Here is a 144,179-nt window from a genome sequence, read left to right as displayed (position 1 = left end):
CCACCATTGACCAGACGTTTTCAGTTGGAGAGAGATCTGGAGAATGTGCTGGCCAGGGCAGCAGTCGAACATTTTCTGTATGCAGAAAGGCCCGTACAGGACCTGCAACACGCGGTCTTGCATTATCCTGCTGAAATGTAGGGTTTCGCAGGGATCAAATGAAGGGTAGAGCCACGAGTCGTAACACATCTGAAATGTAACGTCCACTGTTCAAAGTGTCGTCAATGCGAATAGGAGGTAACGGAGACGTGTTACCAATGGCACCCCATACCATCATGCCGGGTGATACGCCAGTCTAGCGATGACGAATACACGCGTCCAGTGTGCGTTCACGGCAATGTCGCCAAACACGGATGCGACCATCATAATCCTGTAAACAGATCCTGGATTCATCCGAAAAAATGACGTTTTGCCATTCGTGCACCCAGGTTCGTCGTTGAGTATCCATCGCAGGCGCCCCTGTCTGTGATGTAGCGTCAAGGGTAACCGCAGCCATGGGTCTCCGAGCTGATAGTCCATGCTGCTGCAAACGTCGTGAAACTGTTCGTGCAGATGGTTGTTGTCTTGCAAACGTCCCCATCTGTTGACTCAGGGACCAAGACGTGGCTGCACGATCCGTTACAGCCATGCGGATAAGATGCCTGTCATCTCGACTGCTAGTGATATGAGGCCGTTGGGATCCAGCACGGCTTTCCGTATTACCCTCCTGAACCCAAAGATTCCGTATTCTGTTAACAGTCATTGGATCTCGACCAACGCGAGCAGCGATGTCGAGATAAACCGCAATCGCGATAGGCTACAATACCACCTTTATCAAAGTCGGAAACGTGATAGTGCGCATTTCTCTTCCTTACACGAGTCATCACAACAACGTTTCACCAGGAAACGCCGGTCAACTGCTGTTTGTGTATGAGAAATCGTTGGGAAACTATCCTCATGTCAGCACGTTGTAGGTGTCGCCACCAGCACCAACCTTGTGTGAATGCTCTGAAAAGGTAATCATTTGCATATCACAGCATCTTCTCCCTGATGGTTAAATTTCGCGTCTATAGCACGTGATCTACGTGGTGTAGCAATTTTAACGGCCAGTAGTGTATTTAAGGCTCCAGTGGTGTAACGACAAATTGTCTCTTGTGGAGAATTGCTTCATATGTTCTCACATAGATGATTACGTCTATGTAGTAGATGTAGAAAAAACTGTAAATTTTGCTTTCTTTGTCGATGTAAATCTGAGGGTCGAAACATTTGGAAGGTCTCTTATGTGACGCTTCCTGCGCCATCGCCGAGTATCTTGGTTGTATGTTCTAGGAATATTGTCATACAATGCTGATACGGATTTGTTGACCCCAATCCGCTATTGATTAGGTGACTGGTTCAGAAAAGGCAATCTGAACAAACTGAAGCTCCAGGCATGCCGCAGCAGAAAATACTTGCCTAGAATGTTAATCAGGTGCAGGTAAAACTGCCGCAACCTCCTTGAGCTAGGATAGTACATAAGCACTGATGTAGTAACTCAAGTGCATTCTGTCGATACTTCTAAGATTTTGGCTTCTTAATGACTTTTAGACTGATTACATCTTCTGGAAGTTTAGATGTGTCAAGTGCGTGGGCTTCTCTGTGGTGATCATTCATAAATAGTGATTTTAGTCAACTGTGGGTAAGTATGGCCGTAGCCGGTATAGAGACTGGCTCCCACGTCAATACAAACTGGCCTACCAGTGTTGATTCTGGCTCCGCTGTATGATTTCCATTAAGTATGTTAGCTGCGTTGATCGCAACCTGCTCGCCGTTCAAGATTAGTCTGAGATCACCTACGTACGCGTTTATATGTCCTTCAACCATATATACAGCACCCGGTCAATGTGATCAGTGATCTTCGGAGAACAGGTTATGTTGCTATGGCATAGAGCGAAGCAGGTAAAGGATAACCCGAAGGAGGACCCTCCACAATTTAGTATGTTCCGAAAGACAGTCAATCTTGATTCGGGTGCGTGCACTTAGTAATCCTACATTGATAATTTCAATGAAATCCCTGTCAAATCATATATGATCTATGAATTTTTCAAGAGACTCGAATTGTGCTCTGTTGTACAGATTTTGGAAAAACAAAATCCGCTTTACGAGTAAGATGGACAATGAAGATATATCTTAATTTTGGTGTTGTTATATTTGTTTTTCGACTGTCCTCTCATTTTAACTTACATGGAATCTGTTTGGAAACCATTGTCTGACGGAGTTCTTTGAACGTTCCGGATAAACTAACACCTACGTTATCTTCACTGGTTCATTGCTTGTTGATCATTCACAAAAGGGGGTCAGCTCGCTACATCTGCTTGATGAGATAATTATTCAAATATTAAATGGAACAATTTTTGCACAACGGATAACTCAAGGAGGGACACAAGCAACGGAAGAAGCTGGCCAATTGAAAATACAAGCACCACAGTCAGATACGATCCACACTTCAGGGGTCTTACTTTTATTTACACACTGCATTACAATCATAATCTTGGCTAATTTCATGCAGTATTCGATTAGCAGATGGGATCAGGTGGTTAAAATCATCGGTCGAAACAATTGTTGATGCTCATTTAGATATACAGTTTATTCCGACATTTCTACAGTATCTCATTGGGGAACAAACAATAGTAAAGGTATTACACGAGCTGATGGCGCTCAATATACGCTAGTCGGTCTTGTAAATTATGCACGGGAGTGGGAGGAATATTATGTTGCTAATGAAATTCTTATCCACGCATAACATTCAGTCTCATGCCACCCACACACGGGATAATGACTACGAATTTTAATGATTAATTACACAAAATAGCTACTGGAGTATGCACGGTTTTGTCGGTAAAAAACAGTACGTGGCGTCTGTAATATAATGCAAATTGGGACAAAAAAGAGCCAAACAGAGAAAAGTACACATTATAACCTACATTGAAACATTAATACATCCTAAAATATTCGTCACACGCTTTTCCCATCATGAAATTCCACAAGAACGGTTATTATGCAAAGACCATGCGGCCAACACCATTCAGGATGCACGACCTATTTTGAATTTCCACCAGAACGTAGGAAGCCAGCTCCACGTGGGAAGTTGGAAAACAATGTCTCAAACATGTACCCACCAAATGGATCGTTCTTGGATTAATTGAATTAATAGCAAAATTTCACACGCTACGCCCGCAAGTCCTGTTTTTAACTGACTAAGGATGCAGCTAGTCCCTACTCCATACAAAACTACACACGTGGCGTTAAGGAGACAAAGACCAAATAAGAAATAAAATCAAATAATCTTACACGCAAGATTATTTAAATATTTCACACGTCACTCGGGAAAGCCTAAACTCAAAACGCTGGAGAGATCCCTGTTCTTTGTGAAGACGGTTGCTTCCATGTGGCTGAACTGAAATGAGCATCATGCTCTCATTACAAATCTAAGTCCCGACCGGTGATTTTACTTGTAAAAACTCATGATTTCAGCGTAACCCTGACTGCGAGGGTGCTGAAAAAGAACTGATTAATAATTTTGACTGTAATATGCCTCATCCTTTTGACGGAGATCTGCACTAAGCCCGTTCATCCTATCAGCCATCCGGAAGACGAATGACGCCGCTAACAGTCACTCGGCTCATCACTGAAGGAGAGGGGAGGACATCCTGCCATTTTCTCCCCCCCCCCCCCGCCTGCCCTCCCCCTTCCCCCCCCCCCCCCCAAAGCTTCCGAAGCTATAGGTGGAACTTTGACTGAATTCAGTACAAGTTATGTTTGCACCGAAACGTCTGAGAGGCATGTGTCTCTGAACTTCAGCCCATCTATTCACGAAATCACAAAAGAAACAATAATTCGCTCCATAAGTGATGGTACACAATAGGAATGAGAAAAGGATGCATAGGCTAATAAAGTAGGTAAATAAACACGTTAGTGTCCGTTGCCTTGCAAGAGACCCTCGGAATAACAACAAAATATGAATATGACCAATGTGTTAGGGTTAACAAGGAACACGGTATGCCTGGAGGTAAAGTAATCTGGCGGGACAGGCAGTTCCGCGTCTACAAGTCCTCGAGAGTCTGCCAATATAACGGCCATTCTACGTTCTGAGACCGAGAATTTTTCGTTGTGTCCGAAATCTGTGGGATTTTTTTTTTTTTTTTTTTTTTTTTGTCGACTGTTAATGGCCCTCGCATCGCCAATACTTCGTAACCAGCGTTGGATAAGCAAACTGTCACATGTTATCGGCTGCAAGAATTTCAATTTTCCTTAGGATTAACAGCGTTATAGCATCCACGAATTCCGCCAGTTATATTACACCTCTTAGGATTTCACTGCAGAATTTTTCTAATGTGGCCCATTGGTAAACGCCAGAATTTACTATAAAATTAAACAGTTGGTACCGACCGATTTATGTCTTGGGCAATCACAAACCTCACCTGCCGAAAATGGATTTAGCAGATTCCCAATCCGCTCTTCGCTAATATTAGACAAAGATCCAACGTTGTTCAACCAACCTTTCAGAATGCAAGTGTCGTACTCTCTGTATAATATAAGGAGGAGAAGTATGCCGCAATAGTCTATTTGGAGCTCTTTTGTGTCTCTTCTTCATTTGTCAGAAAACTATCTTTAAGATGCCAAAGAGCGGTTTCAAGCTCTTGAGCCTGACGGAGTGTGGTTGTAAATTGTTAGCGTGTATCATCACTTCCGTCCCTGGCGTTGAAGCGACAACCTGTCTACGACATTTTGTCAGCCAATAATGGTAGCCTTGACACTTTTTATAGGAAGCAAGTTATGTTGCTTCGGAGTATTACGCTCGCGTAACTTTTCGTTTGCGTAAGATTTCACACAGTTGATAAACGCAGGCTTAGCTTTCATTATCTACCACTGGATCTCAGATATGCCAACGACCTTGCCGCAGCAGTAACACCAGTAACACAGATCACTGAAGTTATGCGCTGTCGGGCTGGGCTAGCACTTGGATGGGTGACCATACGGTCTGCCGAGCGCTGTTGGCAAGCGGGGTGCCCTCAACCCTTGTGAGGCAAATTGAGGAGCTACGTGATTGAGAAGCAGCGGTTCCGGTCTAGTAAACTGACAAACGACCGGGAGGGCGATGTGCTGACCACATGCCCCTCCATATCCGCATCCAGTGACGCCTGTGGGCTGAGGATGACACGGATGCCGGTCGGTACCGTTGGACCTTCCAAGGCCTGTTCGGACGGAGGAGAGGATCTCACGTATGCTTCTCTCTGTCCATAGTATCAGTCTGAAACAGGTCGATAATTTCGTACTCTTAATTTGAATCATGAAGTAAAATGCAATTCGACTGCCATAATTTTCAGTACCCGTGGTCGAGGGGTAGTAGTTCCGCTTCGATCACCGACCGGGAAGGTTCTTGTTTATTTCATTTGCCGCAGCGTCGCTTGTGTGGGGTTTTCTTCGCTAGTGTTGTTCTGTCTGCCGAGTGAGTCGTAGCACCTGAGCTCCGCCTTTACTGTCTGTTTGTATTCGTCTACTTGCAGCGTAGCCATGTATGGATGTGAAACATGGACGATAACTAGTTTGGACAAGAAGAGAATAGAAGCTTTCGAAATGTGGTGCTACAGAAGAGTGCTGAAGATTAGGTGGGTAGATCATATAACTAATGAGGAGGTATTGAATAGGATTGGGGAGAAGAGACGTTTGTGGCACAACATGACTAGAAGAAGGGGTCGGTTGGTAGGACATGTTCTGAGGCATCGAGGGATCACCAATTTAGTACTGGAGGGCAGCGTGGAGGGTAAAAATCGTAGAGGGAGACCAAGAGATGAATACACTAAACAGATTCAGAAGTATGTTGGTTGCAGTAGGTACTGGAAGATGAAGAAGGTTGCACAGGATAGAGTAGCATGGAGAGCTGCATCAAACCAGTCTCAGGACTGAAGACCACAACCACAACAACTTGCGCGGCGTCGGCCGCTCCGCTATAGCTACCATGGTTTCTACCTGTGTTCCACGAAAAGGTACTTTGAGCTTTACTTTCGATAAAACAACGCGACACGTGCTGCCCGGGTATCTAGAAATCCACGATTGGCATGTCGATAAAATTCATGCGAACTCTGATCAGGTCCATACCGCTTATTTTGATGCAGCCGAGTATGTGTTTTACGTGAAGTTTATGGATCCCCTTCACGTTGAAAGATTACGATCGCGACGTGGTACTCAAGTACCGTTCAGGCATCGCAATAATTCCGTTAGTACGGTGTCCCTCGCAGATGCTGAAATCGAATATACCACTTTTCGAGTGCTCAACCTCCCGCCGAAAGTTGATGACAATTTTCTAAAGGACATATTGACTCCTTATGGTAACTTAAAAACGTTCGTCGTGAACGATGGTCTATTCAACACAGGTTACAGTGTTGTAGTGGGATACGTTCCTTGGCAATGCGTGTCAAACGCAATATTCCATCACATTTACAGGTGTGTGGTTAACGCGTCCGTGTCATGTGTACTGGTCAAGAGGGAACATGCTTCCTATCTAATGAAAGTGGACACGTTCGGTCTAATTGTCCGCGGAGAGTTTTTGTATTAAAGCCGTCATTAGTGCAGCGTCGCAAATTGACGGTTGCTAATCTTGTCCCCTCCATCACGTTTTGCATTGGCAGTTCCACAGAATGCTTCTACCTTAGTGACTGGAACTGCATTACATGTCCCTCGTTCAGGAAGCTGAGCCTATGACCCCTCCCACACCTCCGTCTGCAGAGGCCGCCATCCTACGTAGCCGACAGAAACAGCGTATACAACCTGACGGTGCGGTGGCACGTAAGAAGTCTAACAAAAAAGGTTGCGATGACGGGGGTTCTGATCCTCCGATGTCTGATTCCTCTGTGGATTCCGCAATGGACCTTGACTCTCAGCTGTGTACCTGATTCTACTCGGAGGTTCCGTACATCCGTGTCCAGGTGTAATCAATGACCCAAGCCTACACGTTCCGTTCCTTAAACGTTAATGAGCCGTGGCGACTTGCGCTAGGATGTGCAACTTGCGTCGCTGATATCGATATTCCGCTGTCCTGCTATCTCTGACTGCTCCCCAGGCGGGTTTTCCAGGAGAACGTGTGATGAGTGAGTCTCCGGTCGGTATTCAGCGATCCAAATGGTGTTGAAAATAAACTCGTGTCCCTAACCGTGGTGCATGGGCCCCACCGTGCTCGCCGCTCTTGTCTTTTGGCGCTCGCCGGATGTACTGTGCCGGTCATTGGGCGCCTTGACGTGCAAGATTGTGGTGGGTTCGTCGTCTCACAATGAACAGCTTCCCAGCTCGTAATTTGAAAGCTCCAAGTTACGTATGACCTTTATTCTGTATTTAACTCAGAAGATTGTTGGAACTTATTGTGGCATGGGTGGCTGCCGGAGACGATTGCGAACTTGGTTCCACAGTGGTATTTTAAGGAGGCTGATGTTCCTCATTAAATTTTTTATTATCCGTGTAGCGTGTGTTTTAAGTGGTTTTCATACAAATTTTAACTTGTTTTAGGACATATTGTCCGCCATGGGACTGGCTGCGGTTGTGTACATTCCCGGAAGCCATAGAATTAATGGTTTACTCATTTGTCACTGCAGCATTTGGTATGTTTATTTAATGTTGAAAGTGCCTTAAGGCATCTGGAAGTAATCTCTAAGATTCCTGCTAATGTACTAGGAGACGGGTAATGTTTGTGTATTGCCCCTTTAGAATGTGGAGGTGTACTTATTATATATTCCAGTGTGGCTGTGATTTGACTTTTTTTCATGGCAATCTCTTTGTGCTGCAGGTCATTTGTTATCAACTGAATTAGGAAGAAATGAAATTTATAGATAATTTGATTAAAAGAAGGGATCGGTTAATAGGACATATTCTGAAACAACAGCGAATAATCAGCTTGGTAATGGAAGGAAGTGAGATCAAGGCTTGGATACAGTAAACAGATTCATACGGATGTAGGGTGCAGTAAGCATGAAGAGAAGAAGAGGGCTTCAGAGGATAGACTAATGTGGAGAACTGTATCAAATTAATCTTCGGGCTGAAGAGCACATCAACACCAGAAGCGAACTCTATATTATATTTCATCTGGAATCTGTCATATCGTGTGAGGTCCATTTTATCATCAAAGAAATCTTTATTCAATATCATACCACCATTACTGATAGCAGCTTTCATAACCTGAGTGGCCATCCTTTCCTTTTTCGAAGTAAGCACCATATTTATGATCGGATTGTTACTGGACTAAGTTTTCTCTGCTTTCCGTGTTCCATATCATCTTGTTCATGTGGCGTATCCAGATTTGCAGAACACTCACTACCATACGTGGCCGGATCAACTACATTGATGATTTATCAGAACGTTTTAAAAATGAAGGTTTGGCTTAAAGTGAGTTAATCCATGAGATCATGCTTAGCGTCAGCGTAGAAAACTCTATGGAAGGCAATCAGTTAACCTAAATAAGAACTTTCCGGTGATACATAACAAGTGAATTTCCATCAAGATAAGCTCCATAATGTGTGTTCTGGATCCCGTTCTGGGCGCTCGCTTGGAATGGAAATCTTGAGAAACGTCTAAAGATTCGTCACGAATGCTTCACCAACATCGTCGATCGTTTTTCACATAAACTACGATCTATAGAGTAGAGTAAGTTTCCTGTATCAAATTGTTCGTCTCGATTACCCATACACCACTGTGGTAGGAGGCCCAGCAGTTAGAAGTTACAACTACGTTTCCTAATTTACGTTGTCAGAATACTACAGAGGTAAACTGGTCCCTAATTTTTATTTCTGTTACCTTAAGAATTCACTGAATATTTACCACGAGGGATCGTTCACCAGCATATGATTTTTCCTATATTTCTTCCTCTAAATTTTAGTGAGGTTTACCAAAGAAAGTTGAGAAACGAGACAAGTTGACGAACGTTGGAGGATGATTAATCATTTTGTTCAAGTTCATATTTCTAGAAAGCACCACTAACGTATACCCACTATGACGGACTAAAACATTCGCAGTGAATCCGCTGCGGACAATTCAGTGTTCGTTAGACAACTGTCGTGCAAATTTCCTAACATGTTCGAGACATTCAACATACGCTTTTGTGGTCTAACAGGTAAGATACTCCTTTATTCTTTCCTGTACATGACTGTCTTAGACAACGACTAGTATTTATTAGCTTCTTCTTAACCATAGTCTATAAATCGTAGTTGACGACCTTCGTATCCTTTGAACACAGCCTATTTCAAAGCACCTACAGAGAATATGATATCTAAGATTATGGCCGCCTTGTGTTTAACGAGCATGATTTTGACGGTACGGAAACCACAGTCCGAGTTTGTGTTACGAACCTTGTCAAAATTCTCTTGTGCAGGTAGCAGCACCTAAAACGCTAACCCACAGTAATTCCTGATGGATCTCCTGACGAACATCAGGCAGAGAAAAGTGAGGAACGAGGACCTTTATCAAATGGTCCGACGTTTAATCCACAATGAAGCTGCCGAAGTATTTTAGGTTTAAACCAACGCGAAAAAGATGGAAAAGTCACAGTACTCAAAGTGGAAGTGTTCAATAAGCTCAACTATACAGCAGATGTTGCTCTGTAAGGAAACACACAAGATGAAGCAATGACGTTTATATCACCAAACAAAAAGTATCAAAGAAAGTGCAGTGCAGTGTACTGTATGTGTCAAGGTCTACGCTGACTTTCCCCTTCAAATCTGAGACGAGGGTAATTTGTGTGTGAATTTTGCAAGAGAAAAACACTAATTTTGAGTAATGCTAAGTTTACCACGATAATCTTTCTACTGAAAGAGAAATAAATAGCAATGTTTTAATTGGTTTAAGAATCGTTGAAACCTGGTAGTCAAGGGAAGGCAGGATTCGGTCACTATTGTGGACGGGTCCGTAATCGGTTACTATAGGTTGCCTTTTACAGTTACACACAATTTATTTTAAACCAGTAATTCAAGACTCAATAATAACAAAAATACTACACGTTATTAATGAAGGAATAAACAACTGTGTAAATAATAGTGTTTTCAATTAGTTACAATTTGGCAAATCACCATTAAATAGAGATGCAGCAGACAATGTTTTAAAAGCAAGCCACTGCGATCTGGGCAGAAGGCCTTACACGATAGGAATGTCAATAAATTAAAAATTGTTTAAAACTCGCTGCAACTTACAAATTACAAGTACTGAAATATTAAAGGCAAGTCACCACAAACACAGCAGAAGGCATCAGACGCCAGGAATGGCAGTAAATAAGCTTGTAAATACAAATACCAAATTAGAATTTTAAAGCAAGTGACCACAATTACGGCTATAGGCCTTACACGCCAGGAACGACAATAATATAAAAAATTTAGAAATCTGCTGTAAAACAGCAAATACAATAGCAAAGGTTAGTTAAAAAACAAGCAACTGATCACCAAACGGGTGAAATAACATGATGGTAAACTTTGTACACAACCCTTAATATCCACTGAACACTACACTGCTAGATTTATTCCAGAAGGCGACCAGAAGTATTAACTAGACAAATACAACCTTTAATGTATGCACTACAAGGTATTGTAATCAGTACTACAATAATAAAACACAAGGACTAGTACATAAGTTCTTCAAAGGTTACTGAGGCAGATTATAACCACAGAAGGCCTGGGCTGAGGGAGCGTTACACTGAACTACTGGCCATCAAGCCTCCTTTTAGAACACACATCTCTTACAAGAACCATGGGGCCACAGACGGTGCTCCAGGAATCGACCTCTGAGAAGGTACGGCAACAAACACTTTCGCAAGCGATGAGATAGGCATTCACTCCACAAGACGGTAACTCAGACTTGTGGCGGTCTAACTGATTGTCTTCCATAGAGTTTTCTACGCTGACGCTAAGCATGACCTCATGGATTAACTCACTTTAAGCCAAACCTTCATTTTTAAGACGTTCTGATAAATCATCAGTGTTGTTGATCCTGTCACGTATGGTAGTGAGTGTTCTGCAAATCTGGATACGCCACATGAACAAGATGATATGGAACACGGAAAGCAGAGAAAACTTAGTCCAGTAACAACCCTTTCATAAATATGGTGCTTACTTCCAAAAAGGAAAGGATGGCCACTCAGGTTATGAAAGCTGCTATCAATAATGGTGGTATGATATTGAATAAAAAATTTCTTTGATGATAAAATGGACCTCACACGATATGACAGATCCCAGATGAAATAGAATATAGAGTCCGCTTCTGGTGTTGATGTGCTCTTCAGCCTGAAGATTAATTTGATACAGTTCTCCACATTAGTCTATCCTGTGAAACCCTCTTCTTCTCTTCATGCTTACTGCACCCTATATCGTTATGAATCTGTTTACTGTATTCAAGTCTTGGTCTCTCTTCCTTCCAGTACCAAGCTGATCATTCGTTATTGTTTCAGAATATGTCCTATTAATCAAACTATCTATACATTTCATTTCTTCCTAATTCAATTGAGTACCTCTTCCCTAGTTATTAGTTCTACCTCCCTAATGTTCAGCATTGTTTTATAGCGCCACATTCCAAAAACTTCTTCTGTCTTTTTGTCTGAACTGCTTGTCGTTGTGTTTCACTTGCGTACAAGACTGTTCTACAGACAAATATCTTCAGAAAAGACTCTCAAACATTTAAATTTATATTTTGTGCTCACAAATACCTTTTTTCGGAAAAGTTTTCCTTGCTATTGACAAACTACACTTTAGATCTTCCATACTTCGGCCATCATCAGTTAGTTTGCTGCCGAAAAAGCAAAACTCATCTACTAGTTTTAGTGTCTCATTCCCCAATGTAACTTCCTCAACATCGCCTGATTTAATTCGTTTACATTTCATAACCACTGTTTTGCTTTTATTCATTTTCATATTACAACTTCTTCACAAAATACTATCCATTCTGTTCAACTGTTTTTCTAGGCCCTTAGCCTCTTCTGTTGGAATTACAATGTTAACGGCAAACCGCAGAGTTTTTATTTCTTCTCCCTGAATACTAACTCCTTTGTCTAATTTCCCTTTGGTTTTCTTCGCAGATCCCTCAATGCGTAGAATGAATAACATTGCGGATATGCTATAATCACATCTCACTCTCTTTTCAACTACTGCTTCCCTTTATGTGGTTGGACTGCTATAACTGCAGTCTTGGTACTTTAAAAGCTGTAAATAACTTTTCGCTCTCTATTTTTTATCTCTGATACCTTCAGAATTTCAAAATGTCTATTCCAGCCAACATTGTCAAAAACTTTCTCTAAATCCACAAATGCTATAAACATAAGTTTTCCTTTCTTCAACGTAGCTTCTTAACTTGTAAATCACAGGTAGTGCTGCGTGCTGTTCCTACATTTGTTCGGAACCCTAACTGATCTTCCTTTAATTCGGCTTCTACCAGTTTTTCCGTTTATCTGTAATGTATTTGGGAACCGTGATGTCTTAAATTGATAGTTTGGTAATGTTCACACATGTCAAGGCGTATCTCCAACTGAAGTGGGGTTATACTACTATATTTGAATGTGAAGAGAATGGAATAAGATTTTGTGGAATTCGTTGTGTGTATGTGAGGAGGAATGCATTGGACGAATCAAGGAAGATTTGCAAATTGTTTAACGTAATTTCATGTAAGTTCAGGCGAAACAAATTTTTCGTTTGCCATAATATTTCGACATTCTTTAATTGGTTCCTCGTATTTTTTGATAATTTGGTTATTTGTTGTTTAAATTTTGACCGATTTTAGTAAAACTACACAATACAATAGCTACTTAGGAAGTTTATTTTTTGTAAGGACACTAAATGTATTTCGGTCATGAAACACACAGCGATGGTAGACAATGAAAACCTTGTAATACCATTCAGTTTTTATAGGAGCAGAAAAAACGCTTTCTTAAAAAATTAATAAAACGATGCAGATAACGTTACTGCATGTCTAACTTATACTAGGAGCCTATTTATTGACAGATTAGAGAAATACATGCACTTTCAAATCTCTCTTTGATAATAAAATTACATGGTACTGGAGTTATAAAGATTTCAGGGACAGATGGAATTACGAGGTTTTCATCGATTATCATCTATGTATGCATTGTCCCCATGTAATTTCATAACCGTCTAAAGTGCGAGGAAAAATATACTAGTAAAAAAATTATTGCTACTGTGATATGTGGTGAATTCCCGTTTTTTAATGTGAAAAATACATTTTGTAATTAAAGGCTTAATAAGAAGGTGTGGTCAGAGACTTTTGCCTAACAGGCTAGACGGAAACGAACACTGAATATCTTTTGCTGTAAAACAAACGGTATGACGTTTCATTTATTCTCACCATTCTGTGGCGTCCTTTTTTTGTCTGGCTGTTACAGAGTAAACACACATGATTTGTGAATCGTAATTACAGATAAACTATGTTTCTTGGAAATGTGTAAGTGGAATTGAATTGCAGTATCAGACCTAAATCATATCCCATGATAATAACCATAAATTTGTATAAATATCTGCAACTCTTTTTTGAGAGACCATAAAGAAAGGATTAGTGACGAATTGTTCGAAGGTACAATGACAGAACACATTACCTGTTCTCTCGTTTCTGTCCGATATTGGTAAGCGGAAACACCCTGACATCGAGTTGCCGATGATTTCGTTTCATTCCTTACATATATTTTTTACGTATGAAGCATGCTAGACAGATCAGTCAATTACCTTTGATCAATGACGTCGGCAGTCGCTTCAATGCCTGGATTAATAACGTGGAGCATAATATTAAGAGGCGCTAACCCGATAATTACATAATACGTAATTTATATCTATTGATAGTAATCATTATTTTTATTAGTGTTTTATCCATAATGGATGCAACTGATCTCCGTGTCTGTTCCTTTATAGGATGTAGAATAATATCCGCTACCAGTGACATTATAGGGTGATTTTATTTAACACAAAACCGCTTTCAGGCTTGTGCCCGTCTTCAGGTGGTTTCCATTCAGGTACATGCGTCCATACTCAGTGTTGTTTAAACAGTGATCTCCAACACTGAGTATAGGAACGTGGGCCTGAATGTAAACCAGCTGAAGACGGGCACAAACCTGAAACCAGTTTTGTGTTAAGTAAAATCATCTTCTATTGTGACTGGTATACCCTAATCAATTTCATTTATCTATATGTTTTGCTTAAGTGTGCCGTCTTTGAACGTTTCTCTCTCCCATCATAGAATTTCCTAATAACCACAATGTCTATTTCCCGTGACGTACTGGGAGAAGTTTTTCATAATAATAATATCCCAGACCTTTCTCTTGTACTGCAAAATTCGAGAGGGAAACGTTTTCTAAGATCTATTGGCTATATTATCGTTGTATACTTTTATTATGGGACAAATATAGGCATTTGGAAGATAAACATTTATACAGTTGTTATGTAGTGATTAATGATTAGATATTTTTTCCTTACTAGCAAAAACCAGAAGCATATTTTAACACAAAAATATTTCAAATGATCATTAAATAAAGTAGGAAAAATAGATGAAAGTTGACACTGCTTAATTACCATTAATGGCTTAAATTAAGCAGAAAAGGATGAAATTGTGCATTCTAAAAGGACCGTTGAATATCGTCAGGAAAAGCATATTTCAGTTAAAACGTAATCCGCCGTTCATAAGCAAAGGAAGGTCGGATGGTGCTGGCAGCAGCCTGTATCGGACAAGAACTGTTTGTGGACTCTTAGTGCTAGTGGAAGTGTCTCCAGTGCCGACACTTACAGTATGAACTACGGAGTAACAACATCGCTCATTGATTCTGAATGAAACAACCGTGCACTTTTGAATAGCAACAAGTTATATGTTCGTAATGAGGCTATCGGTGTATGACATTAACTTGAAGAGTTGTGTTTTGTTTCTAAGTATTATTACATTTTAATGTATCTTTAGATACAACTGATTGATTTTGTATATTGTGATTGTACAGCAATTAACCCAAGTGATAGTAATGTGAATATTAAACTACCAAAGCAGAACGTTCTGGTTGTGACTGACAAGAAATAAAAATTTTTCCTTTTTTTCTGTAACAGGCAAAAATGGAGACGCCAGAATATAAATGAGAGGAAAATAAGTGTGGTGTCACCGCCAGACACCACACTTGCTAGGTGGTAGCCTTTAAATCGGCCGCGGTCCATTAGTATACACCGGACCCGCGTGTCGCCACTGTCAGTGATAGCAGACCGAGCGCCATCACATGGCAGGTCTAGAGAGACTTACTAGCACTCGCCCCAGTTGTACAGCCGACGTTCATAGCAATGGTTCACTGACAAATACGCTCTCATTTGCCGAGACGATAGTTAGCATAGCCTTCAGCTACATTTGCTACGACCTAGCAAGGCGCCGTATTCAATTGATAATTAATATTATGAAGCATTTACCGTAACGAGAGATGTTCTGCAATTGTGGATTAAAGTTAAGTATTCTACCAGTTACCTCCTGTTTTGCTAGTCTTATTTCTCTGACCTGTTCCAGACCTCACGCCAGTCAGCGTGTAATTAAAGGCGTGCATTTCGGCCTCCTCTAGCAACCCAGCGTTGGCGCTTCTGCCAACACTACAATAAGATGATGGAGTGCGTAAAAGTAGTCAGACGTCTTGTAATTGCAATCATGGAAGCGACTGAGAAATACTCAGTTCAAGCAATTAAGCACATTAGTTAATATACCTAAACTTTGCGGGAAAACGAAGAGGTGACCATGAAATCTATGTTAACAAATAATATTTCCAATATCATTCATTGATGAACAGGAAACAATATTGTATGATGATTTTACAAATTTAGCTACAAATGGTTCAAATGGCTCTGAGCACTATGGGACTCAACTGCTGAGGTCATTAGTCCCCTAGAACTTAGAACTAGTTAAACCTAACTAACCTAAGGACATCACAAACATCCATGCCCGAGGGAGGATTCGAACCTGCGACCGTAGCGGTCTTGCGGTTCCAGACTGCAGCGCCTTTAACCGCACGGCCACTTCGGCCGGCCCTTTAGCTAACCTCACAGTAAAGATGAGTTTTTAAACATGTAGTGCTGATACGCAGAGAAGGTGAAAATAAAGCATCGGCTCAAAGAAACGAAAACGAAAATCGGCAAAAAATTTTAAAATGATTTTATGAAAAGATATGGAAATGGAAATAAGCGTTTGGCGTCATTGGCCGGGAGGACACTTGTGGGGCAGGTCCGGCCGCCTTGGTGCAGGTCTTGTTACATTCGACGCCACATTGGGTGACCTACGCGCAGGATGGGGATGAAATGATGATGAAGACAGCACAATACCCAGTCCCCGAGCGGAGAAAATCCCCGACCCAACCGGGAATTGAACCCGCGCCCGTAGGACGGCAATCCGTCACGCTGACCACATTCTTTTCTATCTTTTTTTTTTAAATCTCATTTTGTTCGTTTTTGTTCGTCGCAACTGCTCGTGACGGACGTCGCAAGACACCCGTTTCAGTTCGTCGTTGCCGGTCGGGGTGGCCGAGCGGTTCTAGGTGCTACAATCTGGAACAGCGCGACCGCTACGGTCGTAGGTTCGAATCCTGCCTCGGGCACGGATGTGTGTGATGTCCTTAGGTTAGTTAGGTTTAAGTAGTTCTAAGTTATAGGGGACTGATGACCTCAGAAGTTAAGTCCCATATTGCTCAGAGCCATTTGAACCATTTTTGTTCAGTTCGCCGTTGATCCATTAACTCACTTTTCTTTTTTTTTATTACAGAGGACAGCTAACCCTCTGACCGAACACGCTGAGTTACGGTGCCGCCACTCACCTATCGGGGCGGGCATTAAAAGATATGAATACCTATGAGAGAAGAAATCAGATTCCACCAGTTTGTAGCCAGTGGCAACTTTCAGCATGGGAAAAGATAACTGATTCTTTGAGAAATTAGGTGAACTGATGAACAAGTTCAACTTTATAGCAATTTGCGATCCTATTAAAACATTTTTGGCAACAAAGAGGACTTTTTCACACATCAAAATTTCATGTCCGATGCATCTTAGAACCGGCCGGCGCGGCCAAGCCGTTCTAGGCGCTTCAGTCTGGAACCGCGCGACTGCTACGGTCGCAGGTTCGAATCCTGCCTCGGGCGTGGATGTGTGTGATGTCCTTAGGTTAGGTAGATTTCAGTAGTTCTAAGTTCTAAGGGACTGATGACCTCAGATGTTAAGTCACATAGTGCTCAGAGCCGTTTGAACCATTTTTTTTTTTTTTTTTTTTTTGCATCTTAGCCAAAACGTAAACGACTGAAATGAGAAAGGAGGAAAGAAATATTTTTAAAAATAAAAGAAGGTGTATTTTTATGAGATCTAGAGTTAGTAGTGTTGTACGCTTTTGTTTAGTGTGAAAAATATTCCAGTACAAGCTTCAGAGATTATTATAACTGTGAAGAAGATTGCACGTGTCTCATAGTACCCGCCCTTCTGCTAAGCTTTATGGGAAACGGCACAGTGACAAGTCGTCGTGCAGTGGTGCGGTGGCTGCAGCTGCCGCTGCTGAGACGGGAAAGGCGGCCGCGGCCGATCAGTGTGCGGCGGGCCGCGCTGCCGCTGGCGCCGAGCATCCGAGTCCGGCGGCGGCGAGTTATACGGCGTGCCGGGACGTGCAGGTGTTGAGACAATATTGCCGCTGATGGCGGCTGTGTATCGGCCGGCCGGCGGCGCCTGCGGGCCACTAAATCAGAGGAGCACCTGCGCCGGCGACCGCAGGAAACAGCCCGTCCGTCACCGGCGGTCGCCTCCATCACCGGCGCCGACAGCAACCCCCACCGCCCCCGCCAGCCCCGCCGCCCCCGCTGCACGCCGCCCGACCGCCCACGCTGTTTGGCGGGCTGCCGCTCGCCGCGCTACGCCAGATATCGCCATAGGGGCGAAACCGCGAGACTTGTAACGTCGCTAGTAAACCAACTGTGCTTTTCTTCTGCACACATGTTACTGCTACTGCACGGTAACCTGTTTTGAGCAAACCTATTTTTGACACAAATAAAAAGCGAAACACATGCATAATCTTCTTCTTCTATCACTTAACCCTAGGACGCCTAAGGGGGGTGGGGGGGTGTTCGTTGAACAATTTTTTTATGTCCCCTGTGTTTTGCCCAAGTAACTTTCATACTACACATTCCCTTTGAGTTATTTTTTGTTGGCTATTTTATGAAACGTTAGTGTCAATATATTTTATAGAAAATTCCTGCTTTGAAAGAAAAAATAAACAAACTTATTATGGGTCCAACAACCCCCCCCCCCCCCCCCTCTTAGGCTTCCATGCTATAGCATATTTCCCGTAGTAGGATTTCGTATTTCTTATCTCCACAACAATGCAAGTTAGTTTCTTGTTGGTTGGTACTCTTGATATTCACAACAATCGGTTTACTTTCAGAGGAAGTGATTGTTGGTGTCAGTCAACTGTTATTCATCTTGTAAACTTGCAGTGAGTTAGTGCAGTTCCCAACACTTAGGCCTCCAGTAACTTTGGTGTCCTACATAACAAAAACGAAACCAAGTAAGAACTTACTGATGTTGTCAACACTGCACCAACATAAAGGCACTGTTGGAGGAGAGAAGAATAAAACCGAGATAAATGCATATTATAATTTCACTAAAGGTGGAATTGATACCATTGATCAAATGGCGCGTATGAACACCAACAAAGAGACGACGTCTATCCGTATTTTACTCTCTCATCGACATTTGTGCTATCAATGCAACCACCATATTCATCCAGCAACATCCAAGATTGAATGAAGAGAAATACAACAAACGGAAACTTTATCTTCTGCTAGCTGGAATGGAACTAGTGAAATTGCAGGTAGACGAAAGAAGTGCCAACGCATGAGGGTTATCTAACCAAATTGTTCAATCAATGGAGACTATTCTACAAAAGAAAATCAAAGAAGTGACTACAGAAGCATGTCAGGCTCCTGCAGGGAAATGTCGGTGCCATGTTTGTGTAAGAAAAGCTAAAACAAAGAAACAGAAGTACAACAATCTAAGTAAACCAAAACAGTATTGTGGACAGTGTCAAAAACATGTGTGTAACACACATTCACAAAAAATTGTGAAGTGTGTCTCTTGCCTTGAAGTTGAGGACTCAGAGTAGTCTATTGTATATGAACACATCTGTATTTTGTATTGTAATATGTCAATATTTTATTCACTAAATCCAATATTTATAAAAATTAACAACATTTATAAACCGATGCCTTAGTCAAAATACATAAACCATTTTGGAAGTTGTAATTTTTCGTCAGTAAACTTATTTAATACCCGTGGGCACGACGACCCCCCCCCCCCCCCCTTAGACATCCAAGTTAGAAAAAAAGGCTTGGGCGTCCTAGGGTTAAGACAAAAAAGTACGACGCACCACCGAAGAACTATGTGAATGGGACGGAAATCGGTACATGTGATTCTAACATTCTGCGTGGTGTCTGTGTATTCTATGTCGTGTCTCCCTACCACTTTCGCGCAACGACCTCTGAGCGTGTTTTTTATGGAATTGACTAGTTTGAACCTCGAACCTTTTGCTGGTAAGGAGACGCCAGACCACAAATGACATGTAGAATTCAGAAGAATTCTGCGAGACTAGCGATGATATAATCAAATACTTAATGATTTCAGCGTCAGCTCCAATGCACCCCCTGTAAAAGAATCTTAATAATAACTAAATTTAGTGCAAGGGGTTCAAGGCTTTCCTACTTTTAGTTAGCTGGTAAAATAACGTCTAAAACGCAGTTAAGTTTACCACTGGAATTTTTATTCTACTCACAAAACGAGGATAATGGAATGTAGTCGAATTAAGTCGGGTGATGCTGAGGGAATTGGATTAGGAAATGAGACACTTAAAGTAGTAAAGGAGTTTTGCTATTTGGGGAGCAAAATAACTGATGACGATCGAAGTAGAGAAGATATAAAATGTAGACTGGAAATGGCAAGGAAAGTGTTTCTGAAGAAGAGAAATTTGTTAACATCGAGTATAGATTTAAGTGTAAGGAAGTCGTTTTGAAAGTATTTATATGGAGTGTAGCCATGTATGGAAGTGAAACATGGCCGATAAATAGTTTGGACAGGAAGAGAATAGAAGCTTTTGAAATGAGGTGCTACAGAAGAATGCTGAAGATTAGGTGGGTAGATCACATAACTAATGAGGAGGTATTGAATAGAATTGGGGAGAAGAGGAGTTTGTGGGACAACTTGACCAGAAGAAGGGATCAATTGGTAGGACATGTTCTGAGGCATCAAGGGATCACCAATTTAGTACTGGAGGGCAGCGTGGAGGGTAAAAATCGTAGAGGGAGACCAAGAGCAGAATACACTAAGCAGATTCAGAAAGATGAAGGTTTCAGTAGTTACTGGGAGATGAAGAAGCTTGGACAGGATAGAGTAGCATGGAGAGCTGCATCAAACCAGTCTCAGGACTGAAGACCACAACAACAACTCACAAAACATTGTTTATAAATTGCAGTATTGATAAAAGGAAATATTTTAATACAGGATGATAAAAACCAACTGTGTTCAACAAAAATGTGAACGAATATTTCCTGAATGGGTTTCCAAGTTCTAAAATGGGTCTAAGGATGACCTATACCATATCACATCTATAATCTAGGTTTAAATTAAGTTTCATAAAAGAGAAAACTATCAAAAATGGTCTACAGTGACCCTCAGTTATCTTTAATTGCTTATTTAACTTGTCGTAAATTACAGTGGTTGATTCGGCTTCTCAATAATTATGTAACAGGAAAATCATCGCGTTTCAGATATTTACTTCAAGTAGCAAATGTGAACACCACGAAGTTTAATTGACGATCGACATTAGTATTACGTAAAGAGGGATGTAACAGATGAGACTTCTGCAGTTCTGAGTGAAGCCTTATGCGCTCTTATGCGGCATCGTGTGCGTTCATTACCTTGTCGGTGATTAGGCAGCGTCAGGGGCGACGGGCGGCGCAGCTCCACGCACCTTGCCATCTCGGTAGCAACTCTCTCGAACTTCTCCTTACTACTGTTTACGGAAGTTGGTTTAAGAAAAAGGTATCTGGCTGTGTTTTCAACTGACCAATCAGCGCCTCAATGTTAATCTTAAGCTTCGCCTACAAAAATTCTGTCTATCCAATGGGAAACGTTATACTTTTCGTGGTGGGGCAATGTTTTTAATGTTTGCTACGTAACAGAGATGCGTATAGTCTCACGCTAAAACTTGTAGCTGGTGTGGCCCTTTTAGTGTTATAGTAAGATCAATACTGTTCTTCTGGAGGGCTCTATCTTTTAACATGGGCTGGGGGTGGACCTCCCAGCGGTCGGCCGGCGATGTGGGTGTCCCTTATCGTAGGGCCTTCTAGCCTACACGGCTCTGCTCTCGGCTTCTATTCTCGTTTCTCCCATCGGAAGAGTGTCTGTTTCACGGTGGGAAAGTATGACATGCATTTAGGCGTTCTTGTGATAGTCTGTGGTATTCCATTTGCTCACCTGTTGATCATATTACTTTGGTTAATTTAATGTCATGATTTATTCGGAGCTATGTGACATATTGCCGGATTTGCTATCATGTCAGGGTTTTCATGGAAGGTGTTGGATTTGCCTGACACCTTACATGATGTTTATGTACAGACAACCAAATGATTACAATTTAAGAAAAATTTGCTGATTTATTCAAGGGAAAGAGCACCTCAAACTTAGCACATCAATAACGCCTTCGTCCATCTCTGGCCCACATGCAAGCAGCTGTTCGGTGGGATTGGCATTCGCTGATTGAGTTGTTGGATGTCCTTCTGACGGATGTCGTGCCAAATTCTGTGCAATTGGCCACGTTAGATTGACAAAGCCCCGAGCCGGTAGCAGGGCTTCAAACATTCTCAATTTGGAAATATGATCGACCGCACTACAGCTGTCTTCAGTGATGAGACCCGCTTCGAATAGAGCCTCGATGTCCAGCGAAGAAGACAGCGCTGGGATACCAACCTGTCTGTCGCCTGCCATGCTAGGAGTGATGGTCAGGGGAGCCATTGGTTTCCATAGGAGAACCCCTTTGATTGTCGTACGCAGCAGACTTATTCCACAGTGGTATGTCGATGATATTCTACGCGCCATTCTGTTCCCCTACATGACAATTCATCCTGGGCTTATACTGTATGTCAGCAAGATAATGTCAGCCTGCAGACGGTGAGAGTTTGCACTGTTTATCTTCGTGCTTGCCGATGATTTTTTTTGTCATCAGTCTTCTAACTGGTTTGATGCGCCCCCTCCACGGATTCCTCTCCTGTGATAACCTCTTCATCTCAAAGTAGCACGTGCAACCTACGTCCTCAATTATTTGCTGGACGTATTTCAATCTCTGTCTTCCTCTACAGTCTTTTCCCTCAACAACTCCCTCTAGTACCATGGAAGTCATTCCCTCATGTCTTAAAAGATGTCCTATCGTCCTGCCCCTTCTCGTTATTAGTGTTTTCCACATGTTTCTTTCTGATTCTCCGAAGAACCTCCTCATTCCTTATCTTATCAGCCCACCTAATTTTCTACATTCGTGCTTGGGGTTATGACACATATATAATTGGATCAGAACTGTATGTATGGATGTTGCACAGGTTGAGCAAGGCAGTGGGAACAGGTGCAATTACAGAGCGACACTGGTCAGAGTCGTTGGAGACACTATTCCTGAGGTCAGATGTGAGTAAAGAGTCAGGTGCTGTGCCAGAAAGACGAAATTGTAGCAGTGTTGTCCAGAGGTGGCTGACTATGGAGGAGGAGAGGAATGGTGGATGGGGTCATCTGGCGTCATGAAGATGCTGGACAGGGAAGGACGCACCTGGAGATAGGTGATCCTGAAGGTGTGTCTGGAGTGGTGGCTGAGAATCTTTCAACTCATGTCTCTACGTCTGATGCATGATGGACAGTAAAGATTGGATTTGATGCGTTTCTTTCATTTTGTTTGTAAACTATGGGTGGCTGGCTAGATATGTTGGACGAGAAAGTCATGACCAATGCCGTCACGACATAAGAGTTCCATGAACACAGATGCTGTGTACCAGAAGTGTAGAACATGCATGAAAGTATTGATTCTCAGAAGAATTCCTCATCGCTAACCAATATAGAACGAAACATTGAAATGTTACTGGTGCTGCTGGGGGACCAGAAAACCCTTGTCGCCACTTGGTATGAGATGAAACATAGAGGTGGCACTGGAGTCGAAAGTGGTGCTGTGGGAAGAACAATCTACTCTTCACTTGGTATGGAATGAAATGTGAAGGTAGCACTGGAGCCTAAGGTGGTACTGGGGCCCAAAAAAGTGCCATATGATAAATATTGGACTGGTTGAGGTGCAATAAGAATGCAGCTGAAGTAAACAATGTAGAACAGCGTTGTTATGCAATTTATAAATCAAAAAATTATTCTCAGAAGAAAGTTAATGACAACTTTTTGTGAAAGTTTGTAATACACACTGAAGTTACGTAATTTTGAACTTGAGCTGATGGACCCAATGCAGAATATGTGAAGATGAGACTCACTTGACAGCAGAACAGCATAATGTGAGGTAAGGTCGATGTCCAGTACGAAAATACCATTCAGCCCCTGTGTACTGGCCACGTCCTAGTGATGGCCGTGACAAACAACGGCAGCTCACTTGGTTGACTAGCACATGACACTGAGTCACAGGTTGCTAGGTTTCCAATGACACTCTGGTTGAAGAACGGTAGGTGCAGTGGGTTCCTGACCGAGGCAGAGCTGTACTGTTAGAGGAATTATTTTTGATCATGTGGCGAGTGGAAGCAAACAAGTCTGCAGGACCAGTTGCCTGTACCAGCGACCACACTGCCACCTGCTGGTTTCGTCGCCATGCTTGATCATGGCTTTGTCCTGTATCCCATTTTGGGTTGGGATGCTTGCATACCACTGGTTTGAGAAGGGATGCAGGTTGGCCAGGCGAACTCAGCCAGTGGTCTGTGTGTTGTGCCATACATCATTTCGAACTTATTTCATTTATTAGTGGCACTCGTTACACATTCACAGCAACTGTGACGTAGTTGAAAATGTGAGACCTGTTTTATTGATTGTTTCCTAGTGCTACTTTGGAGCGTGCTGGAGATTTTTCTTCAAATTTATACACTGTGTGATAAAAAGTTGGTTCAAATGGCACTAAGCAATATGGGAATTAAGATCAAAAGTATTCGGACACCCCCATAAACCTACTTTTTTCTTATTCGGTGCATTTTGCTGCCACCTACTGCCAGGTACTCCACATCAGCGACATCAGTAGTCATTAGACATCGTGAGAGAGCAGAATGGGGCGCTCCGCTGAACTCACGGACTTCGAACGTGGTCAAGTGGGTGGGTGTCACTTCTGTCATATGTCTGTACGCGAGATTTCCACACTCCTAAACATCTCTAGATATGCTGTTTCCGATATGATAGTGAAGTGGAAACATGAAGGGATACGTACAGCACAGAAGCATACCGGCCGACCTCGTCTGTTGACTGACAGAGACCACCGACAATTCAATGTGTAATAGGCATTCATCTATCCAGACCATCACACAGGAATTCCAGAATTTATCAGCATCCACTGCAAGTACTACACTCCTGGAAATTGAAATAAGAACACCGTGAATTCATTGTCCCAGGAAGGGGAAACTTTATTGACACATTCCTGGGGTCAGATACATCACATGATCACACTGACAGAACCACAGGCACATAGACACAGGCAACAGAGCATGCACAATGGCGGCACTAGTACAGTGTATATCCACCTTTCGCAGCAATGCAGGCTGCTATTCTCCCATGGAGACGATCGTAGAGATGCTGGATGTAGTCCTGTGGAACGGCTTGCCATGCCATTTCCACCTGGCGCCTCAGTTGGACCAGCGTTCGTGCTGGACGTGCAGATCGCGTGAGACGACGCTTCATCCAGTCCCAAACATGCTCAATGGGGGACAGATCCGGAGATCTTGCTGGCCAGGGTAGTTGACTTACACCTTCTAGAGCACGTTGGGTGGCACGGGATACATGCGGACGTGCATTGTCCTGTTGGAATAGCAAGTTCCCTTGCCGGTCCAGGAATGGTAGAACGATGGGTTCGATGACGGTTTGGATGTACCGTGCACTATTCAGTGTCCCCTCGACGATCACCAGTGGTGTACGGCCAGTGTAGGAGATCGCTCCCCACACCATGATGCCGGGTGTTGGCCCTGTGTGCCTCGGTCGTATGCAGTCCTGATTGTGGCGCTCACCTGCACGGCGCCAAACACGCATACGACCATCATTGGCACCAAGGCAGAAGCGACTCTCATCGCTGAAGACGACACGTCTCCATTCGTCCCTCCATTCACGCCTGTCGCGACACCACTGGAGGCGGGCTGCACGATGTTGGGGCGTGAGCGGAAGACGGCCCAACGGTGTGCGGGACCGTAGCCCAGCTTCATGGAGACGGTTGCGAATGGTCCTCGCCGATACCCCAGGAGCAACAGTGTCCCTAATTTGCTGGGAAGTGGCGGTGCGGTCCCCTACGGCACTGCGTAGGATCCTACGGTCTTGGCGTGCATCCGTGCGTCGCTGCGGTCCGGTCCCAGGTCGACGGGCACGTGCACCTTCCGCCGACCACTGGCGACAACATCGATGTACTGTGGAGACCTCACGCCCCACGTGTTGAGCAATTCGGCGGTACGTCCACCCGGCCTCCCGCATGCCCACTATACGCCCTCGCTCAAAGTCCGTCAACTGCACATACGGTTCACGTCCACGCTGTCGCGGCATGCTACCAGTGTTAAAGACTGCGATGGAGCTCCGTATGCCACGGCAAACTGGCTGACACTGACGGCGGCGGTGCACAAATGCTGCGCAGCTAGCGCCATTCGACGGCCAACACCGCGGTTCCTGGTGTGTCCGCTGTGCCGTGCGTGTGATCATTGCTTGTACAGCCCTCTCGCAGTGTCCGGAGCAAGTATGGTGGGTCTGACACACCGGTGTCAATGTGTTCTTTTTTCCATTTCCAGGAGTGTATGATAGTTAGGCGGGAGGCCGATAAATGCCAAACGACGCGTCGCTTGGTGTAAGGAGCGCAAACATTGGACGAATGAACAGTGTAAAAACGTGTGGAGTGAGGAATCACGGTACAATGTGGCGATCCGATGGCACGGTGTGGGTATGGCGAATGCCCAGTGAATGGCATCTTCCAGCGTGTGTAGTGCCAACAGTAAATTTCGGAGGTGGTGGTGTTATGGTGTGGTGGTGTTTTTCATGGAGGAGGCTTGCACCCCTTGATGTTTAAAGCACCTTCTTGTTTCCCAATGTTGAAGAGCAATTCGGGGATGGCGATTGCACCTTTCAACACTGTCGAGCACGTGTTCAAAATGCACGGCCTGTGGCGGAGTGGTTACAGGACAATAACATCAGTGTAATGGACAGGCCTGCGTAGAGTCCTGACCTGAGCCCTATAGAACACTTTTTTTTAACGCCTACTGCGTGCCAGGCCTCACCGACCGACATCGATGCCTCTCCGCAGTGCAGCACTCTGTGAAGAATGGACAGCCATTTCCCAAAATACCTTCCAGCATCTGATTGAAAGTATGCCTGCGAGATTGGAGATTGGAAGCTGTCATCAAGGCTAAGGATACCCCAATACCATATTAAGTTCCAGCATTACCGATGGAGGGCACCACGAACTTTAAGTCATTTTCAGCCAGGTGTCCGGATACTTTTGATCACGTAGTGTAGATATTAGTTCACACATATTTAATAATGGCAATATATTGCAAGCTGGAAGTCTTTCCCTTCTTTTAAATAATTATTTGGTCATCGTTAAAGAGCAGACCATTTGTAAGTGGGCGTCCTGGTATTAATCTCACAACGTGTTTTAGTTTTCACTACCTAACAGTATACAGGGTGTAACGGCCATCAATGCAGATGTTTTTGTATGTTATATTTTGATACGTATGCTCATATCAGGGTGTTGGTTGTTTTTCTCTCGGTGCCGAACAGTCTTCCAGCAAACACATCAACACATCACAAACCTTATGACATGATGTCTTCTGCATGGCCATTAACTGTACCACTAAGTGAACCCTGTCAGTACAGATTAATCATTTTGCGTCCATATCATTACACGACCTGATCTTCTGTCCAGGGGAAAATAAGCACTAATGGCCTGCTCTTATTACGTGTACTTGGAGGTACTAACCAACCCAAAAACATACTACTCATAACATCTGTAATTGTTAGTCTGCCAATAAAATAAAGCCGGCGGGAGCGGCCGAGCGGTTCTAGGCGCTGGCTGCCGATGTGGCCGAGCGGTTCTAGGCGCTACAGTCTGGAACCGCGTGACCGCTACGGTCGCAGGTTCGAATCCTGCCTCGGGCATGGAGGTGTGTGGTGTCCTTAGGTTAGCTAGGTTTAACTAGTTCTAAGTTCTAGGGGACTGATGACCTCAGAAGTTAAGTCCCATAGTGCTCAGAGCCAATAAAATAAATACTGATGTAATGTTGTTGAGTGCACCATCCTCAGTCGCCAATAAAAGTATCTGCACTTTTCCATGTTACGCGCAGTACATACACTGAGCACAGTAGGTGAAAGGCTGCCCAGCAGCCTTGCCGCAGTGGTATCAGCGATGCCCTTCAGGTCATCGAAGTTAAGCTCTATCGGGCTTGGCTAGCACTTGGATGGATCTGCCGAGCGCTGTTGGCAAGTGGGGTGCACTCTTGTGAGGCCAACTGAGGAACTACTTGAGTGAGAAGTAGCGGCTCCGGTTATAAAAACTGACGGGAGAGCGGTGTGCTGATCACGCACCCCTCCAGATCTGTATCCAGTGACACCTATCGACAGAGGATGACAAGGCGGCCAGCCGGTACCGTTGGGCCTTGTAAGGCCTGTTCGTACGGAGTCAGTTAGTTAGGTGGAAGGCTACATCCATGTCACACTTCTGTGTTGATCTTTATTGATCCTGTCTCCTCTTTCCCTGTATTTATTAAAATTTCTGTGTGATGATACACACTCGCTAATACTTTTATTGAACGTCTCGGGTGATCTCGTTATTATTTGATGTTCCAAAATTTGTTTCTGTTCTCATTGTCGAAAATCTTTTCATAATTAATGAATGCGATATGAGTCTCATGGCTATATTTCCGTCGTTTGTCAATTAATTAATGTGTCACTACAAGGCCGCACCTTTCTAAGGCCATTTCTTTCCTCCATTAGTGGGGCGTCAGCTATCCTTATTCTCACGCTGATTGAAGGTTATATAGTGTGTAGTGGCTAGACTTCGATACGGTTCAGGCCTCATATTAGCCGCCAGTTCTGAAGTGATGGATTTTATTTACATTTTCCAGTCACAGTGTGATGAAGACTTTCACAGCCGTTGTCTTACTTGCTGGCGAATCTTACAGGCTGTACGATCGTAGTTCACGAAACTTCTTCGTTCATGAAGTTTTGTTTATAGCTGAATTGAACTTCTTCAGAGGTTCTCGTGGTTCCGCCGAGTATTGTCGACTGACAACTCAGACGTAGGAGGACGACATAAAAAGGAGGCGTATTGGCACAGATGATTCTTCTCAAAGTTAAAAAACTTAGCGGAGGATAAGCACCTATGAAAATGTCCAACACAGCTATGAAGAAAAATCCTTGCGAATATCTTTAGCGGTAAACTTTAGAACTAGATTAGATTAATTATTCATTCCATAGACCCATAAAAGAGGGAATCGTCCTGGGTGTGGAACATGTCAGATAAACACATTACAAAAATGTAATTAGAAAAACTTGAGTTTCATTAATTTTAATGACCCTCAGTCAATAAACAATTAAATTATGTGCATGAATTAAATATAAACTTCTAATATTTACAGGTTTAATACTTACATCTGCTTTCATTACGTCCATCATTCAGACATTTGCTAGTTTCTTGGCTATTACAACCAAGTATTGTCAAAAATTAAAGTAAATTATTCATTTCAGTGATCCTCAGTTAAGAACAGTCAGATTATGTACAAGATTTGAAATTAAACTTCCACTATTTACAGACTTAAGACTTGCCTCTGCTTTCTATACATCCATCATTCACAAAGTAGGTAGTTACTTGGGTGTTACAACCAAGTATTGTCAAAAATTAAAGTATAATAAATTTTCCTTAAAATGGTCTATAGCACTTGTTGAGAAACTCATGGATGGAATAGAAGGAGTTGGCCACCAAAAATTCTTTTAAATTATGTTTAAATTGTGCCTTGTCCGAAACTCAACTCTTAATGGTTGCTGGTAACTTATTGAAAATACTCGTTGCTGAATACTGGCCTCTTTTCTGGGGAAGAGTAAGTGATTTTAAATCTTTATGTATATTGTTCTTATTCCTAGTATTGACACTGTGTACTAAGCAGTTAGTTGGAATAAGAGAGAACTCGTTTTCAAAGCAGACCATGCGGTAGGTGTGTCGTCTCCACCCTATACAATACGTATGGGTCATAAGAATAAGTCAAAAGACAGTCATTTTTCTTGCGAATCATAAATGATAATAAAGCAGAGGAAATGTGTTTCCATAAGAATAATTAAAGTGGACCTATGTATGTTCTATATCTCCTGCTAAACTACCGAGCCGATCTTAACCAAACTTGATTTGCATACCATTCACTGTCTGAAAAGAATCACAGTAGCGGTAAGAACCATCCACCTATAAAAGGGGTGGGAGTCTGGCTGAATAAGCAATGTAGGAACGACGCGAGAAGACCCATACTCTAGGTATCCAGTACTGAGGAATGAGAGCACTTAGGGGCTTGCAACTATCTTCGCACATTCTTTCCAACCTTTACGAAACTTATTCTCACTGACTATCCACAAAAGGAAAAAAGTTCGTCGTTTGCAATATTTTCACTGTTCGTGCAGTAAAACTGCCACATGATTCATGACTTTTATTTTATTAGTTCTTTGCTACTACTAACTGTATTCATGACACATTTTGCTGACAGTATTCACACATACGACTGAATGTACTACAAAAATTACACCAATGTACGACCCTTAGTTCAGGCCACAGAGTGCGTGAAAAACCACCGTAGCATGCAAGACGTATAAATTTATTACTTCGTTGCTACTAACTCTATTCGCAACACTTTTCGCGTACGGTATCCACATTTGCCGTTGAATGGACCTACAAAAATATATGATTTTACGACACATAGTTCGGGAGATATAACGTCATGAACACTGATACGCCTTCTAATAATTTCTGGGTATGCAGCCTGATCTCGTCGACATTCTGCCACGATATTTCGGCACAGAGACGTCCGGCCACCATCAGGTGAGTACACTACTACTGAAGAGCCCAGGTCAAGTCGCGGTATTTATGCCGAATCTCGCGCATGCGAAATTCACTGGCATCCTATAGCGCATGCGTCAGGTGTTGACATGCGCGGCATAGCCGAGTTGTACGTGCTGCCCTCGGTGGTGATTGTAAAAGACCATCTAGTCATTGAGTATCGAATGACGCCGTCGATTCCGCTGTGACTGTATGATTTTAATAACACGATTCCAATTTTTATCCAGCTGAAAGCCGTTGTCACGATTTATAAGATTATCGGCAAGACGTATTTCCACTGCTTCTTTGATTACGGAATCCCAAAATCCGGAAACCGGAACTAAAATTTTTGTTCCATTGTATTCCATTGAATGTCCCAAAGAAATACAGTGCTCTGCTACTGCCGATTTTGACGGTTGCCGCAGACGGGTGTATCTTTCATGTTCTGTACATCGTTAATGGACAGTTCTTGTCGTCTGGCCAATATATGCAGAGCCTCATTCACAGGGAATTTTGTAGACGCCTGCTTTCTTCAGGTGTAAATCGTCTTTAACGGATCCAACCAGGGTGCGGTTCGTTGCTGGTGGACGGAAGATAACATTGATTTTATTTTTCTTCAATAATCTGCCTATTTTCGACGACACATTCCTGGCGTATGGAAGGAACACAGTTGATTTAAAGTCGTTATGTGCGTCCTCAGAGCGTAGCTTCTTGTTATAACAATTGCGCATGGCCCTCCTTATTTGGCGTGCAGTGTAGTCATTCTCTTTAAGAACCTTCTCCAAGTGTTCTAATTTTGCGTGGAGGTTTTCATCACCCGATATTACAATCGCTCGATGTATTAAGGTACTGAGAACACCGGCTGTTTGTGCTGGGTGATGGCAGCTTGACGCCTGGAGATACAGATCTGTGTGAGTCGGTTTCCTGGATAAAAATTGGAATTCTGTTATTAAAATTATACAGTCACAGCGGAATCGACGGCGTCATTCGATACTCAGTGACTAGATGATCTTTTACAATCACCACCGAGGGCAACACGTACAACTCGGCTATGCCACGCATGTCAACACCTGACGCATGCGCTATAGGATGCCAGTACATTTCGCATGCGCGAGATTCGGCATAAATACCGCGACTTGACCTGGGCTCTTCTGTAGTTGTGTACTCACCTGATGATGTCCGGACGTCTCTGGGCCAAAACATTGTGGCAGAATGTCGACGGGATCCGGCTGCATACCCGGAAATTATTAGAAGAAGAAATACTCCGGGAAAATTTCAGAAGTCACACTGATATGCCTAAAAAACCGACGGATTGGTTACTCTTTGCTATAAACTCTATTCATACTTCGAAGACAGTTCAAAAATATACCACTGAATCCACCTGCAAAATTTTATCATTATACCGCTTATAGTTCAGGAGATACGATTCACAAATATTAAGCTATTTGAATTTGAAAGGCAGGGTGAGATTCTCTAGACACACAGGTGAAATATGTGCAAAAATACTGGTGAAATATGTTGAATATGTATGAAATATATTTGAAATGAGCGTATGCAATGAGAGACACAGGTAAAACATCCTAAGCTCGTGTAAGGATCAAATTTGGTGCCCATATTAGATACAATCTGGAGAGAAATACTGTAGATGTATGAACCACTACCCTCGTATTCTGAGTGAGATGAGGAGATGGACAGAGAAAGGAAAAAGGAGGAGATGGAGAGATATAGGGGGAGGAAGAGACAGAGAGATGGGGTAGGAGGAGATGAACAGAGAGAGGGGGAAGTGGAAATGGACAGAGAGAGGAGAGAGGAGGCGATGGCCTAAACAAATATCCGGACCACGCCGGCTTTCTCAACTAGTTATAATACCTTATGCCATCCTCTAACAATGGCGTGTATATTATATGCCTGTATGTAGTACAGTAAGTATTCCGGAACAGCTTGCCACGCCAAGCTGTTCGTGTTATGCCATGTGTTCACCCGTCCGAAAATTTGAATCAGCGAGTTTATGCACTGTGGCCCCGTTTCGCTGGTGTCTCTCTCGCACGACAACCTTCTGTGTTGTCACGTGACGGATCCTGGCTGGGCAATCGCGCTCGCTGGGCGTGGAGTCTCTCTTCGTTGCGAGGTGCGATAGAGTGTGCAACTTCTGCAGGACATCGACAGATGCTGTAGCGATTGCCAGAGGCGGCTTCGTTGGACCAGCAGATCTTTACACTTTGAATGTCGCACATCCTGCTCGATTCTTGTGGTTTTAGAAAAAGGTGGACAATGGATTCCGCGAAGTAATCTTAAGTAAATGTAACTCATCTACGAAGAAAGTGATTAGAAGATGGCTGTTTGACTTGAATATTGTTCAACAATCTGGGACGCTTAGCGGTAGGATTGGTGGAAGAAGTAGAGAAGATCCAACGAAGAGCGGCATCTTTCGTCACGAGATAGGTTAGTTGGCATCAGAGGGCTACAGATATGCTCAGCAAACTCCAGTCGCAGATGTGACAAGTGAGGCGTTGTGAGTCGCGGAGAGGTTTACTATTGAAACTTCGAAAGAGAACTTTGTGGGAAGAGTCGGACAATATATTGCTTCGTCCCACATATATCTTGCGAAGTGGCAACGACATGAAAATTTGAGAAATTAGAGCTAATACAGAGGCTTACCTACCATAATTCTTCCCAAGCGTCATTCTGGAGTGGAACAGAGAAGATTGGATCACTTAGTGGCACCAGGAGCACCCTCGGCCACACACCGTCAGATGGCTCGCAGAGTGTGATGCTGATGTAGATGTAGACGAGAGGGTTTCTTGCAGGGATTTCATTGATGAACAGAGAGAGTAGCCAACGGGAATGGTGAGTGTTGTATTACACAGCTTGTCTTTCATCTTGGCTGTTACCAGTGAAGGTTGCTACTGTCCTTATCACATCGGTGGATTGTATCAGACTCGATGCTGTGGTTGTGAGGTTTACACTCGCTCAGGTGTGTTCGGCTAAAATTGTGGATGTCGTGCTGAGGAGGATTCTGCATTAGACAATTGTTCATTTAACTAAGTTACTTCCTGTGTGAGAGTGTTACTGTACTTTCCTGCTACAAGATCGCATTGTATTGTGGAGAACGATGACTGTCTTAACCTGCTGTGTTGACGTTTGAAGATTGAAGATAGGCTTGCTTGTCTGTAACTGAAATTTGTTAAGATATCTGAGAGCCGAACATCGTACTGTCCTTTACTGTGGAGAGGCTACCCACTGTGAGTGCCCGAGCATTGGTTCACGTTTTCAGTACTGGCAACTGCGAAAGGCGTTAATAGCTGCACAACCTGTTTATGACTTGGTTACAGGCAATAAAGCGCCGTATTTCTGGTTCCGTAGTGTAAGCTACGAATAATATGGCAACATTCAAACACGTTGAGTGAGACACAAATAAATACATCAGTTGGTTGCATGTGGGCATTCATATAAATCAATGGGGAAAGCTGAAAATTTGTACCGGACCAGAATTTGAACCTGGGTCCCAGCCTAATGGCAGATGCTCTGACCACTAAGCCATCCGGACACAGTAATCGTCGGAACTGCACTTTCTACCCTAGCACGGCTCCCGTCAACCCACATTCTCAACTTATCAACACACTACTGACGCAATGCGCCTTGCCCATTACCCTCATTACTTGCGGCATTTCGATGATTCCCTCAAGAGTTCGAGGCTGGTTTGTATCCGCACTTTCACTTAGTCATATATACGTGTTGACCGTTCTTTCAGACATGTCAGAAGGAACAGACACCACATACATACGTTGAGTGAGTTCTGTAGTTCTAGGTTAACGTTAGTTATTAGATGGGACTAGCCCCTGATTACTAAAAGAGGGATTATATATTGCGTTTTTTCCGTATAAGGCTGGGCCTGTTGTTATCTGCTGAAGTATTATTACAAAGGCTAGGGCCGAAAACCTATGGCTACCTCATACTAAGTTATTCGTAAGACGCGCTAGTCAGTGTAAGTAGTGTTTTGACGTCGTGGTTAAGTATACTACCAGCTCAGATTGGTATATGTATTGGCTAGACGCTGGGTGTCGTTTGAGGAGCTGGTGTGATTGGTTCTTTGTGTATCTGTGTAGTCAATTGTGCATTACGTCTTTGTGGCATTATGTATGTTTCCATGTGGTCGAGATTGATAAGCAATTTATATATTCATTTTAAGTGTGCTCATTTGTAAATTAACATTGATTTTCAAATTTCAACGCTTAAGAAATTTAAAGTTATTAAAATCGTTGGAGATGTTATTATGAAATGCTTCATAGCCGTAGAATTCCTTTTTAAATTTCTGAGATACGTTAAGACTTTCAGTCCATTTTTAAGCAATAAATTTTTCACTTACAAAAATTCAGTTCTAAAAATCGCAATCAGTTTAGATTTTTGAAGTTGCATAATTGTAATAATGAACTATTTTAAGCTGCAGGGGAAATCGGTCCCAAATAATCTGGACTTGGTAAATCACATTGTTTTGGTAAATGACTCTAGCCTGCCTCCGTCCTTCAGTAGCAAAAGATAGTAAATAAATTGTTGTTGGCGCTGACAGTTTTGGACCTGCGAAGTATACGAATCTCCGTTTCAAAATACAGAAGAGTCTATTACAGCTGACTTCGTGTGGTGCCGTTGCATCCTTGTTGCAAGGTGGAAGAAACATCTTAAGCTCCTCGTGGATTCTACTGCTTCTGTCAAATCTGAATAAAGTGCGTTCAGCTCAACCGTGACAGTCAAATAAACTCCTTGACCATAAAACGCTACTTTCTACTTCATCGGTTTTTCACAGTTGCTGTCTACCGAATCTTATATTCTACGTGGTGTTATCCGACCTGGTTCGTTTAGCTGTCATGCTCTGTACATTTTTAGAAGCATCATTTGGGTGTTATCAATTTTACTGTGACAACCCACCAATGTGGTTTGACTTTGAACGTGGATAACTTCACGGAAGTTGTGACTCCGTTGTTGTCTGTCTAATTTATGGAAATATAACCATTATAAACCTGAAGATGTGTCTATACTGACGTAAAACCGGTAGTTGCGAATAAAGCATCTTCATAGAGTCATGTGGCTTTTGTAAACACCTCATCATTCTTTTCTTTTTGATTGTTGTAATATTTATGATGATTTGAATGGTCATTGAGCGTTGAGTGTTATTACTGTTATTTATAATGTTTCCTAGCTGTGGCTGCCCTCCCGAGAAAGTTGTTCGCAACTTATTGTCGATAAGTTCTAATAAAAAATAAAAAAAATAATTGAAACTTGAGATTTTGAGTCAGTTTCATGAATGTCACCCCTTAAAGGGTACTAACCGCCAAGGAGAGAAGGCGAGTGTCGCGCCCTGTTATGACAATGGGGTTTCACACCTGTTAGGAAGTGCTAATGTCATTGAATGCAGGTTCAGTTCAACCAGCTTCCGAGTGAACACTGCGAAGGGACCTGCCTGTAAACGACATTTGGAGTCGGGTGCCTCACCAAAGGCCATTGCTACAGAGGTACATGAAGCAGCACGGCTGCAGTAGCCCAAACAACACAGAAACTGATCAGAAGCTGATTAGAATCGTGTGCTGTAGTCTGACGAGTCGCGATTCAAACTATTTTCAAACGATGTAACGAGTCGAGTGCACCGATGGCCCGATGGGGAGATTGATCAGCAGTGTGTGGAGGATGTAGTTTAGGCCGGAGGTCGTTCTGTGATGTTTTGTGGTGTTTTTCGTTGCATTACTTGGGCCATTCGTTCATATTACCATGAACATGAACCAACGTGTTTATTACCACATTCTCGATGATTAAGAGTTGCATTGTGCTCTACGCGTTTATGCAGAGTAAGCTGTTTACACTCCCATCTTCCAGGACAACAACCGTGATCACAGAGTTGTAAACATACGTTCCTGGGCTGATGAGCACCCAGGAACCCTAATACACCTTGAATGGCTCTCTAAATGACACGGCCTTAACCTCGTGGAAATTGTCTGGGACTGTTGGGAAACGTAGCAATCAGCATCCTCGCAATTTTTTAACTCTGCTGGATTAAATCTTCAGTGACTGACTTCAGCTATGTTTCATACACCTGAAAAAGATTACATACTTTCTGCTTCGCCGAATTGTGCCAATTTACAGTGCTAAACAAAGTTTTTCACTGGTTAGCCTGATTTCTCCCGGGCGTGACAAGCTTGTTTTTCAAGTGTGCTTGTGTTTGTCTGTCTATGAACTTACGTTGTGTACCCATTCATTGACATGTCAGTATTTAACACAAGATTGAAACAACAGAAAACAAAAGCTTAATTTTATATCGTTATATAAGTTTAATGATGAATCCAAGAACAAGGTCTTAGGAAATGATATAAAAAGGAAAAGAGTAGGATATAATGGAAAAAGGGAGAAGAGAAAAAGGGAAAGAGTTTGGTTAACACAACTACAATCAGATTTGAAAACAAAAGTATGTATCAGAACCAATCAACGAAAGAAAAGGAAATCCCCTTAAATAAAAGTGTTACGCCAGAGAATGAATAGTAAAAGCGGATCACTAAACGCACTGGGAACGCTTTGTAAATTAAACTGAGGACAGAATCTCTGCAGGATAAGATTTTCCAAACAAAATTATGAAAATATTTAACCAAGTATTGGATAAACATGGAATATAAACGACGTAGAAAATGACGAGTCATTAGGCTAAAGCAAATTTTTCTGGAATTATGCAACACTTCCATCAGGGACTGAACAGGATGAGTTCATACTAGAAACGTGGGAAACATATGTTTAGAAGTGAGAGGAGCTGTAGGTTTACTCAGTGATAGATCTCTGTTTCTGAGTGTTACATTGTGTCAATTCAGTGTTTGGTAGTAGTGCACAAAAATATAAAAGCAAGTCATACAGGAAAACGTAATACCTTTGCTGCCCTCTAGTCGCGTGATACAAAGTGCACGTTGAACTCACTAACAAATTCAATATAATTAAGTTACTAGAGCAATAAACGTAATTTTGTCACAACTGTATAACTGATGAACATAAAAGTTTAACAACAGTTTATTTGTAGACACGGTTGCATGGTTACAAGAAGGAAACTATCTTTGGTCCGTACAACCAATTCAGACTGTAAAACATTACAATGTATTAGAGATGTGTAACATTAAGAAGTAAGTGAAATAACTACTTATTATAAAGTTAAGAGCGGCACATTTAACATACCTGCAGTTATAATAAAAAGTCAACTGTCGCAGTAAAACTAAATGTAAAACACATTATACGTGATATAATATGAACTGTTAATTGTACACCAAAGGTCGCAGACTCGAATTTGTGGATATGGTGTTCGGCCTAGTACGCGTACTTCATCAGTAAACCTCAGTCAGCATGCTCATAAAACGCTAACTTCGGAGAACACAGCATGGAGTACAATTGTGGAGTAGTCACACCCCTGTCGATCCACATTATTTTGCACGCAGAGCTTAGTTCTGTTAGTGTATTATCCACCCATTTATTGACTCTGGCAGTCCTCACTTTGAACAGTTGTTGTGAGCTTATATTGTTCGTAACCACTTACTTTTTGTGAATAAAAAGTTAAATATTAATTTGGAACCACTTGTCCCTTATCTCAAAGTTCTCAGTTTTTTAACGTCTATCATCTGCGTAATCTTGATACTAAAGCTTTGGAACAGATTTTACATAAATTACGAAGGTAGTAATGAAGTAAATTACAAGCAGTTAGATTCCTCAAATATTTTCAGGAAAATCCGTAACTGCACGAGAAACAGAATCCAGAAGAAATACACATTCTTTTTAAATAGATTATTCCGTCAGTACTTGACGGAACATAGACATGACAGAAACTGAAATACACAGTATTACTCTTCCACAATAATATATTTATTTTATAAATCGTTGATAACCTGTTCCAGGCTTGCTAGGCAATCATCAGACAGCTTAAGACTGAACAGACAGTCCACACAATACCAGAGGTAGCTTCTAACCGCAAAAAGATAATTGTTTCCAAAGACACATGATCATTATACGAGTATGTATTTACACGAAAAATACAAATGGCAACTTGTCAATTTGACATGTGTAAGAGACAAGAAATACTTTATAATGCTGTGTAGAATATTTTAGACTCCAGAGACACGAAAATATCTCTAATCCCACTGACAGACTGACGTAAACGTACTACAAAAGTTATGGAAATATTGGTTAAAGTCTCTCAACTCTATACAAACTGAAAAACTGTCACAAGCATATTGGAGACCAAACTGAAATACGCACAAAGAAGATATTAAATTGTACTCAAAGCTAAAAAGTATATTTATATAAAGGGTAAAGGAATACACCAAGAGAGCCTAGAAACTGAAAGGCGGTTCACAACTAAACGTAAAATAAATATTATTGTGGAACATTAATGTAGCATGTTTCACTGTTCAACGTACAATTTCGTAATACCATACTTGCGGGTACAACATGACTCGAATTTAGAGCAAGAATCAAAAGATGTCGGAGCCCCACTCAAGAAATGGAAATGAACTTATTACAACGGAGAAATGACATTAAAAACTATCTCGAAAACAGCGATATCAGTATATAATTAAATTTTTACACCGTAAGAAACACCAAAACCGCACAATAATTTCTGAGGTCTGGTTTAAGAATAAATTAAGACGGAGAGCAATAGCCCTTAACTTAAAAGTTGTGAACGAGAGGCCATAGAAACCTGAACAGAGCAAAGACTCTAATGATAGCATAGTAGGTGTTTGTCTTTAACATAAATATGAGGATATTGATGTTACATCCATGATTCCATCTGCACTATGAATTTCATGTAATATATAAATTGTGTTAATATTCAGTATATCATTGTGGTTTCTAAGTCATAGTCAATCCATAATGGCATCCGCATAAGCTTCACTAAAACTTTTGCATATCTATACGCAAGTGCCACTTGGCTTAGATGCCAAAAGAGGCCAATATGGAATATAAATAAAAATTTAGTTTTAACGAAAATATTTACAGCCCAATTGGAATCAGGGTTTCAATGCTCAACAATTTCTTAGCTATGGAATCCAGCTGAAAAAGAATCTTGTATACACACACACATTGCAGTTATTTAGCATCTGGTTAAGCTTCACTGTCTGACAAAAAGAGTGAAGCGCTCCGAAGACATTATCGCATGTCAATGTAGCCACAAACACGTTCACGTCATCAGCCGGTGTATAGTTGACTCTTCGAAACTTTGAACGGACGCCGTAGTGCGTAAGTATTCTTCGTGTTTGGTGTATGGAAATTTTGGAAATTTGTGCTAAGGTCTTATGGGACCAAACTGCCGAGGTCATCGGCCCTTATGTTTGGCGTTGTTACCACGCCTAGTAGAGAATATAAGGATCTTGAACAGGGTGATATTGAGTAATCACTGTTAGGAACTCGGAGATAACGCGTTCTGGTGTGACACAGCGTTATCAGCACCTGACAGACTTTCAAAGAAGGCTCGTTATGTTTCTCCATTTGGCCGGCTGGTCGAACAGTGCAGTATGCAGATCTCTGTGGCATTTGTATGTTTAAGCGACCCAGTTTTTGACTGAGGGCAGGTACACTCGTCGAAAAGTTAGCGGTAGACAACGTTTGAAGACCACAAGCGTGGATCGCCACATTGTGCAACAAGCACGTCATAAGCATCTTCACATCTGCGCCACACGGAACAAGTACGGGCTCCTTGCAACATTCTGTCTCATTCCGCATCAGAGACCAGGAACAGTCGAAAGACGTATTGACCGACGATAGGCTGCCTTTAATGCATCAACACAAACTTTTTTTTCAGGGGCGCTTTGTCTGCTGAGGAATGGCCCGCAGCGTTCAATGATGAATCATGGTTCTCCACTACCCCAGGTGTTCACCGTTCGCGAATACTGCGGCTATCTGGCGAGAGGTTCTATACTTCCAGTGCCAATGTTTTGGAGAGGCACAGCTTTGTTGTGGCAACATGGTGTGGGGAGACATCAATTATGCTTTAGATCAAGACTGGTAGTAACTGAGGGAATTCTGACGACACAGCATTACATCACGGACACCCTGCGTCCTCATTTGTTACCTCTCATGAGACATTATCTCGGTGCTATTTTTAACAGGACAACGCTCATCAATATATGGTACACGTTCCTACGAAATATCTGCGTGATGTTGAGGTACTCCCCAAATCTGTTCCCGATAGAACATGTATAGGACTATCTCGGTCGTCAGCTCTGTCTCAGAGATAGTATCCAGGATATTAAGAACCATTTACAACAGTAGTAGGCCAGTTTGGCTCAGGAGTGGATGCAATGGCTTTATGACACACCCGTATCTAGTGAAACATCGCATCTGTCCAGACCAGCGTGGGTGCAACGTTATACTGATAAGTGCACACGTAGTACCAAGTTCTCTGTCAAATTGGCTCCATTTCCAAATCTCTGAAATGACATCACATACTTTCTCAAGCTCTTAAATTTGATATTGTTTCCTCCTCCCGTTCAGTCTTTTGCCGGCCTTTTCTTGTCATCAGTCTTGCAACATGTTTGATGCAACCCGTCATAAACCTTAAACTGTTTCCAGCAATAAATAAAAGTTTCCTTCATATCGAGCCATAAAATATCGACAGACATCTAGGAAAAGCTGTACCCACCAGTAAAAAATTATCTTTGCCTACCGATAATGTTTAATGAATTGTCAACTGTTCGTGCTGAGCGCACGTTGTACGAAGTTCTTGAAACAGAATCACTTGGTCGGCAGCGCTTATGAGGTTGAGGTGCGGTTGATAGGTTCAAAAAATGGCTCTGAGCACTATGGGACTTAACATCTGTGGTCATCAGTCCCCGAGAACTTAGAACTACTTAAACCTAACTAACCTAAGGAGATCACACACATCCATGCCCGAGGCAGGATTCGAACCTGCGACCGTAGCGGTCACGCGGTTCCAGACCGAAACGCCTAGAACCGCACGGCCACACCGGCCGGCGGTTGATAGATACGTGCCGATATAGTGGGAAGAAAATTGCACTTTCATAGAGAATACACTGAATTAAACTGTCTGTGTGGAGCAGTTAATTATATACTACAGGACATGGGATTTCTAAAATCAAAGTGCAGTTTCAAACTTTTGCAGAAAGGATAATTGCATGAATAAACAACACTTTTTGCGAACCACAGTTACTCATTGTCCGATACAGCTTTTATTCTCACTCTGAAACTCTGCTTCTTGAATAATTCGTAAACCATGATTGGACTAAGTTAATAAATTTCATAGAGTACGTAATTATGATTCGCTGATTGGGAAATAGTAACTGAAAAACGTATGTGGAGAGAAATTACTGAGTTTCGGTGATCCACAGCGTCAAGAGGATGAAGAAAATAGTCGCGACACCAATCCACAAAAAAGAAAAGATGAAGGTAACAACACCTTACTAGAGGCCTAGGCAGACGAAGTTTTGTTTTATTGTGTTTTCATTCTACGTACGTTTTTTTCATTCCTATCTTCATGTTACCAATTAACTGAACTGTAGATTTTTAAGCAAACGAGTGACATGCAGATGACAATTTTTTCGTCAACACCACTGCTGAATTGTTGAATATTGACATTATGAGTACATAATCTCATTGGCTTTCGAATTATAAAGAAAGTATAATTTACTGTCTGTTTCATAGCTTAATAGCAGCATGCGGTAAGGCCCATCACTTATACAAACACAGCTGTGTTTTAACCTGGAAGTGAACTAAGAGAAACTTCTAAATTTTTTCAGTTCGTATATTACAAACAGTCGACGATAAAGCATCCTGGAAGATTACTTAACAACGAAATACCTGTAATGCCTGCGCAGAATGAGTACTTGCTCCTGAGCTCTTAGCAGGTCTGGACGTGAATGGGTTCTCATTTCACCGGCTGCTGTTACAGACGTCAGCTACAGAACATTAAACAGTGGCAAAATTAAAGAAACTTCCTAATGCCCGGTACGAAACATACGGAGCCTGAAATATTATTTCGCTGATGAATTTTAAGTGAAGCCTCAGTAATCTGCCGTGGCAGGTAAAACCTCTGTTGTTCTGTCCTTCACTCCCTCGTGCGCGGTGCAAAACCGTTTCATCTGATGTAGGGAAGTTAAGCAAACGAACGCGGTGCTTTACGCGTAATCGTCGTTTTAAGCTTTTAAAACATTGCTGCTTGTCCTGCAATTACCTCGTGGTTTTCCAGTCTTCTGCAAATGGGAATTTGTCAAACAAGTGGAAACGGGCGTCCCCGACGCGGTTCTTGCGCTCGCCACTAGATGGAAGCGCACACGTTCTGGCGTGAAGCAGGCGCTTAAACGGAGCGTTTCGTGAATATGACGCCAAGACAAAAAACGCTTAAACGCTCTCTTCTTAGAACGCTATTTATTTACTGTGTCTAACGAACATGTGCTTCGCACCGTATTTATATTTTAACCCTTCTGACATTATACCATTCAGTCCAGAAGGTCGTGTAAATGTTTCTGTTCGAGGATGTAATAACCGTTTTTGTGACTGACTTTTATGTACATTTTCTTCAGACAACATTAATTAGTTACTGTATATCGTTTTTCTTCATTGCTGTTGCAGCCTCTGTCACTGTTTTCTTATTTTTGCTTCTGCAAGGAAATAAGGCATACTGTTTTCTCTTTTCCTTATTCGATAAAAAAGTGTAAATCATCTTTATCTCGAAAGCAGTAAATTTAATTAATTTTCGACGAACAAATAAAACACAATAAAAAGTTTGCGTCTACAGTTGTACTCGGAAAGGTATCGTACAAGGTGTGTCGAAAAACATTCATTCCCACACTTCCGATTTTGTTCGTGGATGGTACACTAAATCTCTACTGTCGTAGGTTCGAATCCTGCCTCGGGCATGGATGTATGTGATGTCCTTAGGTTGGTTAGGTTTAAGTAGTTCTAAGTTCTAGGGGACTGATGACCTCAAAAGTTAAGTCCCATAGTGCTCAGAGCCATTTGGTACACTAAATGAAATACCTTAAAAACCTCTGGGTAAATGTCTATAATTTTACTGTTGTGGCCATTAGATGGGATTTAAGTTGAGGAAAGTGATACGTTTTTTGACTTGTAATGGCGTTTTGATTAGTAACGGAAATGGTGGAATCAGGACTTTGAGCGCAGAGATCTGCGGGTTTCGTAACACTCTTTTTTTCAGTTGAGTCTATGTCACAAGGGGGTCAATATGTTCAGTACAGGGTATCAGTTGGTAGGGTGTCGGTATGTTCTCCTATTTATACGCCGGCCGGAGTGGCCGAGCGGTTCTAGGCGCTGCAGTCTGAAACCGCGCGACCGCTACGGTCGCAGGTTCGAATCCTGCCTCGGGCATGGATGTGTTTGATGTCCTTAGGTTAGTTAGGTTTAAGTAGTTCTAAGTTCCAGGGGACTGATGACCTCAGAAGTTAAGTCCCATAGTGATCAGAGCCATTTGAACAATTTTTTTCATATTTAAACGAAGTGGTATCAGTCTCTTCACTTTATAGTTTTCGAGTCCTCTTATAGGTAAAGGTGGCGTAAAGTGGCTACTCTAAGGGAAACATAATTTTTTCCACCTGATAGAATCTTGCCGGTTATATATTTTGAATCTAAATATCATGTGATATAATACTAAATATTTCTAAGTCAAAAGGAAAACAATACATAAAGGGCAACAAATGGTAGACTGGACTATAGGAAATAATGCTGTAATAACTTCTGAACGGTTTGCGTTAGGACGTTCAGTATGCACGGTTGGTCGCGGATCATCATGGGAATTAGTATGCGCATGCGTTCGCGCCTTGTTGTTGTCCTCCAGTTTCATTTTATTTGGTTCGTCAATAAACAAAATTGTCGCATTTTGGGGACTAAGTATCTACATTTTGCGATCGATAAGTTTCTTCACACTTAACAGGTGTGGTGTGCAGTGTGCAGTCACGGAATTATCGGTGCGGTATTCCTAGATTGTACGGTGACTACCGAATGGTACATGAAGGTTTTGGAAGATGATTTCATCCCCATTATCCAAAGTACTCCTGTTTTCGACGAGATATGGTTCATGCAGGACGGAGCTCGACCTCATCGAAGCAGGAGAGTGATGTCCCGGAAGAGTACTTTGGGGACCGCATTCTGGCTCTAGGGTACCCAGAGGCCACTGGCATGGGCCTCAATTAGCCGCCATATTCTCCGGATCTGAATACACGTGAATCCTTTTTGTGGGGCTATATTAAAGACAAGATGTACTACAATAACCCCAAAACCATTGCTGAACTCAAAGTAACCATTCAGGAGCTCATTTTTTGACAGCATCAACGTACCGACACTTCAGCGGCTCATGCAGAATTTCGCTATTCGTCTGTGCCACATCATCGCCAATCATAGCAGGCATATCGAACATGTCATAACCTAAATCTGGATAACTGTAGTGACGTTGACATGTTGAATAAAATGTGTGCACGTACTAGCTTGTAACTAATTTACGGTTTTTTCATATAGTTCAATAATTGCCACCCTTTAGGAAATGTATGCATTTTTTTTTTTTCTATTGGCTGTCTTACTGGTCACTGTTTCCTACCTAAGGGAGTAATGTGGCCAGAACCTGACCATTTTCCGCTATAGATTATTAGTATAAAAATTATGCGGTATTTTGTTCCGCTCTGCCAACTGGAATGGTAACTTTCACTTGTAAATAAAAAAAATCTCTTTTCTATTTCAGATAAGGATTTCATAGTGTTGTTCTTCATTGAACACACCCCTTAAGCTTCTATTACTGTTTTTACCAACCACTGCATCTCTGTTTTGTTTTTCCTAGAATTCTTCTTTTCAGCGTGTTACGTCGAACATTAAGTTGTTTTGCTGCTGCAGGAAAGGGTGCCATTCTTCACTGTCTCAGCCACATTTTCCATCACAAACAGGATCCAAAGTCTGATGCTCTGATCACTGCACATATTTTCAAGGCGTCATGATAACCTAGTATTTAACACAATAAGAGGAGCTATAGCAGACCGTTTTGAATCGGACTTTCTCCTACGCCAAATGTAACAAAATAGAGTAGATTGTAACTGTAATTAATTAATTCAAAATTTTCACAAAGGAATAGAATATCGCACGATAGCTTTGTACATAAAAGGTTTTAAAAGTGAGTCTGCAGTAGTGTGCATGATATATGGAACTGACAGGCTGATTGGGGTGAACAGATAAAAATTAATTGCTGGGAAAAGTAGACACCTCGGCCTGTACTGTGGCCGCTTTTCCCCACTTGACGCAATACTAGCATTAGTGGTTCATAGATGAAATTATCAAACGGAAAGAAACAAGCAGGAACTACGTTTGTAGGCCGAAACATGTTGTTTCGTTATGGATGTTACTCTACGTATACGTAACCTCGGGCCGTACCAGATGCACGCCAAAAAAGAAAAAAAAGGGAGAGTTAGCTGAAGCTTAAGGCCACAGTCAACTAGTAGTGAAATTTCATAGTGAGCTCGTGAGCTTAAATTACTATTCTCTGCTATTTAGTTGGTACAGAGATAAGGGACGTGGCTGCTTTATTATAGTGATCTGCCTTAAGTAATATTTGAAATTCGTGAAATTCTATTTCGAATTTCCTACATGGCTAATTGTGTAAGCTGCCCTTAGTAATCATAATGATTAACTTCTCCTTCCGCTTGTTCCATCGTTAACTCATGAGTGTCAGTTGATTGCCACTTTAGTTGTAAGCACGATCGGAAGATGAACTTCCGGCTCCCTATCTTTTTCGTTTTTGTTGTTTTTTTTTTTTTTTTTGTTTGCTACAACGGCCATTAATTTGTAGGCAGGATTATTTTAACACGTTTCCCTTAGTAGTAGCGGCTTTCTGAAATTTCTCCTAAGCCGTAATTATAATCTTACCACTATTTGCAAACGTTTAAAGTGGCTACTTAAGCTCACGGTAGCCTGGCGTGTTATGAAATAATCTATCAGTCTTACTTCATGAATTAAGTCCAAGCCAAACTTTTTTCTTGCATTTTTGGTAATGTACTTCAGGAAATATTACGCATTTGGTATTGAGAAGAGCCAAGCAAATCCGCTGTTGGAATTGGCCATTCCTCTTTCGAGCCTGGCTTCTTTTATTAACACCCAGTTCTTGCTCGGCCTTTCATTCTGGTTGTATATTGCTTTGTGCGTTATTCTAGTTTTAGTTTGTTACAGATTTCTGTAATGCCCTACCTGACCTGGGCTGCTAGGTTTCTGTGGCAGATTGCTAGGTGACCCACAAATAACAAATATAATCTGCGGTATACCTACGTTGTTGTTCTCAGTGTGGTGTTGTTTTCGTTATGTACTGCGGCCAAACACAACCTCCAGCTGTTTGAAGTTGAAGAGAGGGGCCAAAGAGTTTCATAATATTTCCGAAGGTCTGGGATATTTTGAACAACGTCCACAGACGGTGCTGCGTTGTTTCTACATACAACCATGCGGACTGTAGTCAGTCTCTCCTTTTTTGTTATACAGCGATATGTTTTGTCTAGTTTTCGCTTTCCAGCTTTCTGATGTGCTCTTTGTGTAACTGTCAAACATCATTTTCACAGCAACAGTAACGTTTCATCTGCTCGTCATATCTGCGTCACTTGTCAGTCATTTCCCTACCGCACATACGGTATTGAGAGCCAGTCAGTCAGACACGTGTACGAAAGCCGAGCGGCTGAGTGACAGGCCATCAGTTAGTGGTGAGAGCACCTGTCCGGATTTTCAGCCAGCCGACAATTTGCGGCACGTGTAGCAACTTTATTTACAGTCCTACTTCAATAATAACCGCAGAATGGATGAAACATCCGTTGGATTGGCAGCACAGTTTTACCTGTTCATACGTCACGCTCTATAAACACACATCATTGTATGTGAAAGAAATAAAGGGTAATTTCAATCTTCAACAACCAATAGAAACGTGAACATAAATGAGCGGAACACTAAGATAATTATTGGAAAAAAACATCAAGCTTCGAATATTTTCTTGAAGAATTTGGTTTCAGACAGCTGCTATTCTCCTTCTTCGCTGCTGGACTAGCGAGCTCTATGTACGATAACACCGACATCGGCAAGATTTATACCTCTCTGTTCAAAGATACAGCACTTATTGACCTTGATGTGACATTATTGTTAATATAGTGTAATGTCTGTTAGCTGGGAAGCAACTGATACATAAGAAAATCTGTAAGACCCTCGTGAGGAAAATGCTGAAGTACTCCAAAAACAATCCTGTAAGCGTTTCTCTCCAATTATTTTCGTATCTGTAAGGCAGTAGGTCCTGTTTTCTTGGCATGTGTGCCGGCGAATAGTGCCAATTTACAGACAATAATAGTTTGTCAGCTTGTCTCGTATAGTATTGCAGAAATTCTGGTAACTACAGATAATTTATAATCACAGTCGACATCAACTGTACCTTGATCAGACCCGCTCTCTGACTCTGTCGTTCCAATCAAGGCTCGGAAATTATGCGTGCTGTCTGTAATAATGAAACTACGTTCCAATCTTGCGCAAGGATGGCTGTGTCATCAGCATAGATAGCTAACGTACTATATAGTGTTGCTGTGAGATCATTAATGTATAGATTGAACAAGATGGACTACAGTATGCTTCCCTGGCGTGCTCCAGCTTGAATAGCGTGTCGTATCAATTGTTTTCCCTGCACTTCAGTGTTGAAACGTCTGCTGGTGAGATATAAGTGTATGAGACGTACGAGCCTGTCGAGGAAACCAGCATCGCTTAGTTTCCGTGTGAGGCAATTGCGCCAGAGACGGTCGAAAGCTTTTTCGATATGCAGGAACACAGCCCCTGTGGCTTTGACCCACAGTGACTCAAATGTTCAAATGTGTGTGAATCCCTGAGGGACCAAACTGCTGAGGTCATCGGTCCCTAGTCTTATGCACTACTCAAACTAACTTACGCTAAGAACAACACACACACCCATAGCCGAGGGAGGACTCCAACCTCCGACGGGAGTGGCTGACCCACAGCAATAAGTTATGTTAATATCAAGTCTGGTTAAAACTACGCCAAACGCTATGCTCTAACCGTCTCCTGTTCCTTCCACAACTCAGTTCGTAGAGGTTAACTGTTACTGTCAACAAAACTGTTATCATTCCGCGCAGCGACCAGAAAACCCACAGATTAGACTAGAATATCATTCGTTTCCGATTATTTGTTTCACCTTCATATGCCACTACTCAGGCTGGTAGATGTGACTTATCCCAATAGTAGTTGGTGCCAAAAAGTAAGTTAGAGGCATGTCAAGGATAGACGAAGCTGCCCCAGCTGTTCGAAGATTATGTTTAAATGTTATTACACTCCACCCCCATTCTCTACAATAAGAAGTGCTAGTGGTGTTGTAGGGAAGCAGCCTACTCGCGCCTTATAAACTTCACATCCGTCTTTCCATTGTGTGCCAGCCAGTCCGCTGTAACTAGCTCTAACGTCATAAATGTTGCGCAATACTTTAAAAATCAAGTATATAACCTGAAACTTTTCTAGCATGTCAGGAGTAATACTAAATCAATATGTGTTGAATATCAGTTCAACAACTTTAACCATTTTCGAAATTCGGACGTTTTTCTGTAAAAATCATTGGCGCAACAGAAAAGAGCTAGAAACTTAAAAATTTATATTTAGATTCCTTTTGCAAAATAATTTAGTAGAAACAGTATTCTGGATCTCACAAATTAAAATTTTAGTTGAAATTCATGGTTTTCTGGTTTTTATCTTAAAAATTAAGGAAGCAAGATAGATTAAGTAGGTGAATAAATAAAGTTAGGATGTTTGAATTTAAGTAGAAGGGAGATCCGCTATAATCATAAAGATGTGAGAAGTTTCAACTGAATAACTATAAAACTATAGTGGTAGCATATCTCCAAAGGGCAAGTTCAGAGCTCATCTACCGCGTGTAGTGTAATTAAATTAATTATCTCGCCCAAAATATTTGACCTAGGCACGTCAGACTTTTATTATGATTACTTACCTGTGTGCTGATTGCACGTTTAAATTGAGAGCTTCATTGGCCATCAGCAAAGGAAGCAATGATTTATTCGATAACTTAAAGTGGTGCATTACTAGCCCAGCGGCTAGTCGGGAGAGCAGATTTGATCAGGCGTTCCCTTAGCCGTCCGCACCGCGGCTTTATATGTAAGAAAGTTGCGTGAAAGAGAAAGGCCCCAGTTCTCTCCAGACGCTGATTACTGCACTACCTGTGCCGGGAGTCGCGTCGCGTCGGTATCGTTGATATAAACAGCCTTGGGTGCAGTAATAAGTTACTCGAGATACGTGTAACCATGAAATCGTTTTCGAGTGAAGTGTTAGTTTTGGGATGACGTTAATGATCTCTCTTTAGTTTGCGTATGCCGTATTTTCACGTGCCGCCGCAGGACAGACATTCTACCATTATTAGCGTGGGGTTTGATCAAATTATGGTGAGCATTCACTTAAACGTTTAATTTGAACGGTTATAGTTGCATCAGCGCATTAGACTCTGAACTGCTCTGGTAGTGGGATTGTGTGGATTCTTTTGGTCTGTGACTTTCAGAATATAGTGAACATTTTAGAGAGAATGGTTTTTGATTATGAATTCCAGACAATATCCTAATTCCTCAGAGCTATAAGCTGAAGCTATAAATGTGTTTCTCAGATGAAGTGAGCACTAGGAATTCTAATTACAGGCTTCACGTTTTGCTAATCACTTTCTGGTTGCCAATATTGTAGTTAGAGAGCCAGTGTTGAGAACGGCAAACAACAGCATTAAATAAATAATAGGAACATTTAACAATTATTCCACCCGCCGCCCCACAATGTCTTGCTCTACATGTATATGTATATTATTCGTTGCTAAAGAAATAGCACTACATGCCCTTATTGTGGTGTTCAGTAGCGTTTTTGCAACGTGCAAGTGTCTCAGCCAAGACATTCTCTCACTGCGCGAAGGTGTCACAGTTATTTAAACACTGGATAGGGGAGGAATGGGCATCAGGGCCCATCCAGTAATCCAGCGTCTACAGTGATTTCCATAAACTGACTGAGGTGAGTGAGGAGTTGTCTCATTTGAAAAGGACACAACGGATTTCACACCACGTCCTTGTTCAGAAGAGACGTAAGGTCGACCTCCAATGACCTCAACGTTTTTGGAACAATATTCAGGCCAAGGATATTTTTTGACAGACTTAGGAAAATACGAGGACTAATTAATACTTCCAGACTCGATTGAGTGAGAGTATCTCATTGTTGTACTACAAAGACGGGGCCATAGAACAAGCCTTTGTCTGTTATTAGAGTTAAAGAAAATTCTTCCTGTCTCCATTCAGTGGCATTAAAATATCGTTAACTTAATGGCACCCCTTAGCTATCTGTGAGCACTTATCGACTGGGCTCATACAGTTACTCTATAACCTCCATGCCTTAACTTGCACTTTCGACAACAGAAGAGAAATGACGGTCCTGTTGTAGATGGCAATGCGTTGCCTTCCTCCAAACTTAGTGCAACCGTACTCAGCCCTTTGCGAGAGATTTTACAGTTAGGCGTGGCTTCCGAACCGCAGCGCACTTGGCAGGTTTCTTGTTAAGAAATCACTGATAAGGCGAAAGAAATGGTAAACAGAGAAGAATATTAATAACCGACCATCGATTGAAAGCCAGACCTACAAGTCTGTTGTCTCGCAACTGTTCCCTGAGCCACCTTGTTACAGTTATAACCACATCGACTTGATACTACAAAAGCCAAACCGCAATTGTTTTCCTAAAAGCCAGATAGAACCTGAGGAATCCAAGAAGAAAAGCCTATGCATTGCATTACAATGGTGATGTATCTCCCTTGGATGTATGAGTCAGTCTACGGCTATAAAGTATTTAAATAAAAAATAAGTGTCAAAAATTATGTTTTCCACCGTCAGCTAATATGAAAAATCTTTACGTTTTTTACTGATAATGATCAGATACATGATCCCATACATGAAAAGATATCTGTAAACATGAAGGATTAAACTTTTATTATCTTGTAAAACATGACGTATTTAAAGAAAGATTATTAATCACAGCAGCTGTGAGGTTAAATATATAAGGTTCTCACTGTACGTAATTACAAAATCACGAACTAGATGACGAAATCAAAACATACAGTTTAAACATAAAAACAAAAACCTATATTGCTAGGTTGCGTCATGTTTGTTTCACACGATCGACGTTTTGACCTCTCTACTGGGATCTTCTTCAGAATCTTGCAGCGTTCACGGTTATCTGATGGCCACAAAAAGTTCAGTGGAACCAACGTGTCAGTAATACAATAGTGCACCGCACCCAACCTCTGGAGGCCACTGAACTTTTGGAACATCATCACTGCTAGAACCTGAACCACCAAAGAGAGCACATAAACAGCTGTACTTGTTCTTAATAACAAGACAAAGATTTTATATGTCAATGTGTTTCTCAATGGAAGAAAGGACTTTATAAACCCTTCTAGCATAATTTCTCTGTTCCAATAACACAAAAATTTAATTACACGCTTACCTCAACTAGATCTTAGAGACAATACTTTTATTTTTTGTGGGGTCTATGTCTGTATCCATTATGGTGATAGTAATTATCTTATATTTCAGTCATTCATATCTACTATTTGCTCTATATGTATAATACTTCTATCAGTGTTGTCTTTATAATAATATTACCCTTCACTTATTGCAGTAGCGGTTCTGGCGCTGCAGTCCGGAACCGCGGGACTGCTACGGTCGCAGGTTCGAATCCTGCCTCGGGCATGGGTGTGTGTGATGTCCTTAGGTTAGATAGGTTTAAGTAGTTCTAAGTTCTAGGGGACTTATGACCTAAGATGTTGAGTCCCATAGTGCTCAGAGCCATTTGAACAATTTTTTTATTGCAGTAGATATTATTCGATGTCTTATAGTTTCTTTGTTATAACTAACTTACTTTCAAATTTATTGTAACACATATTAATTTTCACTAAATGTGCAGTTCGTTTTACATTACACTGTTTTTTATGTTCGTCATAAGTGTCACATAATTATGTTTATGAAATATACATGTAAAATTTACGAGTTACGAACCAGAGAATTAATAGTAAAGTAGTATATTTGTAAAACTTATTTCTTCGATTAACAGCGATCCGCTTCTGCATCTACATTTACATACATACTTTGCAAGCCACTGAATGGTGAGTGGTGGATGGTACTCTGTACCAATGCTAGTCATTTCTTTTCCTGTTCCATTCGCAAATAGAGCGAGCGAGAAACGACTGCCTATATGCCCCTGTATGAGCCCTAATCTTTCCAATCTTATCTTCATTGTCCTTACGCGAAATATACGTTGGCGGCAGTAGAATCGTTACATGTTGTTCGAACGTACCAGTAGCAAACGTGGTAGCCCGCCTCTGAATTCTTTCGATGTCGTTCTTTAATATGACCTACTGTGGATCCCAAACAGTCTAAAAGTGCTCAAGAACAGGTAGTACTAACGTCCTATATGCGATGTCCTTTTCAGATCAACCACACTTTTATAAAATTTTCCCAATACGCCGAAGTCGATCATTCGCCTTTCCTATTACAATCCTCACATGTTCAGTCCATTTCATACAGCCTTCCAACGTTACACCTACATATTTAATCGACGTGACCGTGTGTTGCAGCACACTACTAATGCTGTGATCCATCGTTATTGATTTGTTTTTCCTACTCATTTTCATTAACTTACATTTTTCTACATTTAGAGCTACCTGCCATTCATCACAGCAACTAGAAATTTTGTCTAAGTCATCTTGTATCCTCCTACTGTCTCTCGACGGTAACAGTCCCCATACATCATATTATTATCGACTAACAGCTGCAGACAACTGCATAGCCTGTGCACTAGATCATTTGCGTATATAGAAAATAACAGCGGTCCTGTCATACGTTCCTGGAGAACTCCTGACGATGCCCTCGTTTCTGATGAGCATTCCTCATCCAGAACAACATACTGGGTTCTGTTCCTGAAGAAAGCTTCAAGCCATTTACATACCTGGGAACCTAAAATGTATGCTTGTACAGTCATACTCAAAAGTATCCGAACGACCTGAATTGCATTTCGCCTTATTCGCATGCAACCCACATAACGCAGCTGTCTAGCAGGTCCTCTAATCGCTCCTTGGTACAGTCGTTTGAATATTGAAAATGGTTCCAACAAGTCACTACTAGAAAACACTGCTCTGTAACGCAATAACTCAAGATGTAAAGTAATACCACGATACTGCAAATATCAGGGAACACCTTATCACAGATAAGACTGTCCTTAAGGCTTGTAAGCTCACATTTATTGCAATAACTGACATACCTGAAATGTTGTCACTCTCATTATTACGTCAGGTAGGTAATGTACGGCCGGCCGCTGTGGCCGTGCGGTTATGGCGCTTCAGTCTGGAACTGTCTAACATTCTGCGTGGTGTCTGTTTGTTCTAAGTCGTGTCTCCCTACCACTTTCGCGCAACGACGCTCTGAGCGTGTTTTTTAGGGAGACTAGTTTGAACCTGGGACCTGTTGCTGGTAGGGAGACGCCAGACCACACATGACATGTAGAATTCAGAAGAGTTCAGTGAGACTAGCGATGATATAACCAAATACTTAATGATTTCAGCGTCAGCTCCACTGCACTCCCTGTAAAAGAATCTTAATATTAACTATATTTAGTGGAAGGGGTTCAAGGCTTTCCTATTTTTAGTTAGCTGGTAAAATAACGTCGAAAAAGCAGTTAAGTTTACCATTGGAAATTTTATTCTACTCACAAAACATTGTTTCTAAATTGCACTATTGATAAAAGGAAATGTTTTAATACAGGATGGTAAAAACCAACTGCGTTCAACAAAAATGTGAACGAATATTCCCTGAATGGGTTTCCAAGTTCTACAATGGATCGAAGGATGACCTATGCCATATCACATCTATAATCTAGGTTTAAATTAAGTTTCACAAAAGAGAAAACTATCAAAATGGTCTACAGTGACCCTCAATTATCTTTAATTACTTATCTAAGTTGTCGTAAATTACAGTGGCTGATGTGGCTTCTCAATAACTATATAACAGAAAAATCACCGCGTTTCAGATTTTTACTTCAAGTGGCAAATGCGAACACCATGAGCTTTAATTGACGATCGACGCTAGTATTACGCAAAAAGGGGGTGTAACAGATGAGACTTCTTCAGTTCTGAGTGAAGCTTTATGCGCTGTTATGTGGCATCGCGTGCGTTCATTACCTCGTCGGTGTTCGTCAGGGGCGGCGGGCAGCACAGCTCCACATACCTCGCCGTCTCGGAAGCAACTCTCTCCTAACTTCTCCTTACTACCATTTACCGAAGTTGGTTTAAAAAAAACTATGTGGCTGTGTTTTCATCTGACCAATAAGGGTCTCAATGTTAACCTTAAGCTCCGCCTACAAAAATTCTGTCTATCCAATGAGAAACGTTATACTTTTCGTGGTGGGGCAATGTTTTTTAAAGTTTTGCAACGTAACAGAGACGCGAAAAAGTCTCACATTAAAACTTGCAGCTGGTGTGGTCCTTTTAGCATTATCGTAAGATCTATACTGTTCTTCTGGAGGGCTCTATCTTTTAACATGGGCTGGGGGGTGGTCCTGACGTAACAGAGACGCGAAAAAGTCTCACGCTAAAACTTGCAGGTGGTGTAGCCCTTTTTGTGTTATCGTAAGATCTACACTGTTCTTCTGGAGGGCTCTAGCTTTTAACATTGGCTGGGGGGGGGGGGGGGGTGGTCCTGACGTAACAGAGACGCGAAAAACTATCACGCTATCGTGGCAACACATAAACAGACATTAGAAATGCACGTTAATTTTCACTAGCAGGCCGGTGTGCACGTGATAGGGCTTGAAAGGAAATTATGAATATTCTTGTACTGGATCAGCATTCGAACCCACATACTTACCTTTAGAGGAGACCTAAAGAAGACTGCAGTCTTGGAAAAAGGACCGAAATGATTGAACTACACTGTTCCAAGAGATTCAGATCCTCGAAAGAGGAGATACGAATTCGAATCACAGTCCAGCACCAAATTTTTCAACGTCTCTAGTTCAATCAAGTACAAGTAAAATAAGAGCCCTGTTCTTTTAAATGGATATCTGTTCATCAAATAAAATAATATTTTCTAATGTAAGTAGGGAGAGAAAGATTCTATTCTCTTCTGGTTACGCCAAGTGAAGAAGGTATAATGGCACTGTGATCTGAAATTCACATTAAACGTGATATTCCTTCTCTGCCAAGTAGACATTAGGTTGATCCACAATAAAGTCAGGAGTGGTGAAATGTGGGAGCTCTATCGCCAGTACCCTTTCTTATACTAGTTATTTATTTCTAGTGACGAAACAAACGCTATGTAGGGTCACAGGTCACTTATTCTATCTTTTATTTGAGCTTCTGTATGTCGATAAAATTGGTTGTGAACTGGGAATGCAACTGAGACCGCCCTTAACGCGGAATTTGATCCCTTCGTGACAACCAGCTCGACTACAATTTGTTGTTTATTCAAAACTGCAGATTCCTCAACATCTCCACATATTGCGGATGAATGTGTTCGAATCCTGGCCCGGCACTAGGGTTTTCATTATGTATTATCAAGCTCTAGCATGAGAACACCTATCTGCTCGTGGATAATAATTCTGATTTTTAATGCATTTTCATTCGTTGTCAACGCTAACGATATCTGACGTTTTTGACTACCAATGAGACATAGAACTATTTGCGAGATCACTGTATGTTCAAGGATGTTATTCCGAGCTGCTGATGGAGAAAAATTCGGTAGCTGACGTCTCGTTGTGTGTAGTCAACAACGATTCGTGTGGGGTTCGATTCATAGTGAGCACTGAACTCATCGTCATGTTATTTCTAGTTGAAAAATGCTCACATGTCGCTGCTGGTGTAACAAACCCATATTTAGCGTTCGTTTTCTCTAGAATATAACAGCGATAGGTGCGAGGTTGGAGTCCTAGGAAGGAAAAAAGTAATGTTTCATCTCGTCATTTCAGTTTAAACATCTAGCTACTGCCGAGAAATTCCGATATGTCACAGTTGATTGTGCTTCGATAACAATCCGATTAGGTTCTGGGTTCGAATCACTGTCCAACACAAAGCTTTACCTCAAGGCATTTCAAGTAAGTTACTTGTGAAGAGCCGGCCGGAGTGGCCGAGCAGTTCTAGGCGCTACAGTCTGGAACAGCGCCACCGATACGGTCGCAGGTTCGAATCATACTTCGGGCATGGATGTGTGTGATGTCCATAAGTTAGTTAGGTTTAAGTAGTTTTAAGTTCTAGGGGACTGATGACCTCAGAAGTTAAGTCCCATAGTGCTCAGAGTCATTTTTGAACTTGTGAAGAAGCAATATTTAACAACTCCCGTAGTTCATTAACAGGGGCAATAGATACTGGGTAGGAATTCGCGTTAGAAATGTTTACGTTATGTAATTTAAAGTTGATATTTGCTAACTCATACTGTCTAAAATCGAGGTATATCACTCCTTGTATGTCTAGTCAGGAATGACTGTTAGTTTCCGCCAGTCACGAAATCTTAGTCTGCATGACCTGGGTTTGAATCCATGAGCAGAACGACGCAGTTCGTTGTGTCATTTGAAGTTCATACATATTCTCAACTAGCTGCTCGTAAATACCTCAAATTTTTAATGTCATTTTGTGTTAAATAACAAGTACGGTATGTTACTTTGAAGAGGAATCCGTGGATACGACAAACTTAATACGTGCATTACCTACCTGACGTAATAATGAGAGTGACAACATTTCAGGTATGTCAGTTATTGCAATAAATGTGAGCTTACAAGCCTTAAGGACAGTCTTATCTGTGATAAGGTGTTCCCTGATATTTGCAGTATCGTGGTATTACTTTACACCTTGACTTATTGCGATACAGAGCAGTGTTTTCTAGTAGTGACTTGTTGGAACCATTTTCAATATTCAAACGACTGTACCAAGGAGCGATTAGAGGACCTGGTAGACTGCTGTGTTATGTGGGTTGCATGCGAATGAGGCGAAATGCAATTCAGGTCGTTCGGATACTTTTGAGCACGACTGTACCTTCGTTGACAGTCGGCACTGTGGCATCGCGTCAAGTGCATTACGGATATCTATAAATGTGGAATCCACCTGTTGCTCTTCACCCATTGTTCACAGGCTCGCTTGTGAGAAAAGCACAAGCTGAGTTTCGCACTAACGATGCTTACTAAAACCGCCCTGGTTTATGGACAGAAACTTTTCTCTCTGAAGGAAATCTATTATATTCAAACAGAGAATATTTTCTACGATCCTCTAGCAAATCTGTGTTAAAGGTATTGGCTGTAGTTATGTGTATCCGTTCTGTTACATTCTTGTATACAGGAGTCACTTGCGCTTTCTTCCAGTCTCTTAGGACTTTGCACTAGGCGAGAGATACGCGATAAATGTAAGCTACGTAAGGGAACAATGCTGTAGAGCACTCTTTGGAAAATCTAACTGGGATACCATCAGGACCTGGCTTTGATTTCAACTTGTTCAGTTGTTTTTCTACACCAGCGATGCTAGTTACTACAGTATGTCCTCCACAGAGGAGGCTTTACTTTTGCTATCTTCTACTGCCACACGAGACTAGTCAACGTATGACTGGATAGAAGCCTTTGACCCGCTTAGTGATTTTATGTAGAGTCGGGTTTTCAGCTATATCTTTTGGTAAGGTATGACGGCGGTAGCTATTGTAAGATTCGCGAATCTTTTTAAACGCACGAATTTCTATTAAGTTTCGCCTGTCGTCTTTTGCGGGTTCTGTTTTGAACGGGAAAGTTCACATGCTTCCACAGCATGTTTCGTATTTAGCTGTTAGACCACAGTCATCTTTTCCGTCCTTAATCCACTTATTCAATTCACAGAAAATCCTCAATTATGCATCAGAAAATCCCCATCAGTACTTTGGAGAGCCGTAGCATAATCTCGAAATTGGCGTTCGGTACGTAATGTCTGGTGTCTGCATCTTAACACTGCCCTTATACCAAACTTTTTGTGTTAATCGGTATGTCCAGAACCTGTCTAATCAATATGCAAATCAACGTACAGAAGGTCGAAGACTGTATGGATATTTTCAGCAAGAGGGAGGAACAGTGTACAGCGTGTTGGTAGACTTGCCACTAGTTGACAAAGTGTTCACTGAGGAGAGGACAGTAATCAGAGGCTATGCAATTTCTCGATCGCCTGATCTCTCCCTGTGATTTCGCCCTGTGGGCAAATTAAAGGCTCGGGCGCACGCTGGAGGAGCTACACCAGAGCTGAAAACGCTATTTCTGCTTTCCCATAGACGGAGTTGTTAAAGTGTGACTCACAATTTGATAAATCGCGCACAGTGCTGCATAGAATTCAACAGTGAGCATTTCCATCTTATTCTATGTTCATTGACAAGTGACAATCCTGCGTCAGTCTCTTAGAATAAAAATTTACAGGCCAGTTTTAAGCTGACAGAGAAAAACCCCAACACCAAAAAATAATTAATATAAAGGAATAAGATTTCGAGAATAAATTTGTCTATGTAACTTATTTAACTGATTAACATAGCAAGATTACAGGTTAATGTAAGCGCGACTTAGGCCATTGCAGATATGACATGCTGGTACATTAATAATCGGTGTAATCCCCAGAATGTTGAACGAATGCATGTAAACATGCGTGCATTGTACTGTACAGGAGCCGTATGTCAGTTTGTGGGATGGACTTCCATCCCTGTTGCATTTGGTCGGTCAGTACACTGACGGTTATACGGGGCAGTTATGGTGCTTGTGGACGACATTGGAATCATCGTCCGATAATGTCCTACATGTGCTCGATTGCAGCTACATCTTGTGAATGAGCAGGCCAAGGCAGCATGTTGACACTCTGTAGAGCGTGTAGGGATACAACAGCGGTATGTGGGCGAGCGTTACTTTGTTGAGAAACACCCCTTTGAATTTCGTTAATGGATAGCAGCACAATGTGTCCAATCACCAGATTGACATTGAGATTTGCAGATTCTGCTCTCATACGTAATCGCACCCCAGACCGTAAGTCCAGGTGTAAGTCCAATGTGTCACCGCGCAGACAGGTTGGTTGTAGGCCCTCAACTGGTTCCCTCCTAACCAACATATGGCCACCGAGCGAGGTGGCGCAGTGGTTAGCACACTGGACTCGCATTCGGGAGGACGACGGTTCAATCCCGCGTCCGGCCATCCTGATTTAGGTTTTCCGTGATTTCCCTAAATCGCTCCAGGCAAATGCCGGGATGGTTCCTTTGAAAGGGCACAGCCGACTTCATTCCCTAATCCCATGAGACCGATGACCTCGCTGTTTGGTCTCTTCCACCAAACAACCCAACCCAACATATGGCCATTACTGGCACCGAGGAAGAACCAGCTTTCATCAGAAGACACAACAGAGCTCGACCCTGCTCTCTAAGGGGCTCTCGCTTGACACCAGTGAAGTCACCAATGGCGGTGGTTTTGGGGTCAATGGAATGCACGCTACAGAGCGTCTGGCTTGGTACTGTCCTTGAATTTATCGATTTACAACCGTTCGTTGTGTTACTATGGTGCTAAAAATTGCTGCTGCAGTTGCAGTAAAATGCGCCAGAGCTACAAGCCTCTCGGTAATGCCACGTGGCCGTCCGGACCCTGGTCTTCTTGTTACTGTACAGTCACGTGACCACTGCTGTCAGCAATCATGTGGCTACATTCCTGTCAAGTCTCTCTGCAGCAGGAACGTCCAGCTTGTCGTAGCCCTATTGCACAAGCTCGTTCAAACTCAGTGAGGTATTGATAATGGTGTCTTTGTCGCCTTGAAGGCGTTCTTGACTAACATCAGCTCACCGCGTCCAGTCTCAAGGGTAACTAAGGCTCACGACTTTCAGAGCGTGTGTTTAAAACAAACCTGATCTTAAACCTCATAGTGGCGCTACTAGTGCCACTGATATACGAATGGCGCAAAATTTTAATACACTTCATCTTTCAGATGTAGAAACACATCTACCAACTTCCGTTTACGTCGCATAACTTCTTCTTGATACTTATATCTTCTTTTCATCGGTGTACTATGGCAAGCCTGTACATGAAACATGTGTTCACTGAAATGAATGGATCGATAGGTATAAAATTAAGGACGATACGATGACAGGAAGTTATCTCAGTGCAAACTGTTCAGATATGTCGCACATGCAATGTAAAATATATATGTGGGATAACTGTAAGAAATATCTGTCACCAATGAAGTGCAACCGAGTTGCAAGGAAATAGGTGCTATATGGAGCCAACGCTAAAACGTTCATGCGCACCTGCTAATGCACATTACAGGTAGGTGTGATGGACTGATGCTGTTGGCTGGTACGTCGCGTGTACGCTGCTGCATTTTTCTGTGTACTGCATGATGACCTGCAGTCACACTTGCACACGAGCTTCGTAATTGCCTTCTTTATTTGATGTTTTGAATGCGGTTTTCATCTTATGCTATGCTTTTTGACGTCTATTTATTTCTGTTGACCTATTTGTGTACACTACAAAAGCTCCCACCTACTGTGGTTATACTTCGATGGTTATTTAACTAAAGAAAGTCGAAAGTTATTTTGCTGGGGTGAGCAGCTCACATACAGGAAAAAAAGGGTAGGTTAAGAGTTTTGACAGTCCGCCAAACACAAATCCCATATCCCTGTTTCAGTCTTTTAATACAATCTGATGATCTGTTCATTTTTAATACGTAATAAAATGTTGCTGATTTATCATCAGTACTTAAGAAGGAGCAGTTGTAATTGTAGCCCCTGTTCAGTAGAAAAACTAAACTTCAATTCAGGGTGTATCAAAAAAAAATCATCCGATTTGGCACGCCTCTAGTTCTGAAACTAATAAATATGGACAATTAATTTTATTTTTGGTGAACGGGAAACCCAAAAAAATTTTTTTACCTTTTAATAGGTGTTCAATATGCCCCCCTAGAGATGTACGACATATGTCAATGCAGTATTCAGATTGTTCCCACGCTGCAGCGAGATTGTCTTGAGTTACAGCTTCAACGGCTGCTATTATGCGATGTCTCAGTTCATTCATTGTTGTTGGTAACGGAGGCACATAAACAGTTTTTTTTATAAACCCCCTCAAGAAATAATCACATACAGTCAGGTCCGGTGACCTTGGAGGCCAGTAATATAAGGCTGATTCATTTGGTCCAGTGCGACAAAGATCCATCGTTCAGTAGTCCTTTGATTTAAAAAATCCTGCACTTCCAGGTGCCAGCGTGGCGTTGGCCCATCCTGTTGGTAAATGAAGTCGTTCGAATCAGTCTTCAAACGTGGGAAGAGAAAGTCCTCTAGTATATCGGGATATGTGCCTCCTGTAACAGTGTTCTCGGCACAGACGTTCGACGTCTGTGTCAGATACTCTGGAGCGGCTCTGCGATTTGCCTTTACACGAACAACCTGTTTCTCGGAATTGTCCATGCTATTGTCTAATGCTGTGAGCTGCAGGAGGGTCCGCACCGTACCTAGTACGGAGGTCACGCTGACCAGTTATTACTGACCCTCACCGCGCAAAACGTAGAACACAAAACGCTTTCTGTTATCCCGACACCATTTTTACTAGCACTGAAATGGTCGCACACTGCTGCTACCTAGTGGGAACCATGTAAAATTCGTGAGTTTGCTCTTTCTAATAGTACACTGTTCACGCACATATCTCAAATAATATAACAGTTATGATGTTTTTTAAATCGGGTGATTCTTTTTGATACATCCTATACTATGGTCTGTGAAATTCTGGAAATTTTCCCTTACAGATTACTTAAGTTTTGATGAAACTTACTGAAGTTTGTATGTAACAACATACAGGTCATGCACGCATGATAGTTAACCTACAACAGGTAAGCCAGTTATAACTGAACGTAACTTTCTTACTGATTTCTTATTTCCATTTGTTCCTCTGAATTCTTTATTTAACTTAATTCCTCTAATGACATTTGCACTTCTTACGTATCATAATTTTTTCTACAGGTTGGGCAAAATACAAGATGTGGGCCAGAAGATATTTCATGTCCTGAAGATGGGCAACCCAGCTTACATCATCCGGTCCACGCGAAGATAGTACTAGTTAGGGTTCCTGCCCTTTAAAGCGCATGACTAATTTTCTGGGCCATATTTATTTTGCCCAGCCTGTATTTATATTTACTTTTCATTTTCATCAGTTTTCAGTACTACTCTGTTCCACGCCAGATTCTGCCTACCTCTACTTGTGACGTGACTCACTCGACTGTTACAAGTCTACTTGAGAACGCACCCGACTTGCAACTTAGCCGTGAGTGGCTCTCGTTCATGCCGTTTGTTCTTTGGCATTTTGACACATCGAGTGGCGCCTTTTTTCTTCCTTACTTTCTGGCGTAACGAAGTTGCTGACTTGCCTCCTTGAGTGGCAGCACCAGCGATTATCGATACTAGTACTGTCGTACTATCTTTGGAGTGACCGCTAGTATTTCCGGTGGTGGTGGTGTGTGTGGTGGTCAATCGGTTGGGACGGAGCAGCCAGGAAGACCGGGACCGCTGGTGGCTCGCACGCGCTGTCGAGTCGTGAGGCGCTAGCTGCGAGAGCGACAAAGTTCGTTGCCCAAGGAACCTGGACGCTGAAGTTGAGTGATCAGTTGACCTGTCATGAAACCTAAACTATTGTGAAATCTCTCCGTTCATTTGCAGGTTGTTGCTCCCTGGGCCGTTCCGGCTAGCAGCAATGTATGATGCGTTGGAGTCGGCGAAATCTTGCAACCGTCTTCCTGTATTGTGACTAGTTATTAAACTGACTGTTACTTGCCAGTGAAGTGCACCAGCGGTATTTCCTGCCCTGTGGCCGTTAACGCCCCGGTTACCTACCCTGGTCGTTAGCGTAGTTTTCCGGCAATGTGCCTTTTCTCGTCTTGTTGATGCTGTCCAGAACACCGTGTAGTTCGACAGCCTTTTAAGTTGTTTGGTTCATATTTTGCTTAGAGTGGTTATTGTTCCCTTGGCTGTTCTTAGATGCCAATTTCTGAAGACGTAGTGCTGTTCGTATCCTCGCCCCCGTTCGATATTTTCCATCGTTGTGCTGTTGGTCGGACGGAAGGGAATTGGTTAAATTGTTGGTCGGTCCTTGGGCCGTCTCTAATTTGGGTTGCTATCCGATTAATTAACTTGAACTCTTGGCTGCCTGTCTCACCTCACCTTACGTTTGAGCTACCTCCTCAGGCCGACCCTTGGAATACTTCTGAGCACCACTTGTGCTGTTTGTTTTAGATTGTGATTTTCCTTGTTGTTTGAAGTATTGTGCGGTGGCCTTCGCCCGTGTATTAATTCAGTTCTTTTTAAATTTTACATAACGGCCTTCAGCCGTGTTAAATTAAAAGAAAATTGATTTTATTTTTCAAAAATTTCCTTAAAACTTATTCTGTCTGAAATTGTTTGTAACCAGGCCCCAAGGCGTTAGTTGTTCGATGTGTTATGTGTGTTATTTACGTGAGCCCCTCTTAGCAAGGCCTTCAGCCGTGTGTACTCACTCATTAAAGGAAAGTTTTTTTTATAAGAAGGAAGGGGTTTATTTTAAATTGTTTGCCAGACTTGTTGTTCAGGCCTTCAGCCGTTGTTGCAAATTTTTTGTGGCCTTCAGCCATGCAATAAGTTAACATTTCCAGAATGAGATTTTCACTCTGCAGCGGAGTGTGCGCTGATATGAAACTTCCTGGCAGATTAAAACTGTGTGCCGGACCGAGACTCGAACTCGGGACCTCTGCCTTCCGCAGGCAAGTGCTCAACCAACTTTTTTCTCTCATTTTGTTCTAGATTGTTTGTTGAATTTGTTCGTGGCGGACGTCCGATGACGCCTGTTCAGGTTGATCGTTGATTCGTTCCCTCAGTTTTTTTGTTACAGAGGGAAGCTAAACCCTCTGACCGAACACGCTGAGCTACCGTGCCGGCACCAACTGAGCTGCCCAAGCACGACTCACGGTCCGTCCTCACAGCGTTACTTCTGCCCGTACCTCGCCTCCTACTTTTCAGAAGCTCTTCTGCGAAACTTGCAGAACTAGCAACCCTGAAAGAAAGGATATCGCGGAGACATGGCTTAGCCACAGCCTGGGGGATGTTTCCAGAATGCGATTTTCACGCTGCAGCGGAGTGTGCGCTGATATGAAAGGTCCAGAGTTCGAGTCTCGGTCCGGCACACCGTTTTAATCTGCCAGGAAGTTTCATATCAGCGCACACTCCGCTGCAGAGTGAAAATCTCATTCTGGAAACATCCCCCAGGCTGTGGCTAAGCCATGTCTCCGCAATATCCTTTCTTTCACGAGTGCTAGTTCTGCAAGTTTCTCAGAACTTCTGAAAAGTTTGGAAGGTAGGAGGCGGGGTACGGGCAGAAGTAACGCTGTGAGGACGGACCGTGAGTCGTGCTTGGGTAGCTCAGATGGACAGTCTGCCGCCGGCAGTGCTGCGAGGCGGTCACGCGCCAGAGCGCTGCGGGCGAGGCGCGCACCGTGTGTTTGTGTTTACTTCGGCCGCTGTAAGTGCCGTTTTTCCCATCTAGACACCATGGCGCACAACTATCGGAAGAAGACATTACGTTTCAACTTTTGTTCAGACTTCGCCCGACCCAAGGCCCTGGAGGTAGAACGATTTATTCGCGATGAAGTTAAAATACCACCAACGGATCTAATTGGTATCCACTTGTCCATAGTTAGCAGTACCGTCTACATCAAAATGATCAACGATGCGGCGTGCGACTAGGTGCTTCAAGAGGCAAAACGTGGATTGCGCTTCTGTCAGTCCGACGGCAACGTCGGACCTGTTACCGTTGATCACGCAGGTCTCGGCACACGGACGATAAGGATCTTCGAACTGCCGTTCGAACTACCTGTAGACGTCGTCATCGAGGCGCTCCGTCTCTATGGCAACGTTCTGGAACATGTTGCCGACCGATGGGTACAATTTCAAACCTATCTCGTTTTAAACGGTGTTAGACAGGTCCGCATCGAGTTCCAGAAACACGTGCCTTCCTATCTATGTATCGGAGGCCGCCGTGCCATTATAAGGTACGACGGCCAACCTCGGACCTGTTCCGGTTGCGGGAAAGAAGGTCACCTACGGTCTGAATGCATTCAACGACGTGTCGCGCAGCTCCCGTTGTCGGAAGCGTCTGTCACACCCATGATGACCGCCCTAACGGTCACTTACGCAGCGGCTCTTGCCACGTCTACAGTGTCGTCCAGTCCGTCGCCCGGTCCTTCCGATCGGCACGTCCCACCGTCCCAGTCACCTATGGACGGTGCTGACTTCCCACCTGACGACCTTGCCGCCGAACAGGCTCCCGCACCGGACGCTGAGGAGACCAGTACTTCTTCACAACACCTGTTTGACAATTTCATTGTACCCACCGACGCCTTCGAACCAGGTCGACGCTCCTCCTTGCCGTCGTCCGACACTGAGGAACACGTGCGCAAACAACGCTCGCCACGTAGGCGCAAACGCCGTCGCCGTTCACCCACGGGCTCTCAAAGCGTCGCCACCCGCGACGACGAAGACGACACCTAACCAGCCGACATTTCCACGCAGAGGTCGGCGGACAACTTTCACGATGAACAAGACGTTTCGGAGGATGGGACCACCATGGAGGTCGCCACGCACAATGCAACTATCGGTGCGCAGGTTGAGACGCCTGTCTCCCCGCCGACAACTCCAGATCTCTCTCACCACGACGCAATTCCCATGGACATTGGACAGACCCACGGCACAGGAGCATGGGCCGACGACATTGAGGGAGATACGCCCTCTCATCCGGATGAATTGCCTCCGTCGGACAAGGCTCCCTGTTAACATCAAAAGCGAGGCACTGCAGCTGATGGGTCGGGACTTCCTGTCCGTGTCCTCCTCATACTTCCCTTGGTGATGGTAGATGCGCGTCCACCACCACTGAAACAAACGTACCGGTTCGCCACACTGAACATCAACATGATCGGCACTGCACCCAAGCTGCAACTCCTATGTGACATGCTTCGGGCCTCTGACGTCGACGTCGCCCTTCTTCAGGAAGTACGCGTTGCCACACTACCACCAATCTACGGCTACGACTCATACACGTCCACATGTGATCAATCAGGGCTTGGAGTGGCTTTCTACATACGCGAAGGAATCCCACTCAAGGACACGAAAATCCTTCCCTGTGGAAGGGGCATGGCTGTTACCATCTTCGACACGCGCGTCATCAATATCTACGCTCCACGAACCGTCGGCAGCGGTCCACTTTCTTCGGACATGACGTGGCGCCCCTGTTTTCTGGACGCTATGATCGCCTTATCATCGGAGGCGATTTCAACTGCGTCCTCCATCCGTAGGACCAAATGCCTGGTTATTCGTCATGCCCGGCGCTGCTCATCTTAATCGAGGATTTTCTTCTAGTGGACGTTTGGGAGAAAATTCATGGCAATACCCCCGGTTTTACCCATTATACAGCACATTCTGCGAGCAGACTGGACCGGTTTCATGTCTCTGCCCACCTTGGCAATGAAGTCGCCCAAGCTGAACGATGGCCCCTTGTATTTTCGGACCACTGCGCCGTCATTTGCTCCCTGGCTCTGCCACCTCAGTCAGTGTGGCGCAGCAGAGGTTACTGGAAGCTTAATACCTCCCTCCTTAATGATCCACACTGCAGACAATGTATTGCCACTATACGGGCGTCTTGCGAACGACGCCTCCCGCAGTACACATCCACGTTCCATTGGTGGCTCAAATGTGCCAAACCTGCGATCAGAAAGGTCTTCATGCAATGTGGCAAGGAAGCAGCAGAATGGCATCGAGACACCACAAATTTTCACTACGCCGTCCTCCGTGAGCTCGATGCGCTCGCTCCATCACCAGATACCCATAGGGAACGACAGCGTACTAAAGCTCGTCTCCTCTCTCTCCAACGTGCACGACTGCGTGGTGTCGTGGTGCGTTCCCGACGACAAGACCTCCTCCAAGACTAAACCCCATCCACAATCCACGCCGCATCCGACCATAGTCGTCGTCGTCGACTTTTCGTCCCCAACATCACGGCCTCCGATGGTGTTCACCACACAACACAGGCGGCAGTGGTGTCTGCCTTTGCTGAACATTATCGCCAATTTTATGATGATGAACCGATGGCAACTCCAATTCCTGATGATCTCCGTCCTTCTCCTGATCGGACCCTCACCGTAGCGGAGTCAACGTCCACAATGTCTGCAATCACCGCAGAAGAGGTGGTAGATGCGATCAACAAAGGGGCCAAGAACAAATCACCAGGGCCAGATGGTCTCCCAATGGAGTTTTACCGGGCGTTCACCACGTTAATGCTTCCTCGCTGGACGGAAATGATTCAGGAACTCTTTACTCAGTCCTTCCCAACTCCACCTGCATTCGTCACTGGCATTCTTCTACCTGTGCCTAAGCCGAAGGGAGGGTCTCATGTCTCTGCAAATCGCCCCCTTACACTACTGAATGCAGACTATAAAATCTATGCACGCCTCTTAGCAGCGCGCATACGCACCGTCTTACCTACGGTCCTTTCACCGGAGCAGGCTGCACGTGGTTGTGGGGCCACCTTACAAACAGTCCTAGGAGAATGACGTGACCTCATCGCACTGCCGTCGGTTTGTCGCCTTCGTGCAGCACTGGTATCCGTCGATTTCACGAGTGCCTTTGATCGCGTTCGACACCCATTCCTCCTCACGGTGACGACACGTATGGGGTTCCCATTACTTTCTGTCGATGCCATTCACCGGTTACTACTTCCCGCGGTCTCGATGGTACAAGTCAATGGGAGGCTTGTAGGACCGATTCCTATACGCCGCTCTGTACGTCAAGGATGCCCTACGTCTACTTTATTATATGCCATTGCACTCGAGCCCCTCATCACTAGTTTTACCTCTAGACTGCAGGGTCTCACTTTGCGTGACTACACCTTTCACTGCAGGGCTTATGCGGACGACCTCCTCTTTCTCACCTGCTCCTCCACGGAACTCAATGACGCCATCCAATGGATCCACCAGTATGGACGTCTTTCTGGTAGCATTCTTAATGTCCGTAAATCGACTATGATGCACATTGGGCGCGGCCTCCAGGCTATGGTGCCGAACCCACTCCCAGTCAGTACCACCCTTCGTTACTTGGGTATCGAATTTACGAGCTCCACACAACGCACAGTGGCCCTGGCTTACCGGCGGCTTTTGCAGTCGATTCAGCACCATGTCCGCAGTCAAGTGCACCGAAACTTAAACCAACTCCAACGTGTGTCCAATGTCAACATGTATGTCGCCCCTAAACTGGTACACGTCGCCCAGATCCTCCCAATGCCGTTACTCCTTGGCCGCCGCATCCAATCAGCCTTTGGATATTTCGTGTCAACAGCGGCACTTTTCAAAGTCCGCTACAACACTCTAACACTGCCTCCTGCAAAAAGTGGCCTCGGACTCGTCAACGTGCGGGCACGATCTTCTGCACTCTTTGCCCACACTCTGTTGCGGCACTGGCAGGGGCCGGTCCCGTCCTTAACACGCAGTCTCTTACATATCCTCCCACCAGCTTCTCTCGATCCACCGATCAATGTGGCACCTATTTCTCCATTATTGTACCACGTCGCCAATTGTTTCATAGAACTCAGCTACGGGCCGATCTTCCAGTCACCCGTCCTCCCCGTACAAAAGACTATTATCGTTTGTTTATGCTGTCCAACCCTTGCGACCCCGTGGTGCTACAGCATCCTGACATTAACTGGCGAGCGGTTTGGGGGTGTGTGCGTGCACCCTTTTTACCGTCGTCTGTGTCTGCACTCTGGTACGTTTTAGTCTATGGAAAATTCACGACTAATAGTCGACTTTATCGCATAGGACTGGCCACCTCCCCACTCTGCCCTGACTGTCGGCTCGAAGACACTGACGAGCACCGTCTTACGTGCCCCCTGAAACAAAACGTATGGCTCCTCATCCAACGTATCGTGGGCTTTTACCTCCGTGCCCCGCCAACGACGGTAACCCCGGATTTCCTGTTGTTGCCCCAGACATTTCACTACCCTCTTGCTATGCACCATACCCTAATCTGGTTTCGAGGACAGGCTTTAGAATACCTCTTTCAGAGTAGTCCGCATACAGTCCTTGACTTCTGGTACAAATTTGTGATCGCGCATAGCACCCTCGCCCAAAAACCATCTTACCGACAAACTTTTGCCGGTTATCTCCGCAGCGTCTTCCTTGACCCCCCCCCCCCCCAAAGTTGGGGTGTGCCATGTCTACCTGTCACATGATGCAAACCCTTATCCACGTTCTCATGCATCAAGGAAAAAACAAAAAAAGAAATAAAACAGAATATGTTATTTTGTTGTATTTAATGTTTTTTAATATTTTTTGTTTAACTAACAGTCATTTGTATATGTTAAAATGGTACCTTGAAGAACTCTTGTATAGTGAATATATGTGTACTTTTAGTCTGTTCAATAAAGATTATTAAAAAAAAATAAAAAAAGGAAGAACACAGGATATGTTATATTTTGTTATATTTAACGTTATTCAAATAATTTGTTTACCTAACACTCATTTGTATATGTTTAAATGGTACCTTGAAGAACTGTTGCTTTGTGTATATGTATGTACTCCAAAAAAAAAAGCGTGTTCGGCTAGAGCGTTAGCTTTCTTTTCTAATAAAAGAACTGATCGAACGGACCATCGAACAAACTGAACGGATATCATCAGACGTCGGCCCTGAACAAATTCAACGAATAATATAGAACAATTTTTTTTTTAGGTGGTTGGCGTTCAAGTCGCTGGATCGCTGGATCGAGTTCCGTTCGTCAGTTTTTTTTATTTTCAACACAGCCATTTTCTTTATTATTCGTATTACAATTGATATAATGGGAAAAATACGTGTAATCGAAAGAAATTTTATTAAATTTACAATGTTATATATAAAAAAAAGTGGTAGAGCACTTGCCCGCGAAAGGCAAAGGTCCCGAGTTCGAGTCTCGGTCCGGCACACAGTTTTAATCTTCCAGGAAGTTTCAAGTTAATATTTATTTAATTAGGCTTTCGGACGTTCTGGTTTGTAAGTTTACAAAGAAATTTCTTGGTTAAAAAAAGTTTATTAATGTGTTTTAATTATAGTTGTCCTACAGACGTGCCATGTAAGCCTTCAGCCGCTAATTGTTTTCAATTGCATGCTTTTTATAAAAAAATTACCTTCTATTTTTAATTGCTTTTGATTTCTAAGCAAGTCCTTCAGTCGTTCTTGTTTTTGGTGTGGTTCTGGGCCTTCAGCCCAGAAAGCATCTCAGGCTTCCTTAACTAGGCCTTCAGCCGTATTGTCTAATTGTGATCTTGTAAAGCAATGTGTAGATAAGTACTTTTTGGAAAAAAAAAGTTTTGTGTTTGACTGTACAACTCATTGTAACTGTTTACGGCCCCATCCACAATCGTCACCTTATTCTGTGCGCTCTCTGAGTGCCTACCAACCAGGTTTCAGTGACTACCAGCTTACGAAATCTGGAACTGCACCTCGACTGCCACGAGACCGTCGCGTGGTCTGGGCAGGCCAGTCCGTATCTTAGGCGACGCTGCCGCGCCACGCCACGAGGCGCCGACGTCTGATACGCACAGTGGGGGCCGTGGGCCGCCCAGGTCGGTGCGCGCCTGCTGCGGCGGACAGTTCATTAGCCACGATTTCACACATCGGCTGGCGCCGCTTTACGGCCGGCGGTAGCCGCCCCCTGCCGTCGACGTCGTCATTGTCATCGCTCAGCGCGAGTCGCGTCGCGGCCCCTGTGCGTCCTCCGGAGCGCTGCCCGTTTGTGGCTATTAGCGGCTCCTTTGGTGCTCACTGGGCTTCGAACGGGCAAGGAAATGACGGCAAAGTGATGCGCGCGCCGTGACAGACGCACGCGAGTGCAACTGTTGGGAACATATCGGCAAGTGACGCGTAATGCGGCACATCACACAGGACGGACCCTGCGTCCAATTGCCCGTCGGCGATTCAATTAACCGATTACTAGTCGTTGCACAAAGCACCGCGGCCTGTGATGCCATTTATCTCCACGAAGGAGGTTTGTTACTATTAGGAATTCGCGTTTCTGCACCACCGCATTTACGTATCGTCTTCATATACTAGGGTGGTTTGTTTAGTCTGTTACTCGTAAGAGAGCAAGAAAAAATTTTTTCCGTAAGCAACTCACCTTGCTTCTCGCCATAGTCTCCCATAAGCGATATACACTTGGCCGAGCGATCCTCCAACTTTTTTATCCATCGGAAAAATTAGTTTTGTCAAACCCTGCAAAATTCTCATTGACTGGAAGTATCACTTCCTCATTTCATGAAAATCTCTTCGCAGAAAGCCAAAGCTTCAAGTGAGGGAACAGGAAGAAATCACTTGGGGCTAAGTCTGGTGAATAGGGTGGATGAAGAACCAATTCAAAGCTCAGTTGTTGGCTCTGAGCACTATGTGACTTCACTTCTAAGGTCATCAGTCCCCTAGAACTTAGAACTACTTAAACCTAACTAACCTAAGGACATCTCACACATCCATGCCCGAGGCAGGATTCGAACCTGCGACCGTAGCGGTCACGCGGTTCCAGACTGTAGCGCCTAGAACCACTCGGCCACTCTCGCCGGCCTCAGTTGTTTCCACATTCCCTATTGTTATCGCTGATGTGCGGGACGGTGCATTATCCTGCTTGCCAACCTCTGTCTCTTTTCAGACACCGCAAGATTCAAACGACCCAGCAATGAATTACAATATTGTCCGGTTACGGTTCTCCCTTTTTCCCAGTAATCTAGGAGGGTTATTTCTTGTGAATCCCAAAAATCAGTGGTCATCATTTCACCAGCTAAAAAAATTGATTTTGCCTTCTACAGTGCACTTTCACTGGCCTTTCTCCATTGTTTTGACTGCTCTTTTGACTCTGTTGTGTAATTATGGATCGAGGCTCCTCAAAAAGTCACAAATCGACAGAAAAAGTCTTGCGGGTTGCTACTGAAAATCGCCGGAAATTGTGTTGAAATGTTGCACCGGATGCGCTTTTGATCGGTCGTTAGTTATTGTGACACCCACACAGCTTCTTCATAGCCAATTCACCAAGCCGAATATTTTGCACTCGCTCAGCTGAAATGCTTACAGTCTCAGAAATCTCTCGAATTTTTATTCGGCCGTCTTGCACAACCATATCATTGATTTTGTCAGTAGTTTCCTTGGTGGTGATCGCAATTTGACGATCGGAGCTAAAGCGTGCTACGTCGTCGATGCTTTCACGGCCACGTCTAAAATCGTTAATCCAAAAGAAAATTTTCTTCTATGATGATGAAGAGTGAAATTCGTCCAATTCTGGTTTGATTTGTGTGGCAGTCCAACCCTTGAAATTAAAATGTTTAATATCAGTACGAAATGCGGTTTTCTCCCTTTTCAACTGCAGTCTTCACACTGACCTATGCAGAGGGATGTCAGCAGTAAACAGTGCGCTGATCCTTGGTATAAACAAGCTTACCGACCATGAAAGTGCAACAAAAATGTTCCACTCTTTCATGGAAATTTACCACATTCATCAAACCTCCCTCGCATGTTTTGAAAATGTTTCGCACGACTCCTTAGCTACTTAAAATGTATTCCTCCGTGCAGATTCGCTCATTCCTTTCGACTGTGTTACGGTTTCTAATAGCGTCGTTTGTCATGCACGGTTTCGAATATGCTTCCACCCTTGGTGCGAAAGCCAACGCTCATGCTCTCTAGGTCATCAGACAAATCACTTCGTTTCCACATCACGTTTCCGCGTCTCTCTCTACCCCCGGCCCTTTCTTCCCCCCTCCCTCCAAAAAAATCCTAAAACCTCCCCCCAACCCACCCCACTCCAACCCTCGACGCGCTTTATATACCCTGCCTCCTTGTACTGCCGTCTGTGAGTGATTTTTGCACCTTGACGTCGAACATTGGTGGTGGTCACATTAATGCGACTGGATCGTGTAATAATTAATTCTACAACTTCCATTGCATATAATCAGGCAATTAGAAAATTTAGTATTGAAAAATGCGACAGGCAGTAGGGCTACATTTCAACAAAGCTATGTTCAACAACTTTAGAGGAATCTATTGAGCTGATAAAAATTACTTATTAGTGGCACGTCTCTCTAGCGCCTTAGAATTTCTTTCATGGAGTTATCCACGCTGTAAATATCCATACGACTTTCCGCTACCATTCATTTATTCCAATGAAAATCAATTTTCTTACAGCTGTATTTCTAATTTTATTTTGTTGTTTATCCATGTACAATAGATTTCAGGACAATATTTTAGTTTCAGCTACCTATGCAACACACATATTTGACCGTCTAAATCATATTCATGATGCACATACAGACACTGAAGAGTCAAAGAAGCTGGTGCACCTATTTAATATCAAGTAGGGCGCCCGCGAACGCGCAGAAGTGCTGCAACACGACGTGGCATGGACTCGACTAATGTCGTTCACGGATTCATGAAGTTGTCTCCATAGCCGTCCATCCGCTCGATACAATTTTAACCGTGACTTGTCCGACCAGGTAACATGTTACCAGTCATCAACACTCCATTGTCAGTGTTGACGGGGCCCAGGCGAGGCGCGGTTCTAGGCGCTTCAGTCTGGAACCGCGTGACCGCTACGGTCGCAGGTTCGAATCCTGCCTCGGGCTTGGATGTGTGTGATGTCCTTAGGTTAGTTAGGTTTAAGTAGTTCCAAGTTCTAGGGGACTGATGACCTCAGATGTTAAGTCCCATAGTGCTCAGAGCATCTTATGTTAAAGGTTTAACTCAATAATTCGAGTAATACAGTTAGAAACATTGTATATGTTACGAGGCAGCGCAATTCACGGCACGGAAATTACCCACATTATTTTCGTCCAGGATCTGAGAATTAGATCACTTAGACCCTTCCAACAAACTTTACACATAACTTCTGAAATTTTTCTCTGTGACACCCTCCACAACATTTTGAAAAGAAAAAAGTTTACAGTTTACTACATTTTTCCTCTTCGTGCAGTGAAACTTCAGGATTAGGCATGATGTTTTAATTTTTTATTTCTGTATTACTAGTTCTATTCGCAACATATTTTGCGGACCTTATGTATGTGGCCCACTAAATGAACTTGCTAAATTATATCATTGTATGATACGCAGTTCATGAGATAAACAGTCATAAACGTAGCAATGAACGAAAAACTTGCTTTTGGTTCAGGCAGGTCGCTAATTGTACAGACAACACTCATCCAGTGTTTGCTAATGAGAACATTTTGTGACTGACAACAAACTTTAACCATAATTTCGTATCTTTCCCAAGCTTCCTCTCACTTACAATCTGCAAAGATAAAGTGTTTGGAGCGCTGTACCATCGATTCGTTCCTGCCACGTGACACATGGAATGTAAGTAGCTGTAGGTTTGTTATAACGTTTAGATATGGTAAAATGAATTTTATATTTTGTTGTGACAACTGTGATACTGGAAGAAATGTCTGTGGACATTTCTGTTTTATGATACGAGTGGTGGTATGCCAGTGGCGAAAGGGAAGGTCTACCCGTCGTCACGTGGTCAGAGTTACCGGCCATCAGAAACGTGACAGCGACGGTCGAGTTCCAAAGAAGACGTCCTGTAGCTACTGACCCAAACTCGCCGTAATAATGGAAAAAAGAAGAATGTTACAAACCGAAAGAGATTTTGTACGGATTTCATACTGTAAAGATCGAGGGAGTTCATGTTCAGCTTTAGTTTCGAATGGGTGCAAACTTACTCATGCACGTTGTTAACGTAATGTTTGATACCTGGCTATTTGTAACTGTATGATTTCACTGCAATAAAGTGTAAAAAAGGCGAAGGTATTAATTTTGAAGTGTTCAGTCGGAAAGTTTATATAAAGGTAATTGTTACGAATTGAGTCTGAGTGGAATATTTTGTAAATTAGGTGAAGCTGATTTTTTAAAGTTGAAGTGAGATTAATGAAATGGGAGATCAAATTATACGAGATAGTGCTGTCTTTGGAATATTGAATGTAAAGACGTGATATTTTATTGACTTTACCTCACGGCGATGAGGATGCTAAGATTTTCTTTAGCAGGCATACAAAAGACAAATCTAAATTCATAATATTGCAGGAACGAAGGTTTATCAAATTACTGGCAAAATATGTTTTCAAGTGACAGTTATAAATCAACAGACAGAGATCATGTTTGTACGTGAAGCGTAGCTGCAAAAAATGGTTCAAATGACTCTGAGCACTATGGGACTTAACTACTGAGGTCATCAGTCCCCTAGAACTTAGAACTGCTTAAACCCAACTAACCTAAGGACATTACACACATCCATGCCCGAGGTAGGATTCGAACCTGCGACCGTAGCGGTCGCGAGGTTCTAGACTGCAGCGTCTACAACCGCTTAGCCACGCTGGCCGGAGCGTAGCTGCAGCGGACCACTATACTAAAGTCGCTGGATGTAGTAAGTTACGTTAAATGTAATTTTAAAGTGGAAAATCATACTAATTATGGAAAAGTGTTAGGTGGAATTAGGTCAAAAGCCAATTATTTTTTAAAAGTGAAACTTCATGAGTTTGTATTTCTTTTGTGAAAAATGATAAACTAAACATTAAATGTTTTTAGGACCAAAGATCAATTGCTGTGGAAACTTGACAGACGGTGAATATCTTTGGGTTGCTATGTGGACAAAATAATAAACAAGAATGTGATAACGAAATTTCTATATTGACATGAATACTAGTAAAGCTAGTATTACCAATACGCTTACGCCCTCGACGATCGACCGTTAAAACTGAACCTGCGTATTAGTTATATCTTCGCAACTATACAGTGTAAGGCAGCAACAGTATGTGCTTTGCTTTAATGCAGTAGCATATTGTAACTGACAGGTAGCACCTTCTCGTCACTAAGCAAGACAAGTTGCCGTGCCACTGTAAAGCATAACGTCAAATATTTAAAAGATCTACTGATTTGTAAAGTAACCATACGTTCGAAAGTGATTCATACATGGGAGTTCGATTCTTTAAAGAACCGTGAGTGGCGGTAGGTGTTACTGGTCTACTTTATATATTTTTTTTCTTGTTTGAATCACCAGTCTGATGTCTGGTTTCTCTCCTGTCCCATCCTCTTCGTTTCAGGGGAGCATCTGTACCCAACGTCCTCACTTATAATTCGTTGGATATCTTCCTCTACAGCTTTTACCCTGTGTAGTTCCCTTTTGTGACGTGTAGGTTACCCCCTGATGCCTTAACAAATGTCGTACCATCCTGCCCCTTCTTCTTATCAGTGCTTCCCATTTATTCTTTCCTTCGCCGATTCTGCGGAATATCCACTTATTCCTTACCTTATCAGTTCACCTCATTTTCAACATTCTTCGGTAGAACTACGTCTCAAAAGCTTCGATTCTCTTATGTTCCTGTTTTCCCACATTTCCCGAGTCACTAATGTACAATTCTGGACTCCAAACGTACTTTCTCAGAAATTTCTTTCTCAAATTCCGGCCAATAATTTATAGCAGGAGAGTTCTCTTGGACAAGAATGTCCTCTTTGCCTTTCCTAGTACGCCTTTTATGACCATCTTGATTTGTCCATCTTGGGTTATTTTGCTACCAGTGTAGCAGAATTCCTTAACTTAATTTAGTTCGTGACCGCCAAGTCTGATTTTATGTTTCTCGCTATTCTGATTTCTGCTACATCTCAGTACATTTGTCTTTTTCCAGTTTAGTCTCAATCCACATTTTCTACTCACTAGACTGTTTATTCCATCCAACAGATTCTGTAATTCTTTTTCACATTCACTAAGGATAGCAATGTCCTCAGCAAAAATTATCATTGAAATCCTTTCACCCCGAATTTTAATCCGTCCTGAACCTGTCTCTAATTTCCATCATTGCTTCTTCGAAATACAGGTTGAACAGTAGGGGCGAAAGACTGCATCCCTTTCTTACATCCTTTTTAATGCGAGCATATCCCTTTTTTCTCTTCTTTCTTGTAAGCACTGTACATTTCTCCGCTGTTGCTATAGTTTAATCCTATTTTTCTCAGCATTTCGAACAACGTGCACCATTCTACATTGTCGAACGTTTTTTCCATTTTACTACAGAACGGAAAAGCGGTCACACTGCCTCAGTTGTGCCTATCTACCTGCTTCTACGGGAAATAAAATTTGAGCTTTAGTATCTCATAGGACTATTGACACAGTTTAAAAATTTGAAATTGTGCTTTAGTCTACTCATGGAGATGTGATAAAGGACATTAAGTCCTGGTTTCATTGAAATTGTGGGCAACTATTGCTAAATTTTTTTGTCAGCTGCAGGTGTCTTCCATTTTTAATTTTTCTTCACTTCACATAGCCTATGGTAAAGGAGAATAAACATGTGTATATTTTTTTCCTGATGGAGCAAGTTTTTATTTCCAGTTATCCCTACATGGGTATATACTATGTAATTGGGAATATCCGAATGCTATGAAGCACGCTCCTCTACAGCCAGATAGTACTGTAGTCTCACTGGCGTCTACTGTCACCTTTACTTTTCAGCTACTTGGGGTAGGGATAGAGACATAGGTCAGCAATAGAAAGTGAAAGGTGCAAGGTGCTGACATTGCAAAAATTGCCTCTTTTCCTCCCTTCCCAGCTGTCCAGAGTACAGGCGCGCTGTGACAAAAAACTTTTGGCTCACTATTTATTAGGGATGGATAAGTAATCGATGCGCTTGGCTTGAGAAAGAAACGTTTTGTAAATTTGTATCGACTTGACATGTCAGTTAGTTCAGATTGGCGGCTCATCACGACAGTGCATAGTTCTTGAGAATCTTGATAATTCAGTATTTTGGCACAAAACCACATGGTTGAAGTAACTTCGTGTATACTACTGTGCTAAAGTCTCTATTAAAAAAAAGTGAGACTACTTGTGTAGGGATTCCATTTTCCTTGTATTCACAAATTACATTTTAACTTGGATAATTTTGGAGTTAAATAATTTTGAAAAAAAAATCTCATAGGTTTTGGCATTTAGTCACCATGTGATCTATCGTGAATGCGAACGGTCCCTTAATCCTAATTCGTGTGTATATTAAGGTAAAGTTAATGAGGAAGACGGTTAAATACATATATGGAAGGCTTTTTCTCATAAATGACATTTATATTTTAGTACCTTTGTATATGATAGTCATGAATTCAAAGGCCACATCGACACACATCTCCCCAGTACTTCTCAAAGCTCTCTAGGTCCTATCAAACGATTAGTTTAGTCATATCACTTTAGATGAGTTGTTGCACGTATCCTTCGTATATGTCTCGTGCACGATTGTGACTGCGATGCCTATTTCAATTCCCAAACACTGATGTATTGGGCTGCAACTGATTAAATCACCACCCAGATTTTGCATTGCTGTCTACTGAATAATGTTAACCAAATGTTGGATTCATAATGAATCTAGTGTCAGATGTTTATGAAATACTGAGAGGACCTGGTCTAGTAGACGCAATAAACCAGCAGACCACCAAGCAACTATGAAATAACTAAAAGTTCCATACACTGCACCGCCATTTCTCTGTCTCGGCCTTTTCGTTAAAGAGCCCCAAAAGACATTAATGATAATGACGATGAGCTCCAAAAGTACTGATGAATAAAAAAAAAAGAACTAGAACCTCACATTCTAACTATTATTTACATCTTCCTCTTGAGCCTGTATGACCGTCATGCGTCTAGCCTAATCCTTAAGTTATTATCCGTCGTACTACAGAAATTTATGATTGACAGTCTTATTGGACCATTCATGCCTTATATTTTCTTCAAATGTTGTTGTTTGTCATATCAGCGAGTGAAGAGTGAGCCAGACATGACTAAAAAAGCAGGGCAAAGCGGTTCCAAATATCGAACCAGGTTCCCTGAGATTAATTTCACATCCAACGACTGAGCTCACATACGAGGGTAGTCTTCCATATAGTCAACCCTGCTCATGATTGTCTATTTAACAGGTGTTAGCTTGCTACTTACTACCTTGTACTTTCCAGTATTCACTCAGTGCCAAATGTGTTACCAATCAGCACTCTTTGTCAGCGTTGTTCTCCAGTCTGAAACAGTATTGTATTTGTTATTTTGCTTCTTTTTTTTTCTTTTGGAAGACCTGTGCTGTTCTGGTAATTGTATAGATTGTGTGTGCGATGCTCCAGCATGTTGTCGCGTAGTAAAATCGTGTAGTAAAATTTTGGTTAATTATGTGGGGAGTAGGTGAATTTTGGTTGGGATGAGTGTAATTACTCAGTCCACGGCGAAAGTATGAGCAGCCATGAGTGAAATCATGGATTAAACATATAGATTTGAGGTACTGAAAGTATAGGATACTATGTTAAAAGCAGGTAAAGTAGTTTGTCACCAGGCACACGTAACGATCATGCAGACAGTGTAGAGAACGGATTCATCAGTGTGCAGGCGAGTGAATCGATCTCTTCTACAAATATTGTGCATGAAGAAGCGACAACCGAACTGAGGCAGCACACCGCGATCATGGCAAAAGCGGTTTCACCAAATATTGTCACCTGGGCAATTGACATACAAATGCTTAATAATTATTATTAATAATTAATAAAACTTTGAGGTTCACCGATGACACTGTAATTCTGTCAGAGACAGCAAAGGACTTGGAAGAGCAGTTGAACGGAATGGACAGTGTCTTGAAAGGAGGATATAAGATGAACATCAACAAAAGCAAAACGAGGATAATGGATTGTAGCAGAATGAAGTCGGGTGATGCTGAGGGAATTAGATTAGGAAATGAGACACTTAAAGTAGTAAAGGAGTTTTGCTATTTGGGGAGAAAATAACTGATGATGGTCGAAGTAGAGAGGATATAAAATGTAGACTGGCTATGGCAAGGAAAGCGTTTCTGAAGAAGAGAAATTTGTTAACATCGAGTATAGATTTAAGTGTCAAGAAGTCGTTTCTGAAAGTATTTGTATGCAGTGTAGCCATGTATGGAAGTGAAACATGGACGATAAATAGTTTGGACAAGAAGAGAATAGAAGCTTTCGAAATGTGGTGTTACAGAAGAATGCTGAAGATTGGATGGGTAGATCACATAACTAATGAGGAAGTATTGAACAGAAGAAGAGTTTGTGGCACAACTTGGCTAGAAGAAGGTATCGGTTGGTAGGACATGTTCTGAGGCATCAAGGGATCACCAAGTTAGTATTGGAGGGCAGTGTGGAGGGTAAACATCGTAGAGGGAGACCAAGAGATGGATACACTAAGCATATTCAGAAGGATGTAGGCTGCAGTACGTACTGGGAGATGAAGCAGCTTGCACAGGATAGAGTAGCATGGAGAGCTGCATCAAACCAGTCTCAGGACTGGAGACCACAACGACAACACATGTGATCTTGGCTGTTGAACGGCTTTAACAATTAAAATAGATCGCCCTTCATTACTCTCAAAATAAGAAAATTCAAGTAGAATGTGGGGTTAGCGTGCGTTGGCCTTCCGCCTCCACCAATGCAAATACTTTAGAATTTCGTTACTAGGATGAAGTCTGTGAGCCCAGATTGGTGTTGGGAGCGGCACAATGGAGGATGTGGACTGACTGAATTTTAGGAAATGTAATTTTCAGGTCATGGTCTGTTAATCTCTCTATACTTTATGACTGATTTGAAAACGAAACGCAGATTTCTTTTCTGAATGGCTGCAGGTTCCGCACATACAAGTGAGAATATACATTGTAAATTTGTAATGAAACCACAACAATGGCGGGTCGGTGCCTACCGAAGTGTTGCGTCTTCTCTGCTAGAAATTCTGAAAAATAAGACTTATAATACAATGAATAATGAAATAAACCTGTAGAATTATTAACTGATAATAAAAAAACATTCAACAAACACAAAATAAGGTAGTATATTGTGAAATTACTACAACTACAGCCCACGATGCTTACCTGTCACTAGCCTTGTGAACAGCCTACTAATCGAGGCTGGAGTCCCTCCATTATCTATCAGACGCCAGCAACAGATGATAAATTATGCTATAAACTTCCGTGGCTTCCATGGACATCCTAACTACCGTGTCTTTTTCCTGGAAGGGATCTCCATCTCCCATAGCAGCGACGCAGAACTGGGTTTACACTTGGTGTACGGCTCCAGTGTCTCTGTCTGGAATTGCAATTTCCTCCACTGCCGCCTCTGGTCATGGAGACATCGTATCTCAACCCATAGCTTGTACTCCGACCTCGGATTTGCCTCGAAGTCCCCTTTGGTAAAAAAGATTCCACTGGCCCCACGATTTTTCGCCGCCTATTCTTGGCTGTCCTTGAGAAGCATCCAGTTTTGGAAGTGGTATTCAAAATGTCTCAACAGTTGACAGACGAACAGGCTTTGCATACATACATACATGCACACTCTGAGCACTCCGCTGCACAGTCTTCACTGCTGTACTGACAGCCATTAAACTAACCCTCAGCCATGTTCGTTCTTACACTAGCAAGAGTATCCATAGTGACTCCCTTAGCAGCCTTCTCACCCACTGGTTACAGCTTAAGAATCTGGATCTTGTCTCTGACCTCCATCAAATTTGGTGACCAGTCGTTTGGTGACCAGGTGGCCACGTAGGCTACCAAGATGTCGATTCTGGAAATGGGAGTCCCAGAACTGGACCTTTGGTTGTTCATACGCCATCGATTGCTGGATGTCTGGAACTCGGACTGGTCTGCCCTGATCTCCCTAAACTAACTGAGGACAATTACAGAGACCACAACCATATGTCAGTCTTCCCTGTAGGTTTCTTGCAGGAAATCCACCGTCCTCTGTAAACTCTGCATTGGCTACACTTGGCTGACCCATGGCCACATTCTCAGATGGCAGGACCTCCCTCATTCCCAGTGTGGAGCCCACCTGACAGTGGTCCACTTACTCATAGGCTGACCTAATTCGGCAGTTTTGAGGTGGCATATTAATCTTACTGACGCACTAACTCAGGCGCTAGCAGACGACACCAATTAGACTAAGCTGGTATTACTTTCTGCCTGGTAAGGTGATTTCTATTCGTCCCTATAGGGTAGATCTTTTTGACCTCATTAAACACCTGAGGAGTTGATGGGGTACCCCTGTCTAGCACCCCACCCACCCACAGCTCCCTTGATGACGCTTGCTGGGTGGCCCAGCCAGGCCCCTACCCTTACCACCTTTTTACTCTCTTTATTGTTTTTCATTTCTTGGTTTTAATACCTGGTCTTGATTCATCTTTTAACGACTTGTCTGTGCTGTCTTTTTTCCAGACTTTAATTTTGGTTTTTATTGTGTTAGCTCTACTTAGGCTTTCCTTCCTTTGAAAACTACTCCTGGTTTGCCACTTACTGGATGAAGGGACTAGTCCCTTTCACTACAAACCAAGCAACCAACCAGCTTACATCCCAAAAGCTGAAGGTAGAATGAAAGTACAAACAGCCAGGCTTTTCCTAGCTGCTCTAAAAAAATTTGAAGGCTACATGATCAATATAGACATTGACTTTGTGATCCAGTCTTTATACAAAGGTTTTACACAAAACATTGTTATTTAGAATAGGGGTATCACATTAGCCAGCAGTTGTATGGACCAACATCTGACAGTTCTGTCTGTTTTGAAGTTGTAGTGAGAGTGTGAACGATCAAAAGGAGGAAATCGAGACTGTGTCAGAGTAGGTGTCACAACATGAGAACGACCTCCTCAAAGTACCCAAGAAGTCAGAAGCGCTGCCTTCTGTCCTAGAGTGAATATCATTGCATAATGACAATGATTCAGAATGCACACAACCAACTACTGTAGGAAACAATGATGGGGTACGATCACTCTTCAGATTCAAGCGAGACCAAATGTAAATAAACAAACAGTATTACAAAGCCTTGATGCATTTGCGGTGAACACACAAGACTGAGAGAGCTTTGCTGGAGAGTGATATTGATTCGCACATTTTCCTGGCACATGACCATAATAGGAGTAGCTACAAAGACCATGAAATGGAGACGAAGAATTGCGAGAGCTAGAGCGTAGGCTAGGATGTAAATCGGTTGTACAGGCAAAAAAATAATTAAAATTAAAAAAAAAAAGATTGGATGATTTATTCGAGAGAAGGAGCTTCACAAATTGAATATGTTGATAACGCGTAGGCCACCTCTGTCTTTTTTGCAAGTAATTATTCGGCTTGCCATTGACTGATGGAGTTGTTCAATGTCCTCCTGAGAGATATCCTGCTAAATTCTGTCCAATTAGTGCGTGAGATCTCAGAATCCAAAGATGGGTGGAAGGCCTTGCCCATAATGCTCCAAACCTTGCTGACCAAGGTAGGGTTTGACAAGCACGTAGAAAACAGTACAAACTCTTGCGGGTGTGAGTTATCTTGCTGAAATGTAAGAGAAGGGTGGCTTGCCATGAAAGACAACAAAATGGAGCTCAGAATATCGTCGACATAGCACTCTGCCATAAGGATACTGCGGATGACAATCAAAGGGACACTGCTACGAAAAGAGATTGCACCATAGACCATCACTCCTGGTTGTCAGGTAGCGTGGCTCATGACAGTCAAGGTGGTATCCCACAATTATCTGAGGCGTCACCAGACATGTCCTTGGCCTGGAATCTAACTGACTGGAGTAGAATTGTCTTCAGTAATGAGTCTCGCCTCAGTGACGACGTGTCTGGAGATGTCGTGAAGAGAAGTGGGATACCAACCTGACTGTTGGCCGCTATATGGCCCGATAACCGGGAGTGATGGACTTAGGTGCCATTTCTTTTGGTACCAAGAGCCGTTTGGTGGTCATCTTCTGCTTCGTTGCAGCATACCAGTACATCGACCATATTCTATGCCCGGTTTGTTACCCTTCATAGTAAGCTGTCCTGGGTTTTCATTTCAGGCAAATAATGACTGCCAATACACGGCGACAATTACTGCTCGTGTCTTCGTGCTTACCAGGCCTTATCTTGTCGTCTGATCTTTTCGCAGTTGAGAACCTTGTCGCCAAATCTCTCCCCAATTGAGATTGTTTGGTCCATTAGAGAGAGGGCCTTCAGTCATCTTGAGATTTTGACGATCTTGGACAGAATCTGGGACGATGTTCCTAAGGAGGACATCCAACGAATCTATCAATGAATGCCAAGCTGAAGAACTGCTTTATAAGAACCAAAGGTGGACCAACGTATTATTGACTTTCTCAATTTGTCAAGTTCTTTCTCTTGAATAAATCATCAATTTTTTTTCTGAAGTTGGAATAATTTGTTTACCTATATATGTGCATCACATCTACAGATGTCCGTCTCATGCAGATAATTCCTTCGTGGTGCATTGTCCTTTTCTTAGTCTTAGAGTTTACAGTTTATCCTCGCCTGTCAAACGAACAACATCGGTGTGCTTGGCTTGAGCAATTTGAACGAGTTCTTCCGTTATCCTGGGGATATCGTATCAAGGCGCAATTCGTGCGTGGTCACCTAAGTGATGAACCGGCCCCATAAATGAAATTAATAATCCGTGGCTGTGAGGACTATGAGAAATTTAAGAGCGCATTTTTTGCCAAGCACTGAGCGCGTGTCGTCCGAGTTATGTATACTAATGATGCCCAATTATATTTATTCAAAATGTTGTTACCCAGTAGGATCCCTCAACGAAATGGTCAAAAAGAATATGTATCTTTACTTTCCTTTCCTCCTCCCTCATTCCCCCCCCCCCCCTTTCCTCAGAATTTGTGCGCATATGCTTGACCTTCCGCCTCAATTGTATAGGAAAATTGCTACTTCCAGGAGAGTACGGAAAAAAATCAGATCTTCTCAGACACTGCTCCAGGAACTTCGATGTGATAGAAATAGATCTATGATATATGTAGCGCAAGAGGAAAGGCAAATACTTCACTTGTTGATTACAGTCAAGAAAGAGAAGTGCAACCGTGCTATTTTAGTGATGGTAGACGAGGGCATTTCTTCCCTCACAATCAGCGTAGTCATAGGTGGACGCTCAATCATGTGTATGGTAGCGATGACAGACTGCGATGCCTAGAGGAGCATTGTAGAAAACTCACAATTTCCTCAGCCCAGTTAGTTGAAATTCGAGGAATATATCCTTGCAATAATGACCATAATGTGTCATAAGATGATAATACTAGGAAGTGACAAACATGTGATGCAACTAGTCATGCGGATGATAAAGTAGTAGAAAGTTTGTCACGTGAAGGGGATGTTTCGTATATAGATTTTAGTTGCGTTATGAGAGATTGTGTTGAAAGAAGAAGAGGAGGCGACTACAGTCCGATTAAAATTACTTGACAGTTAACACTTCACGCTCTAGAACTGGTTTCCTCAAGTCAAAGCGCTCAGAGTCGTGCCTGAACCATTCGCCGTAGCCAAATTGTCACAACAACAATTGGTCAGTTCATCTTGTCCGGCTTTCATTCTTAACGTGTATGGACTCCGAATCCACGGTCTAGTCCTTTTATTCGAGTTTCATCAAACATGATGACCACACCGAAAACAACACATACACATTAACAGCGTTTATGAATTGATTTGTCGTTTTGTGTGTCGCCTTCAACCGTACGGTAGCCGGCAGCCGATGATGCAACACTATAGCGGCAAGTAGCAGAAGTCAGCTGTCAAGTAACTTTAATCGGCCTACAGTGCAAAGTATCCCATTGTAAATACCGAAAACAACTGTGTCATTGTTCAATGTGTAGTTGATACAGGGTGCCATGTGTTTGTGATGGAAATAGGTCTTCTGAAAATGTCAGAAGAAGAGGATTTCCCCCATCTTACCAGTGAAGAAATCGAATATTAAGAATAGGGATATGCATTTGTGGTACTGGAATTTGAGAACGTAGGGACGGAAGGAGAGAAGAGAGGACGTGGTGGGAAGAGACCTGTTTCAAAGAAACAGCTGTATCCTGCATAAAAGGTCGTATTAAAAGCCCAGTAATTCTCAAAAAATGTTTATTTGCAATACGCTACCTAATATTTATTGTGGGCCTTTTCGTGTTAAGAGGACAGTTCAACTGAACCCCATGGAGTCAGTGACCCTCTGGTCTAGATATCCCATGGCAATTCATCAGATCTCCAACTTCAAGCCATAAAACGGGAAATTATCTAGTGCCTATGCCAACGGCCTAGTCGCAGCGGTAACACCGATTCCCAACAGATCACCGAAGTTAGGCGGTGTCGGGCTGGGCTAGCACTTGGAGGGTGACCATCAGGTCTGCAGAGCGCCGTTGGCAAGAGGGATGCACTCAGCCCTTGTGAGGCAAACTGAGGAGCTACCTGATTGAGAAGTAGCAACTCTGGTGTCGTAAACTGACATACGGAAGGGAGAGCGGTGTGCTGACCACATGCCCCTTTACATCTGCGCCCGTTGGCGCCTGTAGTTCTTAGGATGACACGGCGACCGGTCGGTACCAATAGGCCTTAATGGCCTGTTCGGGGAAGTTAAGTATTTTAGTTTCATTTAGTGACTACGAACGGCTGATTTCTTTTTCGCTGTAATTGTCTCTTCATTGTGTATTTGGTATTACGTTTAACCTGCTGTATATCAACAAATTATTTATTTTTTATGTTTCCTTGGTATTGCATACATTGGAAACTAAAATCAGTGCCCCTCACAAGATAACAGGTGGTCCTATTTCCTGAGGTGTCGATGTAGGGTTAAATAGAGGAAGTGTATGATCCGAAAAAGCTTTGAATGCGAGAGCGGAAATCCCAAAACTGCGAACTGTAGGAACATTCTTTACTTTACGCACATCATAATTTAGTAAGTGTTTCGAGCTCTTAAGGAAATATTAATGGTGACACTAATGAAGTTCCTGCACATGGTATGCACGCCTGTCTGTAGATGATGTTGGTTGCTAAGGAAGGCCATGCCGATATGTGAGGAACGTAAGTACTGACAATTTACTGTCGATTGTGAGCAGGAGCCGAGCCTGTTGCGAATGGTATGGTTGGATGGAAATGTAATATGACAATAAGTATGTGGTACGAAGTAGGCAACGAGATGCATCCTACTCGGAGGGAAGAATAAACACTAAATATTTCTCTTGTTTATTGTGATTTAAGGTACTAAAATTATTTTCCTGTTAATTTCTTGTTTCACAGGAGTATCAAGAAGAAGGCCTATAACGAACCTAATGAAGGGAGATGAATTGAGCAAGAATGGTAACGAGCAGATCAAAATTAAGAACGATTTAAACATCAAGTTTTTTGAAGGAAACAACTCAATATGGGGAAGTATATGCTAATGAAGGAGACAGCATGTAAGAGTTGCCAAAAGAACTAATGATATGTTGCAAATGATGTAAGTAAAACAGAAGCGGCTATGATTATAACTGGTATAATTTTAGATATTGTAAATATCTTTGCACGTTCGTGCTAATATTTTATTGTATGTACTTTTTTGTACTGTGTAATAGTTCCTATGTCACAATTGACTCCACTTTCAGTTCAAATATAGACACCTTGAAGGGAATGGAGTGAATAACGTACCACAGAGATATCAATTGTAATCAGAAGAAAGTGACAGAAAAAATTAGAAACAAATAAACAGATTAGAAATGGGGAATTAATGAAGGAAATATGTTGGAGAGGAAGTGATTAAATGTTATGTAAGGAATTTTGGTTAATTTGTGCAGTGGTAGACCTTGAACATCTCACCGCTCTGGTAATGTATGAAAGGGTGGTATTGAGATGTAGTTGGCTGGAATGAGGTGGTAGTATGGTACAATAGGGACAGTAGGTAGATGTAGTGATTTCGAAACTGTAGTTGGCTGATATGAGATGGTAGTTTGGTACAGTAGGAATGGTAGACACTTGTACTAATATGAAAAGTATTCCCACATCCGCAACCTCATCTAAACGTAGTTGCAATATACCTCGTACGTCAGATCAAATGTGCCGTCAAAGAACACTAGTTCATAGAACTGAATGTAATGTGATATTGTTTCTGTGGTTTCATAGTGCTAGTGAGAAAGTAGCAAATCACACAGCTGAAATCCGCTCAGGCTTGTCATTTGTACAGCATCTTTCAGTTTTTATAAAGGAAAAGTTCACACTGCCAATATACCCTCATTTGTACTGTTCCTTTTAGATGTTTATAATGTAGTATGTGTACTGCTGACAATCACTTAGGCTTGTCATTTGTGCAGGCCTTTTTTTTTTCTTCTTACATTTTGGAAAATGTTTAGAAATTAAATGATTTTTTTGTTCAGTAAAATAGTAAGAACACAATAACAGAATATCTGGTCACACTTGTAAGGCTGGTTACTGGCGCTGTCTGTTTGGAGACTTGGTCGCAGTCACCTCACTGGCACAGAGATTCCTTATGGGAGAAGCTTTAGGGATGCCCTGCAAATGGCGGGCTTCCATTTGTCCTTTGAGGTCATTGGACAGTGGTTAGGAGAGCTGAGCAGCCCCCTGCTCCCTCTCCTCTCCAAGAAATGCTGGCTGACATCATGTGGCTGTCGAGCGGACATAGGAGAGATCGACAGTAGCGCGGAATCTATCGCAGCTGTGGTGTCATCAATGGGCTGTTTCCGTACACTATGGGCAGCACAGCTTACATCCACCTCCATGTCTACGTACCATATGTCAAGGATGAGTGTATTCTGGATGCACAGATAGCGCCACCACTCGATATGACGCATGCACCTAAACATCACAGCCACCACCAGAAAGAGGACCAGCTATCCGCTAATGCAAGGGACTGCCGCCACACCCACCTGCCACACGTCAAAGGCAAGATTATCTGCAGGCTCACACATTATGCCACAATTCAGTTTCGTGCAAGCACCTGAACGCGCTGCCTCACACAACAACAAGAATGAATGAATATGTGGTAAGGACTACGGGACCAAACTGTTCAGGTCATCGGTCCCTAGGCTTAAACACTAATTAAACTAACTTACGCTAAGGACAACACACACATCCATGCCCCAGGGAGGACTCGAACCTCCAACAACAAGAAGGGACTGCCTGTAGACACCCCGGAGAGCGTTATGATACCAACCTGACAGTTGTCCACCAAACGACGCGACAACCAGGATTGATATCCGGGTGCGTTACTTCTTTTCATAGCAGGAGCCCTTTGTTTGTCATCCACGGCACCCTTACAGCACAGCGGTACGTCAGAGATACTCTAAGCCCTGTTTTGTTGCCCTTCTGGCATTCCATACTGGGCTTGCATTTCAACAAGATAATGCCCATCTGCAGAAGGCGAGAGTTTTTACTGTTTCTCTTCATGTTTGCCAAACCTCATCTTTGCTAGGATGGTCGTTGGATTTCACACCAATTAAGCATTATGGGCAGAGCCCTCCAACCGTCCCGAAATTCTGCCGATCTAACGACGCCAATTGGACATAATTTGGGCCATAACCCTCAGGAGGACATCCAACTACTCTATTAGTCAGTACCAAGACAAACAACAGCGTGCATAAGGACCAGCGGTGGACCAACGGGTTACTGACTTGCGTGAAGCTCTTTCTCTTGAACAAATTACCAAATTTTTCTGAGTGTGTGTTGTTGGGTACTTCCCGGAGAGTACTCTATCGAAAGTGGTGCACAGCGCCTCTTTTTTTAGCGTATGCTACAGGAATTTTCTGAGCAGCTCTCCAAAGCTTTGGCTCCAACTAAACTATTCTTTGACGAAACGCGCCGCTCTTCATTGGTTCTTCTCTATCTCTTCTATCAGTACTAACTTGGAAGGATCACTGGCTGACGAACAACACTCAAGAATCAGTCGAACAACCGCAACTTCTTTCCTAGATGAATTACATTTTCTTAATATTCTTCCTATGAAGCTAAGTCTGGCGTCTGACTTTTCTACTATTTGCTTTATGCGGTCCTTCCTTTAAAGTCGCTCTGGATGGTTACACCTAGATATTTAACGGTAGAAACTGTTTTCAGAAATTTTCCATTAATGTTGTAGTTGTATAGTATTGGATTCTTTTTTTCTATGTATGAGCAATATATTACAGTTATTTATGTTCAGGGTCAACTGTCGGAGACTGCACCATTCATCTGTCTTCTGTAAATCATTCTTCAAATGGATTCTGTCTTCTGCCGTTGCTACTTTCTTATAGACAACTGCGTCATCTGCGAGCATCATTAAAGAGCTGCCGACGACTTCTATACAAAAATGGTTCAAATGGCTCTAACCACTATGGGACTTAACATCTGAGGTCATCAGTCCCCTAGACTTACAACTATTTAAACCTGACTAACCTAAGGACACCACATACATCCATGCCTGAGGCAGGATTCGAACCTGCGACCGTAGCAGCAGCGCGGTTCCGGGCGGAAGCGCCCAGAACCGTTCGGCCACAGCTGCCGGCCTTTCTATACACTGTAAACAACGGTCCTATACACTTCTTTGGGGTATTCCGGAAATTACCTGTACACCTGTCGATTTTGTTCCGTTAAGACAAAAATGGTTCAAATGGCTCTGAGCAATATGGGACATAACTACTGAGGTCATCAGTCCCCTAGACTTACAACTATTTAAACCTAACTAACCTAAGGACATCATACACATCCATTCCCGAGGCAGGATTCGAACGTGCGACCGTAGCGGTCTCGCGGTTCCAGACTGTAGTGCCTAGAACCGCACGGCCACTCCGGCCGGCTGTTCCGTTAAGAACTTGAGTTCTGTTTGCAACGAAGTACGAAATCCAGTCTCAATTTTGGTCCGATACTCCGTAAGCTCGTACTTTTGTTTTTCATTGGATAGCAGCACCGGAAAGTGTCAAACAACGGAGAAACAGAGCGAGCTGAGTTTTTAAAGATCTCTGTTGGCGGACCCTTGTTGACTTTTACAGAGGAGAATTTCGTTCTCCAAAAATATCATAATTCTTGAGCATGAAACATGTTCCATAATTCTACAACAGGTTGACGTCAACTATATAGGTCTATAATTATGTGTATCTGTGCTATGACCCTTCCTGAAAACGGGAATGACCTACGCTTTGATCCTTTCGCTTCGTACTTTTCTTCGCTCCAGCGAACTACGTAACTTTTGCACCACCAACGTTGTGGAAAAGAAAAGTCCTTTTTATGTGCGGTTTTCACAGGCTGGATTGGTAGTCAAGAGCTCGATTTGTTAGCGAATAAACAGACTGGGATAATTTTTTGTGTAAACATATACTTCTTTCACTGGAATAATGCCAGTTGAAATGAACAAAATAAAATGTGGTTAATTATAATGTAAGTTGTGTTTGTTGCAGTACTTTAGTGCGACTCGTTTACGAGATACCGTATTCTGAAAAGTTTCTGCACCGACACTTGTTTGTGCCATTGAGCCTGCGTTGTTTTATGCACTGACTGCAATCCTACGTGGTGTTGCTAAATTTGTAGGTAACTTGATCATTTCATTCGTACTTGCATTAATTAGTCTTTGTTCGTATCTTCTCGTTTTCAGATCTGATGATGGCTGCAAAACCAAAACAGTAATTAGTTTTAATAACATATTAGCTGAGTACCTGGTGTCGCCCAGATATGTAATAATTCTGTTAGACCATCCGTTCCTTCCCTCTCTGTTCCTCTCCTACTCCCCCTCCCCTCCCCCCCCCCCCCCCCACCGACGTTCTAAGTCCATCTCCTCCTGCCCCTCTGTCTCCTCGTCACCCCCTCTAAGTCTGTGTCATCTACTTCTACATTCCGAAAAACCACCTTGTGTTGTGGGGAGAAGGGTACTTTGTGCACCACTGTTACTTCCCTCAGTTCGTGCTTCAGCCACGAATAGTCCGCGGGAGAACAATTGCTGGTAAGCCTCCGTGCGCTCGAATCTCTAATTTTGTCTTCATGATCTATCCGCGAGGCATACGTAGGAGGAAACAATATATTCGTTGACTCTTGTAGGAGCGTACGGTCTCGGAACTTTAACAATAAAGCGTATCAGGATGCAGAACATGTCTCTTGTTGCGTCCACCTCTGTAGTTCGTTTGTCATCTTTGTGACGCTATTGTGCTTACTAAATGAACCTGTAACGAAACACACTGTTCTTCTTTGGATATTCTCTCTAGCCTCTATCAGTCCAATCTGGTACAGATCCCATACTGACGAGCATTATTGTAGTACTGGTCTAACGAGTATTTTGTAAGCTACTTACTGTTTTGATGGACAACATTTCCTGAAGATTCTTCCAACGAATCTGAGTCTCGCATCCGTCTTACCCGCAATCAGTTTCATGCAATCACTCGATTCCAAATCGTTCTCTATCTATACATCTAGGTATTTTATGGAAGTAAGTGCTTCCAGTAGTTGTTCGTCAACCGTGTTGTCATACCGTAACGGTGTCTTACTCTCTGTTGTCGGTCCATCTCCTCCTCCCCCTTCTCTCCCTCCATCTCCTCCTTCCCCCCCCCCTCTCTCTCTCTCTCTGTCCATCTCCTTCTGCAGTTCTCCCTGACCATCTTCCACTGCCTACTCTTCCTGACCGTCTGCTCCTTCCCCCTCTCTGCTCTCCGTGTATCTCTTCCCCTCACCTTCTCTCTCTCTCTCTCTCTGCTCTCTCTCTCTCTCTCCCTCTATATATATATATATATATATATATATATATATATATATATATATATATATATTCTCTCTCCTCGTTATCACTTTCCCCCTCCCCCATGAAAAGAAGGTTCCTGCCTCTTACACTAATAATATTACTTTCCAGATAGTAAGCAACATTTGTACAAAATTCGGTTAAAATCCATCCATGGGTTTGGGAGGAGCTATTTACCCATGGCTTTGGCCGCATACACACATGTCACGTATTTTTCACATACATTTAACACATTTTACTCATATTTCTATATATATTTCATCTGCATCTCTAGTGAATTTCATACTATAGCTTTATTTCTTTGCAGTTCAATTTTTATGACGTTCTATCTCCTGAACTACGTGTCATACGATGTTATATGTATGATGTGTGTGAATATCGTCAGCAAATTTGTTATGAGTAGAGGTATTAGTAAAGAAGTACCAAATTAAAACGTCATGCCTGATGCGGCAGTTTTACTGCATGAACAACGGAAATGTAGTAAGTGATAAACTTACCCATTTCATCATTTTATGGGGGAGGGGAGAGGGGGGGGGGGTTGAGCGAGAAAAAGCCTCGTAAAGATTTGAAATTATGTGTAAAGTTTGTTGCAAGTGAGTAAGTGCTCTCATTCTCAAATAATGGATGAATAAAGTCTGGCTATTTGCAGTTCGTAAGACATGCTTCTTTTCATCCCCAGCCCCCCCCCCCCTTTCTTTGTGAGGTAGGTGGTTCTTACATCCGTAGTGTTTCTTTACGGACAGTAAGTGATTCGTGTACCACGTTTGGTTGAAATCGATACAGTGGTTTATGAGGAGATGTGGAACACACATACATACAACCACATTTACAGTATGTATGGATTATGTTGCCAAGACACTCACTGTTATACTCTTATCCGAAACAAAGTTTATCGATCTCTTCAGGAGGTAGGACCAACATCATTTCGTGTATCGTTCTGCTCCTCTGAAAGAAATTTAGGTCTTAACTGTAGCCACGTCAGTGGGCCGTTGTATGGAACTACAAGCCGTGTCAACTGCAACAAGGGTTCTTAAAAAGGTGATACTTCTTTATTACTACTGGTTTGTTCTGGTGTATTGGAGGCATTGCCTGGCTCCCGAACAAGGGACCCGAGTTGGTGGGGTTAGCTAGTATTCAGTTAGTTCCAAAGTATCTGGTAATTTGTATCTGGCTCTGTTTTTTACACAAAATGAGTGGCACTTTCTGTTGGAAGCTTTCACCACTGGGGAACTAGGGCTAACGTGTGGAATGCATGCTGTCGAAGGAGCTTCCAGGGTGAACGGTCACATTATTCGTGCGGAAGTATAATCTTTGTGTCAGAATCCCATACAAACTGGTATTCCCTTCTGTGGATTGTTTAAGCTGTTGCATGAATAAATAATAATGTCGGACTCCTATTTAAGATCATTCATAAATGAGGATGGGTTAATTTTACGTGATTTTCGATTGTTGATCGCGAAGGCGAACTCTCAGGGAAGGTATTTTAATATCTCGGCTACTGCCAATTAAATTAATGGAATGTGTAACCTACCTTATGGCGTCTTATTATGGGCGACTTTGTCTCCTTGTATGGTGAACGACGTGCTCTAACTGCAGTCAGATGCACTCCACGCCATATAAGTGCTTTCACGGTGTCCCCTCTCCATACAATGTAGAAGGGAGTTTGCTTACTATACTTCTATTAATTGTGAGCTTAACTGACCAATTTTGGGTTTTTCTTTGTCTAATAATCCATGTGGACTGTTGCCATGCACTGCTCTGTAGTTATTATACAGACAGGTCCAAAAAACTATATCCACTGTTTAAAAAGTCCATAACTTGCAAACTAATTTACAGAGTTGTCTCATTTTTGGTTAAAGTGTAGCTTAAAGGTGTTCGAAATGGTCACCGTTAACATCCACACACAAACGATGCTGCCGAACTGCAGCACAAACTACTGACTGCCACGTGTTCAGTTGGATATTTGCACATGAATGTGCGATGGATTCTCGAAGTTCATCGTATGTGCGTGGCTTTTGTCGATAAACGACGTCCTTTAGTGTTCCCCACAGGTAAAAGTCCAGAGGAGTTAGGTCTGGGGAACGTGGTGGATACTCCACAGCACCTCTACGGCCTATCCATCTTCCTGGTAGATTTTCGTCGAGATACGCCCTAACACGATTTTGGCAGTGGGCTGGGGCACCGTCTTGTTGAAAGTAAACTCTTCCGTCTCCATACAGGTCTCGGATGGCAGGTAAAATGAATGTCTGAAGCTTTTGAAGGTACACGCCACCGGTAACTGTGAAGAAGAATGGCCCAATCAAGCCCCGGTAAGACAACCCACACCTTACACTTATTCCTGGCAAATTCACGGCTTTGTCTACATGGACGTTCGGATTTTCGGCGGCCCAGTAGATGCAATTGCGGCGACTTACTCTACCATTGAGTTTGAACTGTGCCTCAACAGACCACACAATCATATCTGCAAACTGTTCATCGTTGCGCACCAAGTTAGTAAACCAATCGTAAGTACTCCATTTTACGGGTCGTCCTCGTTTATTGCGTGTAGCAGTAGTGGGATGTAGCACTTCCACTTTGATGTCTTCAAATTTTGCCGACCACTTTTGAGTGACTCACTCCAGTTTCACGGGCACACTGTTTCACAGACTTCTGTGGTGAGCGAGTGAATTGTTGTAACACACGACGGGAGTTAGCCGGACTTGTTACTGTTACAGGTCGTCCAGATCGTTGCTTGTGTACATCTTTAACATAGCCTTCGGCTTCAAAATTGTCTCGAAAGCGACGAATCGTTAAACGTGTCGGTGGCTCTGTCTGATACTCATTTCGCCATTGCCGTTGAACCTCATTAATGTTTTCGTACTTAAAATACCACTTCAAAACTGACTTCCTTTCATCGAATGTAAGCCTTGCGCCAGCCATGTTTACTCAAGTAACTAGGTGCAACTAAGAACAAAACACTGACTATCTGGCGACTGTCATCTGACAAAACAAAACAACGCAATACAACGCTTGTGTGGCGATTGCCGGAACTACAAACTATGACACTACCAAAGATGAGACAACTCCGTCAATTAATTTGCCAGTTATGAACTTTTAAACAGTGGATACATTTTTTGGACCCCTCTGTATACTTCAGTTGACCGATGGGCTATCTTATCTAATGCTGAACCAGTCAAACTACTGTGTGTGTAATATCATCTTCCTTATCCGTCTTCTACTGCGATGAGCCTTTTCTCCGACCGACATTGTATCACTGATAGCCTCAGTACTTAGTCTACAACTTTTCTTGGGCAGGTTTTTAAGAAGGTGCCTGTCTCTATTGATTGTACCATGTATTGCCCATTATCTAAGTACTGTAGGTTAGTTGTGTTAGATGAACATGTTCTGTTGACTGAAACTATGTTCTTGTTTTTGTACGTAAATGATATGGTATGGGATAGCAGATTCCTGTGCAATAAATACATCATTATACTCCAAATTTATTCACTGACCGCGTACGCTTGACATACCGAGCGGTTCTAGGTGCTACAGTCTGGAACTGGGCGACCGATACGGTCGCAGGTTCGAATCCTGCCTCGGGCATGGATGTGTGTGATGTCCTTAAGTTAGTTAGGTTTAATTAGTTCTAAGTTCTAGGGGACTGATGACCTCAGCAGTTAAGTCCCATAGTGCTCAGAGTCATTTGAACCATCATCGAATAAATTTCGAGGTAATTCCGTCCAAAGCAATTGAGACTGTTGATTAATCGCAAAAATGAAGTAAAAGTCAATTTCCACAACGGCTCCTCTTGGTACGACCTTTTTTTATGATAAACTAAAAAAAGAAAAACAGTTAAGTTAATAGTTTACTTGTAACACGAGTCCGCGACTGAGCCGTTTTCTAGGTACTTTCGATCGTGCGCTTCCGAGCCGCCAAAGCTTCAATGTAAAATATTGCCTTACCTATTACAAATCTCTTTGAAATGTAAACTTTTCGAGTAAGTACCCATATAACTGCTGCCTAATTTGGTTTAAGCCGACTTGCTGTTCATATGCCATCAGACCACCAACATTTCTCATTGACTCTGTGGATAATTGTACTAGATCCTAGTTTCATCAGGCCACAAATTCTTCCAAGAAAACTTGGGAGACCTTCAGTTGCTGTGGCAGGATGTCACAGGATTGCTTGAGAACGATCACATTGCACAACCTTGGGGAATGTGATACGTAGATAAGTGGTAAGGCAAGCCATAGATTTCGCTGCTGACGTAAGACGTAATGGACAGGTAAAACAAGCCCTGTAGCAGCGAACTGGACAGATCCAGGGTCGTCTAAAAGAATTTGTTCAAAATGGTTCAAATGGCTCTGAGCAGTATGGGACTTAACATCTGAGGTCATCAGTCACCTCGACTCAGAACTACTTAAACCTAACTAACCTAAGGTCATCACACACATCCATGCCCGAGGCAGGATTCGAATCTGCGACCGTAGCAGCAGCGCGGTTCCGAACTGAAGCGCCTAGAACCGCTCGTCCACAACGGCCGTCAAAGAATTTGTAACGCAGTAGAGAGACAAGTACACTATTTCGCTTAGATGCGAGGACAACAGGTGGAACCCGACGTGGAACACTTCCTTTAATGGATATCAGAGTCCAGTCAATTGTAACATGTAACACGCTGATATAATATAGTATTTCTTGCTTATGTAGCCCACTGGTGAAATTTGAGGCAACCGGATGGGGACTAAAAATCTACATTTCAACTACGTTTATACAATGTAGGACAGTATTTCAAACTGCAGTTAGTGCCAGCTCGTAATTACACAGTTCGTTTGCACACCCATGTTTACTGGAACGCTTTTTCTTCCGTTATCGTATAATTTACCTTCTGCCTATATTCTCTATTTACTGTGATACCTTTTAGTAATTCATATCTTCCCAGCGGAGAAGTTTGGTATGGTTAACTAGCCGGAGGTAGGAAAATGTGCGCTCAGGTACCATTTACTCTTGAGAGAAGTTTGGTATGGTTAACTCTCTGGAGGTAGGAAAATGTGCGCTCAGGTACCATTTACTCATAAACAACTCCGTATCAGCTAGTACGAGGTAACTAGTTTGCAAACCAGGAAACTGCCAGGGTATTCATTCTGCCAGTTTTCTATTAGAAACGAAATCGTGTACAGTATATACTCCTGCAACAGACTTGATATGAGATGATCCTAGGCAGTTTATGTATGCTGGGCGTAGCTACTTCGCTTGTCTACAACGCTATTTTTTTAAGGTCTCTTTGGAAACGCCTCTTCGCACAGTAGGTCTATATACGGATATTGTTTTCGCCTGAAGCCGCTGGCGCTTCGCAATTGAAAGCTGTCAAAAGTGCTGCCATGTGTCAGGGATTTGCTCCCGTTGAGTCGACTGTAGGAGTGTCTTGGTGGTAAAGAGTAAATGTAATGAAGCATCACGCATGATGCAGCACGTTTTCAAGCATCTCAGAGTTTATGTCGTCTCATTCCCTGTTCTATGTCTCAGACAGCATTACATTATTTTGTACGTACATTCAGCGATATATATGGGTATTGTCTGTAGAGAAGTAATAAATTTAAACTTCATGCATAATGCGAGAGTTTCTCACGCATTTCAGCGTTTATGATGTCATACCTCCTGAATGACGTGTGGTACCATGATATAATTTTGAATGTGCACTTAGTGACATAAGTGGATACTGTCTGCGAAATTTATTGCTAATAGAGTTGGTAGCATAGAAGCCATAAATTTAGACATCAAGCATGATGTGGCAGTTTTTCGCGCATCTCAGGTTTAGGACGTCATATCTTCCGACTTATGACGGGTGGGTGGTTCTTTCGCACACAGCGATTGTTTGCGTAATAGTAAGGGCTACGTGTACCAAATTTGGTTGAAACTGTTCCATTGTTTAAGGAGGAGATGTGAAACATACATAAGCACATACATATATCCACTTTTAAAGCAAGTCTTCTGAACCAGACTATATACCAATTAGGTTCCTTTCAGAGTATGCTGATGCAATAGCTCCATACTTCACATTCATTTACAACCTTTCGCTCAACGAAAGATCCGTACCCAAAGACTGAATAGTTGCACAAGTCACACCAACATTCAAGAAAGGTACTAGGAGCAATCCACTAAATTACAGGCCCATAATACTGACGCCGACATGCAGCAGGATTTTGGAACATATATCGGGTTCGGAAATTTCGAGTTACGTCGAAGAAAACGGTCTATTGACACACAGTCAACATGGCTTTAGAATGCATCGTTCTTGTGAAACACAGCTAGCTCTTTACGCGCATGGAGTGTTTAGAGCTATTGACAAGGGATTTCAAATTGATTCCGTATTTCTGGATTTCCGTAAGGCTTTTGACACTGTACCACACAAGCGGCTTGTAGCGAAATTGCAAGCGTATGGAATATCGTCTCAGTTATGTGACTGGATTCCTGATTTCCTGTCAGAGAGGTCACAGTTCGTATAACTCACGGAAAGTCATCGAGTAAAACAGAAGTGGTTTCTGGCATTCCCCAAGGTAGTGTAGTAGGCCCTTTGCTGTTCTTCATTTAAATAAACGATGTGGGAGACAATCTGAGCAGCCGTTTTAGGTTGTTAGTAAATGACGCTGTCGGTTATCGACTAATTAAGTCAACAGAAGATCAAAACAAATTGCAAAACAATTTACAAAATATATCTGTAGGGTGCGAAATTGGTAATTGACCCTAAAATAACGGAAAGTGTGAGGTCATCCTGATGAGTGCTAAATGGATTTCGTTAAACTTCCGTTACACGATAAATCAGTCAATTCCAAAGGCCGTTAATTCAACTAAATACCTAGGAATTACAATTATGAACAACTTAAACTGGAAGAAACATACAGAAAATGTTGTGGGGAAGGCTAACCAAAGACTGTGTTTTATTGGCGGGACACTTAGAAAATGTAACATATCTACTAAGGAGACTGCCTACACTAAGCTTGTCCGTCCTCTTTTAGAATACTGCTGTGCAGTATGGGATTGACGGAGTACACGGAAAAAGTTCAAAGAAGGGCAGCACGTTTTGTATTACCACCAACTACGTGAGCGAGTGTTTCTGAAATGATAAAGGTTTTGTGGTGGACATCATTAAAACAAAGTGTTTTTTTGCTGTGGCGGAATCTTCTCACAAAATTCCAGTCACCAACTTATTCCTCCGAATGTGAAAATATTTTTTGACGCCGACCTGCATAGGGAGAAACGATCACCATGATAAAATAAGGGAAATCAGTGCCCGTACGGACAAATATAGGTGTTCGTTCTTTCCGCGCGCTATTTCTTACTGGAATCATAGAGAATTGAGAAGGTGGTTCGATGAACCCTCCGCCAGGCACTTAAATGTGATTTGCAGAGTATCCATGTAGATGTAGATGGTTTATGAAATGACCAACGGGCCTATTATATGCGATTTTCAGTGGAATCGTCCTCCTTTTACAGTGTGCCAAAAGCGGTGCGTGAACAATAGTTGACAAAAGAGGGAAAACGATGATACTGCCTGCCTACTAGTAATGGAACGAAATTTTGCACTCGTTTCATTGTTTCCCCTACACAGACGGTGACCACACTGGGAGCACTGTTGTTGCTTCTCCAGTCAACAGGGACTCAGAGGCTGAGTCCTGGATTCTCCTCCGTTGCGGAGCAAAATTATACAATTTTAACAAAAAAAAGTGAAAGGAACAAAAGAAGCGCGACGGGAAAGCCAGAATGCGGTGAGTGTCTTGAGAGAGATAGAGAGAGAAAGAGGCAGAGGGAAAGTACGCCCGCGGTACATTAAATGCGGCGCACAAGAGAGAAAAGAGTTGTTGACAGCGGCGAGATCAGGGTATTTAATTTTAATCCGGCTTTTTCTTTGGCGCCCAAGTAGAGATCGGGCTGTCAGGGGCAGGCGGTAGCCGATGCCCGCGCGGCCAGGTAGCTGCGCCCATCTCGGCGCACATCTAGGCTTCCGTTATAATTTATTCAAAAAGTTGGCGAAACGCATGTCGAGCCACTTATCTTTCACGTACAGTATCATTTAAAAAAGCTAATTAGCGTTTTTTGTCTGCACGTAGTGTGCTGGTGCTCCCTTCCTCCCTCTCTCCCCCTTTTTTTTTGTATGGTTGCCTCCCTGCTGGCCCCCCTCCCCCTCTCCCACCCAGCTCTCGCCAGGGTATTCCTTCGCGAGTGCAAGGTAGCAGCGGCGCGGCGGCGGGTAGCAAGGGAAAATGTTTGAGTACGACTGTCAGTAGCAATAGTTCTAAACTTGTCATCGCAAGTGAGACGGGCGGCCCCGACCTCGCGCATGCGCAGTACGGCGGAAGCTGCCCACTGCGCCCTCCGCCCTCGCCGGAGCGCGTTTTACCAACACTTCCTTTGTTACCGCCAGTATTTTAATAAAGCGGAGATTATTTTTTTTACCTACCTACCGCGGCCGCAGACAAAAAAATTAGAGAGATAAATAAAAGCTATATGATGTCTGATACATATCTCAGCCGCTCTCAAAAGGTGTTCCGGGGAACAAGCCGGGCCCGCCCGGGCGGTGGTTCTGCCAGCCTTCATAATCATTCTGTTGGTATATACACGGCGGCCCGAGCAGATTTTTTTTTTTTTTCATTTTTCCTCCTGTGAGGTACCGGCCGGGCACCGCCCTCATTCCGCATTCTCCGCCCCTCCCTCTGCCATCCCCATACCCCCACTTCCCGTCTCTCCTGCTCTCTAGCGGCGGATCAAGAAATGTGTCAGCAGCAGGGCGCCGGCGGAATTTTTGCCGGTTCGCACCGGCCGTTCGCCTTGTCACGGCCAGGGGCCGCCGGCTGATGGGCATCCCGGCGGAAGGGTTTCAGGAGGACCCTCCCTGCCTCACCCTCTCTGTCAGACGGCCACGTTCTTCACCGCTCCCCACCCAACCGGACCGGAGGATCAGATGTGGTACTGACAGCTGCTTGTCTGTTTGGGGGAAGGCTTATATTCTAATTGTTATTAATCAACGGCACGCTTCGGGTTATTTCGCGATTCTGGAAATCAAGCAAAGTTGCACATTTGGCTGCGACCTTCGATTAATTTTTTTTTTTTCGTTCTCTTCGATTTTTACGTCTGCCTTTAACCTGTTCTTGACGTGAAAAGTATTTCGGTTGTAACACGAAAGACAGGGTGAAATGGAAATGATAGAATCGATAATCGACTCGGCCACAAGCCAAAATATAACTAAAGTGAATCAAAGATTTGTTTTATTTCTTGCCTACATTTTCTCGTTTTGCGTTACGTCAGATTTAATTACGAACATCTCTACTTTGCCCGCTTGCTACTACAATGATCTGCAGTGTGTCATCTAAATGCTTCTTTTGTACATCAAGTTGTTTTAACATAAAAGGTAGGAGAAACACAGTCTCTTTCTAATCCGTCTTCCTTCGTGCTTTTGACGCTATATAAATTTCACGCGAATAGAAAAACCATCTTCCGAACCACAGTTAGCTGTCGACACTGTTAACCTGAACTTGATGTTTGGAGAGCAGCGAGAAATACAGAGATACACTGGTATGATAAAACTAACGCATACCGAACTCCAAGTGAAGTTAGCGAGCAAGGTAAGACCGTGTCAGCAAAATTCCAAATAGGAATGCAAATTATAACCCTCTCAAATTGTACATGGAAGAGGCAACGGATGGAATAAAGTAAAGTTAATGCACAGCACACTTGACAAGCGTATGTATGCACTGATGTTTCACCTCTTTTAAGTATAACGTAAAGAATACTTATAACAATAATTAGTTAAGGTTGGGTCCCACTTTTTGCAAGTACACACGTTAATGTTTCGTTTTATCACTAAAACTTGTTTCGCCACCGTTGTGCTATCCTCAGTCTTTTTTTTAAAAAATTTCATACATTTACATACATATAGGACATTTTTAGGTTAAAGAATATGATACAGCAGAAAAAACCACTCCGACTTCAGCCCATGAGTGGCCTACCGGGACCATCCGACCGCCATGTCATCCTCAGTGGAGGATGCGGATAGGAGGTGCATGGGGTCAGCACTCCCGGTCGTTATGATGGTATTCTTGACCGAAGCCGCTACTAAACGGTCGAGTAGCTGCTCAATTGGCATCACGAGGTTGAGTGCACCCCGAAAAAATGGCAACAGCGCATGGCGGCCTGGATGGTCACCTATCTAAGTGCCGACCACGCCCGACAGCGCTTAACTTCGGTGATCTCACGGGAACCGGTGTAGCCACAGCGGCAAGGCCGTTGCCATGATACAGCAGACCTTCTTGTCAATTAGACTGCATGGGAACTTCACGTTTTATTTTACATTGTGTGTGCCTTGTGTCTGCCAAGAGAAACCAGCCACAGGTCTTAGTCACTACACCATGTAATCTCCAAACATGAGGGATGTTAGAAAAGCGTCTGCATTGACTTTTTTTCTTTTGTATTATTGATCAATCTTTAACATGAACGTTTTGGTGTAATTCGTGCCATATGCCAGTTTTTGGGATTACTATTGCAACATTTTGCTAGTCCTTAGCATTGACAAGTTCGTTTTTATGCGCCAAACGTGTTTTTGTGCGGCTAGGCTGAACCTATGGATATCGATAAAAGTTCAGTGAAGCTTAGGTATGGCGATCATGTGTAAGTATTTCAGGAAATTAATAAGAAAGCCACTGAGGACGCCACAGCTGTGAAGGAACATGTTTGTGTGATAAAACAAAATAATAATTTATGTAATTACAAAAACACGGGCCCATGCTTAATTCGTTATTATTTTTATGCAATCACGGGAACTGAGCTCAAACTCTATTAAGATATTTATAACATTTCTGAAAGAGAATAGAATGGAACGATGAGTAGTACAGAAATAAACGCAAAGAAAAAAAGCAATCAGCGGGGTAAAAATGAGAATGTCACCTAATCGCGAATAGAAATGAGAGGTGACATCACGAGTGAAAGCACGCAACTACTTGCGATCAGATAAGTTGTAGGAGTGGTTACAATACTGTGGGAGGAACAAGGTTCAAATTTCCGAGCGACCATCCTACTTCTGTTTATCCAAAGTTTCTCTAAATTAGTTAATGTCAAGGTTGGGTACTTTGTCCAATCATGACATGTTTTCACGTCTCTTAAAATTTCAGCGTGAACATAAATTTACCTTAAAGCCTTCCCTGTGGAAAGAACCCATAGAGATGGGTTAGACCAACGTTTATGGCACGCACTACTATGCAGCACTTGAGATGTTGCTCTTTGAACTATAGAACTGGACAAAGTAACTGAGAGGATCCGTAGTGATAGTTGCAACAGTGTGATAGTTTGGGAGCGGTGAGGTGGTACACACGACTGCTAAACGTACGAGTCTCTCGGTATGTGCTGAGGCCACCTAATTAATACACATGATCAACCTGTACTGTACTCGAACATTATGAATCACCTCGAAGTAAATGACTTGTTGATACATAACCAACACGGATTCAGAAATTATCGTTCCTGTGCAACACAGCTAGCTCTTTATGACCGTCAAGTAATGAGTGCTGTCGACAAGGGATCTCAAATCGATTCCATATTCCTAGGTTTCAAGAAGGCTTTTGATACCGTTCCTCACAAACTACTACTAGTCAAAAATTGCGTGCATATGGAGTATCATCTCAGCTGTGTGAATAGATTCGTGATTTCCCCTTAGAGAGGTCACAGTTCGTAGTGATAGACGGTAAATCATCGAGTAGAACAGAAGAGTTATCTGGCGTTCTGCAAGGTAGTTTCATAGGCCCTCTGCTGTTCCTGATTTACATAAATTATCTAGGTGATAATCTGAGCAGCCTCCTTGGATTGTTTGCAGATGACGCTGTAATTTACCGTCTAGTAAAATCATCAGACTATCAATTTCAATTACAAAATGATCTAGAGAGAACTTCTGTAAGGTGCGAAAAGTGGCAATTGGCACTAAACAAATGAAAGTGCGAGGTCATTCACATGGGTACTAAAAGAAATCCGATAAATTTTGGGTATACGATAAATCGCACAAATCTAAGGGCTACCAATTCGACTAAATACCTAGGAATTACAATTACGAGCAACTTAAATTGGAAAGACCACATAGATAATACTGTGGGAAAGGCGAAACAAAGACTACTCTTTGTTGGCAGAACACTTAGACGATGCTACAAACCCACTAAAGAGACAGCCTACATTACACTTGTCCGTCCTCTGCTGGATTACTGCTGCGCGGTATGGGATCCTTAAGTAGGTAGGATTGACGGAGGACATGGAAAAATTGCAAAGAAGGGCCGCTCGTTTCGTGTTATGGCGCAATAGGGGTCAGAGTATCACTGATATGATACGCGAGTTTGGGTGGAAGTACTGAAACAAAGGCGGTTTTCTCTACGGCGAGATCTATCTACGAATATTCAATCACCAACTTTCTCTCCTGAATGCGAAAATATTTTGTTGACACCCACCTACGTAGGGTGAAATGATCATCATAATAAAATAAGAGAAATCAGAGCTCGAACGGAAAGATTTAGGTGTTTCTTTTTCCCAAGCGCCATTCGAGAGTGGAGTGGTAGAGAATTAGTATGAAAATGGTTCGGTGAACCCTCTGCCAGACACTTAAGTGTGAACTGCAGAGTAATCATGTAGATGTAGATGTACCTTTCGATCATTTCATAATTCGTCTGTGAGTGACGAACTCAGAAGTAAGGGGAATTTCATTTCATGCCAGAGGATACTAGCACCAGCCTACACTCTACTCTGTTGGAAAGAATGTTTTGCCGCGTCATTTTCTTCACATCCAAGTCGTTCACTAATATTCACTACAAGCCATGTATCCATGTGATATGTTGCAGACAAAGCATCACTGCGGTTTAGAGCAGATCGCCTGGGGAGGGGTTTGGGGGGGAGGGGCATATACATTTCTGTACTCTCGAGAAGGGTCAGTCAACGTACTAGGAAGTTTTGTGGAGTTAGTAGTAAAGAAAATGTGTACTTCAATGACAAGACCTCGACAGTGGTAGATGCCCTCCGCAAAAACTGTACAGCTCTGAGACGGTGCTTGTGATGTACGCTTTGTTCCCAGGAAGACGATAATTCCTGTACTCTCTTGCGTTTAAAAACGAAGGAATGTTAGAGTTTAACGTTCTGTCCACAAAGAGGTCACTGGATACTGTTCACGAGTTTGGAATGCAGAAAGTTTGGGAAGGGAGTTGAACGTGTCCTTTTCAGAAGAACCATTCCGTGATTTGTCTGAATAGACGTAAATCTGGGTGGCAGGACTGGAAGTTGGTCGCCCTCCCGAATTCTAGTCCAGTTTTTTAACTACTGCTTCACCTCGCTTGGCAGATCGTGATGGATTCCCTGAACTCGCTTTGATATTACTGGTTCAGTCTCACTTAAGATATTATACCACCTTTCAGACATGACAGATCGATAGATCTCTACAGTTGTTACACCTGTGGTTGTGTTCGTTTTCCCGTATTAAAATTTAGGATTTTTGACGGATGCTAACAGAGACAGTTGCGCAAGAATGTCGATCCTGTATACCATCCTGAGATGTTAGTTTGGATGGTACATTGTTGTGCACTAAATCAGCTGCTCTGTCGGCTAGCCTATCCAATGCATAAAACTGGTCCATACTAGAGATTCCTGATACTGTGGTCTATGAAAAGCTCAAAGTCTAAACGACCTTAGAGACAGTGCTCCACGTATCGAGGCCAATGGTCCAGCTCCTATCAGAAGCAGTAAAAAATTGTGCCTTCTCCATCCCACGAGCAACGGAAAGCCTAGGGCAGACACATCCAGAGGCCCCAAATTATTCTGTACACAGTAGGAAATTCAGTCAGTCCAGAATAGTAACCACCACCGATTCATTAACAGTCTGGAGCAAATTTCTACAAACGTGAATGTTGTGCATAATACCCCCCGCCTTGAGTCCTAATGATACAGATAACAGCGAATCGAAACCTGCTACGTTGTGGATAAGGGAAACTCGTCTGAAGTGTATATTTCGTTCGTTTTTGACATGTACGATTTATGTTTTATACCAATAGCTTAAGTTTCTAGCAACTGTCCAAAGTGAAGATATTCAGTGTCACTGCATACATTACAACTTAATGCCCCGAAAAAACTGATCACTAGGGTCAAAATCATTTAGCCCCATATTTTTAAAATGTTGTAATGCAATTACTGCTACACCAATACTTTCCATGCCGAGTTAATTGAAGTATTAATTTCACGTAGAAATCTTCTCCCATAAGATCCAACACCATGTCCTCAAACTCCACTGTTCGAATAACTGTCTGTCGGGTATCTCCATGCTGCTTGGACGATCGGGTTCTGTCGAAAGATTTCTGCCAATATTTTTCATTGTGCACTGATTCGCCATTGCCATACATTCAATACGTGTCTACACGTTCATGTGACGTAAAGCTACCGTAGGCTACCGTAGACTACCATATCTAACCGTAGACTACGGTAGGTTTCCTAGTAATATTGGTCTGTTAATATCGTAACCGCGTTACCTGTAATAAAACAGAAATAGTCAATGTTTAATTCAGATTTTTTTCGAAAAATGTTGATTTGCAACGAGAAACAGAGGGATGTTGTAGTAAGAATAACAAACAACACGGATTTATCATCTAGCGCTAGATAACGCAATTTCTGAAAAAAAGGTAAAATTAAAAATGTAGAACACGAACACATCAGATCTCGTTTGATTATTTCGTCGAGCTTGTGTAAGACACGTTTCTGTAATTCATAAACAGCTTTCACATTATGGCGCCGTGCACTGTTTCTTATGACCGTACGACATCCGCGTTGTCAAATGTCAAGCCATAACGCGAGTGAACAGTATGGCTATCGAGAAGAGAGCCTGTGCGCTGTTAGTGAAAATGTTTTATGCGAACGGCAGCAATTACAGTGCTGTACTGGGAGTGTCGCCGACTGAAAAATGTGAGAAGACACCAGACGGCATTAAACGGTTTAAATAGGATGATTGCGTCACCTGGAAGAGGGAGGCGTCCTACCCCAGTGAAAGTTACTGACGACGTTGCTACTGCTGTAGTTGACCATGCAGCACTTGCTCCGGGGTGTGCTAGTGCTCATGCAGTGCCACAAGAACTGTCCATCCAGTGGTCAACAGCACGGAACGTTTTGCGCCCTATTTTACATTGATACCCGTGCAAAATTCAGAGGGTGCAGTAACTGGAAACCTGATGATCTCTAGCAATGTTCTGAATTTGTTCTTCAGTTTCTGGCACGGATCGATGCTGATGACACTTTGCCAGGAAATATTCTATGGAGTGACAAGGCACATTTTACACTACAGGATAAAGAGGATACGCAGAACTGCCGAATTTTGGGCACTATTAAACCACGTGTTCTGCACGTTGAGCCATTGCACTCGCCATAGGTGAATGTCTGGTATGGATTTACGAGCACATTTATTCTCTGTTCATTCTTCTTCGAAGACAGGATGTGACGTATAATTTTATATATATATATATATATATATATATATATATATATATATATTCGGTGCCTACAGTGTCTCGTCTTTCAGTGTCACACAATTTTTTATTTTGAAAGGGGAGCACCTAAGACTATTTCCATGAGCTCGCCCCTCAAATTTCTCCCTCACATCACAAAATTGTCGTCTGATGTAGTACAAACTGAAAAAATAAATTCCTTTTAAAGCACAGTTTCGTATATAATTTATATTCAAAACCTTACACCTGTGTCACAGAACAAATTCTACATCGAGAATACTTTACACAAGTTTAAGGGAATTCCGATAATTATTACAGTATTTAAAGAACATCAAAATATGAACAGGCTGAGATGAACAAACAGTACATGAGATTATGTTAATCAAATCTACTGCAAAAATCTAAGGAGCATATTATTAGCAAAATGAGAAATATGCAAAAGTGAAATGCCAAAATGAGCACTTCTCAATTGGGAGTAAATCAAAACAATCAGAATGGCTGAAAGAGAGCACAGTAACATGAGCCATAAACGAATAAGAGCTAAGCAACTAAGCAAATAAGGGAATAGGCAAAGATGCCAACAAAATGAGAGTTGGCCGAACTCTGTCGGCACTAATATACGGTTGCGCTCGTGGCGGCACCTCGAGGCCCGTACGCAACACGCGCGCCAGCGATCGCAATGCACTCTTAGCGCTCGCGGCAACGTCTAGCGGCCCATACACAAGTTGTGCGATTGCTGTCGCAGGTCGACCCTTAATCTATGATGTTACAAGGACCTGACAGGTGTACAGTGTTAAACTTCTTTGTTTGTGTCTACTGAAATAACTGAGTGGCTGAAACTTCTTAGTGTTTACTTAAAGCGCTGAGTTCTTCTGAACCTACTGTCTCGCTACTTATTTTTATCATTTCAACACTGACCTACGGAATTTTCCCTGACAATGACAGCTAACACTAAACCTCTCCATTTATTACCCATAATATGCAAGCCCAACGCAATCTCACTGTTCTAAAATGACAACATAACTTCAAATAATTAACGCAAAAGAATAGCCATGAATTGGAAGAAATCGTGACAATAATCCTCACTTTTTCATGTCACTTACCTCACAGAAAATATTCATAACAGTAACTACAGAAATTACAGAAATCAGAAACAACAGTCGGCTAAATAAAAAGATTCTAATTACTATAGGCTCTAACTACTAGGAGGCATATGGTTAGCAAAAGAAAGATTTTGTTGAAGAACAAACAATGTATTTAGCGGATTTTACCTTATTCATGTGACATCCAGTTTCAAAAATTATATAGTCGTCAATAATTCCACTACCCAGACATTACCATCTACATCCATCTCCATTTTACAATGCATGTCCTACCAACACTGAGTCTCCAAAAAGGACACATGCCTAAGTCGTCCGCTCGCTGTTAACTGCTAATCCGTCCAAACAGAGTGTCTCTTACCGAGGTCACTGAGCGCTGTCAATGATATTAATTACAGTCTATAGGGCTGCCAACATACAAACATATAAACAGGCTACTTACAAGTGGCGTATGCACGTTATCGTGACCTTCGTGAACAGTACGTGATTCCTGCTTTCGCAGCTGTGTGGAAACCACTGTTTCCATGCGAGACGGAGCGACTTCATGTCGCTAGTCCAATGAAAGGTCTTCTAAATTCAAGCTTCCACGAATGTGTTATTTCAAGAGGTTTACCAGATCACTTGCTCTGAATCCATGTGATTTTTGGCTCCGGAGGGTCTAAAAGAATCTGTTTACAAGGGACACATTCGATCTCTACCAGATCTGAAGACCAGTAAACAAGAACATGTTGCTCAAATTCCACCACTGTTGCTTAAATTCCACCACTGTTCATCACGTAGTTTTATGGATGCACCATCTCTCCAGTGCTCATATTGAACGAAATGAGGAAGCGGAGGATAATAATAAAATCAACATTATGTCTTCCTCACTTGTTTGACGTTTTTCTGCCCACGTCTCGTTCCTATTCCATTACGCAAGGAAACATATCTATACGTATTTCTTAAATTCGCAGCGCCTCATTAGCATCTGGTGCCCAAAATTGGAACTAATTTTTTCCACAAAAAACCAGTTCCACATTAACGCACAAGAATAACTACCAAATTTCGTTGCCTTACGATAATTACAGCCCACAAAATGGTTCAAATGGCTCTTAGCACTATGGGACTTAACATCAGAGGTCATCAGTCCCCTAGGTTTAGAACTACTTAAACCTAAAGACATCACACACATTCATGCCCGAGGCAGGATTCGAACCTGCGATCGTAGCAGCAGCGCGGTTCCGGACTGAAGCGCCTAGAACCGCTTGACCACAACGGCCGGCTACAGCCCACACTGGACATCTGTGCCTAGCTGCACTTTAATTATAACCATTCGGTAGTTCTTTACTAGATGCAATTTGCTCTCTGGTTGAATACATTTCTGTGCGGGAAAGTCATTTCCTTGTTGTTCAAATGCTTGTTGACAGTTTAACAAATCAATTTGTTGTAATTGTGATATATGCACCTCGCATATTTTGAGGAATGGAAGCAATTTTTCGGTACCTGCATTGAATTAAAGGGATTCTCTTCTAAAATAGACACAAAACATGATTTGAGAAAGTTATCTTAGTTTTTGTGGCGGATTTTTGTGGTGCATCTGGTGCTGAAGAGGCGCAAACGTTTTTCCCCCAGTTCTTCGTTTACGACATCTGCATGAAATTGTTTCTCTGTGAGCCTGACATAAAATGTTAATTTCCTGTTGGATAAACTGCCTGTTTTACTGTTAATAACGTGCATTATAGAATGCCAATAAACTGCTTGTAGGTTTCATGTCGCTACTTTATTACTTTCACAGGCAAGCAGATTAAAACGCGGCAAACAAGCACAATACAAGTCTGACAAAACAGAGGAACCAAATCAGATAATAACATCTGTATGTGACATGTATTGACAATGTCAAACGCTGTAAATGACATGAAAAAAATTTCACAGTCAACCTTTCATGAGAAGAGAAAATTTTTCAATAATTTCCGGCGCAAAAAAGGCGAATTCAGTTAAGCCACGACGTATTTGCGATTAATATGTCACAGGCTTTTTAAAACAACGGAGATAGCAAATCGTATTCCTTGACAAGGATGAGATAGTCTGAAAAACTTCTGATTCGCCTAGCTTATATTAAAATAACTGTTAATGATTATATTACTCGTATATTAAACAATCACTTAAAATAACTTAATTGGTTTTCTTAACGTAAATGCTATTTAAAGCTATCTATTTCTTTGCTACACTCCAATGACAAAGGTAAATAAAAACATTAGTGGTTAAAAAAAAAACAGTGTAATTAATCATATGCAGCACATTGTGCTTAATCTTTCCGTGTGCTCCTCTGACTGGATCGAGAAATGTTTGGACGCACGTCCTAACGTGCGAAGTAAAACATCATATATTGCATGATACGAATTATAACGGTACGACCGTCAAGAACAGTGCCAAAGGTAGAGAACCTTTTTGAAACTTACATACATACGTGTGATTAAAATATTTTCCGGTTTTACTATAGATGCATCTCTGCACGTTCAGAAACAAATATCAGGTCTCAAAAAAAAGTGCAGGTACTGAGAAAATAGTTTTCACGAACTGCCACAGTACTGTGAAATCCATAGGAGCATTCAAAGGACAATACACACTCGCATTGCTCCCTCAAAATATGTTACCGAACGATTTTCACACGAATTCTGTATGAGGTCAATGTTGGTCCACGACCCTGATGTTGAAAATCAGTTCCCAGCATATACACCATCCATTCAAAAAAATTAGAGGCAGATTTTATTCCAGGCGTATAAGTGACGTCAGTGCAGTATCTAGGAGGCAGGTTGAACTAACGACTGTAATCAGCAGACGTAAGCAGGAGTATTAAGCAGTGGACGGGAGGCCGTAATGTATCAATATTTTAGTGTCACAAATCCCAACGAAGCAATATGTCCAAATAAAGTGTACGAGACACTCGCCAGAATGTTTTGCAGAGCAAGAAAGCGTGCGTCTAGTTTTCCTGTGCACCTTGGCTCCAAGAACAAGAGCAACTGCGCGTGGAGGCTTGCCACGACTTGACTGAAATGCAAAACTCGGACAGTTCTTTGTGGAAAAAAATACTCATCGGTGACAAGACTTGGTTTTATCAACAAAAGCACGAGATGCCGCAATTCACATGAAGTGTCAGTGCTTTTTCTACATAGCCAACATTCACAATGTGACGCGCATGTTGAACAGCATCCAAGGGAAGAACTTTTTTTCACGTATATGTATGAACGTTATATGCGCTGTATTGAAGTTGTGGTAGACTATGCAGTTCATCCTTCTCTCTCCTTCTCCTCTCTACTACTCTCTTTTAGCACAAAAAGCACGAACATATCAACATGACAAAATTTTTGGTGAGGATCACGGAATGAGAATTAGGCAGCCTGTTAGCCACTTTTCAGTGAAATTCTTTTTTGTGGTACGACAGGAGAATTTTTCCTCTGGTTTCCATCTTTTCTCTGCTAAAGTGGGGTGTGCTGCTTATACAAAACGAATTCTGTAAGTCAGGAAAGTTCTGACAGTTTATTTATGTACTTCGACATCTTTAAATACTTTGACAAAGATAAACAACAAATCAGTACGCATAATATAGGTTTAATACAAAATCGTTTCCTTTACGGCTTTTCCGGGTTTCTTGACCATCGACTGCAGTTCATCGAAAACGCTCGGCTTATGATTTGTATTTCTAATAAAAATGTTATTGGAAGTAGTTTACCGAAGTTGCAGTCTTTCCAGTTTTACGTACTTTCTGGCAATCATTGTAAGTTCTTGTTCAGATCTTTTTCGACCCATTTATTGTCACTGTAATAGCACTTTGGTCATATTTGTGCAGGGGTGAAGTGCACATTCTACAGAGAGAATGCCTTATAAAGTTTACATTGGTGAAAAATGCTGACTAAAACATAATCTGGTTGCGTCAGAACCCTTGCGGTGACCCTAGAACCCTTGCCATATCTCCACTATGTTAGTTAAAACTATATTTAAGTCTCAGACCGGGTATTACGTGCACATTTTCGGGCACAAATAAGGTAAATTTGAACCCCTGTATCTCGAGAACGAATAATGACATCCAAATAAGTTTCAAAATTCTCCAAAAATGTCATCTAAAGTGCATATTGTAAAAATGTCGACGGTTTGCTATGAACAGAAATTACAGAAGTGGCCATCTAACAACTGACACTTTTGTTGATAATTCTTCCGGGTTATGTGGCCGTGGTCCATGGAATACTTCTATTCCTAACGTTTCGTCCAATACTAGTCGGCAGGACTCAACAGGACCAGCCATACCTCTGAGGATGTCCAACGTAGTACTGGACGAAACGTTAGGAATAGAAGTATTCCATGGACCACGGCCACATAACCCGGAAGAATTATCAACAACAGTACCATCCGGTCGTGAAAGCCTTCATTGTATGAACTGACACTTTTGTTGGCCAAAACTCATTGTTTTTCGGGGTTTTTTTAGGAAACGCCAACGAGCAAATGGTGCTTTTATAAGTCAACTAGGATTCACATTAGACAATACTTAATGCAAATGAACCAACCGATTTGCTCAATTTGCGTAGACTGGAGGAAGTGTGTAGTGTGTAAATTTTGACCTTGCACTGTAGGACAGGTAAAGTCTGTTCATTCTTCCGATAGGTATACAAATAGTCACTAGGCCAACGACTATCCAAAACACATGAATCATTGTGCCTGTGATCAACGGAATCCGAGATATGGCCTCCAGAAAAATCGCATTTTAGCACGCTGCTTTTGGGGAGGTATTGACACCAATGTTCTAGTTCCATTACCTAGCCGCGCAGGATTAGCCGAGTGGTCTAAGGCACTGCAGTCATGGACTGTGCGGCTGGTCCCGGCGGAGGTTCGAGTCCTCCTTCGGACATGGGTGTGTGTGTTTGTCCTTAGGATAATTTAGGTTAAGTAGTGTGTAAGCGTAGGGACTGATGACCTTAGCAGTTGAGTCCCATACGATTTCACACACATTTTTCCATTGCCTAAATTAAATAAATATCGTGTGTCATACACGATTTTTTGCTGGGATTTGTCTTTTTGCCTGTTTGAACCTCGGGTACCATCTCTCCCTCAAAACTAACCATGCATCTTCTACTTCATTAGTCTCCCCATTTTCAGTCAAACTTTTACTTCTTTCGGATTATCCAGGTTCCATTTCCTCTGTAGCCTACTTTTCTGCAAATTATTCAGGTTTAATTTGCAATTCATAAAAAATGTTATGAAGCAGGTTGACACCAGTCCACGGAAATGCTTTTCAGTTCATGTAACGTATCTGAAAGCTTTCGACATCCAGGCCTCTTTCACGAGTCTTTAACCAGGTACTAGCAATGACAAAATTTTGATAATGAAAACATCGTTCAAGTATGGTGTACCTTTTTTTTTATTATCCTTGAAATTTGCCAGTATCAACCGTGGGATATTTTAAGCACGTGACTTAAGATGCTATCTTCATTCACATTCGAATACGTCGTTGGTACATGTGGACAGGTATGTATCGTATTTCTGAGCGTGTGTGACACAGAAACAGTGCAACAGTTTACTTGATTAGATTTATTACAAACGTGCTTGAAAATAACCAACGTTTGGAACTGGTCAATTGCACAGATAGTAAAAAGAACACAGCCTACTTGCACCACGTTTCGATTCTCAAAAGTCGTTGAAGCTGTAGACCTCCCAAAAATAAAATTTTAAAATGACTGAATTGTTGTCCTTTCAAAATTCTGCCTGGTGGCTTATCCTTTCAGCCCCCAGGTCATGCTCTCCTTTGTCTGCCTTCCCCAGTACCTGGCGAGAATTTAATATTCATCCCCTTAGCTATATGAACACATTCTTGTATCTCACCATACAGTCTTTGAAACTAGTCATTGTTTGTCGAGATAATAGGCATATAAACTTCTCCTGCAGACTATCTTGGCTACGAGAGCGTGTTCACTATGCTATACGTAGTAGCTTACCCGCATTACTATTTTATTTTTCGTTATTACACCAACCCCTCCGTTACAGCAATGTGAGTTTGGGTTGATAACACGTAAAAACTATACATAGATGTAATTTCAAGCTGCACACTGTCTCCCTGTCCTAAACAAAGATTGCAACTCAAATGTTATCTTGACTTGCTCGAGCACGGCGCGCGCGAGACGACGACTGCACGTTGGCGGAAACACCCCTCGAGTCCCTACGGCACCTGCCCACCTGTTCGACGATACCGCAAGGGCTCGAGAGGGTGCGGAGCTGTTCCGTGGGGGAGGCGCGGGAAGAGCGCTGGGATCACAAGGTCCTGGCTGACAATAAAACTGAAAGGATCCCCATAAAAAGCGTGGCTGAATTCTGCGGCGGGGGTCGTGTACGTATCCTGCCGGTCGCCGACCACCTTCCCGGCTCCGTGTGAAAAATGTACTCGGGGGTGATGAATAATGCAGCGAGCTGTTCGCCACTTGTTCGGCGCGGTTCGGTCACACGGCGCGCGTGCTGCCGCCGCAGCCGCCGCCGCCCCCGCTGTAACCCCTGCTGTGTTTTCTATCAACGGGGTCCTCACATCTCCATTAGGCAGATCCCACTGTCTGCTGCCACTGACGTCACCAACCCAGAGGAAGTTTCCAGCCGCAACGGGCTGTGAATATGATGGAGGCAGAGCTATTAATGGCGTGGTAAATTTCATTGTCCCCCAGCCATCCCTTTCTCCTTTCTGTAAACGTTTATTACAGCAATCTAGTGCGATGTCACTTCGTGTGTAAGCAGTCAGACCGACGAGCAAAGGAGGTGGCAAAAAGTTCTCGAACAATCTGAGATGAAATTCGACCATTTTTACAATATCTCATTTTGAAAAATGATGTGACACTGTTTACGGTAATTTGTACCCATGGCGGGAATGTTAATATGTCCAGAGTCCCCTACTGTGCTACTCAAGATGTGAACCTACTACAGTGAAGCGCCAAAGAAACTGGTACTGGCATACGTATTCAAATACAGAGATATGTAAATAGGTAGAATACGACGCTGCGGTCGGCAACGCCTCTATAAGACAACAAGAGTCTGGCGCAGTTATTAGATCGGTTACTGGTGCTACAATGGCAGATTTAAGTAAATTTGAACGTGATGTTATAATCGGCGCACGAGCGATGGGACACAGTAACTTCGCCGTAGCGATGAAGAGGGGATTTAGCTGTACGACCATTTCACGATTTTACCGTGAATATCAGGAATCCGGTAAAGCATCAAATCTCCGACATCGCTGCGGTCGGAAAAAGATCCTGCAAGAACGGGACCACCGACGACTGAAGAGAATCGTTCAACATGACAGAAGTGCAACCTCATGAATCCATGGACCCAGCATGTCAGTAGGGGACAATTCAAGCTAATGGAAGCTCTGTACTGGTATGGGGCGTGTGCAGTTGGAGTTATATGGGACCACTGATACGTCTAGATACGACTCTAACAGGTCACACGTACGTAAGCAAACAGTCTGATCACCTGCATCCATTCATGTCCATCGTGTATTCCGATGGACTTGGATAATTCCAGAAGGACAATACGACACCCCAGACGTCCAGAATTGCTAGACAGTGGCTCCAGGGATACTCTTCTGAGTTTAAACCCTCCCGCTGGCCACCAAACTCCCCAGACATGAACATTATTGAGCACATCTGTGATGCCTTGCAACCTGTTGTTCAGAAGAGATCTCCATCCCTCGTAATCTTACGGTTTTATGGACAGCCCTGCAGGATTCATGATGTCAGTTCCCTCTAGCACTACTTCAGACATAAGTCGAGTCCATGCCACGTCGCGCCGGGCACTTCTGCGTGCTCGGGGGGCCGTACACGATATTAGTTAGAGGTACCAGGTTCTTTGGCTCTTCAGTGTAGAAGTGTTAAATAACTAATACAACACATTTTATTTTTCGCTGCCAGTTTCGATTGAAAATATGCAAAATTTTTGTGAGATACTATGAAATATTACGCTTCAGCTTCAATAGTTTCATGAATTTCTGATAGTTCCAAGAAGTGAGCTGTAATTTTATATTGGTAGGAAACCAGAGCATCGCAGATATCCATAGGCGCTTGCAGAATATCTACGAAGACTCTACAGTCAGCAAAACCACGGTGAGTCACTGGGCGAGGCATCTGCCTTTATTGCAACAAGATCACGCAAACCTGTCCAATCTCCCGCGTGCCGACCGGCCACACACAGCTGTGACTCCTGCATTGTTGAACGTGCGGACACTCTCATTAGAGGTGATCGACGGATCACAATGATACACCTCGCAGGCAGCTCCGCTAGACATCGTTGTTAATTGTGTTGGACGACTCTTCCATCTGTTGTCGTTCTCAGAGGTGTCGGCTAACACAAAACCATCAAGGGCTTGCGTCTTAGGAGGGTGATCGAGAATGTTTTGTGAAACATCGTCAGAGGTGATGAGTCATGTGTTCGTCACTTAGGTCCGGAAACACCACTTCTCTTCCGAAGAAAACCTTCAAAGCCACACTCTCAGCCAGTAAGTTGCGGCGACGGTGTTTTGGAACTCGGAGGAGGTTATTCTGTTTCGCATCCTCCCTCATGGGGCAACCATAAACTCTGAAGTGTATTGCGCTGACCTTAGGTCACTAAAGAAACAACTTCGTTATGTTCGTCTTCACAAAAACGCAAACTTCTCTATGACAATGCAAGGTCGCACTCAAGTTTGGGCACCCTAGAGAAGTTCACAAAACTTCATTGGACCCTTCTCCCTAGGCTCCTAGGTCCAGGACATAGGGCGTAAAAATATTCTTCTACGACCACGTAAAGAAAAATCAAATACTATACTGCTATTAGAACAGACTACTCTACAATTGTCAATTGTAGAGTAGTCTGTTGCAGGCTCCCTATTGAACAGTTAATAGGTGGGAGTTCTAAGTTAGTGTTGAGGCAGCAGTTCATCTGAGATATTTTAGCGTCTTAATGAGTGTACTCGTAATTCGGTACGGTGGCAAACATAATGACATACCGACCTCTTTTCCAAGAATGCGAGACGTCCGTTTTTTTTTTATGGGACGCGTGTCGATTGCAGAACGGTATCTCTCGTGGTGGATTTTTGGGCGTTCGAATGCCTTGTAGTGAGGGAATCTATATTTCTTTGGTACCACATATAAGTACCACAGCCTTGGAAATTCACACAATCCCTCTGGAGTCGTCATGGTTGGAGGGAGCCGTTTCCTCTATGATCAGGTATGTCTGAGGAAATACCAGTACCAAGTGTGGAAATACATAGAAAGGGGAATCTGACACAGACCCAACGAAGCAAACCTCCCTATCAATGGGACAGTTGTAGCGATTCATCTGCAGGGTCGGATATGAGTAACTTCACCTTGAGGCGGCACTACCTACATTTGAGTTAATTGAAAAGTAATGTCTCTAACTCCGTTACCCGCCAGTAGATGGCAGCAAAGGCGTTTATTAGGTACTGGACTGGTCAGTGGACTCTCCGCTATTGCTTCACTTAGTGGGAGACTTTTGCAATGAATGGATGTGTTGTTAGAGTGCAAAGAATGGAAACATGCGCAGTCAATCGGTCGCTATAGTTTAAGCAATGTGCTGTCAATGAGTTCCTGGCAGCGGAAGTATCACACCAAAGTAAACTGATAAGAGATCTCAAGCTGTTTGTGGTGATTTCCAGATAAAAAGTAGGATGTCTTTCGACAGCAACCGACATGTTGTACATGCATAACGTTAATAGACTGAGGATGATCTTTGCATCACACAGAAAGAAATTCCTAGCATGGTCGGTGCTTGGCAAGATAGTAAAGGTCACATAGTTGCTTTACATGATAATCGAGAATCTTGTGCACGATGCATTACCCGGATGCTACCACACGAGAACTTAAGAGACTGATGCTCACCGCTATACGTTGATACTCTATACAGTTCAGATTTGGCATCGTCTGACTTCCATTTGTTCCCAATAATGAAACAAGATCCATGGGGACTTCGCTAAGCATATGCTGAAGAAGGTGAGAGAAATTTGAGGGACTGTTTGTGGAAACAGTGTATCAACTCCTATCTTGATGGTTCTCCATCATTGGCAAAAGTGTATCCTGTTGTCTTGTGAAAAAACGAATTAGATCACTATGACGAATATCGGCGGAGACGGCCGAACTGTCACGAAACTGCGCCCACTGTAAGTAGCCTGGGAATAGTTAGTCGTAGACTTTCACTAGTTGTTTACGATTTATCAGTGAGCCATTGTCGTGTGGTCACGTAAGTCGGTTATCAGTTAGCCTCGGTGATGTGAATATTTATCACTTATAATGAAATTGATAGTTTCTTTCACGTACGTGAAATTAATATGCATGGTAATCTTGCCTCAGGAAACGTTAATTTGATCTTAAAAGAATTGGACATAAGGACAGTAAAGCAATTTTTAATACTAGCGGAGCTCTAAATGCACTGTACAGCAAAAAAATTAAGCTCCCAGAAAGGGAGAAGGAAATGAAACGAAACTTCACGGGTTGAAACAGCGTATGTGATTTTATTTCAGTGATTACGAAACCGAGTCAAATTTACAAAGAACGTGGCAGTATGAGCCCACTTATCAGCATGACGTTAGCTCCACTATGGCCAGCATGAATGCACTGATTCGACTGGGAAGGGTGTTACGAAGCCGTTTAAGCTCTCCCGAGGTAAGCTGCCTCACAGCTGCTGTAACTCGTCGTAGACATCCTTGAATACTGACGTCCGAGCTGGTTCTACTACGGACAGATCCGGTCATCACGCTCTCCACTGGAGTACCTCATCATCACGCGGACAGTTCACAGAGACATGTGCCGTGTGTGGAAGAGGATTGTCCTGTTGAAAGATGGCACCACAATTCTGAGACATGAGAGGTTATTACATGAGGATGCAGATGTGCTTGATATACCAGTGTGCGATCAAAGTGCCCTCAGTCACTACCAGCCGTGGCCCGAAGTCATTCACGACAGCACCCCATACCATGAAGCGACGGCTGACACACTTGCCGACGATAATCATCCCGGGTAGCGCAGGAATACGAGTACAATTCATCGCTGAACACCATGTGATGCCATTCGCCAGCGGTCCATGCTTCCTGGTCGCGGAACCACTACAAACGCAGCAGTTTTGTGTTGCTTTAAAGGCAGCCCACGCATAGGACGGTAATTCCGTAGGCCGGATGCTGATCACCTCAGAGTAATGGTGTGAGATGACACAGAATGTTGCCAGGAGTCGTCACTTGTTCCGCAGGTGTTTAGGGAAGCATATGAGGATTGTCCCTTACGGTGGTTAGACGCGGTCGACGGAACCTTGGCGACGATTGTGTCTGCTCTCACCTTCTCCTACAATGGAACATGGGGTCACTGTCACACCCCTCAAGACTGGGGACAGCACGTTTCGTTCGGCCAACTAATCGGAGATCTACAATGAAGCCACTTTCAAATTTTTTCAGGTACTGATAACGCTGTCCCACACGAGTACTAGCCGTGTCCTTCACAATTGTCACCCAACATCTGATGATGTTGAACTGCCTTATATACCCTATCATGCCTGGTAAGAACCCTAAACATGAACTGTGGTGGCCGTTCCACCTGTCACGAAGTACTGCAACTCTTATCATTTTAATACCAGCCGACGGTGTGCATGTGTACGAGGTTAAATTGGCGTCCGACGATGTGTTCTCGGTGCTTCATTTCTTTTGTGGGGTATATTTCTCGATCACAGTACTGATTTACGAATTTTGACTGGCTCTTCCGTATGTTTGCTTGCGTTATAGAGAGCGTAAAGAAGCTACAAAGTATTTCAGGGCATGATAGTATGCTTTCAAACAAGACAAAAATGTCTTATGACCGTTGGTCCTACAGCCTACGTTCTGACATATGACGTATGAACACGTGTTCATAAAAGGTGCTGTTGTGATGTCGTCCATGGCAATGCATTTCTTGTCCTACTACAGACGAATACCAAATAATTAACGACAATTACAACACCTGGCATGGAATACGAGTACTGAGACATAGGAAGGCATTACGAACATATGGTTGCGAATATGAGCACCGTTATAGCACTGGCGCTCCGTGTCATACCAGGGTCAACAGAGTTCTGGGATATTGCCGTGCAGTACCGATGTAAACATTATTTTGCTCAGTGGTGTGCAGTCATTTGTTCCGTTTACGTTGTGTGATTATACTGTAGTGACACCTATTTGCGTTGGCGTACGTTTTTCCTAACACCAGTGGTTACCGAAATGTTTGGCCTACTTACAGGTCACGTTTAAAGTACATGTTATTGTGATGTTCGTGGAGCTCTAGGACATGTTTTCTCTCTTGCAGATACTCGTGACACAACCTAGCAATGGAGGTCTTTTATTCCACAAGGGAAATGGCAAACATGATTTACTGCTATGGTTTAGAAGATGTAGTTAGTTTGAGAGCAAGTAACCTGTGCAATGAAAGATTTCCCTCAAGCAGGGAATCATATGTTAAGCTATTCAACCGATTGTTGCACATTTTGGGAAAACAGGTTTCGTAGCACCCAACAATGACAGCGGAAGACCTCGTTTAGTTCGCACGCCTGAGACGGAGGAGTTTGTTCTAGGTGCAGGGGACGACACTCCTGGAACCAGTGGGCGACTAATAGCAGCAGCTGAAGATGTCAGTCATACTCTGGTCTAGGCAGTACTTCATGTGCAATTGTTGTATTCATACCATGTTCAGCACTCCAGGGCCTTAGTGCAGAAGACCACTCTGCCAGAGTGCAGTTCTGCCAATGGTTCTTGTGCCAGTGTGGTACAGATCAACAGTCTGAGTCCATGAAAAGGCATTGCACATTTCCATAATCAACATGTGTGGTCCAATAAAATACCCGTGTGGTTAACGAAACAAGGCATCAGGATCGGTTCTCAAACAATGTATGGGTAGGCATTCTTGGCGATAGATTACTAGGGTCATACGTGCTACCACAGAGATTACCGTAGCTTGTTATCACCGCTTTCTAAAGAACATACCGCCTACCTTGCTGGAGCATGTGACACATCAGGACAGACTGCAGATCATGCATGATGGCGCACCAGCACTTGTTCCCTGCATTGTGCATCGGCCCCTGACGGGGACATTTGAAAACCGGTGGTTGACCAAGGAAATCCGACACCTTGTCCTGCTCATTCTCCGGACTTAAATGCACTAGACTTCTGTTTATGGGGACGCATGAAGAGCCGGCCGGGGTGGCCGAGCGATTCTAGGCGCTACAGTCTCGAATCGCGCGACCGCTACGGTCGCAGGTTCGAATCCTGCCTCGGGCATGGATGTGTGTGATGTCCTTAGGTTAGTTAGGTTTAAGTAGTTCTAAGTTCTATGGGACTGATGACCTCAGAAGTTAAGTTCCATAGTGCTCAGAGCCATTTGAACCATTTGACGCATGAAGCAACTGGTCTATGCGACTCCAATAAACGACGTGCAGACACTACACAATCGTGTCTTCCGTGTGTCTCAGCACATTCAGAACCAACCAGGACGATTTCAAAGAGTGCGTGAGCCCTTACACAGAAGGGCAGAGGCATTCACTTGCACTGAGATGAATGGGCATCGTGTTGAGCACCTCCTCTGAAGAAGTGGTCGTATGTCAGAAAGTATGCTTTGTAGGAGGCACGATTATAAGATATTTTTTTCTTGTTCTGATGTGTACTATCATTCCCTGAAATACTGAATAATTTTTTTAACACCCTGTATTGACAGCTGTAATTAGTACCTTGTTTCGCTGGGACCAACAAACAAGTGAAGACTCGGTGCATCATTCTACTGATTAGAACAAATAATAATGTTCGAAGCCGCAATATGCGGAGAAGAATTCCAATGAGAATAACGAGACAGTTTAAAAAGATACGAAATAAGCACAGGACCTCTCGAGCAACTATTGAAACGCCGAGTGTAGACTGATAGGATTCACTCTTGTAGTTTATCCGACGTAGTCCTCCGTATGTAACTTCAGAGAAGGGGCATCTTACTGTGTTAACATATTTACACTACTGGTCATTAAAATTGCTACACCAAGAAGAAATGCAGATGATAAACGGGTATTCATTGGACAAATATATTATACTAGAACTGACATGTGATTACATTTTCACGCAATTTGGGTGCATAGATCCTGAGAAATCAGTACCCAGAACAACCACTTCTGGCCGTAATAACGGCCTTGATACGCCTAGGCATTGAGTCAAACAGAGCTTGGATGGCGTATACAGATACAGCTGCCCATGAAGCTTCAACACGATACCACAGTTCATCAAGAGTAGTGACTGGCGTATTGTGATGAGCCAGTTGCACGGCCACCATTGACCAGACGTTTTCAATTGGTGAGAGATCTGGAGAATGTGCTGGCAAGGACAGCAGTCGAACATTTTCTGTATCCAGAAAGGCCCGTACAGGACCTGCAACATGCGATCGTGCATTATCCTGCTGAAATGTAGGGTTTCGCATGGAACGAATAAAGGGTAGAGCCACAGGTCGTAACACATCTGAAATGTAACGTCCACTGTTCAAAGTGCCGTCAATGCGAACAAGAAGTGAGCGCGACAATGGCGCCCCATACCCTCATGTCGGGTGATACGCAAGTATAGCGATGACGAATACACGCTTCCAGTGTGCGTTCACCGTGCTGTCACCAAACACGGATGCGACCATCATGGTTCTGTATAAAGAACCTGGATAAATTCGTGCACGCAGGTTCGGTGTTGAGTACACCATCGCAGGCGCTCCTGTCTGTGATGTAGCGTCAAGGGTAACCGCAGCCATGGTCTCCGAGCTGATAGTCCATGCTGCTGCAAACGTCGTCGAACTGTTGGTGCAGATGGTTGTTGTCTTGCAAACGTCCCCATCTGTTGACTCAGGGACCGAGACATGGCTGCACGATCAGTTACAGCCATGCGGATAAGATGCCTCTCATCTCGACTGCTAGTGATACGAGGCCGTTGGGATCCAGCACGGCGTTCCGTATTACCCTCCTGAACCCACCGATTCCATATTCTGCTAACAGTCATTGGATCTCGACCAACGCGAGCAGCAGTGTCGCGATACGATAAACCCCAATCGCGATAGGCTACCATACGACCTTTATCAAAGTCGGAGGCGTGATGGTACGCATTTCTCCTCCTTACACAAGGTATCACAACAACGTTTCACCAGGCAACGCCGGTCAGCTGCTGTTTGTGTATGCGAAATCCGTTTGAAACTTTCCTCATGTCTGCACGTTGTAGGTGTCGCCACAGGCGCAACCCTTGTGTGAATGCTCTGAAAAGCTAATCATTTGCATATGACAGCATCTTCTTCCCGTCGGTTAAATTTCGCGTCTGTAGCACGTCATCTCCGTGGTGTAACAATCTTAATGGCCAGTAGTGTAGACCGCTACTGTCTCAGAGAAATTTTATGGGTGAGCACAGCGTTATGCAGTCATTCGACCAGCTAAGCCACTGACTAGATCCGTAACCTGGAACAAGCAAAACTTTAAGATCGGTGCGACGCTGGAATCACGTCCCTTGACCGGGCAGCGCGGGATGGAATAACGTACGGGAGGTGTATCAGCGATCCCAGCGCGCGTTGCCGACACGTCACGCCACGCGAGCTGACTTGTTAACTCAATTATCCGCCGCGGCGCCGGTGACATTTTTACGGCTCGCGAGGAGTGCTTTAGAGCGGCGTTATACATAAATAGGGGCGTCACACACGGCCGGTAATTGCCGACGCCGGAATTACTTCAAGCCCCATAAAGCCAGCCGGCTAATTACGCACGCGCTCCGCCGGGACTCGCTGACGTATTCCCGCGGCCGTGCGCGTAGCCGCCGGCAAGACGCCTCGCCGTGTGCGGGGTTCCTGGCCGTGGCCCTCCTCGCCACGGTCTGCAGCTCTTGGGCGAGGCGCGCTGAGGCAGCTCTGAGGCGGTGACGTGCACGCTCGCAGACCGGACTCTGCTGCCGAGGACGACGCTGGTATTCGCACGGGAGAATTATGACGGCACCTAGAGTTGCCTCAGCAACACACGGGTGTCCCGCCTCGAACAGGATCCTCAGGCCTCCACCTAAGCCGGGGGTTGCGCAAGGAGGCAGTATATCAAATTAGCATAGAACAGAGGTCGTTTACCCAGGCACAAGGCCTCGGCAAGGACACTGTGCGATACTGCCTAGTCTACAATCGAAGATGGCGCTCACCAAACATACAAAGGGACGATGCTATCAGTGTGTGGCATCATCTGTAATTACTCATAATCAGTGTCTGAAGATTTAAAGAAAGGAGTCGCTGTGTCGATACCGTAGTCTTTAAAAACATATTATTCTCTGTTTTACACTACTGGCCATTAAAATTGCTACACCATGAAGATGACGTGCTACAGACGCGAAATTTAACCGACAGGAAGAAGATGGTGTGATATGGAAATGATTACCCTTTCAGAGCATTCACACAAGGTTGGCGCCGGTGGCGACACCTACAATGTGCTGACATGAGGAAAGTTTCCGACCGATTTCTCATACACAAACAGCAGTTGACCGGCGTTACCTGGTGAAACGTTGTTGTGATGTCTCGTGTAAGGAGGAGAAATGCGTACCATCACGTTTCCGACTTTGATAAAAGATTGTAGCCTATCGCGATTGCGATTTATCGTATCGTCACATTGCAGCTCGCGTTCGTCGTTATCCAATGACTGTTAGCAGAATATGGAATCGGTGGGTTCAGGAGGATAATACGGAACGCCATGCTGGAACCCAACGGCCTCGTATCACTAGCAGTCGAGATGACAGGCATCTTATCCGCATGGCTGTAACGGATCGTGCAGCCACGTCTCGATTCCTGAGTCAACAGATGGGGACGTTTGCAAGACAACAACCATCTGCACCAACAGTTCGACGACGTTTGCAGCAGCGTGGACTATCAGCTCGGAGACCATGGCTGCGGTTACCCTTGACGCTGCATCACAGACAGGAGCGCCTGCGATGGTGTACTGAACGTCGAACCTGGGTGCACGAATGGCAAAACGTCATTTTTTCGGATGAATCCAGGTTCTGTTTACAGCATCATGATGGTCGAATCCCTGTTTGGCGACGTCCCGGTGAACGCACATTGGAAGCGTGTATTCGTCATCGCCATACTGGTGTATCACCCGGCCTCATGGTATGGGGTGCCATTGGTTACACATCTCGGTCACCTCTTGTTCACATTGACGGCACATTGAACAGTGGACGTTACATTTCAGATGTGTTACGACCCGCGGCTCTACCCTTCATTCGATGCCTGCGAAACCCTACATTTCAGCAGGATAATGCACGACCGCATGTTGCAGGTCCTGTACGGGCCTTTCTGGATACAGAAAATGTTCGACTGCTGCCCTGACCAGCACATTCTCCAGATGTCTCACCAATTGAAAACGTCTGGTCAATGGTGGCCTTGGAACCGGCTCGTCACAGTACGCCAGTCACTACTCTTGATGAACTGTGGTATCGTGTTGAAGCTGCATGGGCAGCTGTACCTGTACACGCCATCCAAGCTCTGTTTGACTCAATGCCCATGCGTATCAAGGCCGTTATTACGGCCAGAGGTGGTTGTTTTGGGTACTGATTTCTCTGGATCCGTGCACCGAAATTGCCTGAAACTGTAATCACATGTAAGTTCTAGTATAATATATTTGTCCAATGGATACCCGTTTATCATCTGCATTTCTTCTTGGTGTAGCAATTGTAATGACCACCAGTGTTTAAACAAAATTCAGAATGTCCCCTCAAATTCAAAAAATCATCAGTCCACAGCCAAATGAGAAAGATATTTTATCCTTATCTTCAAGTAGGTGTACCTCTTTTACAACGCATTTCTGTCTCTATGTGGATATGACCTGTTTGCTCCTTATACTCTCAGGCGTGGTTTTCTGCAGTTTGTCATCAAGAAGAGATCCTCACTATTTCATCAACAGCACTGATGAGCATGGAGCATGAGCGCATTTGACAGGATGCACTTATCTCGACAAGTTGACGATCTATGCAGTTCTACAGATGCCTCCCGACTTATTTTCCATCAGGGTGGTGCCCCGCCTCCCTATCCTGGTACGTATCCTGAGCGCTCGATCGCAAAGTGGGGAGGGGGGGGGGGGTCCCATCACCATGACGTTCATCAAGGACACAGCGGAAAAGGGAGCTTGTAGTTCTGAGGCAAAGGATCTACGCCTCAATCGAGGACATAACTCATACTTACGAACATTTGACGAAAAGTGCAGTTTTGTTTCGACATGTTGTAACCTCCCCTTTACTAATCGGCCTATCCTGCTTGCGATACAAAATATGACCGTGGATCGTGTGTATGCGTAATGGATTTTTACTGATTGGATGAGGCTATCTTTTCTGAAGAAATAATACCGATAAGTAGGATGAAAGTGTACAAAAGACCCTTGTGATGGAAAAATGTACTAAAATAAAAAAGTAATTAAACCGAACAGGGTTATAATTTGGAAAAATGAAAGTTATTTTGTGCATTCACTCACGAACAACACTGGACAGAAAAGGGGTACTACTAATTGGATGAGGCTATCTTTTCCGAAGAAATAATACTGATAAGTAGGCAGAAAGTGTGCAACAGACCCTTCTGATGGAAAAGTCTACTAAAATTGAAAAGTAATTAAACCGAACAGGGTTATAATTTGGAAAAATGAAAGTTATTTTGTGCATTCACTCACGAACAACACTGGACAGAAAAGGGGTACCACTGATTATGAATCCAAAAGTTACACTAATGAACGAAAAGCCCACTACGGCAATTTACATCTAAAATCCTCTACAAGATGATGGGAAAGAAAAACATGTATTGTTAAACTCTGATGTGGCAACTGAAGATTGTCGGATTTTTTACACTAATTTTAAGTGAGTATGTAATGATAAAAACTGAGAAGTCACTATTACGTTATGTTTGTCATTAAATTTTGAAAAAAAAACAGTCAATAGGCGCTACCGTCTGGAACCGCGCGTCCGCTACGGTCGCAGATTCGAATCCTGCCTCGAGCATGGATGTGTGTGATGTCCTTAGGTTAGTTAGGTTTAAGTAGTTCTAAGTTCTAGGAGACTCATGGCCTCAGAAGTTAAGTCCCATAGTGCTCAGAGCCATTTGAACCATTTGAACCAACCTCAACGACAAGGTCACCTTATTTACAAACGAGATGACTGATAGTTCATCATTTTAGGAGTATATGACAACAAATTCTGACCAAATACAGATCAGACACATATGTCACAGTAAACTGTACCAAAGAAGTAGCATCAACACAGCGTCCCTCCTCTGGTCGCAAGGCAGGATTATATTATCGTATGCAAATTATCACTGGACAACGAATAATTTCCTCTCTTCGTCATGTCCCGTACGCGTTCAGTTGAGGAGAGGTGTCGCAATATTGTTAGATGTACACCACAAAGACCACGTCGCGTCACGGCAGCGATATATGGTCCTGCACTGTCCTGCTGAAAAAGCACATCACCTTCCTATGAAAGATATGGCAGTAGCACGGTGATATCAGCCTGTGCAGTGTAGCGGGTACTGTAACTTTACCCCCTGCAGAAGAATCAAATGTGATCGCGAGTTGTAAATAATGCCCCCCCCCCTACCCCCAGAACAACGAACACACAAAATGAAGCTTGGGATAGGACCTTGTGTCGTGGGTTCTACGCCATACACTTGTACTCCATCACTCCCACAAAGACAGAACCTACTCCCGTCATTGAACGCAACAGAACGCCATTAGACTCTTCAGTCAACTCTTTTGCAACATTAAATTGGCAGCGTCCAGCTGCCAGTGGTAGCGTTTCAAGAGGCATACTCGACCTTCACCGTTCAGCAAGCACATGGCTCCCATTGATTCCTGATGATTAAAGCAGGTGTGGCACGTGCCCGGATTTTGTCCCTGGATGATGTTCACAGCCGCCACTGCTCTCAGACGTGCGTCTGCCCCACATGGACGTCCAGAACCTTCTCTACAGGCATGGGAACGTTCGACAGACTTGTGTTGAATGCAGCGGCACACCACCGACCGATGTGCACTAATCCGTTGATATTTCCATCTAGCATCCCACAGGCCCACAAGGCTATCCCGTTCAAATGGTTGAAGCTGTTCAAAAGGAGTATGCTATCGTCGGTGGGACATGATTGTACCTTAGATTGAAAGTTGTAAAACAGGGGGTGCATAGACAGACGTCCTGAGCGCTATCTACCGCCGATGACTGTGACAAATGAATCACTAACACTACGACGCAACCCTATTCTGTATATTAAACCCTGTGCTGTTTTGAAGAGCGCGCCGCAGCGCGTAGTGTGAAGCAGTCGCCTTCCGTTTCTGGCGGTGGCGCCGCTGTGGCAATCGCAGCTTCCCTGTGTCCCTCTGTTGGGAAAGGGGAAAAGTTGCCTGTTCACGTGCATTTAAGGGGCGCTATGAACTCTGCAGTGAGTCAGTCTGAGTCGGTCAGTCGGAGGCAGTTGGTCAGCCAGGTCAGTCTGGGCGAGTCTGGTCAGTTGGTCAGCCAGGTCAGTTTGGGTCTGTCTCTCGTCCGCATTGGTGAGGCGATTAGTGTCTGTCTGTCGTCCGGAGTGCTAGTATGTGTTAGGCCACCAGTCTGCTCGCGTTTCCTCAGGCAATGGGCATTGGCAGTTGGATCGAGCGGTTGGTCGGTCGCGCACTGGGTCACAAGATGACTTGCCCGCCTGGAGCGTCGGCGTATGTGAGGTCGCCACGTGAGTCCAGTGGCCGCATCGTATAGCGAGGCGTAGTGGCTTCGCGGCCGACACGAGAGCAACAGGAGTCAACCCACAACATCGGTCTGGCCGGGGCGAGCTGCGACGCTGTGAAACGGGAGCTCGGCGCGCCTTCCTGCGTCCGTTGAAGCGGCTGGCAGCTGACGGTTCGGGAGAACGTTTTGGGGGTGCTGCGCCAGGTCTTCGCCAGAAATCGCAGTTACTAGAAGTTAAGTGATTGGTGATATGTTTTTTCAGTTACTTGTTAAATTCTAATTTTCTTGGTCAGTCTATCGTCCCCAGCTTGCTCGTCTCTCTCCCGTCCACATTTTTTAGGCAGTTAGTGTCTGTCTGTCGGTCTGCCGTACGTTAATAGCTGCCTCTGTCATGTTTGTCGGATTCAGTGTTAACGAATTTGTTGTTTAAAGGCCGAATTCTTGAAATATCTTGCGGGGTGGTATATGTGTAATGTAGAGCATGTTGTACATTTTATGTAAATCTGCATTTTATGGGTTTTATTTTAATTGTCATTTTAGGTTATAAGGTTGCCACCTTTCCACCGTAAGAGTCCTTTAAAAAAATTGCACTTTGGTGGCAAATAATTTGTGTGTTGTACCATTTCCATCCCTCTTACGGGGTGCATAGTTTATGTGTTTGTGTGCGTTGTTGAAAATTTTTTAGTTTAAAGTAATCTGGTGTGCTGCAGATTTGCACCAGTGTACTCTTTCAGAGGTTGTTGTGAGCGGTCATGACCACGGCCGTTTTGAACGGGAGCAGGCAAGCTTCTCAACCCGAAGGCTCATACTGTTAATATTGTTCTTTCTGCCTCTAAATATAATTGTAACTTGATATTTCGAGGGTGCCTTTCTGCTTATAAATTTTAAATCTGTTTTTGAAAAAGATTTAGGAATAAAATTCACATTTGTTAAAAGTAATTTCATTTTCAATCAGTTACTTCCTGGCAACTACTTCCTAGTGTGATTAAATGTGTAAATGTTCTTGATGAATTGCTAGTAAATTAAGTAAATTCTTTAAGAAAAGATTTTGAAAGTTTAAAATCACAGTTCACTCAGTCCCTTAGGGTGCTGTATTTCTTGCAGTTCAATATATTCACTGATGAGTCAAAACGTAATGGTCACCTGCTTAATAGCTTGTTTGTCCGTCTTTGGAACGAAATACGTTACTGATTCTCCGCATAAGGGGTCCGAGAGTTTGTTGATAAGTGGAGGTATGTGGCATTAGATGTCTACGCACGGCTTACGCAATTCGCGTAAATAATGGGCCGCTAATTTGTGTTCACGGTGATGGCTCCCGACAGCGACCCTGATGGGATCCATAGGATTTACATCAGGCGCATTTTGTCGCCGATAAATCATCATGAGTTCTTTATAATGCTCCTCAAACAGCTGTGGCACGGTTCTGGTTCCGAGACACGGACAATTATACTGCTGAAAGATGACATCCTGGTCGGGGAAGACATCAAGCATGAAGAGGTGCAGTTGGTTCGCAGCTGTCAGTATGTCTTCGATTACTATCCCCGGTCCCATGCAAGCGCAGGAGAATGACTCCCATAGTATAATACTGCTCGCACCAGCCAGTGTCAGTGGCCGCCGTTCAACTCGATGATGGCGTTTACGGAGACGACTCGCGAACTAGTGTAACAGAAACGTGATTCACCCGAAGAGACGACAGTTTCCATTGATAGATGGTCGAATCCCGAGTGTCCCGTGCTCCCTGTAGTCGTAATAGACGATGTCGTTAGGTTAACATGTGACTTCGTAGGGATGGTCTGCCGTGGAACTCCATGTTCTACAGTATACGATGAATGGTGTTCTCCGAAGCACTTGTGCGCGCACCAGCATTGTGCCCTTTCGGCAGAGATGCTACATATCACCACCATCCGTCCTACTTTAGAGAGCAGACAAGCCTACAAATCCCAAGGGCTGTGAAGAGTCGTGGACTTCCAACCATTTAGCGTCTAGTAATAGTTTTACTGACCTTCTACCTCTTTGCGTAGGTGTTCACGACGCACCAAGTGATTATTCGATGAGCTTCGCTGTTTCCGAGATACTCGTCCACAGGCTCTGTGTAAGGTCCTTCGATTATGGAGACGTGTTTTTGCGTATTCGGTTATGAAATGTCGCTGAGTCTGCATGTTCGATATTGTTTCAATTCATCGTTATACACACTGTGCTTTCTCGTAAAGAATAGCCATTTTGTGTCGATCTCGTTTCACAGAATCTCAGTCGTCAGTGAAATATAAGGTACGGTAGAAAATTAAGAGTATCTCACTCATCAACATGGTACCTGAAATTCGCCATTAAAAATTTGGGTAAGCTCTGAGTCAACAGAACGAAAATGATGACATCTAATCAGTTTGCCTTTGTAATAATTCTTTTAAAATTGTGAAGAAAATTTAAGAAAACGTTTTATATATCTTTATTTCACCAGTAAACAATATAACTTGTTACGATAATCAGCTTCTTTGACACCTTTGACACCGAAAGCAATCTCGGACCGAGCACAGTCTAGGTAAGCAATTTATTGGTGTGACGTCTTTCGGTTGAATTAGGCTGTCTTCCGATCTAAAATATACAGAGTAGAATAACTATTCAGTCATCTGTTAGTGCACGTATAAAAATCTAATTCACCCGATATTGGTCCTGTCAATAAATTACGTGATCTAGACAGAACTCAGTTTAGAAAAATCCAAGTTCGTTGCGTGTCTTGGTGTCTCAGTGCTGCGTTTGCGTGTTTAAAAGAACTTTTCTTAACATGGCTCGTAATGGTAGACGTACTCTCACGGACTCGTACCTCAAACATAAAATATTCCATTCGCAAGCAAAACAGGATGTTGTAGGATGCTGAGATGTAACACAAATTTAAAAAAAAACGCTTGCTAGTAACAGAACATGTTAACATTTAAACACATTTCTGGAGTCAAGAAGATGCACCTGCCTTAGCATGTGAATGGGAAATCGAAACCACCAAGGATTTTCCTGTTGGCCTGACTAATGGAAAGACAGTCATGGAGGTTGAACATTACAGGAAAACGGTTAAAAATGTGTAACAAACAAAACTGTACACAAAGACATAATTTGAAATCTAGAAGTGAATGGGACCCAATATCTTAGAATAAGAGTTATCTGGAAGGTCTGAAATAAGTTTCATTAATAATACGAAACACATCATTGGTGCTTCATATAACGAAATAAAAAAACAAGAGCAAAAAGTCATCAAAGGGATGGGGAATGATGTTAGCTTTTTCGCATCAGTATCATCAAACTATGGAATTATCAGCTGTAGTCAAAATTGTCATTTCTTCTTTACTGTTCCTTAACACCATCATAAATATTAACATTTAGCGTGTCACATGTCACATCTACTAATTACTAAACTAGTGCTACATACATAATCAAAAATTAACATTTTTTTAACTGCTTAATAGGCGACTCTGGCTACATGCGTCTGCTCTACAGTGACCGATCGTGAAGTTCTTGAAACGCATGTTGTCCGTACTAAGATGTAATATGGTTCAAATGGCTCTGAGCACTATGGGACTCAACTGCTGAGGTCATTAGTCCCCTAGAACTTAGAACTAGTTAAACCTAACTAACCTAAGGACATCACAAACATCCATGCCCGAGGCAGGATTCGAACCTGCGACCGTAGCGGTCTTGCGGTTCCAGACTGCAGCGCCTTTAACCGCACGGGCACTTCGGCCGGCGATGTAATATGCTTACATTCCTTAGCACAGCTGCAGTATGTTATTTTCTGCGTTCAACAAATAATTTCAGATTTAATTTAGAGTGTATTTCTTTGTGCGAGGAGATTAAGGTTTCCACACACACGCCATTCTGTGAATTTCCCGTTTAACGTCGATGCTAAGTAATATCGATGTTTCCAGATCACAACTAAGATTTCCATGTTAAAATCAGTATCAGTGCTGTTTATAATGTAGCACATCCTTTGACTTCTGTTACACCCCCGTAGACATTAAAGACCGTCCATGTTCTACTTTGGCAGCTCCCGGTTGGCAAACCGCCTGTGTCATTGACCAGTAGACAGCCAGCTAGAGAGAAATGCTGAGACAGTTGCGGCAAACACAGATGCTATCGCAGCACGCGGAAACGACCGTGCACCCAGGTCAGCAAAATGGTTCAAATGGTTCTGAGCACTATGGGACTCAACTGCTGAGGTCATTAGTCCCCTAGAACTTAGAACTAGTTAAACCTAACTAACCTAATGACATCACAAACATCCATGCCCGAGGCAGGATTCGAACCTGCGACCGTAGCGGTCTCGCGGTTCCAGGCTGCAGCGCCTTTAACCACACGGCCACTTCGGCCGGCCCAGGTCAGCAAGTGAAGCGTGATGACGTCATGGAAGCCGTCAGATACTGTCATATTAACGACAGAGCAGAGATTCATAAGAAAGGCTACATACCCCGCAATAATTCAGTATCCAGGTATAGAGTCAGTAGAAGAGAGCCTCTATAACGTGGATTTACGAAAGTCTGAAGTCACTAGGAGAGCTAACAGCGAGGAAAAACCGGAAATATGATATCCAACCCAACGCCGAAAGAGTGCATGGAAAGCACCGACACAAATACCCCACCCTTGATCGATGAGAGCTAATTGCCGACTGCCCAGTGTGTAGTTTCAGCTCTCATGTCAGTTGCAACTATCCAGTGAGAGGGTAGTCTATGGAGGTCGATCCTTGGCACACCTAGCTGTCACCGATAGTCTATGGAACCAGCTAGAAGGATGGTGCTGCTGTGAATTGCACTGCTCACTTCTCAGGCCACAGTGATGGGTCGCAGAGGCAACCACCATCCTGCAGATCTGCTGGAGGCTTGACATGCGTGACATGGATGCTGTCCATCATCCGCTTTCGAGTCGGTGGCCGCAAGTGGTGCTCATCTCTTTCTTGTGGCAGACACGGACGCTGCTGGTTCCTGTATCCCAAACGAGGCTTGAGAGCCGATCCCTGTGCGCCAGCTAATACTTCAGGTGGGTCTGGGCTCAACCTCCTGAGAGAAACTCTTCGACGTCTGCAAGAGCACTTTGGAGATAGACACACACAGCTGGTGGCCGCCGGATTCTGCGGGCGATGGCCACCCACGACAGAGCAGCCACTACTCGGTGCCTCACTGCGCTGGTGATAGGCTACTGCAAGGCGAGCGCAAGTAAGCCTTCCACCGCTGATGAGCCGCTACTCTGCCGGCCCGACTGTGGCAAGATGCTTTGGAAGACAGTCCTGTATTAATACGTGATAAATTCGTTTGTACCCACGGCGTAGGTGTAGCTTCTTTGATTAGTAATCAAAAACATCCTCGGTCCTGAGTTCGAATTCCACCACCGTTTGAATTTTGATTAATAATCAGCATTGGTGGTCGAAGACTTCCGACATAAGAAGTCACCCTCACTCTGCCAACGGCTTTGTCAAAAGATGGCGGAGAATTAGCGGACGGAGATTCAGGGCACTCTCTTGTCCCAGGGGTGGGAAACTGCCCCTAAAGGTGGAGAAATCAGTAATGATCAACGGCGTGAAGATGCATGGTCAATGGAAACCACTGCATTAAATACACTTAACGTGTATCCACAGGACATGTGGCCTCATGATGATCTCTCCATTGGAAAAAGTTTCCGGAGTAGCACCGTGCCGCATCTCCGGGAGGGGATTGCCAAGGTGGAGGTGACCATGAGAAAAAGACTGAATAATCAACGAAAGGATAACATTCTAAGAGTCGGGGCGTGGAATGTCAGGAGCTTGAGCGTGTTAGGGAAGCTAGAAAATCTGAAAAGGGCTCAATCTACACACAGCAGCGGTCAGTGAAGTCAAATGGAAAGAAACAAGGATTTCTGGTCAGATGAACGTAGGGTAATATCAGTTGCAGCAGAAAGTGGTATAACGGGAGAAGGGTAAAGAGTGTGTTAGTGTGAACAGTTCAGTGAGAAAGTTCTTCTTATGTAAAAAAAATTGGTTCAAATGGCTGTGAGCACTAAGGGACTTAACATCTAAGGTCATCAGTCCCCTAGAACTTAGAACTACTTAAACCTAACCAACCTAAGGACATCCCCATCCATACCCGAGGCAGGAATCGAACCTGCAACCGTAGCAGTCGCGCGTTTCAGGACTGAAGCGCCTAGAACCGCTCGGCCACCGGGGCCGGCTCTTCTGATCAGAATCGACAGCAAACCAACATCGACAACGATAGTTCAGGTATACACGCCGACGTCGCAATCTGAAGACGAAGAGATTCAGAAAGTATATGAGGATATTGAAATGGTAATACAAAACTTAAAGGCAGATAAAAATTTAATAGCCATGGAGAACTGGAATGCATTTGTAGGGGAAGGAGTAGGAGAAAAGGTTATAGGAGAATATGGGCTTGGGACAAGGAATGAGATAGGAGTTAGGCTAATTGAGTTGTGTAATAAATTTCAGCTAGTAATAGCGAATACTCTGTTCAAGATACATAAGAGGAAGAGGTAAACTTGGAAAAGGCTGCGTGATACGGGAAGATTTCAGTTAGATTAAATCATGGTCAGACAGAGATTCTGAAATCAGATATTGGATTGTAAGACGTAGCCAGGAGCAGATACAGACTCAGATCGCAATTTAGTAGTGATCAAGAGTAGGCTGAAGTTTAAGATATTAGTCAGGAAGAATCAACACGCAAAAATACCAAAGTACTAAGGAATGACGAGATACGCTTGAAATTATCTAAGGCTGTAGTTACATCAATAAGGAATAGGTCAGTAGGCAGTTCAGATGAAAAGGAATTGGTATCTCTAAAAAGGGCAGTCAAAGATGTTGGAATGAAAAACTTAGATACAAAGAAGGTCACTATTAAATGCAGAGGAGGGAGTGGATAGATGGAAATAATATATTGAAAGCATCTATGAGGGAAAAGAATCGTCTGATGCTATAGAAGAAAAAACAGGAGCTGATTTAGAAGAGGCAGGGAATCCAGTACTGAAATCAGAATTTAAAAAAGCTTTGGAGCACTTAAAATCAAATAAGGCAGAAGGAATAGATAACATTCCATCAGAATTTCTCAAATCATTGGAAGAAGTGGCAACAAAACGACTATTCACTTTGATGGGTTGAATATATGAGCCTGGTGACATACCACCTGACTTTAGGAAAAAATTATCCACACAATTCCGAAGACTGCAAGAACTGAAAAATGCCAGAATTATCGCACAATCAGTTTAATAGCTTATGCATCCAAGTTGCTGACAGGTATAGGATACAGAAGAATGGAAAAGAAACCTGATGACGTGCTAAATGGCGATCAGTTTGGCTTTATAAAAGGTAAAGGCACAAGAGAGGCAATTCTGGCGTTGCGGTTGATAATGGACAAAAAATACAAGAGCCAAAAGGAATAATAAGACTGGACGACCAAGAACGAAGTGCTCCGGTTAATAAGAGTGTAAGACTGCGATGTAGTCTTCCGTCCCTATTGTTCAGTCTGTACATCGAAGAGGCAATGATGGAAATAAAAGAAAATTTCAGGAGTGGAATTAAAATTCAAGGTGAAAGGATATCAATGATATGATTCGCTGATGACATTGCTGTCCTGAGTGAAACTAAAGGAGAATTGCACGATCTGCTGAATGGAATGAATAAACTAATGAGTACAGAATATGGATTGAGAATAAATCAAAGATAGACGAGAGTAATGAGAAGTAGCAAAAATGAGAACAGCTAGAAAACTTAACATCAGGAAGACAGAGATTGGAATATATCCAGCAAATAATTGAGGGCGTAAGTTGCAAGTGCTATTCTGAGATGAAGAGGTTGGCAAAGGAGAGTAATTAGTGGCGGGCCGCATCAAACTCATAATCCAAAAACAAAAAAAATAAAGAAGAAGGATCCGTTATTGCTTTTGTTTCTTGACGCTCTCGAGCGTAACTAGGACCTCAGAACCTCGCCACTACGTCCTGCCTGCTCTCTCCTAAGAACTGTAGAAGTCTGGGATCGGCCGGCCGGGGTGGCCGAGTGGTTTTATGCGCTACAGTCTAGAACCGCGCGACAGCTACGTCGCAGGTTCGAGTCCTGCCACAGGCATGGATATGTGTGATGTCCTTAGGTTAGTTAGGTTTAAGTAGTTCTAAGTTCTAGGGGACTGATGACCTCAGAAGTTAAGTCCCATAGTTCTCAGAGCCATTTTAACCATTTTTTGAGTCGAGGATCGGACCTCTATACTTCATTTAGGCAGCCTCTCTTTTACTACAACAGTTCATTTCAGAATCTAAGAAGTTACCTTATTAAATAAGAGATGGCGTCTCAGTGGCGTTTCAAATCCTACTTTGGTCAAAAAAGTATTCCTGCGACAGACTCTTAAATTTTATGACACTTTCTTTCAGATTTAGTAGTCAAGAAATATTAAAAGAAATGAAAATGACGTGGAGAAATGGCTTGAAATTAGAAAGGATGTTGTAGAATAAGGAAAAGAAATTTCCCACAATACGGTCAAACCAAAAATTATTAACGGGCATTTTGGCGTAGGAGAAGAAGTATTTTTCCAGCAGTTCAAACACACTGGTGTCATCGAATGGCGTCTTGCAGATACGAAGGTATCTGAAACATTGTTTCGAAAACAAGGAATAAAAACATAACATTCAGTAGAAAACAGGAGTAGTGAGTGAATTAGATTAAGAAATGAGGCAAAAGAGAGTAGACAAGATTTATGTTTGGACAGCAAAATAATCTGATGAACAGCAGAAGTATAGATCAAGAAAAATTCAAACTTGCAAAATGAGAGAAAACTTTTTTTTGAAATGTGAAATGTGTCACGATCGAATATAAATTTAAGTGTTAGGATAAATTCCCTGAAGTATTTAGGTGAAACGTAACATAATTTAGACGTGAAATGTGGACATTAGACAATATAGGCAAGAAGAGAATAGTTTCTTAAGTTTGATGATACAGAAGAAAGCTGTGTATTCGATGTGTCGGTTGAATAATTGTTAAACAGGTACTGATTCGTAACGGTAATAGCTTTAAGACACAACTAGACTGAAACAAGGGATTGGGGGATACGCTACCTCCGTAGATATCAAGGAATTGTTGATTTGGTAACTGAGGAAAGTTTGGTGGAGAAAACCTTACCTACAGTAAAGAGGTTCAAATGAATGTAGATTTAAGTAGTTGTAGAGAGACAAAGATTGTTGCGCTGAATAGGCTAGGGCAGGGAGTTGCATCGAACCATTTATCGGACTATGAGACATTGCAGTCCCTGTGTTATTACGAATTACGATACGTACATGCATGTCCGAAGGAACTTCACATCGGGATAACACTAACACTGTAATATCGTTTTTTTCCGAAACGGACAAGCAACATTGATGTAAAATGTCTCCCTTTTACGGGAACATACATAATAAATGTAGGAGTACAGGTTGCAGACACATGATTGACGACAATGGAAGTTTGGGGCTGGCCGTGATTCATGTTAAGGTAGCCAAATGATAAGCGGGAAATTCAGATTAGAGTCTCGTTCTGGCACAAATTTTCATTTCGTCACTCCATTACAGCTGATAGTTTTTCACATTCGCAATTGCGAATTTCTCATACTGGAGAACGGAAAAAGAAGGAAGCGAAACCTGACTGATAAGACAACTGGGTGCCAAAAATCTGAAACAATTTGTGATGTAATGTATTCATTTGGCAGTTTGTTCCGTAACACCAGTAACGATTAGGATTGCCTCGCGCTTCATTACTCACAGTAGGTCAAATGATCGAATGTATTCATGTGAGAAGACGGATGCTTAACTCAGTTTACTGGACTTCAATCGCATTTTCAGTAGCTTAATAAGGCACGGCCAAGGTTCGAGATTTTTTTACGATACATTGACTTACAATAAGAGCTTAGCGAAATTCTCTAAAAATCGGTAAAAACTCTAACGAAAGACAGATGAATGTGCAACATGTACAGGAACAATGAGGCAATAATAAGACTGGAAGAGCTAGACAGAAGAGGTCAGATTAAACAAGGAGTGCCGCGCGGGATTAGCCGAACAATCTAGGCGCTGCAGTCATGGACTGTGTGGCTGGTCCCGGCGGAGGTTCGAGTCCTCCCTCGGGCATGGATGTGTGTGTTTGTCCTCAGGATAATTTATGTTAAGTAATGTGTACGCTTAGGGACTGATGACCTTAGCAGTTAAGTCTCATAAGATTTCACACACATTTGAACATTTAAACAAGAAGTAAGCCACGGTTGCAGTCTCTCTGCTCTGCTACTCAACATGTGTACCGATAGCGCAACGAAGGATAGAAAAGAAAGGTTCAGTCACATGCACTGGTAGAGAGGACATTCGTCGCTATAAGAAGAATAAAAAATTCCATTGAAGGATGAGATGTTGCAGAATTCTGATGAAATTGAAATGGAGTGATAGGTAAGAGATGAGGGAGACCTCACTGAAGCGACATGACAGGGAATAATGTGAAAAACTTGAACTAGAAGAAGGGATTTGATGAAAGAATTAATACATCAGTGAAAAATTCGAAAATTTGTAACAAATAAATGTAGAAGTAGGTACTACTCTAACATGAGGTGATTGGCAGAAGAGAGATATTGTGGATATGTAGCGAATCGCATAAGAGCAGTGTCAAGAGTGATGGAGAAATAAACTCAAAGGATTTCATACCCTCCTAGTAATAAAAATTGCATGCCACCTGTCCATATTCTACTGCCCAATCTGTTCGCTGCTATTCTTGAGGTTAGCGAGCAGGTCGACGCAGCAGTCCCCCTTCTTTCTGCAATATTCTCCTATTAATAAAAACCATTATGATTCTAGGAATCTGAACAGGCGTTTGAATAAATCAGCAGGGCCACTGATACTCAGTTAGCCGATTTGACGACAATTCAAAACCCAGTCACAGTTCTGTGACTCACAGTAAATGGTATCATCTGGGTTTTTTACTGTGTAAAGCTCTATTCTGAATAAATGATGCCATTTATGGAGTCGTGTCCACAGTTTAAATTGTCTTCAAAATTAATGCAAATTACTGCTCGCACATTCGAATGGGATATAGTGTCGGTTTCTCACTTATGTTATTCATTTCTCAATATGACGGGTACTGTATTGTTATGCCACATTGAGTGTTACATCGCTGTTATCCACAGTGGCGGAAGCATAGTGTCTCCAGGCTCATACTGGGAAAAAAATTAGCTTTAGGTATTTAATCTTTCTGTGACTTTGAGCAGTTACGTTGTAATATGCTAGAAAGAAACAAGCAATGCGGAAAATCCTTCTTAGATCTGGATTGACCATTTTTTCTTAAACCATCGCACGTAATGATTAGCCACCGCAGCAACTCTGTAGTAAGTCTGACACGTTATTGTACTTTTGCTTACGTCTCTTATGAACTTGGCGTCGTGGAGACATGCTTAAGTCTTCTATAAACTCGGTGTCGTGCAGACACGATATTATAACTGCATATCACATCATAAATCTTAAGAAGCCTTGTATCAATGGTATGAGTACGTTCCTGCACTAACGTTTATCCCCTGACCTTTGAATACATTACGTTTCTTTATAACTTTGTTCTGCTACTAGTCACTATTTTCTCTTTATTTATATTTTGTACGACGTGTTTTGGGAAATGACACTTATTAGTTATATTTTCGATGTGTGAATTGTTGCATTGTTCTTTTGCCTTCGGGTGTTCTTGGTCACTTGTGCAGAAAAGTTATTTTATATACACACCCATTGTTTTTACAATCGCAAGTCTTCACGACAGTTTTAGTGGATAAGATCATAAAAAAACTGTATACATTGTTTTTGGTTCTAGTATATTCAAGCTTTCCATAGTTTTTGCAGAACATAAGAAATAATGGAAACAAAAAATTTCATTAACCCTTTGAGCGCTAAGGGTTTGAGCGTTGAAGCCACAATTATTTTTCAGTACCAGTGTATTTGGCATGAAACCACCGATGCTATTGCAAGACTGAGACTTCAAGTGGCACATAGAGGTGTTTCAACGAATGTAGCGCTTTGTAGAAACCACTTACAGCGTTCAAAGCAACAGTCGTATCGCAGATTGTGCGATGTGATTGTAGGAGGTTCTGGTGTGTCTTTTTTTATATATAGCAGTCATATTGAGGAGACAAATGACAGTGAAAGTCAGTAAATCTAAGGTACTGTAATGTAAATTTGAGCTTTTCCTACCTTTTTTATCAATATGATTAAAATGAAGCGAGTCAGGCAGTTGGGTTGTTTTTAGGGAAGACCAGACAGCGAGGTCAGCGGTCTAGTCAGGCAGTATGTAGTTGTGATAATTTACAACATTTTTAAATTTCAAGCCAATTTTAGCTTCTTATTTAGGACTACAATATGTTACATTATGTGGGATTTTGTCTAGGGAAAATGTAAATTTGCTTTCAAGTATATCGCATGAAACGATGGATAGTTGAAAAATGTATGTCCCCGTAATTCCAAAGTGAAACCACAACCTTTAAAACAACTGATAGTTTACTTTTTTCAATTTCTTCTTGTATTTGTTGCTTACTATGGTAATAAAGGTTAAATGCGTAAAAAAGTGTAAAACTGTACGTTTTTCATCGTGCTGGGACTCAAAGACTTAATGCAATGATGTCAAGAAACCAAACTTTTTGAAGAATTCTTTCCATCATGTTGTAGAACTAATGTAATTCACACAATATGCATCGATATTGTGACTATAATAGTTTTCTTTGTTCATTTTCTGCAAAAAGTGATTCCGTAACACATTTGTGTATCAGACTTCGAGGAATAAACTAGATTCTCCATTTTCAAACCACGGTGGTCTTGCTTTCTGAAAATGAAGCCAAAGTAAGGCGCTTCATTACTCCTTAGATATGGAGCTTTCAGTCATCTTAATGATCTGTCTCCTGCTCCGAGAACTTACAGTTATCTACTTCTTGTGTTTCTTTGCTTGAATAGACACCTTCTATAGCTTACAGAGTAGTATGAGAAGGAATGAATTGTACCTCTCGAGTCTTGTCAAAATATGTTGACCGCTTCTACATCTACATCTACATACATACTCCGCAATCCACCATACGGTGCGAGGTGGAGGGTACCTCGTACCACAACTAGCATCTTCTCTCCCTGTTCCACTCACAAACAGAACGAGGGAAAAATGACTGCCTATATGCCTCTGTAGGAGCCCTAATCTCTCTTATCTTATCTTTGGGGTCTTTCCGCGAAATATAAGTTGGCGGCAGTAAAATTGTACTGCAGTCAGAATCAAATGCTGGTTCTCTAAATTTCCTCAGTAGCGATTCACGAAAAGAACGCCTCCTTTCCTCTAGAGACTCCCACCCGAGTTCCTGAAGCATTTCCGTAACACTCGCGTGATGATCAAACCTACCAGTAACAAATCTAGCAGCCCGCTTCTGAATTGCTTCTATGTCCTCCCTCAATCCGACCTGATAGGGATCCCAAACGCTCGAGCAGTACTCAAGAATAGGTCGTATTAGTGTTTTATAAGCGGTCTCCTTTACAGATGAACCACATCTTCCCAAAATTCTACCAATGAACCGAAGACGGCTATCCGCCTTCCCCACAACTACCATTACATGCTTGTCCCACTTCATATCGCTCTGCAATGTTACGCGAAAATATTTAATCGACGTGACTGTGTCAAGCGCTACACTACTAATGGAGTATTCAAACATTACAGGATTCTTTTTCCTATTCATCTGCATTAATTTACATTTATCTATATTTAGAGTTCGCTGCCATTCTTTACACCAATCACAAATCCTGTCCAAGTCATCTTGTATCCTCCTACAGTCACTCAACGACGACACCATCCCGTACGCCACAGCATCATCAGCAAACAGCCGCACATTGCTATCAACCCTATCCAAAAGATCATTTATATACGTAGATAGAAAACAACAGCGGACCTACCACACTTCCCTGGGGCACTCCAGATGATACCCTCAGCTCCGATGAACACTCACCATCGAGGACAACGTACTGGG

The sequence above is a fragment of the Schistocerca piceifrons genome, chromosome 1, assembly GCF_021461385.2.
Source record: "Schistocerca piceifrons isolate TAMUIC-IGC-003096 chromosome 1, iqSchPice1.1, whole genome shotgun sequence".
Taxonomy (NCBI): Eukaryota; Metazoa; Arthropoda; class Insecta; order Orthoptera; family Acrididae; genus Schistocerca; species Schistocerca piceifrons.
Note: the sequence above shows the minus strand (reverse complement) of the source record.